This window comes from Parus major, chromosome 2 (assembly GCF_001522545.3).
Source record: "Parus major isolate Abel chromosome 2, Parus_major1.1, whole genome shotgun sequence".
In the NCBI taxonomy this organism is placed as follows: Eukaryota; Metazoa; Chordata; class Aves; order Passeriformes; family Paridae; genus Parus; species Parus major.
In genome coordinates, this window is record NC_031769.1 from 128,562,194 (window position 1) to 128,700,625 (window position 138,432).

A 138,432-nucleotide genomic window follows, 5' to 3' on the forward strand; every position below is an offset into this window, starting at 1 on the left:
GATCATACACCACATCTAATTAAATATTTTGAGCATGGTTTCGACCAGTTCTTTTGTTACTCTTCTGTGAAGATCATCACTTGATATTCCAACTGATAAGACTTTAATTTTTTTACTTTGTTATCACAAGAGGATGCAGATGTTACCACATATTTAATAATTTTTGAATAGAATTGCTCTGTATTGATTGCAAAGTATTGTATTTTGCAATAATTGAGTAAATCAACCCGTGTCACCATAAGTGTGTTTGTCTGAACCTGTAAGGCATAGGAAATGATGATGTACTGCCTTTAGAAGCTATTATGTTGTAAATGAATTTTGACAAATGCAGTGGTTCCTAAGCAGCCTACAGTGCACTCCAAGGTTTTGCTGTAATTTATTATTTTGGAGCAGCAGATCTGATAACAAGAACAGTTACATTGCCCCTTCTGAAGTTTTTCTAGTGTACCAGATAAGTTGTTGTCTTGCTTGTTCTTTTTGGGTTTTATTTATTACTGGATGGGAGAGCTGAGTTGCAAGATGGTCTCATAACAGACCTTCAAAGAAGAAAGGAGGCCTCCTGTACAAGGACTGTAGGACAGGCTGTCAGCAAGTAAACAGCCAGCATAAAGGTGCCAGTGAGTGTCTACAACACTTTGCTTTAGCTTCCACTGCTGACACCTCCCACAACAGCAGTTCCTGGCTCTGTTATACCTAAAACCTATTGTGAGCTGTTGATTGCTCTTCAGAGCCAGGTGTGTAGTTTGTAAAGCAGCACAGCTTTCCTTTTCTTCTTTAGTTCCTTCTCTATACAGACATTGAATTCTGGGACTTTCTTATTTGCTGGGAAGGGCTTTCCTTCAACATGACTTATCTTTTTGAATTATGTTTTACAGAGAGGCCATACATTCTGAGCTTGTAGTAAAGTTAAGGATAGCCTAACTTAAGGACTTAAGCTTGTTCATAGTCTGAAAGTCAGGTGTTCAGTTTGAAAATCTCTTTTGCAGGGTGGCAAAATAATTGATTAAAAAATTTATAGCAGCCACCTCTCTCAGACACTGCTTACTACATTAGAGAAGGGGAGGGTGCTTATATTTTCATTCTTCATTCAATGCTTCATGTATTCTTCAAAGCATTAAAAATATTGGGGAAAAATTGGGACAGGGAAGAAACTTTGTGTAAGATGCAAGACTTCAAAAATGTACTCCTTTATAAGCATGGAGCTCTGCTACATTTGAAGGATCAATCCTTGGTTTATGTCTTGTTGAGGGTGGAGCTTTATCAGCAGTGTCAGATGGGCCTAGTGCCTTCGTTTGTGCTCAGTCACAACTGTGGCACAACTTGTACACTATTAAGATCATATGATTTGGCCCAAACTAGAAGCTGGAGCCAAAAGCTGGCATCTTGATTGAAATAGGTGTTGGTGTGCCTACTTTAGTGTCTGAGTGCTCACATTTAGCTACCTCCTGTTACTGTATGCATGGGCCTAAGCACTACTCTCCTGAGCCACCTGTTCCTTCTGGTATAGGCTGGAGCACTCTAAGGAACACACAGTTAGGTTTAACCAGAGGTTTCTGAGCTGATTTTACTTATTGTGTGTTCAAAATACCTCCTGCAGTACAATAAGTGGCTCCCGTTGTCTGCAGATGTGATCTGCCTTCTTATAAACACTACAGTTTTGTTCTGTGGAGCCATGGCAGACCCTGGTCCTAATTCAGCAAATGAAGGTAGTTCCCTAAAGGTGCAGTTTCCCAGTTGAGTGGAAATGGGGTTTGGACAAGCACCCTGCCCACATTACTCACTTTTGCTTTAGCGTGGCTGGTCAGGAATTGGGCACTTACATATTACTCAAAGAAAGTAGGACTAGAAAACCATAAGCTCTTCATACAGTGGGCTGAAAAATACAAGGACAACCAGACTCCTGGCTTATGCCCAGCAGGGCACACGGTCTTTTATCTCTATGCCTGCTCACTCATCTGTCAGTGCTGTGGCTGCAGGTGCACCTCAGGTGCCTTCCCCTGTGCTGCTTCCATTTGTATGAGTCTGCTGATAGTCAGGCTCTGCTACTTCCAGCTTTTTTTGGACAAAGTGATACACCTTTCAGACATGTCAGCACAGCTGGGGCCAGAGGGCATACCATTGGCAGTGTGAAGATAGTAAGTAGGCTTTCAGGCTTGCTCACATTTTATATTGTACCAATGACGCGACTAACCTGCCTGTATGTGAGAACTGTATTCATAAACCATGAGGGTGGCTCTAGGAACCCAGTTTGGGTCTGGAGAAAGTACTTTGGTTTGGTTTGGTTGTGGATGATTCTAGATCTGCTGTTGCTTTTTGCACTTATGCTATCCATCTGAAGAACATCACAGAGAGTAGATCCTGCATAAGTCTTCTGTTGTATGTTGGTGACCTCTCTGTTCACTTTGGACAGCTGCTCAGCAAAACTTACCAAATTCCTTTGTACTCTGAGTCCAAGTCATTATTATCTCAAAGGACTTCGGAAATTTGGGGTGATAATTTTTATTTCCAGATCCTTCCTGTGTCTTTAATTTGGACTTCTGTTTTCATCATTTCTCAGTGAAAGACAAGAATTGGTCTCTCATGCTTGGATATTGTTTTTCTTACAAAGGAGCAGTCTTACCCTCAACAGTATAAATTATATTATGGTAAGACCAAGTGAGTTTTTACTTCAATGCTGAAAAAAAAAGCAAGTGTGGGAAAGAATGTAAATTATAAACACTGAATTCCTATAATCAGCAACAGTGTGAGTGCCAGAGTATACTGAGGATACACATGGGTTCAATTTTCATCGTTTTTGAGGGTCTCAGTTTTCAGATGATCATGAAATAACTGGATGGCTTATTTAATGTTTTTAGAGTAGGGGAATTCACAGCAGCAGCATTCCTGTGGCTGTGATCCAAAGTCTGTTCTACAACAGCTGTACCCTCCAGTTCAGTATTTCACTGGTTCTTGCTCAGAAGACAATGCATAAAATAGTTGTGTGCATTTGTACATGTACATATAAATCTACCAGATGAACTTTCTCATCAAAATGCTCAGAGCCTGGTTCAGTATAGTCTCTGTGACAATGACTACAGCACAACTGAACATCTGGAAGAATCCAAGTCTGTCTGTACCCCTGGAAGGTCCAGGAGGAGTAGGCATTAATCTCAGTTGCAGCCCCTAGGTGATGCTGTAACACACACAAAAAATGTGACCTGGATTTTCAAATGTTGCTTCTAATTTTGGGCTACTGGCCTTAGCCACTCGGCTCAGTTTTAAAGATTTCATAACTCCAGTTGACTTTAATTACAAGTGCCATGTGCACAGTCCTGCAAAGTGCCCATGTTGTCAAACTTGCTACAGAATAACCAAAGCAAAATAAAATCAAATTAGTAGCTTTGAGAAGACTTTTATTTAAAGCATTAAATGACAGCTCTAGTCTTTGGAGAGCAAGAGCAATAGACTTCTGTTCTGGTTTCCACCATACACAGACTACCAATTTCTTGTCTGAGTACCTTCCTGATTTGAAGAGAGCCCTGCTGCCTCCCGAGGATCTTTGGGATGAAGCTCTGGGCAGGGTTCTTATGGCTTTCCTCCTATTCCCACTGGCCTTTGTGTGGGGCACTGGGAGGGATAGGATGACTGCTGTTTGAAAAGATGATTTGGTTTTTGCTCCCAGGAGCTCAGCTGAACCAGGACTTGATCTTCAGTGCTGCCCATTCCCTTGAATTTATAGCTGTAGCCGTGAAGTTGTGAGTGTATCTCCTTGCTCAGATGAGCCTGTCCCTCATCCCTGCCAATCTCCTTGGGACAGGGAAGCCACTGGGTGCAGAATGTTATTGCTTCATGTGTTTGTGTGGCTTAGAGTTTTGGATGACTCAGAGTATTTATCAGCAAGCATTCAGAACTTCATACCATCTGCAAAAAATTCCCATTTCTCCTTTAAGTGTCATTTTTTCTAAAGATTTGGGAAATCCTTCTGGTCACAAACCCCTCAACAAGGCACCCAACTTGTACCAATTACTACAACTTCTATTAATGCTAAGATGGCTATTGGAGAAAAAAAAATCATTTAACTTATATGGTCAGCTGGAAGAAGAAATTGCAGCCATCATTCCTGGCAGGAGGAAACAGTGTCCTTGCTCTTCTCAATCTGCTTCTGCATACGGTAGCCACTAATACAAGTAAGCCTGTATTGTTTTTTGTTGTAGCCTGACTTCAGTACTTAATGGAGAGGAAAAAGAATACAGTGAAAAATATTGCAAAGAGTCATATTTTTCCATTAATCAAATAATCTGGAAGAAAACCAAGACCTTTTATTACATTAGCTGAGACATTTAGGGTTGTGTTTTTTTCTTATTTATGTGCTGTAAGGGTTGTAGGTGATGCAAAATGCTGCTTATAACTTTTTAAATACTATTATTTCTGCCCTTTTGCTGACTTTGCCATATTTGGCTCCCAAATCCACATCTATGCATTCCATTTGCCCACATTTAAAATGCATCTGGAATAGCAGGACAGAGGTTGGGGTGGAGAAACCAGATAGAGCTGAATTGCAATTTCCTGGTGACATGTCTAAACATCCCAAAATATCTCTCAGGGTGAAATGTTCCACTTGGTGACTTCGGATTTCGGCAGCACACGCTGTTCATTCAGTCCCAGTGCTTCTCACAGGGATGGTAACATGATTACCAGTAATGATCTTTCATGCTGTAGCTTTTTTTCTTGTACCACTTCCATGTTGAAGAAATTTCTTTGGAACAATGCATAGGTCATTGCAAACTTGATGGGGGGAGTGGCCAGTAAGTTAACGTTAAAGAATAGAAATGGGGACAAAGGGTAAGTCACTTGTCTACATTTCCTCAGGAACTGAAGACAAAGAGAAGAGTAAAATCCCAGACCTTTGGGTTCCATGCTGTTACCTGAAAATTACCATGGGACTTCCTAAAAAAGAGCTTGTGTAGTAAATCCAAGAATGTTATCCACATCTCTTAGTCCTTAAAAATGAAAATAAATGTAAGATGGAACAGGAGCAGCAAGGTGATACACCCTCCATTCTTATATTCTGATATTAATTTTGTTTCACTGGCTTACTTCAATTTACTTACCTTTTCCAGTGAGCTTTCACTCACTGGAACCAATACCTTGGCTGTTGATGTAAAATTAAGGTTTGCTAAAGATGGATCAACACACATAGGGCAAGTAGAAGATCTTGCACACACACTGGGAGAACACATTGACAGCAGCCCTGTGGAGGAGGACTTGGGGATTCTGGTGGATGAAAAACTGGCTGTGACCCAAAAATGTGCGCTCGCAGCCCAGCAAGCCAAATGTGTCCTGGGCTGCATCCAAAGCAGTCTGCGCAGCAGGGCCAGGGAGAGGATTCTGCCCCTCTGCTCTGCCCTGCCTCTACACCTGCAGTGCTGTGTGCAGTTCTTGGATGGACACCTCCAGAGAAACCTGTTTGCTGTGGGTTTTTTGCCCAGGCATGCAATCCCTTTCTGCATGAAGAAACTAATTTGTAAAAGTGGATGATCTGGTAAAGGCCTGCCACTAACACCAGGACCTTAAGGCCCTCTTGGTTTTGTATTTATTGTAATTGCTGAGTGAGCTGATCTTTTCATCAGGATGTTTTCCCTGTTTTCTATAGCATTAAAGAGAAGATGACCCAAGTGTCCTTGTACCAGGTTCAAAAGTTTCAATTTCTGCTTTTAAATGCTGTTCTTCAACCTGTCAGACCCTGGTGTTTGTTTCCATCAGCCATGTTCTTCTGCCTTGACACATCAGAGATGTTTCATTAAGGGCTAATTAATTTTTGAACTTGATAGCAGCCATTTTAAAGTGAAAACGAAAAGGAACTGAAATAAAACCTTTGTTTCTGAGCTGGGTTCCTGGCTCATCTCTATCCTTCCACCTAATATAGTCCCACAAGGCTTCAGCTTTGAGCAGGTGACAGATGTGTCCTGGTGACAGTCTGGATCAGCCTGTTCTGCTCCCCTAGCTGTTGTGTCATGTTTGCAACAGAGTCTCATCCAGGAAGGTGCAGCCACCAGTGACCAATGTGGGAAATCAACGAGACGAGTCTCCGTTTGTTTAAACTCGGGAATCCATTTATTGGGGTGTCACCAACATGGGATTTAACCCACCATAAACCAGAGACAAAGAACCAAGAACAAGGGCAGGGTGGTGGGTTTTACGGGGTGGAGCAAGGGTGGAGTTTTGGGTCTGGGTCCAACAGGGACACAGCAAAGAAGTCTCAGGGACACAGCAAAGAAGTCTCAGGGGCACAAACCAATAGGGTTACAATAGGAGGGGTTATTAAAATAAATGCAGCAGAATATAAGGAATAGCAACACAAGAAGGGTAGAACATTCTGGTGATACTGATAAAGTATTCTGTTACTTTATAAGGGATCTGGGGGTGGAGTAACTCTTCCCAGGCTTATAGGGCACATCCCCCAAGGCAGAGGGGCAGAATCCACTCTTCCTGGGACTTAAAGCCATGCCCCTCACCTTAACACTGCCTGTCTAAAATCAAATCCCTGCCTCTTTGGGCAGGGGCACTCCACACCTAACAATGACTTTCACTCCTTCAGCAGCCATGTCACCTTCTGTCATGCAGTAGTCAGCCGCTCCCAGCAGCAGGATGGGATGCTTGGATTCATCTCCACTTAAGACAATTAACAGAAGAGCCTTAATTAGGTGCAGAGTCCCCATTGACCTTGCCAGTCAAGAATATTCTATAGGCACCTTCAAAGAGCAAGGGAGGTTGTAGATGGTTTAATCATTCTCTGGAGTTGCAGGTGACCTCCAAAGGAGCCTTCAGTGCTGACAGCAGGCGTGTAGCTACACCAGCCTTCACATTGCATCACCTCCTGCAAGCACCCAAATTAGGAGGGATGAGTCCAGGTACATGCTCCCGGTGCTCCATTGATTTGAGGCATCCATCTCTTTTCCCCATTGGTCCTCACAGCATGATGCTGTTTTCTAAATGCAGGAATACTGTACTTCAGCAATGAAGATAATTCCACCTGATGGGAATTACACATCACCCCCTTCCCGATGTGGTGCTTTCAGGATGCTGCTGATACTCTGAGCCCATTACAGCATAAAAAAGGAAACTAAGGGTTCCTTGCTGGAATGACATTCTTTCTTACAGGACCTGCTTTCTTACAGGACCTGCTAAATTTGAGGCTGTATTCCTACAAGTGTGATAAGCAATATTCAGCATGGCAAAAGATAAGAAACAAAGGTTTTTTTCTTTCTGCTGTCAACTCTCCCAAGCTCATCTTCTCCAACTTCCTTCAGCTGTTAGAAGAGGGTTAAACAACCTCACTAGGAAGCAGAGAACTTTATCATAGCTAAAGAGGATTAACGAATGCATAATCCCCTTACAAAGCCACTTGCTTCCAACTCCAGTGTGTAAAAATAAAAAAAGGATTGGATCAATGTTATTTTTCTTATATCTAATTCAAGAACAATAGAGCACATTAAGTAATTAAAATGTTCACCTGTAAGGTGCTTAAAAGCAAGGCTGCTGGCAGATATATAATTAGCTCCAGTCAGCTGCTTGCTTGTTTACTTCTGTTAATTTACCCAGAGTGAGGTCTTTGGGCTTGGAGCTTTATTTAGAAAACATTTTACTATTGCATGAAGTAGTGTCGTGGATAGGCAGGGACCAAAGATAGAAAAACTGAAATTAGATCATTTTCTGAGCCAACATTCATGCCAGTGTAGGATATTTCAGGTTCTCTGCTTCATGCCATCTTCAGTTGCTGGCAGTTTATCTTTTGTCACAACTACAGTTCTTAATAGAAATTGGGAACTGTATTCTTAGTAGAACTTAATAGAAATTGGGTAAAATCTCCCCAAATGTTACTAATTTTCTTGTGTTGTCTTTCTTCTGCAGAGGACCCAGTCTATTCTGCCAGTCTCTGCACATGACATGAAAAACAGCGGGCTTTCCACTTTCTTTAAAGGAAGGATGACTTAGAAAGATGCAGAGCTGTGCATTCCCAGACCATGACAGCATTCTGAAAACAAGGGACTGCTATCTGTACCATTTTCGTGGATGCATGTGAAGGGGTGAAGAGCAGGATTTTTGTCTGGTTTCCCATGCCATCTGTGCCAGACTCCTGACTGCCCAAAAGCCAGGGGCTGTGCGTTGGACAGACAGACAGACAGACAGTGACCTAGGTGGATGGAATGGGAGAGGAGAGAATGGTAGGCTGCAGTTAACAACTCTCTTGCCATGAGCTACAGGCATTGCTGCCCATGGGTCAGAATGAGTCATTCTGCATGGTTTTTATAAAATGTCTGGAAAAAATCTGGCAGCACTGTGAAAACAAACCTTGGGAATGATTTGCAGTTATTTGTTGTTTGTCAGTGTGAAGGGGTGACTGTGCAGAAGAGCCCACAAGCAGTGTTTGTGATCTGAGTAAGACATATGGGAGACTGGGATATAATGACTGACACCAGGGAGGAGGGGGAAATATTATTATACTGATGTTGTGCGAGCACTGTAGAGGAAGTGAGTCTTTAAAGTGTGAAACCTCCAGCACTGGAAAAGATAAGCAGTGCCTGCAGAAATCAGCTTGTGAGATCTGTTTCTCTTGCTAAGCTGCCTTTGAAGATTGGGGGACTGTTTTGCTTTCAATACCCCCAGGGAAGTTTTCCCTCATTTCTAGTCTTGCCATTGATCTGAGCTACACTCCCAGATCTGTAGGTGTGTGTACTCCTGTGGCAGGCTATGATAAAGCCCAGTGGTTTTTTGAACAACATAAATGATTGTTCTTCACCTCCCTGTAGGTCTTGAGTTCAACGGCCACAGGAGACTGAGCCTGTCAGCAAATGAGCCCTTCAGGGCTTCTGCTTTCTTAGTGATGTGTTGGTTTCATGGCTCCTGACAAGTGCATCTCGATATAAAAATGTGCAAGTTGACTCTTCCCCCTCCCTTTTTCTTCTTACTGTGGAAAACTTTGCTTTACTTTTCTGTATTTACTCTCTTGCTTAGGGATCAAGGACTAAATATGTGCCTGCCAGCTCCCCTGCCGAGTCCAGGGCTCCACCTTCCCTCCAGGGACTGCATGTACTGTAAGAAATTGGTTGATGTTGAAGTGGCCTTGGACAGACTAAAAATCTGGAGAAGCTCCTCCATCACAGAATCATAGAATATTCTATGTATGAGTTGGAAGTGACCCACAAGGATCATCCACTCCAGCTCTTAGGTGAATCACAGCCTGTTTCAGCCTTTCCAGCTGTCAGCAAGCAGAAACCAGATGTGGACAGCTGCTGATCTAGGACAAGGCCACCAAAGCCAGGGGAGTTTTACCAAAGGTGGATCCATCCATCCATCCATCCATCCATCCATCCATCCATCCATCCATCCATCCATCCATCCATCCAAGTGAATTCTAAAGCCAAGTTACTCAGGTTATTTACACCCACAATTGACTAGCTTTGATTCAAAGGATGAACTAGAAGGTATACTATCCTGAAGATGTTCTCTTTTAAACCTGTTTCTCACTGAGGGGCAGGGGGTGTGGAAGTTGCTTAATGCAAGGTTGTCATCTGGCACCTGTGACACTTGGCTGAAATCGAAGCTCAGTAGCTCCAGCATATCAGACCTACCAGCAGCTGCTGTCTTCCTGAGTGGGACCAGCCAGAGCCATGCCTGGAAAGCCTGGGACTTCCTGTCCTGCACTGCTTTGGAGCTTGCACACCCCCAGCACTGCAGGATGTCACAGCCCAGCTGCTGCTCCTGCTCTCAGCTGGCAGCCAGGCACATGTACAAAACCTTGAAACTCAACTCAGGCAACGTGCATGGGTTGGAAAGAGGACAAATCCCAGATATATTGTTTTCCCTTTCTTTCTATCCCTTAGTCTTTCTTCTGGCAGCCCGTGTTTGACAGATAGTGCTAATCACAGTGTGTCCTGAGTATCTCCAGATGATCCTCGACAAATGATGAAGAAAGTGGCAGAGCTTGACCCTCATCAAAGAGACCCCTGATCTCCCCTGGGCTTGCCCACGAGGGCATGGAGGCAGCAGGTGGCACGCTCGGCCACTGTCACATGCAGACATCCTCTCTCCAGCCTGGCACACACAGCTCCACATCAGCAATGGGGAGTCCTACCAGGGAGCCCCAAACCAGGCTTGAGTGAGAGGCTGCAGGAGTGAAACAGAGTCTTGTTAACCAAGCAACAGAGCCAGCTACCTCAGCGAGGGCAGAGGTGCTGTGAGTGCTAGAGCAGGCCAAGAAAACAGCCAGCTCCATCAGAAATGCCTGTGGGAACAGCTGGGTCAGAGCAGGGACTTGAAGCCCCATTTCTGGATGAGGAACTGTAGACCCTGAGAGACTGACTTGGAAATGGGACAAAAGGTAGCAATTGTGTTTGTTTGCCTCGCCCTCTGACTTCACCCTTCCTGTTTCAGGTGGGTCACCCTGACTTCATTTTCAGACAACTTTTTCAGATTTCATGAACCATGATATAGTCTGGATAAGTAAGAGAACTGAGGGCTTTCCTGGTAGGTTTGCAAATGCATTTGGGCTTGGATTCAATAGGGTGGAAAAAGTCCTCAACTGTATTTCTTTCCCCTGGTCCTGGAGTATGGTATTTAATTTAGAAATCTTTCATCCTGCTGGCAGGTTGCAGTTGTGTGACCAAAAGGGCCAGTACAGGGGTGCATGGGGCTGTGTCTGGAGAAATCTGATGTGGGGTTTTCTAGTTAAGCTAAATCTCTTCCTCCCCAGCAGGGTTAAAGTTAACTCAGCTGTGCAAACTCATTTATATTCAGCTGCACGTGGCTATAAATGGTACTTTTTGTTCCTGACAAATATGAATATAGTGTTTGCTCTTAAAATTCACCATTTCTCATGAAAAATCTTTCCCCCTTGCCATTTGTCTCCAAGATGTTGAATTTTACTTGGCAGATGGACAGTGCAGAAGGGTGGCCATGCTGCGTGGGAAAGAGTGACTGCCTGGGATATGGGGCATCCTCTTTTCTTCTGAGCTCTTGTGCAAGTTTTACTCATTTAATATGGTGAAATGCAGATGGCAAAAAAAAAGTGTTCTTCCAAACTGTTGAGGACAAAGGGAAGACATTCTCCAGTGAGAGGATGGACAGAATAGTGGGTGATACAGTCCCTGACAGAAAACTTGTTTCATCTTATTTTCCAGCTTGGAGATTGGATTTAAATAAGGGAGCTGTCTGGACTCAGAGCTGTTATTCAAAGGTGTAATGTATTTTTTCAGCTGCCCTTTCTGTACTGCTTGGTCTGTATCCTGGCTCTAATGGCCTGGCACACAGACTTTCCTAACTAACTGGAAGAGAGCACACACATTCACATGACTGGTGGTTGTTACCAAAGAACATCCATCGTGACCAGTATGTCACGGGACTCATTGTATAATTTTTGATATCATTAAGAGAGCCATATCAAACACATCTCTCAGTTACTCAGGCAATCTTGCCATTGCATAACACAGCTAGCTGGAATGGGTCTGTCTCAGTCTGGAAGTTACTCAATGAAGAGTTTTTCAAGGATTTGAAAATTTAACTCTTAAAAGTTTCCCACTCTCAAAATCAGCAGGCTCTGACATTGTTTTTTTTCATTTTTTTCTGGAATTATCATCTCAATCCTTTAAAAACCATAACATTATCTACATAATGACAGTCAGACAAACCCATCTAAGAAATTTCTGCTTGAGCTTGGGAAATAATGGAAAAATTCTCCACATGAATATTTCATGTTGTAATGTCAGAAAATGCATATATATAGGTGTGTGTGTATATATGTGAACAACTGCACATCATTTCCCTTGCTCTGTGAGCTGAGAAAATAATGAAGAAAGATTATTAGATAATACTATGCTGTGGGCCACAGAGTTGTTGTTCTCAGCACAGAAGGGCTGACTTTACATCCTGCCTGTATACAAACCCATCACATTAACCACAGGTACAGAACTGAGGAGCACAGGAGAAATGAAAAAGCTATCCAAGAAGTTGGCAGTTGACAACAGGATCTTGAAAAATTATTTCCTTGGATTCAACTAAATTTCTTCTTCCCCCTTTCCAGACAGGGCTCTGCTAGGAGACAGTTTGGTTTGCTGTGGTAGAACCAGCTGTTGAAATCCCAGCCAGCTCCTGAGTAAGCGAAAAACTAATCAGAAGCTGCCTTCAGCAAGCTTTGCTTCCCCAAGCACCATCGTCTCCTCACTCAGGCAATGTGCTGCCCATCACCAAAACAACAGACATCTTATTCCTGCTTGGCTCTTGAGCAGGCACCTCTGCCTCCTGGCCTCCTGCTATGCCCTGCCTGCCAGCCCCCTGCCACTCCCTGCCCCCCGTTTGGTCTCCTCAAGCCATCTACAGCAGTGAGAAGTTTCTCATGCTCTGATGGCTTAGACACTACACTTCTGCTAGCACAACACTGTTGATCTAGGGCCAGGGGTACTTGCAGCCCTGACTAACAGGACATCTCCGACCAAGAGACCACTGGGGCAGGAGGCAGAACCACCTGCTCCAGGCTTTGGTTCAATAATGGGCTGTTTATGGCCTGGGCAAGGAGGTGCTCAGGTAAGCAGAGCTTACTGAAGGCAGTTTCTGGTTAGTTTATAGCTCATTCAGGAGTTGGCTGGGATTTCAAGGGCGGGTTACAAATCCTATTCAAAGACATCCATTCTGTCTGCTCCTTCACCTTAGTGTTAAATGCATGTGTGCACCTCAAAGACCACAGCCAGCCCTGGATTCAAAGGCTGAGGCAGAATTCAAGCTCTGAAAGTACAGGCTGTCATTCCCATTTTTATTTTTTGGCAATCCCATTCCCATGTCCTCACTTTAACCAAATGGAGGATCCTCCAAGGCAGCAGTACAACACTGCATGCCCCTTCTCCATGCCAGTGCTTGCAAAACCAATCTGGATTAAAAGGGGCAGGTGTTTCCCTGCTTGGCTGTCCACCCTCGCTCACTGTGCGACACTGGGTGTCCCCACCATGGCTGAATGGGGCACTGCAAAGCCACCCCACCTCTTCCAGCTGCACAGAGCCAAGCTCAAGCTTGCCCTGCCGTATGGTTCTGTTGCTAATTGTGTGGCAACTGCAGAGATGCTAAGGCTGGACACATGGATTTAGCAGTTTAAACATAAACCTAGCTAGGGCTTGCACCAAAGGCCTGGCCCTGATGTAGCACCAGACACCTGTGGCTGTGTGCCTGGCGTCCTCCTGCGGCAGAGGTGGCCCCAGCTGGATCTCTCCAGTGGTCCTTCTCACTCACATGTGCTGCAAACTCTTCTCCGATGATTAGATAAGAGGAATTGCCCATTGACTTTCATTTCAGTTGTGCGTGACTGGATCAAAGGATGTATGCTCTCTTTGCTTCAATTACACATTTTGGGCTAATGTAGTCCAGATGGCTATTTCATCTCAGCCTTTATATTTATTCATGGCCTTTCTATTTAACTTTCCTTAAACAAATACTCACTTGTAGGCATATATTAATTCAGGGAAAAGAACTGCCTCAATCAATATGTTGAGGTTAAGTTTCTATACCACAATAGGTCCTTATGTACATAATTTCTATTTTCATTACCCCACTTCTAGCCTCAGATATATGAGCAATTTCTTTAACGTGTTTACTTTGGCTTTTTTACAAATTTACACAAATTACATCTCTCTGATTATTAGATTTACAATATGCAGATATTCTTTCATTGACCTTTCAGCTAAACCCTTCTGCAAACTTTGGATGAATATTAATAAATTTACAAAAATACCAAGGAGCCCAAGTGTTTGCCAACATGATATTGCACCATCTCTGACCACAGCATGCCTGTCCAGTAGAGGATAAAATTTGTTGTTGAATTTATGGGCAATCTTGCAACCAATGTGTGAACACAAGGAGTGGAAAAGCTCAAGAGACCAATGAGACAAAAAGTTTTCAGTTTGCATGTACATCATCTTTTAATGGATCTGCAGGCTGGGTGTTGTGAGCTGGCTCAGAGGCTGCTGGTGGAGAGCCGAAGGAAGTGCCTGGCAGGAGGTGTCCAAGGAGGGGCAGTGCCTGGCTCTGGGATCAGCAGGAGGGAGGGGACTTGGGAAGCCACAGTTTAATCTGTCTGGCATTTGATTTGGGCTTTTGGTCCTTGTCTGGATAACAGGATTGCAATTCCTCTTGGTACACTTACATACAATAAGAACATCTGAAACTCAGCTGTAGCCAGGCAAGATTTTCATTTTGGGTAATCTGATTTTAGCTTTGGTGATTAGCTGCTTCATTGTCAGTGGCCAAATCTGATTGTCATTGTAGTTTCTCTTCTGGAACCAACAAGTGTTAATGTCTTGCGAGCTGGGTTTTACTTCTTTACACCTTCTCTTCTTAAGCAACCTCTCCCAAAGCATTTGCAAACAGAGGAGGTTTTTTGATTTCAGACCCAAGCATGAGGAGAGTGGTAACAATAACTTGTCAATTTTTCTTTTGTGTGAAATGGACACAGTAGGCCACCTTTTAACACTCTGGGTATTAATATTGGCCTGAAAATCTTATATATATATATATATATATATATAATTCATAATGTAAACATACTTTTCATGACATAGGTTAGATGGAGTTTTCCAGAACCAGATCTTCTTCAGCCTTTTGCACTCATATTTTTATGTGTGAGTGACTGCTCCAGAAATCAGTCTGAAACTCAGACAAGACAGCTCTCCAAGCTTCATTCAAGATTATTTTTTTGTTTGTAAAACAGTTTCCTGCAAAGTTTGTTCAATTTAGAATAAAAAAGTAAAGGATGGTGAAACAATTTATGACAGTTCTTCCCTCCCCTGCCAACCCTGTTAAATCAAGAAGACAGTTAGAAATGTGGAGTTAACCTAAGTACAAATCCTAAGCCTGAGAAGAAAAGGAGACAGCAATGACTGTATGAAGTTTTCTGTAATGCCACTTTCCTTTTGGTTGGACTTCTACATGAAATGAAGCTAAGGTTTAGATCCATAACCCAGCTGCTCTTGGAGAAATTATTCCAATCTTTTCTAAGGCTAAAAGCAGAAAAAGAATGCTGTGATGTCTTGGAAAGGCAGATGAAAGACAGCCTGCTCTGCTGTGTGTGGAGGGATAGCATTGCTAACACCACATGTATATAAAACAGCATCCACACAGCGATGCTCTGCAGCTTTCAGACTCTCTGCCCGTGGAGCTCGCTGGGGGAACCCAGTTTTAACCCAGTTAAAAGTCCCTCCCAGTCCATGCTTCAGAGAAAACCCCAAAAACCTCCATCTGAGAATCTAAGTGCTTTCCAGTGAAATTACCTCAGACTAATCGGAAAAGCAGGAACAGTATGCAATTTCCCTCAATGCAGTGATGTTTAGAGTTTGCCTGTACAAATTAAAGTCCACCCATGTGTCAATATTTCTCTAATTTCTAGGCCACTAGCGTGCTTGCTTTCCCGCAGCTCTGAGCAGCTGCTGTGGGTGAGCACACCCTGTCTGTGGCTGCTGGGATGGGTGCAGGCAGGACCTGCTTGGCTGGGGGCCCTCCACACCAGCCTGTGAAGTCTCCAGGTACCCAACCTGCTCCTGCCCCACTGCTAGCCAGCCTGAATGAGGCGTCTTCTTTGTGTCCAATGGTGTGGGTATGACTGGGGCTGGCCTCAGGTGCTTGACCCTGGGCAATATTTTTCCCTTCAGCTGGGGCCTGCTCTGCTTACTCCCATCAGTTCTCTGTCAGGAGTAGCTGCCACTGGCAAGCAACCATAAATCTGGGTGGCAGCACGTGCACAGATGGTGTGGGAATAACAGGGGAAAGAAGAGAGGATATGGGATATTCAGAGCTTTAGAGACAGTCTTTCCAAGGAAGGATGGGGAGATTGTTTCACTCCAAAGCCCCCACTGGCAAAGGTCTCAGTGAAGAGCCTTGGCCAGAAATTCAGACTCCAGCTTGGTCTCAGAGTCACTGTGCATACCCTGGGCAGTGCAAATACTTTCAGTTACTGTGGATACAGGAAGAATTGTTAATTAGTCAGTTTTCTGGGTAAGCAATAACTACAAGTATTATGATAAACTCTGGCCATAAATTTGCTGGTTTGAATTTCTGTGTCTTAAATAACATCTTTGCAAATATGTTTTCTAGATCCTAGACTTCCCCATGCTAAACTACCCAGTACTTTAGAGTGTAGGCTCGCCCAGGGCCAGCAACATGAAAAGTCAGCACATCAGTGCCTGCATTAACAGCTGAAATCTTCTGCAAGAATTTGGATTGTAAATATTTGATGCTTCCTGTGTGCCCCCTCCCCTTCCCCACCCCCATAATGATCACACGGAACTTTCACAACCGTTTATGGTGTTGAAAAGAGGAGCCAGGTTTCTTGGTGTTTACTGTTATGCATAATTTCTCAGATTCACTTTATTGCTGTAGTTTTCTTTCCTCTGTTTTAACTCATTCCCACAGGCTGTCTTTAGCCAGATTACTGACAACTGATTTAATCGGTGTTATAGGGATGAACTCTGAGAAGATCCGACGGCACAGCACGAGCTGCCTGGAGCTGGCAACCAGCTGTAACATACCCCAAGTAACTATCATTTTCTATTTATTTTTGTGGTCTTGAGGGTTGATGCTCTTCTTCATAAATGGATTGGTTTTGGACAACAGGATGCTACATTGTTTTGGGAGTTTGCTATTGTTTTAAATAAACACCACTGAAGTACCAGGTGGGAATTTAACTAATGGTTGGAAATCAAGAGGCCATTAGTCCTACACCCAGCTTGGACAGGCTGAGTCAAATCTTCTTTTGGGTACCTCTTTATGGAGAAAGCTAGTGTAAGTGCTGTGCAATGGAGCTGGAAACAAAGCAGATCATTAGGAACCTTGGGTAGGGTGCTGGGGAATGGACTCTGCATGGGTCAGCTTGTAGCTTAGGGCGGGTTGACTTCTTCTGGCAAGGTGCTGGCTGGGTGGAGTGATGCATGCGGGTGGCTCTGAGTCAGTGGTGTCACCAGCTCTTCTGGCATGAGATCACAATTCAGGAAGCATTAATTTTAGCAACAGAACGTGACTTTGTGTTGAGGGGAAGTACACAGAGAGCTTTGAGCAAAAAACACATGACTACAAAGGAGTGTGATTACTTCCGAATTGTGAAATAAATGAAAGTGGCTTGTGTATTGTCTTTCTGTGGTGCTGCTTATAGACAGCAGTTGTACAGCAGCACTTGAGTTTCCTTTCTGGAAATAAGCTGCAGACCACAGGAAATTGCTAAGTTTAAATAAATGGGTTTATTAACTAAATAGGGAAGCTACCAAGTCCGGACCCCTTGTGATCACATTTCCCATTACATACAACTGGTAACTGTTTGAAACTCAGGCAAAAATCCTGAAACTCCAAATAGTAGAAGCCACATGCACTGTCCCTGGCTTTTGCAGAACTGCATGAGGATGTGAAGAGGGACTGAAGCATGCAGTGATGCAGCCTTAGATATCTTGTCCAATTTTCACAGCATGGGATCTCAGATGGCTCTGACTACTGACAAAATTTTGGATTGTAGCTCTTTAGTTTCCTTGCCATGTTCTCAGTTCCCTTACCTTGAACGTAGACTAACTTTGCATTAAAGAGAACTGCTTCTGGCAAGTTGGAATGTAATACTTGCCATGTGCCAGAAATTGCTGCAGTCGATCACGCCTGCCCCTGAGATCCCACCAAAATTACCTGACTCACCTTGAAATACGGCAGGTAATGGCAGGATTGTATAAACCTAATACTGCCATGAGGGGAAAATGAATCCTGTGGAGGCAGGCACAAGAGGTTGCTGACCACAAGACATAATGGAAAGATATGCTGAAAAAAAGTTGGTTTAAGACCATTTGATTCATTGGTCTCCTCTTTGGAAATGAAAAGAAGTGGAGAAAACTACCTTAGAAATAGAAAAGAAGTCAACAATTCCCATAATGAGGAATAAGGAGGAGCCTTTTGCTGCCATGTGGGCAATGATTGACTAAATGCCATCATCAAAGGTTAATATCTGAAAACAGTACTGGCCAGCATTTCTGTGACTGTACAACACTTCATGATTCAGCTGTTTGATGCTGCCCATCATCCTCTGGGAACACAGCTGATACCTCACAGATAGAAAAACACAGAGGTATGGCTTCCTAGGAACTTGGGTCTCCCTGCTTGCTAAGAAGTGGTCCAACAATTCATTGAAGTCCTTTACTGAAAGGATCAAGCTCCATCTTAAAACTCATCAGCTTATTTTGTCCCTACTGCTGGACTAGGAAGCTGATCCATGTCCTTGGATGGTCAGGTAAGAACTTACAGAGAGCAGCTGCCAAAGTCTCGCTTTGTTAAGCTGAAGGAGCCAGCCCCATGCATTCCTGTCTATTAAGAGGAGACTGGGACAGCCAGGCAGCCAGAGGGATGGAAATGCTCTTCAGGAAGATTTTGAGGTGTTATTCTCTTCATGACCAAGGTCAAGGAGCTGTCTAGCTGTGCTGATTCTTTCCTGACCTGCTGGTGACGTGCTGGCTCTGTGCTGTCCCTTGAGCACATGGCCAAGGAGAGCAGAGCTGAGCCCTGTGGCACGGAACAAGAGTCTGACTCTGCCAGGGAGGAAATGAGTTCAGGCCTTAAGGACAAGAGCAGCAGGTCACTCTTCCCTTGTGGAAGGAGCTTTGATGTGCAGTTATGATGTCCAGTTATCTCTGTCCAATTAAGAAGCAAGGCTAGTGAGGGCTGTCCTGCAGAAGGCTGCTGGCCATCACCTGAGGCACTGCACGGCCCAGAGGCACGGCTCTGGGGATGAACTCGGGGGAACCTGGCTGACAGACACCCAAAAAACCCTTCCTGAGACAGCCTCTCCAGCAACTTTTTGAAGAGCTGAATCTCAACATAAATTTCAAAGGGGGTTTGAACTACTTGTAATTTGTATTACAGATACATTATGCTTGAAGGCCCAAGTGTCCATGAGGGTTGTTCAAATGCTATTTTTGCTTCTGCAAACAAAGGAACCCTTGATACCAGATGAGTGACTACATCCCTCAAGTATGCTGTCCTGTCTAAATATGGAGATATTAGTAAGCATTTGTTTTCATTATCTGAAAAAGGAGGAATTGCTATTTCAATTTTTTCCCCTGAATTTTAATAGAGAGAAGGAAAAAAACTTCTGGATGAGGACAGTTTTTTATTTTCCCAAGAAAAATTACTTCTGTGTGTGCAACACTGGCCTTGCTTCTGCAACAAAAATATTCTTTCAGGATATTTTGATGATGTCCCCTGGGGGGACATCATCATCAGCTGTTTTCCAGATGTTTTAGCCTTCCTTAATCATACTCTTTCACTGGCCACGAGATCTGATTCAAAGCTGAAGAACGTCATCCCATCCGGCACAGCCCTTCTGAGTCTGCAGGAAGTATTTGGGTTTTGAAGCTTAAAGACATAAACTTAATTAAAAGATAAACTGAAATAAATCTATTTACAGTGTAGTCATGCATACGACACACCACTGGCAGTCTAGACCTACCAGCACTGCCACTAGGCGATTCATATTCAGTTTGTATCACATGTGTTTTATGCATCAGGTTAAACTTTATAACTCTACCCTGGCAAATGCAGGCTGCCTTGCTATCCTCTATGCTTACTATCATCAGAAAATGCCCTGTCTTGCTGCCCACCTCTTTGTCTAGGTCATTGATGAGTCTGTTGATGAGCAGGTCCCAACACAAATTGCTAAAGTCTGTCTGTGACCTTCTTCCATTGTAAAAAAGTTGTGGTTTGTTTCCTTTTTTGTAACCAAGCCTGCAGTTGCCTGAGGGCTCTGGTGAGGAGTATTGTCAGAAGTCATTGGTGGAGAAGCAAGGTGGTCTCATTCTTTGCATCTGCCAAGAGTCAGTGTACAGTGGTTTATTCACCAGCTCTGCAATGCAGGGGTCTGCCTTTACCCTAAACACAAACTTTGGCTTTTAGGCTGAAGATCTCCATCAGAAAGACTGTTTTCCCCATTGCTCCACTCTCTGTGTAGCCATTTATTCCTTCATGTACTAGAGTTAAACTGCTCCTTAATCAAAACCATACCCTCCACATCCATTTCCTATTTAATAATAATAATAATAATAATAATAATAATAATAGTAAAGACTTGTATGTTTCTGCTCTTAAAAGTAAATTGGCTGTGTGTGTCTCAGGGAATTTATGCAGGGCCTAGTTTGGGGGCAGAAGGGGGTCCAAGCTGTGAATGAGGCCCCTGGGTTCTCCCTGGAAGATGAACATGGAGATGACAGCCCTCTGTGCAACTGGAATCATGTCTGCTACACACATGGCCATCCTGATATTTTCTTTGCTCCGTCAACGGATGTAGTCTCCAGCTAGCAAAACAAAATGTAGGAGAATTTTTGAAAAAATATTTTCTGACTATTTTTTGGAAAGAGGCTTGGGGATTTTTTTGAAAAGTACCTTTTTTGAAGCTTGGGGATTTTTTGAAAAGTAGTTTTTTTCCATAATTTCTGTAAAAATTGAAATATTTTCATTGTTCTTACATTGTTTCTCCAGGAGTCTTTTTTTTAAGTCATGTTGAATTAAATTAATTTCTCTTGTTTTCATTCATAAAGGACCAAGTCATACAAACACCAGAACACAGCAGAGCTTTGTGGGAAGTGGACATATCCAGCTTTGTATGCACTCTTGCTCTTGTTAGCTTCCTAGGAACATATCAGCCGGTATTTTTTTCTTTCAGAAGAGAGGGAAATAAAGAAAGATCCTATTTATGTGGATGATGAAAATAAATACTTCTTTTAATGGATGCCAAATGTTAAGCTAACAACCTTGAGAGTTTGATCACACCTCCTAAAAATGCAGATGAAGGAAAAATGCTCTAAAAAGTTTTTTCATGTTTTACTCTGGATTTACCCAGTTACCAGACTCCAGGGATTTTCATTTTTTGGGAAGAATGATGTGGTGTGGCCTATTGGCTTCACACAGGCTGAGACTGAGGTGTCCTTTTGCCACTTCAGACTGAAGACAAGACTTACCAGCTCCTTCCCACTTCCCTGGCCCCTGCGCTGGTTAGAGCGCATTGGAACAGAAGTCATGCTGAGATCACAGTGCCACCAGCATCCTAGGATGAGCCCAAGGCTCGTTACTTGCCTGTTCTGAGCACACATATTGTCATGGTTTCATCCTCCCCAACCATCTCATTGTTTCTCCAAATACATCTTTCCAGCCAACTGGGATTGCAGGCCTTATTTTTGTGTCCATGCCTCAGCATTTTGTTTCTGCACTGGGACTGTGACCCCATCCATCCTTGACCTGCCCATGACAGGATCAGACAGGAGGAAAAGAGTTCAAACATCAAAATTCTCAAAAACATAAGGTAGAATCATTTTTCTGCCATTTATTTTTGTCTGCTATCTACCACTGCTGTGGGAGAAGTCCACAAAAGTGAACAGCAGAGTAGGCAGATTATGCAAGGCCATGGGCAGTTCCTGTTACCACTGACCTGTCTCCAGGGGCTACAGAGTCCCACAGAGTCCCAAAGGGAAGTTTTCCTGATATGGGAATGCTTGAAATTGTTTAGACACCTGCTCACATACGTTCACAAGTCTCAGATTGAGGACAAAAAACAGAATTTAGGATTAACATATTATTTAAGACACAGAAATTCAAACCAGCAAATTTATGGCCAGAGTTTATCATAATACTTGTAGTTATTGCTTACCCAGAAAACTGACTAATTAACAATTCTTCCTGTATCCACAGTAACTGAAAGTATTTGCACTGCCCAGGGTATGCACAGTGACTCTGAGACCAAGCTGGAGTTTGAATTTCTGGCCAAGGCTCTTCACTGAGACCTTTGCCAGTGGGGGCTTTGGAGTGAAACAATCTCCCCATCCTTCCTTGGAAAGACTGTCTCTAAAGCTCTGAATATCCCATATCCTCTCTTCTTTCCCCTGTTGTTCCCACACCATCTGTGCACGTGCTGCCACCAAGACTTTATGTCATATACATTGGAAAGTAAGAATCTGTGAAGTCTTTATTTTTTGCTTTTGTAAAGGAAGTGGATGCAGGTAAGTAATGAAAGAAATGTGGATTCTAATTTCTTGGTATTTGGTTATTCAAGGGAATAAGAGGTACAGCAAAAGCCCAGCCTGCAGTTTGACAGAGTACAATATCATTATCCCATAGGAAGTAGAGACAATTTATTTCAGTGCTCTCTCTTCCTGATTTGTAACTCTCATGTAAACTTTATGCAGACTTCACAGAGCAGGACTGTGGCAGGTTCAAGGAGTAAGGTCTTTCCTGTACACTTACATTAAAACTAACCTTGTATTTGCCAGAGGCAGCCTCCAGTTTGTTTTCATAAAGAGGAAGTGCAGTGAACTTCTTCATGGAGATTTCATTTATGATCTTGCTCATTTTATAACCCCTTCATATTAAAATAGACCTTTTAGGCTGAAAGTTGACAATTCGCCTTTGTACATGCAAAGCACAATAGAATGGTGTGAGATGAAAAGTAGAAGCTAGTCCAGAATGACACATGGAAGAAAACAGTTTCATCTGCAAATGCTGAACCAATCAGGATATGAAAATCACTTCTCTCCTTCAAGTCGGAAAAAAAGTGTACCAGAAAATATAATGTCTGGGTGGCATGAGCAAAAGTCCTGGGATCAGATGTTAAAAAAAAAAAGGGAATTGTTTAAATATATAAAGTTTGTCTTAGGAGCTGTTGGAGGTCAGAGAGGAAGGAATCATTTGTTAATTGTGCCATACATTTTAGAGGTTCTCCTCATTTATTCTAGTCACATACATATGCACTCTTTTACTACAGAGAGCTATTTAGCCTGCAGAGAACCACATTTGAGTGTGCATGCATTGTAAAACCACTATAGGAAGAGTGTTTAGTGAGCAGCTAATGACTTCCTTAAAAGGATAATACAGTTAACAGTTGAGAGGATGTACAGCTAAATATGGCCCTTGTAAAACTTAGCAGATTCCATTAAAAAACAGACGTGCAGGAAGTGTCTAGTTCCTATTAGAACTGATTGTACACAGTTGCATGGGAAGAAATAAATTTAGTGTACAGAATTTTACATCACATCCTTTGAAAGCATTGAAATTCTCTGGGGTCCGCAAATCTGTGCATCTGGTACACATACATACACATACACACACAAACAATTAACTGGTGTGCAATTGCTTTAAAGGAGAATGTGCCTGTAAAACTCAGAGTCTGCACATCCCAAAGGGAAGGGCAACATCCTACTGACTGCAGCAGGCCTGGGTTTGGTTACACCTGAACCTGAAAGTTAGGCTCTCCCCTTATAGATACTACAATCACCTAGAGGGACTCCAGGTCCGTGTAAAGGAGGAGGAAATCCATCCCTGTAATTTCTGTGTTAGAAAAGCAATTCCATTTTCTTATTTAATATAAATTTCTATTTTGAAAATTAAAACAGAGCTAATGCTAAAATTTCCTTTATTGGATGAATCATTTATTATTAACAGCAATTATGCATTCAGTCTTACTCAAGTTAAATGATTTTATGAGACTGTGTTAATTTTCAAGGTATTTTCAAGGAAAAGACTTGGAGCCAGAATCATTTAGCATTGAAAGGTCACTGTTCACAGGAACCTGAAAAACCTTTCTCAACTGTATTTGAAATGATTTTTTAATTCATTTGCAAGGACATCAGAGAATCAATTTGCCTCTAGCCACAGTCCTGACGCCAGCAGGTAAAGCCAAGGAAATGACCCAGAGAGCATCAAGATAAATCCCTGATGAAATCCAAGGCACACTGCCGACTGGAAACCTAATGAACTGGACTCGGAGGATGTTCATGGACCCAAACAAAAGCTTTTTCTTCCCCTAGAAAGACTCAATTTCCATTGACACAGTGAAGCTTCAAGTTTGTAGGGTGAGGATGGCCCAGCTGAGTTCAGGACCTTAGGAGGGAGTGAAGTTTCAGGCATTTGAACAGCAAGGGCTCTCACTGGTTATTTGTGCTACTCTGCAGACCACAGTGGGAACAGGACTCACATGGGGCTTCCTTGCTCCATGCTGTCCTGTGGTCTGGCAGCTGAGGAGTAATCAAGGAAAGAAATGTTTAAAACAATTAGTTATATAATTATTGTTTTTGTTGGAAAAGACCTCTAAGATCATAAAGTCCAACTGTTAACCTGGCACTGCCAAATGCACCATTAAACTAAATGCCACATCTATATGTCTTTTAAATACCTCTAGGGGTGGTGACTGAGCACCCTGTTCCAACACCTGGCAACCTTTTTAGTGAAGAAGTTTTTCCCAATAGCCAATCCAAACATCCCCTGGCACAATTTGAAGCCGTTTCCTCTTGTCATATAGATTATTACTTGGAAGAGGAGAGTGACCCTCTCCTCACTACAAACTCCTTTCAGGCACTTTTAGAGAAGGAAAAGGTCACCCCTGAGCCTCCTTTTCTCCAGGCTAAGCACCCCCAGCTCCCTCAGCCGCTCCTCACAGGGTTTGTGCTCCAGACCCCTCACCAGCTCCCTTTCCCTTTTCTGGACACCAGACTTTTGTGTAGTGAGGGGCCCAAAATTGAGCACTGAACTGAATTCAAGTTGTGGTCTCACCAGTGCCAATACAGAGGGACAATCCCTGCCCTGCTCCTGCTGCCCACAGTGTTTCTGATACAAGCCAGGATGCCACTGGCCTTCTTGGCCACCTGTGCACATGGTGGCTCATGCTCAGCCACTGTCAACCAGCACCCCCAGGTCCTTTACAACAGGCCACTTTCCAGCCACTCTGGCCCAAGGCTGTAGCACTGCCTGGGGTGGTTGTGACACAAGTGCAGGACTCATCACTTCATCCTGTGGAGCCTCACACAGCCCAGCCTTGGCCTTCCTACCCTCCAGCAGATCAACACTCTTCCAGCCAAACATCCTTGAAACATCTTACTCTGCAGCACCCCAAAATAATTCCCTTCCTCTGGTGCCCAGCCCATCATAAACAGAGAAGTTAAAAACTCAGATTGACAGAAGCAAGCAGCAACTATGGTAGCATGGAAGGAGTTCTTCTTTGGCAGGTTAGTAACAACGTACCACTGGTAGCAGATATTTTTCATATTCCAAAGAGAATGTTAAATCAGTGTGGCAGACACATCTGGGCTCTCAGTACCAGCAAGCAAGAGGGAAATGAAGAGTATCACTATTGCAAAGAAGGTTTAAAAATGAAGTGGACTTTTCATTGTGAGGCCTGGGTTTTCTGTTGTATTTTTATTACTACAGATGGCTTGGTGGGGAATATGATGCCTATCCCGCTGTGATGGATGAATTACATTCAATTTAGAAACCTGAATTTTCAGTCTACAGGTTTAGAAGAAAATAAATAAACAGTTTCACACAGGAAATGAGCAGAAGTTTCTCTGTGGCACACAGCATTTGCACAGCATTGATTTGTGATCTGATATTTAATGGACTACCTTGTGTTGGGAATATGGCACTGACATAAACTTCACAAACAGCACCAACTACCAGCCTCCTAAGAGCCCAGGCAAAATGAGTGGAGTCCCCAGCATCTCTTGTCATCCCTTTTCCAGCTCTGCTGAAGTGCCTGGGCTAACAGCTACTCTACCTGTGGCTTTTGCATAGCTTATTCAGAATTGGAGTGATGCACTTATGTTTTTACACACATAAAAATATAAGCAGGTTATAGATGTGCTGCTTAGAAACCTCTTGGAGCAACAGAATCATCACAGATGTGCTTCTGCTAAGTCTGAGTCAAAACCACTTAACAAGGGCTAACATGAGCTGCTGCACAAGACAGCGACTAGCTCTGGTGGGCCTCTTGTCACCAACCTCTTCCTTGTCTTTCCTTGCCCTTCCCATAATATTATTAGCACAACAGAAGCTGTTATAATTAGTCATATATTTAAAAAATCTTGTAATTTGCCATATTTGCCCATGATGTCAGTGAAGGCTCAAGAGTTTCTTCCTCTCCTTTCCCGCCTCCTCCTTCCCAGTATTGGTATTTCTGATGGGATTTAGGCTCATGGTCCAAGAGCAGGTAGCAGCTGCTGTCTTATGACCTGTGAGGTTTACCTGGTGTCATCGAGGAAGGAGTTCACTAGCTCAGTTCTGTAAGGTCACATCACATCATGTGCTCAGGCATAAGATCACCAGCTACCTCTGGAGCCTTCTCAGGCAGAGTGGCTGTCTCAGGAGCATTTCTTTCCCCTCCTGAAGTCTGGAGAAGAGTTGAAACTTTGCACACCCAAGGTGACATCCTCATACAGCCTGAAAACACTTTCTCCACTTTCTGTACAGGAGATGTTAGTCTTCTTTCCAGATGATGGTTTGTTCACCCTGTTTCATCATTCTCTGTTACTCCAAAGAAGCAGCCCTCTGGAAGGGCACATGGCAGACACCCTCCAGGCTTATGTCATGCTCTTCACAATACCCTTTATGTGTGGAGAACCTGTAGTGTCACCTTTGTTTCCCATGGCTCCGTGTAGGGCAATGTGGCTTTTCCCAGCTTGTACTATTTGGTGCTGCATCTGTGTGCAACCCCAGTTCAGGCCCCCCAGATTTCCTGCCTGATGCCTCTTTTCTGGCAGAGCCTTAATGGTGCCTGCTCCAGTGGCAGGACCAGGTCAGCCTGTCCTCTGCCTAGTTAATTCTGCATTGAGTGATTTCCTTTGCCTGTCACACATTAAACAGGAGGCTTTCAGCTCCCTATTACAAATGTCTTCAAGACACAAGTCCTCTCAGTAAAGATTATTGAAAAAAGATGGGAGAGGAAGGGTTTATCTTTATAGCAAGGAGTGAAAAAAGAAATTACAACGTTCAGACCTGAAGTGAGTTTTTCTCGTAGTCATTTTTACACACTAAGGCAGTGGCATGTTGAGGCTCATGAAGTTACACCACCACACTTTGCATTAACAGCACAGAGTCATCAGCCACTGTCTCTGTAGCAGTGTTCCATCTGGGAGGATGAGTCCTTCAGGAGACATCCATGTTATCTGCTGGCAGCAGGAGCTGAGGGAGGCAGCCCTATGATCACATCATGTCTTAAGAGCACACCCTTGGGCTGAGTGCCTGAATGATCCTTAAACAAGGTGAAGGTTGACCCAAGTAATACAATCCTGTGGAAATCTCAAGTTTATCTTCAGGGTAAGGGTGTTCTCCAACAGCCTCAGCAGAAAGCATGGGTGCCCATCCTTCTCCCAGACTAATCCACCGAGACTGTCCCAAATTCCTCCCACCATTAGCATGGACACTGAAGCCAACACCTCTTTAGCATGCCACCACCTCTTTTACCTATGGAGATAAACACCATCTCAGTTAGTGATTTGGTAAAGCTGTGAGGCCACAAAGCACCTTCTAGAGGGCTGTTTTCCTAAGAAAGGCTCCACCAACAGAAGGAAGAGCCAGGTCTCAGCCGGGTTCAGGACACCTATGCTGGTCTGGAAAGCACTAGGTAGGCAGGCCTAGAGATCACACAGAGGGCTCATAATCTTGCCTTTTACTTCCCTCCACCTGTAGCCAGCCACAGTGGATGAAGGTGTTGATTGAACCAGTTATTGCAAAGCTGACACAAAGCAAACAGCCTGCTTGAGAGCTTATTACCCATAAAAGAGGATGAGGAGTGGTAAGTGCTGGCCAGTGGTGGTGATCTGCAGCCCAGGTTCCAGGGCTTGGCCAAGGAGAGCTTAGCAGTGAACCAGAGCCTTGCTCAGCTCCCCAACAAGTTCTGGGAGGAGGAGAGGAACAATGTCTGAGGTCTCTCCCAGAGAGTCCAAGACCCAGAACAACAGGCCACCATGAGCCACTACTGGCAGTTTAGTTGAGAAGTAGGTTGGAAATGTACTGCAGCATTCAGACAGATGTGCTGACCTTGCATTTAAGTGTGACCTTCTGTCTTCATCTTTTATACTTATTCTCCTTGCTTGCAACCCCTGAGTAAAGCCACCCTTTCTTAGAGTGGGAATATAAACACTTATTTTTATGCATATAAATTCAAGGCCAAATCATGTAGCCATGAAACTGGAGACAAACAGGACATACCATGAAAAGCAAAGGGATGGGACTCCCACTCAACTCCTCAGAGGCCACTGGCTCCTGAGAGGACTAACCAAGAGGAAGCCACCCTGCCAGCCACCCTTGGACATGCCCTAGCACAGCAGCAGCATCAGTGATGCCTTAAGATTTTTAGCTTTTATATTTTTCAGATCCTGTCCTACATTAGCATGTAACTCTGAGCTCCATATAGAGTGTTAGGAAGCTCTCTTCACATTTTGGTCAGACAAAACGATTCTTCCAGGCCTGAGAACCAAGGTCACCCTCACAGCCTCAGGCCCCGAAAAGTGTAAATAAAAGTGAACTTGGGGGGACCAAAGTGGGGCAATATGACTTCATTACCTGAAGCTGCAACTGGATAATTAACCCCTGATATGCAAATGACCAAACTTCTATCTGTCTGAAAAACTCGTGACCATTGTCCATCTTGGGTGTAGTCTCTGCAAGGCTTTTGCACTGCCCAAGCTGTATCTATTGAAGGCCTTTAATAAATACTTACTTTATTCTCTAACTCTGTCTAGCCTCTGTTCTAGGTAGCCATTCCAAGGCATCATCAGCCCTCACTCCAGGATGACTGGGGCAGCAGCAGCAGCCTGGCCTCAGTGTCCTCAGCCCTGAGTGCCTGACTCCTTGCACCTGAGTGTGGACAGCAGGAGCAGTGCTTCACCGTCAAACTTCAGAGCACAATCACCCATGGGCATTTGAGGGTCTTTTTCAGGGAACCACTGACAGATTCCTCCAAGTGGAAAAGAGCTGCAGCAATGCAAAGCAGGGGCAGATCAGCCACTCAGGTGCTGCAGCAGCGCGTCCACAGCCTGTCACCCACACCGAGTTCCCAGGGAGCACATCAGGGGCAGCCCTGGCTAATTACTGGTGACATCCATGCTTAGCAGGGGTCAAGCCCTGGCCCTGACTTTCTCAAAACAGGCTTAATAATTATTAACTTCAGGCTGGATGAGGAAAAAACAAATGTTAACAAATAACCTTGATTTCCTAGTACACACAAAACCATGGGGCTCTGCTTGGCTTTCTATTTGCCTGGGAAACAATGATCTGATGCTTTACCCCCTTCCTGCAGTTTTATAGCAAGGGAAGGACAGAAAATCTGATGAATCTGTTGTGATGAATCAACGACACAAAGTGAAGTCACAGATGTGCCTGAGTCAGTGGGTATGTGGCCACACTGACAGAACCAGGACTTTCTTTCTTCCTCTTACTTTATGAATTAATTTGCCTTCATGTCAGCTCACTTGTAACTAAACCAGCTTCTTTTTATCCTATTTTTTTAATGATGCACTCTGCAGTGCTTCGTGTAGCCTGAGGTGCTCGAGTGGCATGTAAATGGATATTGCCCTGCAAGCTGCACTCTGCCATACAATTGCTATCGTCTCTTAAGTCTTAAAAGCCTGGGCTTGATGTGAATTACAGGCTTTTCTTCTCCATGTGGGGCTCACAGCTTATATTCCTAAATTACATTTTGTCAGCCTGTTGTCAAAGCAAGATAGAAGACCATTAAAAATAAGCTGCAGTTATGTAAGTGTTCATGAGTGTCTAAATATTAATGTCAGGATTTTGCATAATGGCAATGCTCTAAATAATCCTTTTTAGCCTTTGTAGTTTAATCTTTCTTCATATTTTATCCATTAGTTACCTCTAAATAGCATGGTTCTTTTGATAAGTAAGAGGCTGTGAATAACATTTACTGAAATTTCAACATTCTTGTCTTTCACTGCCACAATCGGAAATGACTGTGTTCCTGGGGCCTCTTGGTCCTTGGTATTTTAATTGCAAATGAGCTACACAACCTGCAGCATTTGAAACAAAAAAACAACCCAAACACAAACCAAAATAAATTTTAAAAAAAGCATTCATCCCAGTGCCCATCTCCTGCTTCTACCATCTGCAGAGGTATTTGAAATCTCAGCCTGCTCACAATTATGAGCACTTAATCCACACCACTTCTCTACACAATGTTATTTACTGACTTCCAAAGCTTACCAATAAAATTCTGCCTGCATAACAAGGTGATGAGATAAAATAATAAAAGGCAGGAATTTAACATTTCATACTGTGCCTAACTAGCTGACAGTGTCCCCATCTGATTTGTTGTGTCAATGAATTGCTGGCCTTGACTGGAGGCCCTGGTGGTGGGCCACATGGATGCCGTAGAATCCAGCTGTGGAAAAGGAGGGTTTAATTTATTTTATGTGATCTTAATATGGTACAATCCTACCTTACCAAGGCTTTCATCTAGGGGAAAAAAAAATAAAAAAATTATCAGTACCTGGATGCAAAAGGTGCAATGTGCTGTGAGCATGGTTCTGGTCAGGGAAAAATAAATTCTACCCTAGCCCTCCCTTTCCCAACAAACGTAATGAGAATCTCGTTGCTTCAGTATTTTGTAAACAGCCAGCTATATCAGCTGCTTATAAAGTTTTGAAATTTGTTTCCAAAATGCTCAGTAATTCTTTTGTTAAAAATAACCAAGAAAGAGGGATATAAAAACTGCAAGAGGTCTTCCAGCAAGAGAACTGTTACCATTTAACTCACTCCATTACCATTGTTCAGGGCCGTAGATTTCCTTATGTCCCCCCACTGTTAAAGGAATGCCACACAGCTGAGAAAAAAGGAATTCTCCACCACTAGATTTGTGGACAAGGTTATTTTCTAGGATGAGACAGTCTCATGTCTGAAGATCCTGTTGTGCAAGCTTTGCCATGGCGGTTGGGTTCTAAGAAAGATCTGACATGGGTACAGGCTGTTGAGAAAGCGCTAAACACTGGTGCTGAATGATTCATGGTATCACACTGGAGCCTGTTGCAGAAATAACTACTGATAGCAGAGAGCATCCCAAACTCTGGCCTACAAAGCAGATTTTACAGTGTGAATCACTCGGGAGTGATTCTCCCTCCTTATTTCCAGATGCTAAATTACTCAAAATGTTGCTAAAAATATGACTATTGCCTAATATTACCCTTATAAGTAGTCTTTTTGCAATATCATCTTGCAAGCTGTATGGGGAAATCCTCCCACTCATGTGACAAATATATTTGATAACTCTTCAGAATCTAAATATTCCACTGGAGGCATTCACTTTCCCTATTTTAAGCTTGTTCTTCCTACTTTGGTAAAATGGAAGTGAGCATTGGATCATCAATGAGGTGAAAAGGAGCCCTAACCTGCACTTTCTGTTATCTCTGGAATTTGCTGATGTAGGGAGGGCTTGCTTGGAAGGATGTGCTTCCAAGCTTTGCTTTTCCACAGTCTCAAAATCCTGGGGCACTGGAGCTGCTCAGCCCTCAGCATGAAGAGTGGTGGAGGGCTGAGAGGGGCACAGCACAGCAGTGCTGCCCAGACCCAAAATGTCTGGGGGATGATTACCACCCTTTTTTGGAAATACCCATGTGGAATAGCTGGTTTTATCTTATATCAGAGCTTCTGTTAAAGGTAATGACTCATAAATTTTCACTCATATTACCCAGGCTCTCTAGAGCACTCCAGTGTCCTGAACAAAAGCAGAAATAATTAGGTACCACCACAGTGGCTAAATATTATTTGATTCTGAACATCAGCTTTAAGGAAATTGACAATAAAAATTGAGCTCTCTCTAACCCTTTTTGACAAGGATTTTGGACTGCTAACAGAGTACTAAATCAAGGCAGCATTTAGAGATTCTGCACAATAATGGGTAACACTAAACACTTCCTAAACTTTGCAGAGGAATTGCAAAATTGTATATTTTTACAGTAAATGCCTAGACACTGTTTGTACATATGGTATTTGCACAAAGTTAATATTTTTTTTCTGGTTTTGCATCAACACATGTCCCTGTACAAATGTGGGTGTGTATGCAGACACATAAGGTCAGTTGGTAAAAGAAATCTATGTTTTTGGTATCTTTTTTTAAATACCCTAGGTACAGTGGAATTTTCTTATGGACATTTTGACAGTATTTGGACCACTGTTCTTGCCTACAAAAATTCCACTGAAATTGATGGTGAGCTGTAGAAGAAATGTGTTTTTGCAGCAGAATGGCATTGTTTTCTGTCTGCTGTTCTTTCCTCTTCTCTCTAAAATACTTCAGCCATCTAATCCAGGATCAGAAATGACACTGTGTCACTTAAATTGCCAATTGCATAAAACAAGTCCTGAATAGTGAATGGCTCAAACAAACAAACAAACAAAAAACCAAAAAAAACCCACCAAAAAACAAAAACAAAAACCCAAAAAAGAAAAACCAGCCAAAAAAAACCAACATTTGTGTGCTTGTGTTTGTGCACAACCCATACTCTACAAATCATGTGTTTAAGCAATTCAGAATCTGCTTACAAATAACAAGCACCTCTGAAGAAATGGGTGGGGGCTCACAAGCTGACCTGCTAACCAATATCCAGGACAAAGGATTCACATACCCCCACAACATATACTTTACTGTCAGAAAAACTGGAATGCATTAACCAGGAAATACTTCTAGGGGAATCTGCAGAGACTTCTCTGTGCTGCCTAATATTTTGAATGGGGAAAGGTTTTTGCAGTCATTTCCTATGAAACTCAGATATCACCATGATGTGCTGCTGCCTTGGGGAGGAAGGCTGTGGGAGAGGGGGTGGCCAGACACCATGTGGTCCAACACAGCTGGAAGTGGAGGAGGGATGATGCTCACTCCATGCTTTTAGATGTTTCCAGTGCTGTGCAGGACGTTTTACCGGGAAAAGCTGGCAAAATGTACCTGGAGACCTTTGCAGGAGGCACAGGGAGGGAAGGTGAGAGAGGAGGGATGCAGGCAGAGGTACAGTGGTGTAGGCAGAGCTATTGCCCAAGCAAGGCCTGAAGCACTGTACTCACACCCCAAGCCAAGGAAACCCCTCTCTTTCTTACCACCATGTCTTACACTGGGCCTGCAAAAAGCATACATGAAGCCACGTGGAGTAGTTCCTATTTTCAGCAGCTGCTGCATGCATGCCAGAAACAGGCTTTTAGTTCTTTTCTGGCTTCCACTTCATGTAAACGAAATACAATGAAAGCAATTGCTGAGCAAAGGCAGAACTGGAGAGAGAGGCAAAGGGCTGTGAGACTGTAAAAAATGAATGGCATCCCTGCCCTGCTACCCAGCAAGAACCACTGCACGGTATTGCCTGGATTCTACCAAGTACAATCACTGACCAGGCATCACATATTTTCCACCTCTCTAAGCAAAAAAAAAATAAAAATTGCTATTTTCTCTTTGAAATCCTTGGAAACTCTGCTAGAATAAACTCTCTAATCCTGTTTGAACAAGTGTGATTTTATATTCTCAGTGTTTGCTTTGTGTTGCATTACAAACTCCCATAGCCACTCACTTGAAAAAATGCTTGTGGCTCAAATACACTGAATAGTCAAAACCAAACACTGTTTACTCGTCTGATTGAATTAAAAACATTCTATTTAAAGTGTTTACAAAATCTTCTACATGTGATAGGGATTCACTGCAAAGCCAGAACAGCACTTTTATGACTTTTAGAAATAGTTGCCGAGGAATCAGGGTAATTTGATTATGTTAGCAAGACTGTTTAAAAATTCAGGAAATTGGGACTCTGTTCAGTAAAATGAAAAGAGGTTGTAGGAAAGAGATACTCGGGCATTAAACGCTACAAGACGTTCTGCTGTAAATTGCCAGATGTTCCCATTCGGTGAACTGAACATAGTGAAACGTTTTGATTGAGGATAGCAGCATCCAGTACAGAGTAATCAAACCTCCCTCAGGCAATGGGATGAAACTCCTTGTACCCTGCTGGAATTATTCAGCGCAGTAAGTTCCTGTAAACTCTCAGCTCACACAACCAGCTCAGGTCACACGTTTAGAGTTTGTTGCTTTGCGTCTCATCATCCTATGCGTGTGCTTGACAATAGGTACTGGATTTGAACATATGCTTCTCATTCAAAGTCTGCCTGTGTGCAAGAGCCATTTAAAATTAAAATTGCTGTGAAGTAAGTCCTGAGGAATTTGAGTTTGTATTGGATTTTTCACACTTGGGGGACATAAAACTGCAGTGGATATCCATCAGCTGGTAGCAACCAGACAACAATGTTGCACAGGTAATTCTCAGGCACAGCAACTCCAGTGGCTCTTACATTTTTTTTAATGGTCAAAATAAATTTTTGTGACATTGCTGAGGTTCCACATTCACTCTTCTGTTTTTTAAGTAATGCCACAGGATTGATCCTTGACCTGGAGGGCAACACAGAGGTGACTTCCACCTCTGACTTACCCTCCTTCAAAGAACCCAGCTGGGTGGTGGGAAGAGGAGCAGCCTGCCAGCCCTGGGCTGCTCTGCCAGTGCCACCCTTTAGAACAGGATTTCCTGTGATTCTGAAGCAAATTTTCCCACTTGCCTGTGTTTCAGTTTTAGTTGCAGGTATACTGAGATCCTCAGCTGTTTAGCAAAGATGTATTACTGGAGGAACAACAGGAGGATTTTTATGCAATAGGCACACTGGAGAAGACACCAATGAACCCATTGTGACTTTGGCCCCATTTCCTGCTGAGATAATTACAGAGCTTCTGAAATTGCCCTGCACCAGTTTGGTGTCTCAAGGGGCAGCACCATAGGCAGAGGAGTGTCCAACAGGAGAGGTGCAGTGGTTCAGCTGCTCTCTTGAACCTTACCTCTGGGTCTGGTTCTGGTACCAGAAGCCAAGTGAGGACTATTTGAGCTGGATCAACACTGAAATCCAGCAGCCACTAAGAAAAGGTAATACTTCCTCGAGATAGCTGTGGCCATGCCTGGGTCTCCCTTGAACCTTTCCTGATGATATCAATTTCCATGGGGGCTGAACCTTTCCCTCCCCTCAGGTGTACAGATTTTGGATCAGATACAGTTCTGCAGGAAAACATACAGTCTCCCTTAAGTCATCATGCCAGCACTTGTGCCTTCCTTATGTTCACTGTGGTGTGAGCAGGCATTTCTGACTCCACATGATGCTCACCCACTCTTTATAATCAGTTTCTACCTTTTAATTCCTCACTTTTGTAAAATTTACTGTCAAGCTGATACAGATGTGAACCTCCACCCAACAGGTCATAACTGATGAAAATCCCTACACTGTTTATACCTCCCAAGGGTTTTTCTTTAAGCACTTTTATCAGCAGCAAATTTGGGATCAATTTCAGATTTACATTAAAAAGGCACACCCTTTATTTCTTGCATTGTCACTACTTGGTATAGCTTTCTTTTTTAAAGGTCCAGACTAGAAAAATGCAGCTTTTTTAGTATGTAAAATACCCTTTAACAGTTTCACCATGAAGCTGATGAGGTTACTTTTCTTAATTCCTTTTTGTTGCTGCTGTGACCATAAACTCCAGTACACTTCTGGGAGAGGAGTGCAGGCAGGGCAGGCAGCTCAGCAGAAGAGGCTGCAGAGAAGAGCAGAGGCCCAGTCTCCATGGCTGTGCTCACATTGTGCTGCACCATGGACCATGCAAAACCTGTGAATCACAGAGGCATCAAAATGCAGCAGGAATTTGCAAACACAAGAGTAGCTGCATGTTGCCATCACAGAGAGCTGGGGGTGCAGGAAGCTGCTCTTGGATGTGGATGTGAGGAAAAGCATCATTGTGAGGCATTTGTGGAGCTCAGCCACACTCTCACCTGCCATTGACACCAGCCATTCAGCAGGTTTGGGGCTCTCTTCAGAGAGGAAGGACCCATAGGATCATGTTTGGAGAAAAACTCCCTAGTGGGGCTTGCCCGGCCTCATCAAGTCAGATCCTCAGCCACCTACAGGTGGAGGGACTGAGTCCACCTTGGTCTTCCTTTCCTATCTAAATCCAACATTGATCCTGGCAGTAGCTCTTTCTGTGCAAATCTCTACAGCTGTCAGTACATGAGCAGGTTTGAAACCAAGCTAAATGTGCTCATTCAGCTTCATCTTCTCCAGGCAGGACTGCCTGCAGAGGTTGGAGTCGTGCCCCATCGCTGCCCAGCACCACGACATCGCTGACCCAGCACTTTACAAAGCCCTTTGGGGGTGCTGATTATGTGGGGCTCTGTGGGCACAGTGATATGCACACAGCTTCTCTTGGTGACATACCAGAACACCAAGAGACAGCAAATTGAATTTAGCCTCTTAATAGCATTTATTTAGATTTGCTTTAGTAATGGGCAAGAATAAGGGTCTAAGAGCCCAGGAGACTATAATCCTTTTAGACACTCAAGCTCCTGAGCAGAGTGAGGTGAATCTTCCAATGTCATGTAAAAGACTTGAGAGGCTCAGAACCACAGGAAATGCAGGGAACCCTGTTGCCTCTGAACAAGGTGGCAGATGATGGATGGCTCAGAGGTGTTTTCCTTTGCTGGTTTTTTTGGTACTGCTGGGCTGAAGAACAGGGGTCATAAAGACAAACTGAACTGGCATGAAAATTAACTTTCTAATATCTCTAACAAGTTGTCTCTCTTTTCCAGAAATTTTGTGAAACAAGAGAGATTTTGCTAAATCTGCACCTTGACTATTAAGGCTTGAAAATGCAGTGTTCTAAGCTGCTGAAAAAGTATCAAATCCTTCAGTAAGGGATTTATCAAAACATTTAAATGTACTCTTCGTAATGTGAAGTAGAACTAGTATTCTTGATAATACAGTTTCTTACCAAGTTAAATAATAATGTAGGATTTCTGAAACAAATCAACTCTTGCAGTCTACTACTGTCACCGTGCTTTTTCATCTCAGGAAATTTCTGGGGACTGTAACTGGTGAAGATTTATTTCATTGTGTACTTCTGAAGAAAAATCCATGTTAGAAAACAAGGGCTTGAGCTGTGGCAGATGGTGCTTTTCTGAAGAAGAAATTAGTGTTTAATAAGGACTGTAATAGTGCAAACCAGATGTTCATCTCACATTTTATCTTTGAAAGGATTTGGGAGGATGCCACATAGATACATATGTGCATCACAGATCTTGAAAAAATACACAACTGGATCCCCAGGGGCTCATTAAGGGAGGAGTAACTTTTTGTGAGCCATCACACTCCACTGAAAAAGCAAGGTCTGTTTAAACTGTGACTAAAGATCTCTTAGGAATCCCCTTTCACCTCTCACATGGAAAGAGCAGCAGACCAGAAGAATAAGGGTAGCAGCAACCTAGTTTACCAAGGAAAACTGTGACTCTAGTTTCATCAAGTATTTTGGAAAATAACACTTAACTAAGGAACAAAGGCTCATCAAGAAATGCTATTCTTACTGGGCTTTGTCTAGCTCTCCACTAGGATGCAGATGTGACTTCCTAGCCATTCTTATTGTGACTTCCAACAAAACACAAAGCTGTAGACATACTGCTCCTGCTACATGTCAGCCTTCAGTGAGCTGTCCCTGTTTCTTCCTGTGCACTGGAGAAGTGTTCCCTCTCCTTCTCCTTCCACCTGCAGCTGAGCTACCTGAAAGCTCAGCCTCACGATAGGCGCTCCTGGCAGAGCAGAGGCTGAGGTCAGAGCTCCCAGCCTGGTGGTGAGGTCTCACAAGACAATTTTAAGCCACGTGTGTCTGTCACTCCCCTGCCTGTGCCATGGTCTCCTTCCCACAGTGACACACAGCCTCAGCTGCCTGTGGCCAGCACGACTGTGCCTGTATTCCCCACAGGTACAGCCCGTCCTGCTGTGCATTCCCAGGCCTGGCTGGTGTGAGAGAGGCATTACTGGCAGCAGTGCAGATTATCTTGGCCTTGTTTCCCTTTTGCACTTGCAGAAAACAAGGCCTTGCTTCCAAACAAGATTCTCTTCTTACTATCCTCACTTAGCAAATCCACACCTTGCTGTAGAGAGTCAGCCGTGGATGGATAAATGTTTACCCACCAGGGAACAGCCCAGTTAAAGGCGCAGGTGGTCAGTAGTCCAGCTGCCGTGCAGCGCTGCAGCTCCAGCAGCTCCTCCCAGGGCAGGGAGCAGCGTCCTGGGACAGGCAGAGGCACACAGGCACCCTCTGAAAAGTTACTCCTTTGCTTGTGCTGCAGGCCTGGCTCCCAGCTCCTTGTGGGGTGGGCAAATTCCAGGGGTTTTGTCCTGTGTCAGGGGCCTGGCAGCACTCATGGCTGCTGACCTGTGAGCAAGAGGAGCTGGGAGCCCTGTAGGAAGAGGATGCTGACCTGCCTCAGTCCTCACTACTGCAGCAGCTGAAGTTCTTTGTTACCAGTCTTTTAAACAAAGGTTTTGTCGTAGCTCTGAAATAATGACCAAGAGGCTGAGTATTTTAGTTAGCTCTGCTATGATTACAGTCTCTTTCCTGCAAGCCAACGGGAAGACCAAGTGGGTACGTGCTCCATTTGTTGAGGAAGCATGTCTGAGCTCCTGCTGCTGTCCTTTTTCACATCTCTGCAAGCCTGCCTCAGCATACAAACAAATTCAGAAAGCAAGGATGCTCAAGTTATGTGAGGCACATTGGAGAAGCACACAGTAAAATATCTTACTTAAGAGTCCGTGGTGGATGTAATTACCAGGATATTTTTTCTGGGCATGGCATTTGTACTCCTGCATATTGCTGGGGCATTCAATGCCATGGCTATTTTTGCACTCAGAATTCAAGGTATACTACATGAAGAAGTTTGCAACATGTATTGTACAAACACAAAAAATACAATAATGAATAGGTTTTTAATTAAGCGAATGAGATACATCTTGCACACTTAAATTGTTTTATAACTGGTTTACATAAATTCCTTTGCTAGTAGTAATTTGTAAGTCAATTAAATATGTCTGCACAGAGGACCTGGTTGATATAAAAGGCAAGAATGATTCTCAGATTGCTTGTACTTTCATTCCAGTTCAAGGTCTCCTTGCAGTGGGGCCAGACACCATCCTGTAAACAACAGGGTTATCTTTTCCAGCTTATTGTTTTCTTATGACTCAAATACAAAACTGAACTACTGTTACTCAGTTCTGGAGGAAATGCTTTAGTTTAAAATGCTCTCACCAGAGTTCATGCTCAGTTGCCTCACCTTGCAATTAAAGCAGGTGAGGAGTGCACATAAATGACTATTGACATCTTTAGAAGCTCAGCTGATGCATGGTTAGTTACTTAACTCAGTTATCTGCTAGAGCCCTTGAACTAAAATAAAGGTTATTCTCACTGACAGCATTTGTGTGTGCAAAAGCACAGGAGGACTCATTAAAGGCTTTATTCTTTGAAATTCTTAGTATTTGCACCAAAACCCTGTGGCTGCTAAATGTGTCCTTCCTGAATTGGGATTTAATGAATTTAAAATGTTGTTCACTACAGAAAACAAGAAAGAAAGAAAAATCATAAGTGTCACCATCTAACATTAGTCAAGAATTTGGAAGGCAAATAGGTTGGTTTGTTTTTTTTTCAATGTGAAGATATCTGAAAGTTTTTCCAACTTTCCTGGGGTTCTACAGAAGCACTGCATCTTGTACTGTCAAAACAAATCCTACTTCTGTAAAGAATTTCCTAAAAACAATAGAGTGAAAGCACCTGTGAGCTCAGAAGTGAGGCTTACTTCAGAGGGAGCACACCAGTATTCAGAGCCCTCCAGCACAGGCTGGGAACATGGGCTCATTTATGACCAAGTCACAGCTGGCATTGCACCCGAAAATCAGCAACATCCTCTACCTCTGTAAGTCTCTAAGGCTTCAAAAGGACAATATGATTCTCCTTCCTCGTGCCTATTGCTGTCAACATGGGAAAATCATACCAAATTTCAACTAACTGGCTGGAACTGTAGAAACACCCCTCTGTGCTCGTTCATCCCAGATGTGGCCGTCCATTATCCCTATTCCTCATTCACAAAACACCTAAACCTTGTAAAGTGAACCTTGTGGTTCACAAGGGACAGAAGCAATGATCTTCCTTGTGCCTAAAGAACTGTTGTAGCATTTCAGGCAATGTCTAAGCAGATAATTTGAACAGCATGCACATTCATGACTTTCTTCTCTGCAGAAGAGCTCCTCTTTATCTTTGTTCTGGATCCTATCCTGAAGGATTCCAGCACTATGCATGGTCCACTGCAAATCAATGCGCTGGCAGAGCCTGCCATTGCAAGCCAGAGTGCAGAGGAAGGCACTCACAGAGCAATCCCAACAACACATGTGGGAATATTCAAAGGACTTATGTTGCTCATGTGGCCATTAACATTAACAAATTGACATTATCAAACATGCCATTAACAAACATGAGTCTTTACCCTAAAGTTTGTCACTGTGCCTACTACCCCATGTAAAGAAAGAGGAAAGAAGAAAGCACCCACTGCCTTTGTCAAGGTGATAATTCCCACTCCAATGCACATTAGTCTTTTTTTTCTCCCTATTGCTTATATGCTTCTCCCTCCCTCCTATCCTCCCATTTCCTTCCACCACTACAAAGCCCTTCAAAGATCAAAGTCATCATTGACCATGAGTTTCAACAATGTTTCTGCTTCGACATTGGCTGGGAGCCAGCTGGCATGTGTTAAAAACCATCATCAGAATCTGTTTAATTACTGTTCCCAATGCAGTGTTTTAACAAAACACTGGAACGGACACAGTTCCAGCAATCTGATGCCCAGTGATGAGACACTGCAGCAGCACAGTCATGACTTTGACGTTTGCTGTTTTAATTATTTCTTACTCCATACTATTAATCCATTTTTTGGCCTGTTTTGAAAAGATACCTCTGCAAGAACAAAAAAGGTTATCTTTAAGGTTTTCCTCAATTTAATATAAATTTACTATTTAAATAGGTTCCACGTAGATTTGGATGCAAATTAAGTCACTCACAAAAAAAGACATTCTTTCTACTCCATCTCCTTGACCTGTTGTTGGATAAGGAGACTCTCCTGGCTAGCCTTGGAGCTGCATGTTAGTGTGATGACTGGCTGCTCCCGACAGCACTTGCAATTCATCCACTTGTTAAATTAAGCCCATTGTAGATACATCTAAGCCTTTTCCTGACCTTTGATGTATGTCAACTTCTGGTCCTTCCCAGAATCACTAGGTGGTTGCTCCAGCTCACACCTTCTCTGCATTCTACCCTGATCCAGGACCACCTGCTTTTGTTGCCTCAGGAAATCATGGACAGCTGTGCTGCCAGGTCAGCCACGCTCCACGTAGATAGTGGCTTCCTTCATTGAAGGACTTCATGCTGTACATCTCTCTAGCCACTGGCACACATTTCTCTTCCCACCACAAACATTTGCAGTCAGCCAGCCTGGCCACAAGCTGCCTCAGTGAGCAACCCTGTCTGGCACCAGGCTGCTCACAGCTACCATTGCAACATGACAACCAAAACCTCTACCCTCTTCAAACTGTGCAGCTGGACACTCTTCAGTCAATCTCTGCATTGTCTAAGACTTTGCACCTCCAGGGATTCTGCCTGTGAGCTCTGTGGTTACACTCACTTGGTCAGACTTGATCTCCTTGAGCATCTGCACTATTGCCCAGAATTATACCACAGGACTGATGGCTGCTATGCTCCAAATACAGTGCAGCCAAAACACAGAAACTCAAAGATTACATGGAGTAGGAGAAGTCCAAACTATGGGAGAGGTCTGAACTGGGTAAGCATCCATCCCAGAGTGCAAGGGAAAGGCGACAGCTTCACCGTGCCACTCAAGATGAAAATTATATCTGTGAGGTAGCAGCACTGTTTACTAAGAGGCATAATTGGATCAGCCTCTGGCTGATGCACAAGTTATCTCTGTTCTGAGGAGTGAAACTGAGTTCTCATGACCACTTCGACCATGGCTGTTATGCTTCTTAACACCCAGAAATTTGAACTGCAGGTGCCCAGGACTGGATGGTGATGACAAGGCAAGTCCTGCAGTTGAGGACACTGCTGTACTGGCAGACATGGCCCTCTGCTGAGGACATTGCTGTCCTGGCAGACACATCCTCCTGTGAGCCAGGGAATCACTCCTGCTGCTCTGCAGTGGACAGCCTCTTTGGCAGCTCGAGGGACTGTGAATAATACTTTTGAGCTCCTGCCACCAGTCCCAAAGTGTGATCAGTACATAATGACGCCAATGGCATAATGTGAACCTCCTTCTGCTTTGAGTGACTGGGTTTGAACAACGGTGACAAGAAAGACCTGGGATGTAAAGGACATTCAAAGGGCTCTGTCCTCCATACAGATCTCATGACAGGAACACAGTCACCCCGTCAGATCCCAGGACAGAGTTGCACACAGGCCATGTATTAGGGACATATTACCATGGCATCTTCACCTTGCCCCTGTCTCATGTGACAAGTACATCTTCTTGTCTTGCTGTGTGATGGAACAGCCCTGAGAAGCCTCACTCTCAGCATCTTGCCATAGGGCTTTTGCCCATGCCTGGAGAAAACAGCCTGGGGGAAAAATGTGCCTTCAAGACAACCATGTTGGACTGAGAACCTCAGCATCCAGGTTCCACCAGCAGGACACAGCACATGTGGTGGCTGAGGCTCACAGCACCGTCCCCTGTGACATGGTCATTTTTGTAACTCCTCTGCTGCTCCTTCTTGTATGCTTTGTCTCCTCCATGGTGGATTTAATCGAGGGTGAGCTGCTCAGGGCTTTTGTTCAAAAAGACTTCAAATCCTTGGTCACCCCGTCTCAACGATTAGGGTCTGAAAAATGATCGGGGTTATCCTGAGGATGAACATAAAATCTTGCCCTTGGAGAGATCAAATGAGAATTTTACCATAGCTCTTATCATATCCCTGGAGCTGGGATATTTTCCCCTGAGATTTCTTGTGCCTTAACTGGGTGTTCAGTTAGAGAGACCGCACATGGTGACGTCTGACTTGTGTTTAATTTTTCTGCTTCCAAGATTTGCTTGACCTAAGATGAGAGCTATGAGTGGAAGGGAGGAAGGGGAGACAGGCTGGGCAGGAAACAGAGTCCAGTGAACTTCTACAAACCTTAAACAACTGCAGTTGGCTGGCATTCAGTATGTGAGACAGACCAAGGTTCAGGGTGATTTATTTTATCTGGAATTATTTCACATCTCTGGATGTAATGTGTGGGGTTGGCTCCTGCTCCAAAACCAAGTGGTCTTCTGAAGAAGGCTTTCAAGACAATCTTTCATTTATCTGTAGTGCAGCATTTGCCTTCTCCACATTCACAAATTTGGAACTAATTCCCTGTATGACATAGCATTTAATGAGTTTGTCTCCTGAATTCTGCAAAGCATTTCAAATACTTTGATGGCATTTTCTCCTTAGTAATTAATGTCTTATCAGTGAGTTTTGCAGAGAACAATGGCCTGATTCTCCTCCAGTGCTGTTTTACATCACTGTAGCTTCACTGACTGCAAATGAGTTACTCCTGCTTCACATAGCAGGAGATGAGAATTAAGACCTTAAGCCTACCACTATTTAATCACATGCTTTGAACTAATTTTCTCTCATTCAGAATCTATCCTTTGCTTGCTGCCCTGCATAATTGCCATTTTACTATCTTAGAAAGCTGGTCATTATCAAGAATGTGTGTACTAACTACCCTTTGATTTAAGAACCCCAAAATGAGGGACACTCCAGCCAGGGGAAGCCCCACACTGCACCATCTCATGGCAGTCGGTGGCGGTTCTTCTCACCCAGGTACCAGAATTCCCCTGGAGACTATTCTACAAGCTCTGAGGGACAGTGGTTATTATTTCATTTCACCCCTAATAAGCAGGTTTTTCTACATACCTGAGTAGTTTGCAATTAGACTCAAAAAACAAAAGCTTGCTGCAGGAAAATGAAGCTTTTTCTCTAGCACAAAAAGTCCAGCTGCATTTTCTCTTGAAAACAGCCAGACCACAGACTCTCCTTGTACTGTAGACTAATTTGTTTTGATGCTCACAGGATGTATATCCTGAAATTGGAATAAATATGCTGAAACATGCACAACCTGGACACATCTTTATTTCATTCTTTTGGCTCTGGATCCAGTTCTGTCCTGAGAAGGTAAAAACAACACCGACCCAGAGAGAAACAGAAATGAAAAAAACCCAGATAGCAGTGATAAGGCTTGACACAGACAGATGCTCTTGCTTTTGGAATATATGTTTATTTAAAATATGTTTATATCTGAACAATAAGTAGGAGTAGGCAAGAGGTAGCAGATACTGTTTTAAAATACTTTTGTTAATTACACACAAATCTGGACTAACTTTAGCATGTTGAGAATTAATGGCAAGTACATCAGGATCTATTTACTCCTGTAAGTTAGGAGGTGATAAGTGGTGTCAGCTAATTCTGGTGATTTTTTCATGTGTGCAAGCATTAGTCATGTGGGTACAGATTTCCAGGGCCAGACAACAGAAATTAGTTAAGTGGGACATGCTGGGCATTATATATTAAGAACAACATGAAGAAAATTTTTGCTATAAAAACACTTAAGCTACAAAACAAAGTGCTTGAAGTTGAGAAAAATCAAAGTTAAGGTTGTCCTCGCAACTAATGCTTTATGATACCATCTTTAATTATAGTTGTCTGTGTCATTGTCTCCATAGCTTTAAATTTCTGCAACAAAGTACTGCATGGATCTTACTGCTGCATGGATCTTACTGACAACATTATCTCTCACTAAAAAGCCTATTATTTATACTGCTCAGCCAATGCAGAGCGTTGGGGCTGACAGACATCTTCCCTTTGCTATTTGCTGACAGCAAAGGAAGATGGTGCCTTACAAATGGCAGTGTAATTTGAAGCTCTGGAGGAGAACACAGTTATTCAGTGATGGAAATTACCATCTTATCTTGGTCAGGACTGCATCCTTCCCCTTCTCCTCCCAGCCACCCCAGCCACTGCACGGTCCTGCTTTCCTCCCTTGCAGCCCCCATGGGTATCACCCACCATAGAACTGATGTCCTGACATTTGCTCCTCTATGCCAATGTCTCACTCTGTCCCTCTCCCTCCCCCTATCTCCCCCTTTATTCCCCCCCTTCTTCAGTCTCCAACTCCTACAATCACTGACTCTCTCTTTATTCCTCATGAGAAAACCAAATTCCCCTCTCTGTTCCCTTGCTGCACAGGCACACACAGCAGACCTTGTCTCACAAGTGCCAAGCGGAACTCTACAACATTTTATTTGGAGACCAAACACAGAAAGATTACTATGGCTCTGAGCTGGAACATGTCTGGCCTAGATGAGATTTTTAGATGTCAGAATTTAACAAGTCTCTACTGAGCATGTGCAAACTGCAAAGACAGTAATGCTCAGACATGGTCCAAAGCTGGGAATAATTTCTCAAATGTGTTGAAAAGAAAATTTCTGGTGTTTCGTTGACTTCTTTTGCCAAATTTTTGTGCTTTCCTTCCATGCATGGAGGTAAAATATCTTCTGAGGGAATTTGTATTACCATAGACAAAATAACATATTTTCTCCTAACCTTGCTTTTGGAAACAGATGCACCCTTCTTGATAAAACTTGCAAAACAAAAATAAAATTAAACAAATGAAGTCAGCTGGAGGTTGATACCCAGTATAGGAAATTTCAGCTTGATGCATTAAACTTTGGCAAATGTATAAGCCACTGACAAGAAGATATAATAATGAAAAAGTGTTGGGCAATCGCTGCACCTCTAATTCATAACTCCCACACATTTTAAGATAATGGAAATTACTCATGTTCATCAGGAATTGAATAGATGCTTCTGTTATTACTTGTATTATTCAGTTAGCAACAGCAGCCAAATGTATGTCTGACTTTCATTAACTTGAGCAGTATACCTTGCAGTATTAAAATCTATTTCAATTCAACCCTTCTGTATTTTTCTCCTGATATACTGCATACAAATCTTAACCATGATATCATCTTTTGTGATAATAAACTAAATCAACAACACATTTCATTTGCAGAGATCATCACATATGAGACACTTTTAGGTATGCAAATGTCTCAGGAAAATATTGAACCATGGCTCTAAATGGAACTTTCAGATATAAAGAAATAGCTTTTCTATTTTAAAGGTACATTTTGTCCTAATTTAAAAAAATAAAAATAAAAAATTTAAAAAGCACAATAGCCTTGGCTTGAATTCTCAGAGTGGTAAATTTTACCACTCTGAGACCAGCACAAAGTGACACTGAGTTTCTTACAGCAGGTAATGTACAAAGATAAAGCTTCTGTACCCAGGACAGAAGTGGGTTTTGGCCAACTTTCATAATTTTTTGGTAGTTCTAGCTGTCAGCATTGTGTCACTCACTTTTCTTATGGTTCTTGGTAGGCATCTCCAGTGGAAAAGAGATTCTTAAATCCCCAAGGCACTTGGGGCATGTCTTTTACATTTAAAAGATTAAGCAAGTTGCTGAATAGCAGGGGATGAGCCCTACTCCAGGAGTGCTGCCAAAGCTGGACTTTAAAGCCAGTGGTAAAGGCCATCTTTGAATCTGGGTGAATGACTGGTTCAGATGCTCCCCTCTAGGTAGTGGTCAGGACTTTCTGAAAGTAGCTCTCCTGGAAAGGTGTCTGGCACCATTCTCAATGAGACAGATGACTCTGGATCCGTCTGCTGCCTTGCACATCCCCCCTGCATCCCCTCACTGGAGCAAAGTCCCCAGCCTGGGTGCACATCTCTGTCTCTGCATGGATACTCACTCCTTTTGTTGCACAGTGACAAACACAAACCAGCCCCATTTGCAGGCTACTTCTGGACTGTTTCACCCAGCCCACCATCTCACAGGAGGCTGCAGCTTGTGCTCTGCCTTTAATGCCAGCCTTTTATTTTCTTATGACGTCTCCCCACCGCTATTCTTGTCCATGAAAAATGAACAAAATAAAGTTTTCTCAGCTGCATGTTTCTGTTGTGAGTTGTTGCAGGCCATGCTCAGACTTTCTGCTGAATTCATATAAAGCCCATCATTACAAACTGCATGTAGTCCAGCTGTGCAGCCCCAGTGGTGCCACAGCAGACACAACAAGCTCTGGTTGCTCAGCAATGCCCTGAGCTCCTGCTGCGCTGTTGTTTCGGCTATCAGGGATGCCTGGTTTTGTGCAGACATATTTTGTACTTCATATCTAACCAAAATAAAACTATAGATACAATAAAAATTAAATAACCTGCATACATCTATGATTCAGAAATTGCATAGCAGAAGAGGCCTCTGGATCAAATAGAAGCAGGCATGTCCTAAGGTATTTTGGGGATGCTCAGAAGAGATACCCTTTAGAACAAGAGCATGTTGAGGAAGGATGCATGTTCCTGTAATTACACTGTTAACAACTGATGAAGAAAAGAATCATTCATTGAGGTGTTACCAAAAACTGTTGGCACCTTTCCTGTGGTTCAATGGCCCCATGAGTACCAGTCCCATGCTACTACATCCCTGAATTCAGATTATACTACAGAAATGAACACAACTGCGCTTAAAAATATTACAGACATTTTTATACAAGAGATGAGCAGTTCTATTGTTATTAAATTAGAAGCATTAAATTTGGGAATTCGGGGATGTGGTAATAAATCTCTTTAAACTGTCCTTCCAACATATTTTACCAAGTTTTTTTCAGGTCATTGTCAGTGCGGCTTCAAACAGATTTAATGTCAGCTGTATTTTTCCTTTTCACAGGTTCTGTCTCTCCTTCAATAATTTATTTGAGAAAATTTGTCACCTCTTATGATCTTTGAATGTGATGCCAAGGCTATCCCATCCTGGGCACAAATACAACTATCAGTCATTTACATAACAAACAATTCTGGCCAACACCACCTTGTCACCCATTGTGGTGTGAGGCTCAGGGTTGTGCTTTGGGTCAAGCGTTCTCAACCACAGCTTGCATTATTGAACATCATTAATGGAGAAATGGCATGATTAGGAACTCTCCTCCCCATGTAGATCTCTTTCCTTAGCCTTGCTGGTTGTGCAAGTCACCTGCAGGAATTGCCATGCAAAAATGGATGCTTGGGAAGCACTCAAAAAATTGTCATGCACATTTATCCTCAATGGTGCCTTGGCAGCCATAGGCTGGAAACTTATTCCCAAGATTTCCCAACTTGCTTTTTGCACAGTTCCTTCATATTCCTAACTATGACTCTTCCCTAAAATTCCTCTTCCCTTAGGAGAGACCCAAAACTGAATTTTCAAATTTGGTGGACATTTGGGTCTTCTAGTTGATAACCACACAGCACACACTACTCTTGAGGTCCTCTTGCATCCTTCCAGCATATAACATATTTTGGGGGAAAAAAAAAAAAAAAAAAAAAAAAAAGGCCTTTGGTGAAGTTTGTCCCTTAATCTCACCTGAATCCCACTTTTGCCTGGTTTGACTCAATGTCAGTGTGGTGACTGGGTGGCCTGCATCCACTGGAGACCCAGGGTGACACAAAGGCAACACGGTGAACACCTGTCTGACAGTCTGTGTAAGAAATGCCCAGGCCTGCAGCTGCTCCTCCATAGGACCACATGCAGAAATGCTCTTAATGCTGTACGGTGCTCCCAGACAGAAGGCTCAGGAGAGTGGGGAGGGAGTAAGTGGGATACAGGACAATATTTTGTTATTTCTGTGAATTACAAGGGTTATTTGTTTTCTGTTTTTTAGTCCTCATGGTTAGTTCTGTGTTTTCAAATCATCTGTCTGGCTTCTGGTCTCTAGTTTTGCTTCTTTTAGCATTAATGTGCATTTCTATCTTCATATTTGACATCAGATATTGTTCCCACTGAGGCTTAAGGATTTGGAGGTTTTGCAGGTCTTAGCCCCAGATCCTTCAAGGGCACTTCCCACCACTGGTGGTTCATGAGAACCCCATTTGTTGCCATCATCTTTGCCTGAGGAAGGCCTTCTCTTTGCTTGTTGCAGATGATATTTTGATCTTTGATAGATTTTGCCAAGCATGTAAAACACTGATAATCATGCACTGTAACATGGAAGTAAAGCTGAGCTTGGTTTAAATATTAAAAGACATGCCTGTAAAAGAACACTAAAAAAAATGTTAAAGGATGCTAAAAAGTACCCTAATGTAGTAAATCACCTGTCCCTTGGTGTCTGATGACCCTCAGGATGCTTCCCATACACAGTGTCTTTGTCTTCACATTTGCTCTTTTATGTTATTTGTTTCTAAAGTGGCCTTCTGTTTTCCTACTGTTTAGGAATGCTTTTTCTGTTTTCCCCCTTGACTGGGGGCAAGTTGCAACCTCTTCATCTCTCCCCTCCCTGAGGACTGGGCTGCCTCTAAGACCCCATGCCTATGAGGTCCTACAGATTTTGCCCAAATGGAATTTTACTCTTTTTGCTTTGCTGTACTTCACTCACCCACATTAAACAGTGCTGAAATTGTTGCTTAGTTGAATTGAAATCTGGCTGCCTACAAAGGAAGAGGATACACAGAATTAGGTTGTATTTGCAACGTACTTTGAAGGAGAGAGATTATATTAAACAATCTGTTTAATATAAGGAATACATTAAACAATCCATGTGTGTGACACCAACAAGGAGGAGACCGCTGAATAATCTGATAGGATTTCAGTGGGGAATGCAGCCTAAAAATCAATGACATGGCATGTCCGGAAGGTGGATCTAGAAATAGCAAGTGTGATATCTGTTGAGAGGTATCACGTTCCTGTGAGTGGGTCGCACACAGTAAGGGCAATCCAGGCATGGCCAGCCTCGCCTCGGAGGAGAAGGGTCCTGCAGTTTCCCAGCACAGACTCAGCCACCGCGCCCACACTGCACAGGGATCGCCAGGGATGTGTTTGCCTGGGAGAGGCTGGGAAAGCGATGAGTGGGGTGAGAGATTGCTTGTGCCAGATTATTTTATTTTCTTACATTGCATGCCTGTTTTGATAGGAAGGCAACCAGAATGGGAACTGGAGGTGGTTGGGATCTCAACGCAACCCGTTGGCCAAAGTCCTTCACAGAGAACAGGGTAAGCAAAGTGAAGGGCATGGAAAAACATCTGCCTGGGAAAAACATCTCCCCAGGGTATCTCCCTGGGCTTTTCTTGCCCTCTTCAGGGCCCGGGTCCTCTCAGAGGGATAGATTTTGCTCAAACAAAAGAGACCATTATGGTCCTTGTGACCATTTGATTCAGGCTATAAAACGCTGTTTGACTTAAACCACCAGTCATAGTTTGCAAGTGAGACTGACATACTTTGCTTTCCTGGTTATTGCTCCTTTCCCATGTCCAACGACTGTACACGTTCAGTGCTGGAAACACGCTGGCATATTCAAGTGGATCGGGCTGAGGCTCCTAAACTCTGCAAAAGCACCATTTTCCCCAGTTGAGAAATACCATGGACTAGTTGTAGCAAGACTTGATGTTTTGGCTTCTGGACCACACATTCTTGGTGCTGTCAATGCCTGCAATATTTATTTATAAGACATAGCTTCTGTATGCATATAACTAGCTACAAATCGCAGCCCTCTCTTACTTTGCCGCCTCTCACCCTTAAAAGTTTCTAGTCTTCTTGTTGAGGGCAAAAAGTCTAAATAAATGAATTCTGAGGCAGAAAGCTAAGTGGGGATTCATAATGAGCTGGCACTTTTGGGATGGACCCGCTTCCCGTGATTTTTGACCCCTCCATTTTGGTTTTTTCCCGACACTTGAAGCTGCCACCGAGGCTAAGCGGGCAGGGTGGCGCGGAGCAGCGCTGCGAACCCCGGCAGCTCAAACAGCGCTAAAAACACGCGGCCGCATTTCCCTGGCGAAGGGGGAGCCGTTCCACGTCCCCGATGTTATACGGGGCCAGCCTTCTCTTAGTCGGTCCGCGGCGCTGCTCATGTTTTCCACTGGGGGGGAGGACGAGAGAGGGAAGACCAGAGCGGAGGAGGAGGGAGGTGGGGAAAGTTGCTTGAATTTGCGAGGGGCGAGAGCCGGCGGTGGCGGCGCGCTGCTTCTTTCCACTGGCTGGGGGAGCTGCCAATCTGTGTTGTAATCCTGCAGGAATTTCTGCGGGGTTTAACTGGGAGCCGCGCCGCCGCCGCCGCGCACTCGGGGCGGAGGGAGGGCGGCGGAGCCGGCAGCCTGCAGCCCGCGCGCCGCCAGCACCGGGCCCGCCGGGCAGCGCCGCAGCGGAGCGCGGAGCCCAGCGGAAGGAGCGCGGCGGGCCGGATCCGGGGCGCCACCGGCCCTGCCCCGCGCCCCTCGGGCGCTGCCGAGCGCCGCCGGCCCCCGGTTTCTCCTTTGTGCCCGGCCCCCGGCGGCCGCCGCGCCGGCTCCGCGGGAATAATGCGGGGCGTGTGGCTGGCGCTCACCGTCAGCTTCGTGGCCTGCGCCTCCGGGCAGCCGGTGAGTGCCGGGGCAGAGGGGAGGGGGCGGCGGCAGCCCCGCGGGACGAGACGGGACGGGACGGGACGGGACGGGGACAGCCGAGGACAGCCGAGTGCGGGGCGCGCAGCCGGAGCGCTGCCCCGTGGCATCGCCGTCCGCGGGGCACTGGGCTGGCTCGGGGGGACATCTGTTGATAGTTGAGCGGTCTGTGAACGGCAGGCACCATTCCGTCCCACCCGCCGAAAAAAGAAAGAGACATCCCCATACTAAAAAAACAGAAAAGCAAACAAAACCCCAAACATCCCCACGAAGCCGAGAGGGCCACCGTGCCGCAGCGGAGCACCCTGCCGCCCTCCAGCGAACCTCGGCCGAAGTTAGCCGCGACGACCCAGTCGCCAGCCGGCCCCGGAACCCCCCCGGTGCCTCTCTCCCTGCCTCTCCGGAGGAGGGGCGGCTGCCCGAGGGGCCGCGGCGCGGGGCTGGGTCCGGCAGCGGGGGCTCGTTGCCGTCCCGGAGCAGCGCCGGGAGCCGCCGGGCCGCCCCGTGTCCGAGCGGCCGCCCGAAGACATCGCCGCCTCCCCCGGCTTCGCAGGCGGTGAGGCGGGAGCGTCCCTTGCAAAATCCTCTCCTCACGGCCCGTGGCTAAAAAGAGAAAAAAAGGCAGCAGCTACCCTTGTGTGCGCGGCTCAGGACCTCCCAGACCCCTCAGACAGAACACCCTGCGCGCCTCCCGGCCGGAGGTCCCGGCTCCGCGGAGCCCGAGCTGCTGCGGACCCGGCCGGCCCTTCCCCACGGGCTTGCCGCGAGGTGCTCGGGATAATGCTGCTGTTTACACTTTTTCCGCGCCACCAGTGTATTCGCTAACCGGGCCTTCTGCTTAATGCAATTAGCTCAGTTGTCGGGATTTGTACCTCTGGGAAAGCCTCCCTCCGGCGAACGCTCCCACCCTTCCGTGGCAGGAGCCGAAGAGGACCGGCCAGAGGCTTTTGGTCCTTTCCATCTGCGGATCTGAGACTGCTTTGAAGGGAAGGGGTATGCAGATGACACTGATGCAGCGTTTGGGAAATATTAGGAAATGATAAGTTGAGGTTTCAATATGAAATTAAAAAAAAACCCATGACAATTTAATCCAATTAGAATGAGCCGCTTCACTGAACTAAATAACGCCACTAGCTTGGGTTAACTTTTGAAGTTCTCTAGCTGTTGTGTAAATTAGCCAAGTCACAGCCTTCATGAAATCTGGCTCATCATTAGGGATTTCTAAGGATACAATTGCAAAACACTTTCCTTAAAGACTGATTAAAAAGGGTTGTGTAGAACGCTGACCCCTGTTTCCGCTAAGTATAACTGTGCTGCAGAAACACCCTTGGCTAATGAGTTGCAATATACTTCAATTTTGTAGAAACACTGTTAGTACGAAGTTCTCTGATGGTGTAGTAGCTATTAAACTGCCGCAGTAATTAGTAAAGTATTAAGTTTGATGGGTTTTTGCCTTAGGATGAACACACTGTGGCAGTGTGAGGTGGGTTGTTGGGGCATATCCAGCGTGGTGTGGTTCAGGGGGCAATGGGGAGAGCCTGCCTGGCTCTGCTGCTGCGCCCTTACTGCTGCCAGAAAGTTGTGGAGGGACTGGAAAAGTAGAAGGAGGTTGGTCTTTTTCCTTTTCTTTCACCTACCTTCTTTTTCCTTTAACTCCGTCTGGCAGCAGCTTCATGGTCCCTTAAGATAGGATTTTGTAGACCAGTCTCTGGGAGGAGATAGATGCCAAATCTGTCTTCTCTGCAGAAGTCTGTCCTTGTCATAAGAAGAATTTTATATGGATGCTTAAAAGCCCTCCCAGCTCTCCAGACCACTGTCAAATGTCCAAATTTCTTTGTGTTTTTATATTCTACTGTTTATTATCATTATTTAGGCAAAACTGTAAGGTAAAAATTTCGTTTCTGATGAAGTAAATTACCCATGAGTTTTTTGAGCAGAGGAGGGGGAAGCTGCAGATTTTGTTTCTTAAAGCAATGAATTCCCTGTGTTTGGTCCACATAACAAACAAACACTTTTATTGGGGTGTGCCAGGGAGACATTGGCACTGTGTTAAGAATGTCCTGGAAGTGAGACCTGCCCCTGAACCGCCGGAGCGGTTTGTGGGTGCTGGGTGTGTGCTTTGTGTGCTATGGTCTGTCACACCACGGCTGTGCTCTGCTGTGCCATGCCGGCTCCCCCGGGGGAGCAGCTGCTTCAGGACAGGGCTGTGATGGAGAGAGGGAGCCCAGGCTGTTAGTGCCAACCTGCACATGGTAGCAAGAGTTACCCGCACCAAAGCTGGTGGATTGCAGCTGGGGCTTGCGGAGTGGTTTGCTGCCATCAGCGCAGTGTGCAGTGAGACATCAGATTACTTTGGGGTCTGGTAACCTATTTGGGTCTGGAAGGACTTCGGGGATTCACCCAGGCTTGGCTGAATGGCAAAAAATGTGATTTCTAGCTACCTTGAAAGTTTCTTGGTTTGCTTAATAAGAGAGGGAATGACAGTGACATGAAACTGCTGGAAAGGAAAGGAGTGAGAAGTCTGATGTGCCTTTTAAAAGGTTAAGCCCTTGAGCCTGGTCCTCATGATGTTGGGAGCCAGCTTTTGCTGATTTTAATAGCACCAGAGAGCAGTGCCAACTATCCAGCTGTAGTTGTCAGCTCCCATTCGGAAGAGGCTGATAAACCTTTCCGTTTCGTTCTAGTTTGCAGCAGTGGGACAAATGGTTTTCCAGAGCTTGTGTGACAGTCTGATCCTCTCTGCATGCCCAAGTGCACACTGAGAAACTTTGCTGGCTAGCAGGTTGTGCTGCATACTGCAGTGTTATGGTGCTGCTCTCCTCAGAGAGGGTTAAGTCCATCTCTCCTCAGGAGGCTTCTGGAGTCTGGATGCTGCTTCACATCGTCAATACATGCATGTGGGGCTGGATTTGGGACCTGCAGTGGAACAGAGCATTGGGGCATCACCTGAGTGCTCTTTTGGTTTCTTGTGTAAGCAATCTGACCACTGAGTTGTTGGCATAAATGTAATAATTGAAAGATGACCCAAGGGTAATATTTGGTATATTTTTCAGAAGTATTTAGGTATAGCATGATGCTGTAATTTTCCTACATTTGTTTCTAATGGTTACTTTGGTTTTGGGATTTGGAAAATTGATAGTGTACTGAAGCGGAGGAATGCTTTTTTGTAAAAAGGCAGTTAGACTTCAGAGATAGTAATTAGAGGAAAAGAAGGGCTGAAGAGATAGCTGGTATTTAGATTTATATGCTTTGTGTGTCTCTCCTATGTGTGTTAAATTTGCTTTGTCAAATAAGTTCCAAAGAAAGGAGGAAGTCTTCAACCTTGATTTATTTCTACCCACCTCCACTTCACATATACTTTTTCTTCTCACTGTACAATTAATAGGTGTTCATCCGTTGCTTTTTGTGGTTTGGCAACACCTGGAATTTGCCATGGCTGCTTCCCTTGCTCTGACTGAGCTTCTGGGTTCTGCCATCCATCAGCTGCCTGCACTGGAAATTCCAGGGAGCTCTGGGGCTTGCCACCAGTCTTGGGTGTTACGGCCACCCCTCAGATAGATGTTCTCAGGAACCACTTTCTGGAAATAGGTTTTCCTCTCAGGTTATCTTATTGTTTAAAAATAATGAACAGATGAATCTTGACCCAAGATCAAACACTGAAGTTCCTGTTCTTAATATCTTAGCCCTGAGGTCTGCATTGGAACTGAGTGAGTATTGAGGCCTAAAGTGCAGAGATGTTTTCTCTGCAGTTTTTCCTAGATCCTTATCAAGGAAGTAGATGAGAGCATCATTTTCAGGAACAAGTCAGGACAGATATCTTAGGGTTTGAAGTTGCGTGCTGGGATTTGGGTTGTTGGGCAGATAACACCGCTGTGGTAGGTTTTAGTTACTGCAGCTAATGGAATAAAGATGGTGGACTTTGGAAAGTGTGGAGTAAGTCTGGAATTTGCTTGGAGATTTGGTAGATATAAGTTTTTATAGTCCTAAATTAAGTGTAATTTCAGGATGACAAGATTAAGGCCTAATTTCTTGACAAGTAGAGGTGTAAGTTACCAGAAGTCCCATGGCATACACACAGCTGTGGTCTAATGCCTCTGGCAGGAGTGTGGATGGTGGAGAGCTACCTGCCATCCTTGGTGGGGAACGTGGTGGCATTTTGGCAAGGCTTTCTGAGCTTGGAAAAGAGCCTGCAGAGATTTGCAGAGCTCTCCATTTGCATTGCTCTTTATGGTGAGTTGTCTTTATAAAATGTCAGGCAGAGGCATATTGGTGGCATTTATTAATTACGTTTTCTCACCAAATTGACTTTTGCAATTGAGCAATTTAAACAGCTTGCTTATGGCAAAGACTTGCAGGCTGTAGTAAGGCTCAACGGCCAAACAAAGAGCTCTTGTCTAGTTATGGAGAAGTGCTCTTTTGTCTTCTGAATAGATTTGACAGACTATGATTTTTAACATAAATGTTGTCACTGAGATTGGCAAGCTTATTTGAGGCCTCGTATAAGACCCTACTTGAATCTGAGTCATAAATATGCCCTCTGTGCTGCCGCATTTGAGAGGGGATGCGAAAGTCATGAGCTAGTGATTTGGTCCTCATTCAAGTCACTTTGCAGTCAGTATCGTAGGAAGCATGAGAGAATTACTGGAGGCTGTTCTGTGAACAGCTTGTTGTTTGGTTATCTTCAGCTCATGCTTACAAGATGGTAGTAAATTGCTGTCTACAATCTTTTCAGGACTAGTAATTTATTCATAGGTTACATGACACTATTCAGTGATTTGCGAACATGATTTCTCCTGCTCACATCGAAGTATAATTTGCAATCTCTTGAGTACAGACTGCATTAGTGTTTGACCCTCTAATAATGGCAGTTCTCTGTATGTATGTTGTTTTCTTGATTAGCTCAGCCCTGGGGGATGCTTTCAAAAGCATACTAGATATTTGGGCAGAAATACAGAATACATGTAATCCTCAGAAGTACTGGAATACTGATTGCAGTAGGAGAAAATGTAGCATTTAACAGCCATTTGCAACAAGTGCATTTGTGCTGAGCAAATTATTTTTGTTGATGTCTCAAGCAGGGATTTCATTTAAAGTGAAATAATGACTAATAGGGTGGTGATGAATCTGCAGAAATTGGCCTTGTCCGTAGACAGGCTATTAGGGCGTAGTATATAAGCTGTGCTTAACTGAAGCCTGAGTGGATGCTCCATCTGAAATCACTATTTTTAGTTTATATTTAAACAACTTCTTCAGAAATCTCCCTTCTAAGCTAAATTGTTTTGTTCCCAAGGTGAATTGATTTGGGAAAGTTCAAATAAAAACCTGTTTGGCTGTGTTTGAGTTGTGGGCATGAAAATAAATACACTGTACTTTTATTAATAGTAAGGAGACAAAGGGACTTGCAGAAGGTCAAATAGCCTGTGGTGTTGATGCCTTGAGAGGCTACCTAGAACAGAGGGTAGACAGTGTTAAAGGAATAAAGTAGGCATTTATTAAAAAGGCCTTCAAAGGATACACCTTGGGCAGTACTAGAGCACGGCCATGGACACACCCATGATGGATGACGGGTCATGTAATTTTCGCGCTTTTGTAAGTTTTGGTCCATTTACATTTTGGGGTTAGTTGTCCAATTACAGCTTCAGGTAATGAAGTCCCATTGTCCCAGTTTGCCTTCTTCAATTCACTGTTGTTTATACTTTCTGGGCCTGGAGTTACAGCGGTGTCCTTGGTTCTCAGGCTGGAAAAAGTTTGTTTTGTCTAACTAAACTGTGAAGAGAACTTGCTAACACTTTATATGAAGTTCAGAATCATATACTAATGCAATACAGAATCTGGATAATATGAAAGCTAACACTTAAGGCATCAGTATACACAGAAATGGAATCAAAATTTTCAGAAGCCATCATTGTGATTAACAACCAGAATATATTGTCTGTATTTAAATATTATGTTGTCAGACATGTTTTGTTCCTGTTTGATTAACCATAATAAAGCATAATTTTCTCTGGAGGTGCTTCCACACTAATGGAAGTCACTTGTCACCTTTCAGATCAGTGTGAAGTGACCCATCCCTGTCATTTGAAGTGACTGACTGTGTGGACTCTCTGTGACTGACTCTCACAGAGCTGTAGGAAAGAGTGCTGCTAAAGTAATATAACCTGGGAGATGAAGTACTTCCAAGGGAGCAGTTGGGTGCATGACCAGCGTAGCGTCAAGACTAAGGATGTTTCAATAGAGAATAAAAGAAATGTATCATACTTGCCACATGAATGAATAACCTAACCAGGTCTTCCCTCTCCCACCTTTGACAGTATCTCTTCTCGTATGTCTGCTTCTGTCCTTCCATTAATTATACCGATAGAAGCAAGCTTTCTTCTTTCTCTGGGCTGAGCTGCATTAATTCCAGCTGTGTTGATTCTTCAGTATCTGCAGGCGTAACTGGCTGGACACGGTACCTAAAGGACACAGCCAAACCCCACACACTTGATAGCTTTTGGCTTTAAGAGCTGATTCCTGATTGCTTTTTGGACTGGAGTCTGCAGGGGAAGGCTAGAAGTGGGTTTGAATACATGGTGTATGTTGCAGGCTGTGGATGTAGAGGTGGGCGATGTCCAGGAGTCAGATTGTTCTTTACCCAGGCTGCTTATTTGTGTTTTCTCTGGATGCGGAGATTCCAGAATCAGTGTGTCACTTAAACTGATTACCAGGTGAAACCATCCACAAAGCCTTTCCATTCAAATCCTTTTCAAGTGCAGTTCCATGTTCAAATACTTAATCACTGAGGTGTGACATTAATGGTGTCCTTAAAATTCAAAATGAAAACCTGCAAAGGAAGCAAAGTGGAAAGGTGAAGGTAGTTCAAAGTAATAGAAATGCACCATCTTTGGCACAGACAGAAACTGAGCTTCTGTTGAGTACAAATATGTGACATGGCATAAATAAAAATAGATATGTCTTAGTTTTATAAATAGTAATAATGTATAATTCCTGCAGCAAGGATGTGCGTAAGATAATGCTGCTGAGAAGCAAGATTCTGACGATTTTTGTGGAAGGCAGATTGCAAAACCTTCAGGTCTTGTCCCGTCTGTGGGACTGAGCCTTCTCCCATTTGGGAGTCAGAGCCACTTGGTACTTGCCATTGGTGGCAGAGCAAGCAGAAAGGAAAGCGTTTGTCCAGCAAGGAGAAGAGGCATCTGTGAACAGTGTGTGTGAAATTTGGTTGTGTTAGTTACAAGCTTGTGTAAATGTCATTGAGAGGAAGTGTAAAGTTCTCAGGAACTGCTGAGGCAGTGTTCGAAGTTGGAAGATAAATGCTTTAGAATAATTGGTAGCTTAAACATCTGTAGCATCTGCAGCTTGCAAACCTCCTTTTTTATGGTATAACAAGAAGAATGGTTAGTCTAGGGGATAGACAGGAAAAGTTATTAAAGTGCCATGTATATATTCTAAATTACTGTCTTTGGTGAAGCTGTTTATGATTTTCTAGGCATGTGCTCTTTGATTATTTTTCATCCATGAAGACTGATTTATTTATTTTTTTTAATGTGACATCTAAAATGTCATTAAATGAAACCTCATGGGGTACTTTTAAAATTACATGTTCACAGAGACTGTCTTCCACTGAGCATTCCACACTGACCTCTCTCCAGCTGTTGTTCTAGCTTGAAAGATCTTTGAAACTTTGTGTGTGTATGTGTCTATATAGAACTTCATTCTATATAGAGCTTTCTTTTGCATATATTTTAATTTTTTTAATACTGTTGTGTGTGTGTCTTTCACGTGTTAGGAGAAAAAATGTCCCACAGAACATGCTTCCCAGTTAAATAAATACAACAAAATTTCTCTCGAAATTGTGTTAATAATTTTCTTGGCCTGAATTAGTGTGGAAGGAGCAGCCTTTCTGACTTTACTTAGCACAAAAAAAAGCCTTAAACAAAAGCTGTTCTTTTTCTTTTTTTCCCCTTGTTTCTTCGCTTGTAATTTAATACAGCAGTTTTATAAATCTTCCCCCACATAAGTATGATTTGATCCTCAATGTTTCCTATAGGTGCTTTTGGTTTGGTTTTCCAGCACAGCCTTTTCTCTACCCTGAAAGCCCTGGTAAGGGGACAGGCATGGTCATCACTGCAAAATGTGAAAGAGTTGGAATAATTGGCGTCTAAGGAGAAAAACTGGGAATAGTGGTTAGCATAGGTCTGTACCCGACCTGAGCAGGCTGGGAGGTCCCATCAGAGCTGCTGTGACCTGAATGGACCTCTGGCTCAGCAGAAATTATCTGTCTGTGTTGCAATTGAATTTGTCTTTTTATGGCTTTTGCCCAAAATATTTCAGTGGACCTCTCTGTCTGCTGCATGGAAGCATGACAGATGTCTCCAGAAATTTCCAGAGAGTTTGGCAGTGACAAAGCCCTCTGGCAAACCATGAGATGGTGTTTGCTGGTAGGAGCTGTGGTCCTTCCTGCAGCACAGGGCATCCACTGGTCTGCAGAGGGGAGGAATGGCCTGGAGGTGTTAGAAGGAACAAGTCTGATAACTGACTATAAAGAGATACATTATTTAACAGCCTCAAATAATGAAGACTCATGATTCATGTTTAGATAATGTTTTGACAACTCAGTTTTGCTTGATGGCCTGACTGCAGGGTTTGAGGGTGAGGAAAGTAGATTCTCTGGCCACCTGCTAAAAACAGACTTACTTCCTTGAAGTCTGCATGTGCCAGAGGAGACAGTGCCTTGAAGCTGAGTTGACTCATTGTCTCCAGCCATCCTGCCTATTGCAGATGCTTTTCTCTGGTGCTGTTTTGCCCAACCAACCATGCCCTGTGGAAGAGCAGGGCTGTGTCTGCAAGGAGGATCTTTGGTGGGGCTCAGGCTTAGTAATAAATAGCCTTTCTGCTGCAGTGGAGAGGCAGTCGTGTGCCCATGCCATTGGATCTCCCTGATGGAGGGAACTTTTGAGCTCCTGGCAACACAGAGCATTTGATCCAAAATGGTTTGAGACAGTACTCTTAACAGAATTGCTGTGATGAAAATTCTGCATCTTGTCTGTTTCGCAGCTATGGCATTAGAAAAGGGAAAATTACCTTTCTTTTCGTTTGTTTTTGTTCTTACAATAATTCACAGCCTGAAAAGCTTATTCTGTCCTTGGCTGGTTTGGGTTTTGTGCTGGCACTAATGTTGCTTGATCGTATCTCTCCTGTTTAACCAAAAGTTGGTGACTTGGCATCTTGATATAGGTCTCTTCTGGTGGACACCTTGAATTTGTCTTGAGCCTGGTGACATAAACTTAATAGTGATGCAGATTTTCTTATACTTTTTTTGAGAACCATGAATGTTGTCTGTGGGTTAAAGAAATCTTCTGGGTTTGTGAATATTTTGTGATGCTACTGACTTTATGTGCCAGTTTTTAATTTTTGAATTTTTTCCTCTGACCCTCTCTATCTGCACTGAAAGAATTTGGAAGCTTTAGCTTATGGCAAAAGATCCCCTTACTTTAGGGAAACAAATGTGGTGGTTCTATAATGTACAGGTAGGAGTCTCTGTGAGGCTTCTTTGCCATTTCTCGTTGTTTCACCTAACATCTGAGGCTTGTCTCCTCTGGTTTACATGGGGTAAATGTATTTGACTTGGGGAACATGATAAGGATTGAGGAGGAAACTTCTCACAGACACTGCCAGTCTTAAAAAAAGTAGGTAGGATCCTTTGTCATGAAAGTTGTTGCTGTACAGTCAGAGCTGGCACAGTTCCCACATAGTAAAGTCGCTCACATGGCATTTCTGTATTTGTGATCAGAGATGAGGGGTCCTAAGGGAGGATTAGCAAGAGTATTTTTGGGAATTTCTCTGTGGCTTCCTAGAGATGCACAGGAAAAGCTAATCCCTCTCTCTCTCTCATTATTTAATTCGGCTAATCTAATTGGAAAACCTCCTTAGAGCAGTCTCTGGCAGCTAGCTGTAGCAGCTGTACAATTAGTAGTGTCACCTAACAGGAGAGGAAAACAAGGAGCAGTAGGAAACTGGAGTAGGATGTTTCGGTGTATCTTAACAACCCTCCCAAGCTTCTAGCTTGCTAGAGTGAAATCAGCTGTGAATTTTAAGAGCTTAAAAAACCTAAGGAAAAGTCTTGAGTTTTTAAAGACTTAAGATTCTGAATGACTCAGTGAAATAGTTTTGAGGTTTGGGCATTGTTTTAGGTTATTTATAGATTGATTTTTTTTAAATGAAAATTTACACAAACATGACTGGGGATATGGGACTGGTGGGCTCTATTTCCTATTCCTCCAGGTGTGAACAGTAAAGCTGAGCAGGGAAGAGGTGTATAATTAACTGCCTTATATATATCTGGGATATTTCCTTGGCATTTGTCCTCCCAGCTTGGTTACTGTTTTATTTGGGGATAGCCCTGAAGGCCTTCAAGGGCTGGCACAGAGGACAGAACCAGCCCCATCAGGAGGTGATGGAGCCATTGGCAGGGATGTTCCCTGGCTGCACAGTCCAGAGCTGTACCTAGGCACAGGAGGGCAGAGGCAGGTTTGCATTTGAACCACCAGCTTGGCACTTTACAGCTTCACATCATTAATTACTGTGATGCTAATGCCATGCAGCCATCTCTGTATATTCAGGGAGCATTCAGATAAGAGCATGTGTGGGGCAAGTAATAATTTAGCCATCTCTGTGGAGTTACGTGGTTGTCATATTTGAAATGTGTGACCTGTGGTTATAAAGGATAGGTTTTGGAAGTGCTATTAACCAAGTGGCATATGTCAGGCAGTGGAAAATCTAGGCTATTTATAATTATCCACAGGTGGAGAGGGAAGCAGCAATGCATAATACCAGTAATAATTACCAGCAGTATAGAAGTTCATCTCTTAAGCCGTTGGGTCTAATGCACTAAAAAGTATTTGATCTGAAGTCTGGCACAGCCTTCAAATGGAGCCGTTCAAAGGCGTCCTGACCTAATTTTGCTGTGGAAGTGTGAGTCTTTCTCATTCCCCTAATTTCTTGCAGAAGGTTTCAATGATAAAGTCTTCATCCTCTGCACTTGCGTATATTTTACCGCAGAGCTTTTGAATAAAAGCAGCCCTTGCAGGCCAGGTGGTAAATATAGTACTCAGCTTAACAGAAAAGTAATTCAGTTTATCAGAGACATGTCCTCCTGTGTTTTGCAGTTGCCAGTTAGCTTTCCTTAAGACTTCGTTTTATTTGCTGGATCTTTTTGTGATTAATTGAAGTTCAGTGCTGGCTCTGTACCTGTGAGTAAAGGCTTCATAATATGCTGAACTTCTGTTTTAGTGGAAACCTCTAAAATGTAAAGCAGCTTATAAATAAAAGTTTGCTTTCTTTTCAAGGGAAATAAATCATTACATTATAAGACATTAGGCATTTTCCATGTAGCTATGTAAGTTTATCAGTTAAAGCATAAAGCATAAGTGCTTTAACTTTCCTCTGGATAAATAAAAGCAGATGTAAGACATCTTAATGGATTTTGGTCTTTGAAAGAAAATGGGGAGAAAACAAGTTTATTTTTCAACAGTGGCAAAATAGAGTGTACTGCAGGTATGGGTAGTGCTCTGTGTTATTGTCTGTCTTGCTATAGACTGTTTTTATCAGAAGATAAAAACGGACAAAGCAACACAAACTGAAGGCTTTTAAATTCTGTCTGACCTGTCACTTGTACAATTTCTCATGCCATTATCACCACAGTGGTGGTGTAAGACTACTGTTTTCCTACCAGAACTGTTGCTTTTTGCTCAGTGTGTGGGGTGTTTTAACTTGTGCTGGTGATATTTCTGAGCAATACTACACAGTACATGGTAACTATAGTGCACTTAATTGTAATTTATACCTTAAGCTATTTATTTGCTCTTTTTCTTTGCAATCTCTTGTGCTTCCAACCTCATTAGACTGATTTTTTTTCTTTCCCTCCTGCTGCTTTTGTGCTATCAGGCACAAAAGGTAACTGTTAGCATTGGCACTGCTCTTCAGTCTCATGTTTCAAGTACAAGATCCAAGAACAGAAGAAAAGGTAGATGAAAAACTGGGCCAGCTCTGGGCCTTTGCCCACTCTCAGGAATCCTTCTGCTCAGTCAGCTCACAGCAATGAAAAAGAGGGAGAGGGGAGGAGTTGGTTGTGAGTGACCAAAGTATTGGCAGAGCTGTTGGCAGGAAGGGGATGCTGGACTGCTGACATGTCTTGGCCAGGCCTTAATTAAAGGAGAAGCCTGGAGGTGACTGGTTTGGGCTGGAAAAGAGTTGATGTATCAGGGATGCTAATTCCATCTTTGACTCATCAGCTGTGTCCATTCGACAGCACTGCAGCACGCAAAGCAAGTGTTTAAGCAGACATGGATGATTTGAGCACTGCATCCCTCATCCCCTTTGCTTTTTGGAAAGTGAGTGTGTGGAGCCAAATGTTGCAGCTTGGCATCTCTCTGTTCGTTGGATTTTCTTGGAAGACTTGTGCGTTCTCCCTTCTGACTACGGAAGAACAGGAATGATGGGTGCAAATTGCTCCTCCTCCGATCTACAGCCTCACTTCAAAACTTATTTTGTGCAAATCACCATTTGTCTGTTTAAGTGATCAGTAACTGTGTTTGCTCAAATGGAGGGGGAGCCGTCTGAAGTTGGGACTGGCTGAAGTGTCAGATTACCCCGGGCACTATTATCAAGGTGACAGCTGCTTTCCTTATGCTATACTGAAACAAAATATCCCAAACCATTCAACAGAGCTTCACCAAATACATTAACCTCAGTGCTTTTACTCTTTCCACAAGTTGGTGGATTATTTAGCACTCTTGGCTAATGAAATTCAGGAGCGCTAATCTCTCTCCGTGGATACCAGAGGGGAAAATGTTGAGTGTTGCTACCCCAAGAGTGCGAATGTGTGCATGAGCCAGTGACCATGCTCAAGGCCTGCAGTGCAGGGAGGGAAGCATTTTCTCCCCATGTGCTTGTGCTCCCACTGGAGATGCTGAGCCTGGCACAGGGAGGGGTGGGATTATCTGTGGCTCAGCAGCTGCTGTGTGGATGCATGCCTCTCTGTACCCTGTGCGGTGAGCAACCTGTTAACCCAACCCTGTCTCCCTCCCACACCTTCAAGGTATTTGCACTTGCCCTTAAGTAACCACTTCTTTCTTTGGCTTCTTAAGCTGACACACTTTGACATACTCAGGGGTGAAAAATGGGAGGTGCTTCTTGAAATAGCCTTGATGTGCTGCACAGGAGAAGCCTTGTATGAGGAGCAGGCTATGACAGTTCTCCCTGAGCTCTATTTATACCTCCCTTTGAATAATACCAGTTTATTTTATTTTAAACAAAAACTCATGTGGGTGTCTTAGCCACAGAAAAAAAACCCCACAAAAATACCTTTTTGAGGTTTGGGTGCAGTTTATTTCCAGTAATGAAAGGCAAGTCTGTATAGGGAAGAAGTTTATGTGAAAGAATCGGATAAATAAAGACTATTAGAATATGCTGGTCCCGGGCTATATTGTGGGACTTCGAGTAAAGTTTTGGGAATAATCATCTGGTACGAAGCCTTTTCTTAATATTCATCCCTTCAGAAAGAATTAGTGTTTGGCCTGCCAGAGGCTTATTCTGAGAGCAGTCAGAGGGCTGTGAGCCGTGGCTTCATTTGGGGCAGAGGGACCCTTTCTCTGGCATCTCAGGAAGGGTCTGTTGTGACAGAGGGCAGGAGAAGGGAGGTTGAACTGGGAAGCCTGAATCTGTAGACACAGCAGGAATAAGAGACTTAAAAATTGTAGGGGGTAAAGCCAAGTATAATCTTCTAATTGCTGAGCTGCACTGTACGGAAAGCATAGCTTTAGCTGTTACATCCAACTGCCACATCCTCCTTCTGGTTAGGAAAGGCAAGAAGGAGTAAAGGACTCTGAGAAAATCATTTGTGTCAAACTTGATTCACACAGGTCTGAAAAAGTGCACTAGGAGTTTCACTGAGTATATTTTTATAACTGGCTGTAACAGGAGGGAAGCTGGGCAGCCTCCAGCTGTGGAGTTTGCAGGAGACTCCTTCCTTGCTCCCTCCATGCAGCCCTTCTGGTCCTCTGCACTACCAGTGTGACTGAAAACCCACCTTTCCCTGACCAAAGAGCCTCTCCAGCTTACAGAAAGGCACATCTGTGTTACTTCTTTTGTGGTCAATTACATGAAATGTTTCCAGAGTCTAGAGTATGCTCTGAATAGTGCTGATACTCCAGTCAGGGCAAAGAAATGGGATGAGAGTTAAGTTATTGGTAGAGCATGAACTTTGTGTTTTCTGGGTTGCACCTGCTCCACTGCTTCAAAGCATCTAGTTTATCCTTTTATCTTTTCTCAGTCACACCTAACTTGAACAAAACCTATGCTCTGCAGAGTCTCTTGGAAGACATTCATTGTGAAGCGGAGAAACTGCTCAGTAGTGAGAAAGTGTGAAGTTTACTTATTGAAGAGTATAATTTATTGTTATTGAAGAATTGAGTTTAGTACCTCATAATTTTTTCTCATAGAAGATCTGGAGCACAAGGTGCCCCACTAACAAATTCCCCATTACCAGAAGACTGGGTGGAGGTATCCAGGCTTTCCTGGGGAACTATTTAACCTTTGCAGGAGGATGGCTGGGGTGTGCCAAGTGTCTGCTTGTGAAGCAGAGACTCCCCATCTCCCTGTTGTCCAAATTCTTGAGGTTTTTTTTCTTTAAAATATAAGAAGAATCTGGAACTGTAAAGCTGACTTCTTGCATAAGGTGACATCTTCCAATGGAGGAGGGACAAACCAAGGAAATTAGAAAGTTGTTTTAATAAGATTTTTAGGTTCTGCTCTTTTTCCATAATTATTTTTAATCCTTTCCTGCTGGCAGTGTACGATGCATCAGAAGAAAGCAGTGTGTTCATTAGGTGTGGTGCAGGACTTACGATGACTGATCGAAATGAACAGGCTTCACTGGATGGCCATTGAGTACATGCTCTGGAAATAACTCCTCCATTTTCTCTTGGGGTTTGGGAAATGAAGGGAGACTTTCTTTCAGGCCTTCTACTTATTTAAAATAATACGCTGGCATGCCAAGCAGAGTAGGATTTATTTTTTTCTAATGCTGGGAGAAGAAGCCTGTGATTAAGAAACTTGGCAGTCTGTGACTCTTAGTTTTCATGTATTTTTGATGCTTGTGTTTGTATGCTAGGGTGTTCACAAAAGCATAAGAAAGTGTATTTTTGGGAAAGTTGTGAAATGGATGACATTTTCCAAAAGGACAGTGTGTCTCTTGGCAGCATCACGATCAAACAAGTCAATGTGTATTTTGGTAAGGAGCCTAATTTTGAGAGTATGGATCTGCCCTGTCATACCCTCCTCACTGTGATTGCAATTCCAGGCAGTCTTGGAAACACCACAGATATCAAATCCAAGTATTTTTCCTCCATATTTCATTAATTTAAAATACTTTTCAATTCTATGATAATGGCTGGATTGATGCACAGTAAATAAATACACTGGATTTCTAGTAAAATTAGCGTAAGTTAGGGATGAAGTAGCCTGGGACTCCAGTGAAGTTGTCTCAGCACTTTCTGTGAGAAAAAGGTATCAGCTTCTGTTCACTTTTACCTCTCAGCTGGCTCCTGTTAACAGAGCTGGTTTGGGTGTCTAACTACATTTCCAATGTAATGAGATCTCCCAACTAATAAAAAGTGTCTAGCTCTGCTGAAAATTTTGTAGAGGAGATTTTGTAATGGTGTATTGCTGCTCCTGATCTCTTGTGTGTACAGAGGGTGCTGAGAAAGTCAGACGGAGAGACACAAGAAAAGATAAGAGCCACAGTGTGACTTTACATGCTGAAAATCATTCTGTGACTGCTCACAACTGTTAATTAATGCCATTCCACAGAGTTGTGCATGCTTTAGAAATGACTGCAACAGCAGATTGGAGAGAAGCAGCTTTCCCTGAAGAGGAGGGAAAACCTTGAAGAAAATCCATGTGTTGTAACTTCTGATTCCTTCTACTTTTGTTTTTGTTGGTTTTTGTTTGTTTGTTTGTTTTTGTTGCATGGAGGATGTGACTACAGTCATTTCCTCACTCTGTCCAAGAGCCAAGTGATGCACTGAGAGAAAGTGAATGGGTCTGTGGCATTGTCATTCCCAGCAGCAGAAGGTGAAAGAGCTGACTTTCTCAGCAGTCCCTGAGCAGCTCACCTCCTCCAAACCCTGCCCTCCTCAGGGAAGCATGATAGTGTTGCAAGTAATGTGAGAGACGAGGGCAAAGGTAATGGTGGTTTGTTTGTGGGACTTGAGAAAGATGACCCAGGGAAGTGGGGATGTTCTTGTGTAGCTCTTGTGAAAACAGAGGACCACCTTCACTAGGAGAAGAAATGGGACCGACTGGCAAATTGGAGCTGACTGTTTGGGTGGAAAAAAAGCACCAGTACTTGTTGTATTTAACATCTGAAATTACATGAAAATGATTATGAACTGATATGGCTGTCACTTAAATTATACTTAAGCATAATGTAAGGAACTACTAGCTCCTTCTGCAGCAACAGCAAATCACTTATTACTTTGTTATGCTCATGTAAGAAGTACAGTACCTGTATCTTATCAGTTTTATCTTTGGAAATCTGCGTTATTCAGGACTTTCAGCGTATTAATTAAACAAGTTGAAGTCTATGCATTAACAGTGCATATGGTTATAAATTCTTACTTACATGGTGAAAATTAGATAATATTTTAAATGAGCTATTAGAACTTACTTAGCTCTTGCCTAATAAATATTTATTAGCTGCTAAATATCAGTCATTCATGCCTGATGAATGAGGTTCTCCAGGAGGCAGCTTGAGCTGGGAAGGCATCTCTTCCTGCCCTCCCTGCCCGGATCTACATGAAGCAATGTCTTTCCCACCTGCTGCTTTTTGCTTGCTGTTGGAATGCCCCTTTTCAGTGCTTGTCACTGGGTCTGGATGGAGATGTGGGTATCTGGCACTTCCCAGCACTCAGAAAGGGGCTAGTTCTTCAAGACAAATCCTTTTAGATATATGAATTTGTTTGTTTCTCAGGGAAGACTGAAATAGATCATCTACTCAAGCAATGTTGTGATTTCTCCTGATGAATATAGGTAAATATTATGCATGTCATACAGCTGAGTTTCTGAACACATTTTTCTTTTGAAAATCTGTTTTTAAATGCAGAAGATTCACCTCTGAAGCTTAAGCATCCAGAATTGACAGGTGTCTTTTTAGGACCAGAGAGTCCTAAAAGAGGATTGAAAGAGGGAGAGGGAAGTAGGAAAGCAGTACTGAAGTGAAGCATTAGTTTGGGATTGCTGTTCAGCTTTAGTATCAGAGGATGTCTGGGTGTACTACAGATACAATTTTCAATAACATGTAAACACATAGTTCAGGCTGGAGGAGGCAGGATTTTCTACAGGACAGGAAAACAGTATTTCATATGTATGCATTTGATGGAAAAGGCAAAACTCCCATTTATAAGGCAGAACAAAGGGGAACTAAAAGGAACTGACCAGAATTGTATTGGTTTGTTTCTTAAAAAACAGCAGACCAGGTACAAACTAAGCAAAAGAAAAGATCAGCTCCAAAATTTGAACTGATTTTACCATGATCAGCAAAGGTACAGCAATCTAGGCTCAAACAACAGCTTGGGATGTGTTGCTGCATCTTTTGAAAAGAAATGATTGATAAGTGGTATTTTGCTCATACATTAAGTGGCAGTTTGCTGGAGACTTGCCTTGAGGAATCAAAACAAGTTAAGAGACTTCACTTTTTCAAATGCAGAGTTTCTGTTGGCCAGCAGTTCAAGGATTTCCACGCATCAGCATGATCTGCCTAGATTATGGAGACGGATTTAGTTATATACTTTTACCATGTGAAAAAGACAATGCTTCTTATTTCATTAATTTCCTTTTCAGTCAGTGTGTTCCATGTGAGTTTTTTTTTTTAAAGAGACTGCAGAATATGAAACTTTGAAGATTAAAAGTAACTTTCAAGGGCCTAATTACAAGGCAGTTCTCTGCTGTGTTACACTTGGTTTGTAAACTGTGACTGTCACTATGCAGCTGAACTTACCCTTTGAATAAATCCACATGTACCACCAGAGTTAATATTTAAACCAAGCCACCTGCTTAAAATTGGCTATCCATTACCCCAGTTATATTAAATTAGAACCTCTCATAACAATGTGAGAAGGTTCTTGTTTTATAGCATAAGCTGCTTTCCCACCCTCAGGCAGCAAACCTGAAGTATTTTAAGTCTTCTGCTTGGGAAAAAATAGGGTCCAGTCCTCCAGCTGCACATGGCCATCTCAGCACCACGAAAATAGAAACCAGTGCTATCCCAAATGCATAATTCATCTGGTAGCTTGCAGGCATTCATGCAATGCAGCGAACGGCAGTGGCTCCTTCTCGAGCATGCTGTGGGTGAACAGCAGCACTGGGGCCGTGGTGCTTGTGGTTCTGTGCCTGTTCCCAGACTCCTCCGTCCTGTGCACGCTGAGAAAGGTGCCCTACGGATGATATGGGCAGCCTGGCAGCCTCACCAGGGCATTCAGGAACTCCTGCTTCTGGGAAAGTGCAGGCTGACCTTGCAACAACTTCTGTTATGGGGAAACCTCACCTGATGTAGTCTTGGTTGAATGCAAAGAGAAAAGTTGTAGAAATTAATAAACCTCAACTTTCTGGTATCCTCTGGATGAAAACATACTGATTTTGGCTTTGGAAAACATGATTATGTTCTGAATCTGTATAGGAAGAAACGGTTTTCTAAACTATATACTGCTATATGATTTCTTTTTTTCTTCCTTCCCTCTTTCCCAAAAAGAAAGTATCCAGTTTCCCAGTATTTGTTTCTCCTCCTCCATTACATCAATGTTGGTTTAGTTACTGCCACCAAAACCAAGGAATTGGGATCAAGATGGTGCTCAGTGTTGAATATTAGAGCAGTGCAGCATAAAGTAGCTCATGGTAGTAGCATCTTTTACCTTGTCTGCTTCTAAGCAAAATTTACTAGAGCATTTACTAATTTCCATTGGGATGCTTAGTATTGCTTTTACTGTTGGTTGTACCTGAGCAAATCCATTGACTTCAGTGAAGTTTGTGTTGTAGGAATTGGAGATCTTATTCCAGAGGGGAAAAAGAAAAAAAAAAAGCTAGAGCTTTGGAGACACTGAAGGATGGAATAACCTCAGGTAGGAAGGAGCGTATGGAAAGCTGTTGTTTTTCTTACAGTGAAAGCATGACAAAGATAGCTGACCTGTTACTTGTTTTGATAATAAATACATGCACATCTATTTCTCTCCTACTTTGATTTATAGAGGAATAAACATTGAGCAACAAAAATAAATATGGCGTGATAGAAAAAGAAGTTTAGGTGGCATCTCGGCAAAGAAAGGAAATGCTTTGAAGTATGTCCTGTAAAAGTGCATGGTGACAAGCAAGCAGAACTTCATTACAATGCCTTTCAAAAGAGATTTATTTTAAATAGACTTCACTAAAGTGATTTTTAAAAAAAATAAAAAGTTCTTTACATGCTCACAGCTCTCTTCACTTTCCTGCCAAGCCATTTTCTGTAGCTGTATCTCCGTGTGCACACAGGATGTAGATTTAGCAGAACTTCATTTTTATGGGAAAGAAAGGTGCTTTGGTCGTGCTCAGTATCCATAGATAACTTTGATAAATGCAAAGAAGTATTGACTGTTTCATGGTTATGGCTTAATAAATTAACCCCCAAATTAAGTGGATGCTTGAACTGGCAAAAGGGCATTCAGAGAATTGCGAGCATTCTAATTTCCCAAGTACATCCCTAGTGCCCACAGTGGGGTGGGACAGCCCTCTCTCCTGAGCCCCACCATCAGCTTCCTCTGGGGGTCATGCTCCAAGGCTCCCCCTTCTCAGCTCTGCAGAGAGGTGAAGGAGGGCTGGAGTGGCTTGGAGGCTCATGGTTCTGCTGCCAGCTGTGTTCTTGCAAGGGAGCAGGTGAGCTGGGCATGTGGCTGGCAGCCCCACACTGCCCCATGGTCCCTGAGCCTTTCCTTCCCCCATGCCAGGGGGTCTGGGTGGCCCTGCCCCTGGCGTGTGATGGCCATGTGGGATAAGCACTGCCTGTGGGCCAGGGGCCATGGCTTGGCCATGTGCCATCAGTAACTGAAGCCAAGATAAATTAGGATGCTTGAGGATTTCAGTCATCAAGGGAGAAAGGTTGAAATGACAGTGATTCCTTTTGCAGGAGTCTGCATCTGTTAGTGCACGAGCTTTGCTCTGCTGGATGATAGTCTTTATTTTGCTGTGATTTAGGAAAATCCCAGTCTCTACTTATGACTAGATACTGCTGAAAAAAAGTCTTTTGATTGCATAACACTAGATACTGGCTGATCCATCCCCTCACTTGTATCTCTTCAGCTTTGGATGATTGTTGACCTTTAAATAAAACTTTGTGTAACTATGATAGCATTTGTGTTGTGACAGGTGGGCTCCTGCTGGGCCTCGTGTTGGATATGTGCAGTAGATACTGTCTGGAGAGGCGGCTGGTGATGTTCAGGTTAGATGGATCCAAGATGTTATTCTTTTGTTTCTCTTGCATGTATCTCATTTTTAGGATGACTCAATTGTTGATGATGCTAAATAAAAAGATCTTGGAAATTTCAAGTGGAAGCACTTACTTGTATGGTGTCCTAAAGTATTTTGGAGTTGTAAATAAGCAAATAAAAGAAAAAATAAAGAATTTGTATTTTCATAGCAATTCTTTTCAGCATGAATTTTAAAAAAAGCAAATCAGATGCAATCCATGACTTAAGCACATGCTCTAAGTTAAGCACACCGAGCAAGTCCAGATGGGGTCCCTGGTGGGATTCCTTGTTGTGCCTAAAGTGAGACATGAGAGAAGGCATCTCATAAAGGTTCAAGTTCAGAGTCACAGTGCAAAATCCAAAAGTGATAGCAGGGTATAGGGCCAAAACTGACCAAATATGTTCCTTGGAGGGTTTGTTTGCTTTATGAAATTCCTCCATGGTTTTCACAGTTTTGGATTGGTCCAAGACAGCCAGAGCATGCTGTTGTCTGCTGCTTACTTTATTTCTGAACTTAAAAAATAGTATATGCAATTTTAGTGCTATGGAAGGAAGACAGAATGGTACAAAATTCAATATAAGCATGGAATGGTGTGAATTTAGATTAATACTGCACTGGTTGCTTTATTCAGTGTTGTGTCAGTGAAAAGATGAAGGTAAGGCGAAGTCACGAAGTGTTGTGTTGAGAGGAGCAGGCTGAGCAGGCGGAGCTGACAAATGCAGAGAACAGGCGGCTGGCTGCTTGCAAGTTTGTCCTAGGAACTGTTGCTTCCTGTAAAAAGTAAATTTTATATACTGAAGGCAGTTTACATGCTGTGTTTGGCAATAAAAGTTAGGAATGCAGCTGAGAGAAGGGATGCAGATCACTGCAGACAAACATGGAATTATCTCAGTGGAAAAGATGAGTAACTCCAGAAGAAAGTGCTGTACAAATGGCTCACTTTGGTCAGCCCTTTAGAGGGGAAATCAAAATGGCAGAAGTTCATGAGTCTTAACAAGTCTTCATTGGAAGAAAGGATATTTCTTATGTGCTTCACATGGAGGAAATCAGTGGTTGTCACTGCCTGTGTAACTCTTGTTAACTTGCCATTCCTATGTTTCTGAATTAAAACGTGTGTCATACTCCCGTTTCAGTTAAGTAATACTTTCCATCCCAAGCTCTCCTTGCCAAGAGTATGTGAAGCAGTCATGCTTTTCATACTTGGTAACTGGCAATTGCCTGCTCTTCTCTCTCCACAGATCCTCATGCCTGCCCTAACTCCAATTACTAAGCAATGCAGGGATAAACCCACGGCGTCTCCCCTGTCTCTGCTGCTGCCACACAGGCCTGGCTGAAGCCCAGGCTTTCCTGTGGCTGCTGCCTTGCTCTTGGAAGTTGTTTACATTTCTGGTTCTGCTGTTTCCTACCAGAGAAGCTTTGGTGCCTAGTCCCATGTCCCAGGCACAGATGAGTTGTAGTTTATTGAAGTCAAGGGTTTGCTTGAAACTGTGCTGCCTCTGAAGCCAGTTGTTTTGCCCCTGGCCTGGGGAGCTGGCAGGATTTGTAGGCACATCCTGTTCAGTGAGTGCAGTAAGGTCGTACCTCTGAAGCTGAAGTCAGTTCTGCTCTGTTTCAGAGGATTTGGCTTTGTCAAATCCTTCCCTCTGTGCTGTTAGGCCTGACAGATGAATGTGATTAAAAAAAGATCTGGCTGCTAACTGTTGAATTCCCAGGTGGCTGAATTTTCATGTAATAGGACTTTCACCATGATTTATCCCCTTGGGGTGTATTAACGATGAAATGCTGCCTTTCTGCAGTTACTGTTTAATTCATCATATTTTGTTTTTGCAGTTGCTCAACCTTTTTATCATTCATCTTTGCTACTAGCTTGATTTTGCTACTGTAAAATTTGAAGTACTCTATTGAAGAGATGCTATACTGGGAAATTGCCCCTTTATGTCACCTGCCCTAATGTATCCTTACTTGTCTCTCCATTTTTCTCACTGCCCTGCCTGCTGCTCCCATGGGTGGGTCTGTCCTGGCAGTGGAGGGCTGGCCTGCTCCTGAGGCTGCCTGGCCAGAGAGAGTGGTAACTTGGAAGTAAGGGGTGTAAGCTACATGGCAAAATGTTGGTTTTTTTTTTCTTTTTGGCAGATCTGCTTTATTTGACAAATTCCAGCAGCCATGGTTCTGATGTGACTCTTGGGGGAAGCAGGTTTTCAAATTGTATTGGTGTGGTGACTTAGCTGGTGCCAGCTGTTGGTGTGACCTCTATTTGTCCTTCAGAGACTGTGACACCTGCTGGAATAATGATGAGAAAAGCAAAATAGGCAGAGGAAGTTTTTCCACTTCACCTTTTCCAAGTGACGCTTCAGCCTGGGACCTCTCTCCTCTCAATTATGACATGGGAATACACCGTAAAAAAGGTGTTTTGTGAGTTTGAGAGCACAGTGTAATCTGCAGTGTGGGATTTCTGTTACCATGTCACCTGACTCTGCTTCATTGGCCTTTGACAAGGAAAGTCAGTAATTTATAGTTTATGACAGGTTTATATGGAAACAACAGTATTTTACCATTGTCTCCTATTTTTCATTCTCTTCCAGCAATTCAAACTACTTAATTTTAGAAAGTGTATGCATTATAAATCAGTTTTCTGTTTCTATAACCCTTACATATATTTTATGGGAACTTTTTATAAAATATAACTTTTTAACATAGTTACATTCTATAATTTTTTCAGTGTTGTGCCATGCTGAATGAACATTCCTCCTGTTTCTTGAAGCATCTTGCCTTTGTTAGTGTATAATGTTTCTGCAATTCATTAAGCTTTATATTAGTTTCTTCCTAGTGAATGAAAAGAATTGCAGGTATTTCAGGAATCTATGAATAGCTATTTTATAATCAAAAGGCTAATAAGAGGGGAGCATTTTTTTCTTGGTAATCTGAGTTTCAAGAGAGGTGAGTACTGAGAGCTCTGTGTTACAGCCTCCTTGCTAGAACTTGATACTTCAACTGTATTAAAGAAAGCTGTAGTCTACAATGAGATTGCAAAGAGATAAAAATACAGATCCACGCTGTGTCAGAGCACCACTCTTGCTACAGCACTGAGTGAGCACTGAGGTCTCTTTATTTAAACCATAAGTGACAGCACTGTTGCCTTCAGCATGGCCAAGAGCTAAGGTAGAAGGAAGGGGGCTGGATAATAAGTCCCATTTGAGTGCCTGTAAAAGGTAAACAACTTAATTACTTGCAAATTCTATAGTATGCTACAAGTCCTTCTCTGTTAAGAAGCATCAAATAATTCTGATTTGGAAAGACATCTAGGATTACCATTTTACTTTTTAGAAAAGAAATTCTGCTAGATTGATTTGCTCTGTGTAGTGAATTGTGGTAGCTGCTGTGAGAGCCCTTCAACCTTAATGCCTTCCTTTTAGGAAGTGGTATCGGTAATGGGAAGTTGTTCAGATTAGGTTATATAGGTGCCTGGTTCCTATCAAACAGCTTGGCAGGAATTGCTGCATTCTCTTCTAATAAATTTGTTTCTCTAATGGCATCTCTTTCAAACACAATCTCAGATGACATGCTGTAGTACAACTGTTTTTTCATGACTGTACTTAAGAGCACTGCCCTTAAATTGTGGAGGCTTATTGTGCTTCAGTTTATTTATGTTTAATTTTTAAGCAGGGGTTCTCTTGAGCTAGGTACTCAATTTTACTTAAGGCACATAATAAGTAGGTATTAGATGTGGATGATTGTTTTACCAGCTATGGATTTTCACAGTATAATTAAGGTTAATGTTTTCCTAAACTTATTTGGTTTTATATCCTTTTCCATTAGTGTCCAATATAAAAGATAGGTTTGTATCCTAACTCTGCTCTATTTTTTTTTTTTTCTAATCTGATTTAATTATTTCTAAGGAAAAAAAAATCCCTCTGGTTTGGCTGTAGTGTTTCAACAACCTGTAACCTTAGAGGAATATGCTAAAGCCTGAACTTTATCTTTTTTTTTCTCTTGTTAATGGTTGTCAGGAACAAGTTCCCATAATTTAAGGCTACCTCTCCAAGGGCAGTAATATTACCTGTGCTTTGAATTCAGCGCACACAAGGTGGGGTGTCATGGTTTAACCCCATCCAGCAGCCAGCCACCAAGTGAGATCAGGGAGAGAAGCTGAAGGGTAAAACCTGGAAAACTCATGGCTTGGAATGAAGACAGTTTAATAGGGAGGGCAAAAGCTGTGCACACAAGCAAAGCTAAACAAGAAATGAATTCACTCCTTCCCATGGGCAGCCATCCCTAGGAGGGCAGGGCCCCATCAGATGAAACGGTGACTTAGGAAGACAAGCTCCATCATTCCAAACGTTTCCCTGTTCCTCCTTCACTTTATTTTCTGAGCATGATGTCATGTTACAGAATATCTTTTCAGTCAGTTTGGGTCACCTGTCCTGGCTGTGTCCCCCTCCAGCCTCCCATATAACCCCAGCCCTCTCCCACTGTGGCAGAATGAAAAGCAGAAAAAGCCTCGGCTCTGTGTTCAAGCCCTGCTCAGCAATGACAAAAACTTGTTAAAGCCGTATAACTACACTGTCAATCCTGTGTTCAGCACAAACTCGAAACACAGTCCCACACTAACCACTGTGAAGAAAACGAGTTCTATGCCAACCAAAACCAGCACTTTTGGGTTTCATTACAGGTGCTGAAGAAGGGACATCTCTGTCAATAGTTCCAACAAAATGAAGGTGGTTTTTTTGCCAGAAGCAGCATTAAGATTTGCTGTTTAAGAAAGTTACCCCAAATAACTAAGTCTAAATTTATGTGTAGTACTTATGCTGGATCAGTTTTGGAAATAATGCTCATTCCATCCTTAAATAAGAGACATTTGATTTAATGCTGCTGGTTTAATGCAATATCAGGAAGACACAAACAAATCTTGCCTGTATTTGAAAACAGTAGAAGCATTTAATTGATGTCTTGCTTTACACAGGAAAAATTTTAGGCCCAGATAATAGAGTTGGTTGAGCAAGTTTAAACTTGGAATGTGGTTTCTGCCTTAAAAGGACGGAACATAGAGTAAGCAGTTTGCTAACAACTTTTAGATACCTGGGACTGTTACTGCAACAACCACATTTCATGGCAAAATCAAAAATTCTAGAAGTATAGCAAGTTCTCTAAATGACTAAATAAAGAGTAAAAAAAATACTAAATTCCTAAATAAGTAATTAAAAACTAAAAACAAAATAAAAAAATCCTCTGTTGCTTTCCCCATGCCCGAGCCTGTGCTGTGATCCTCAGGCTATTGTGAGGAGTTTGTGTGTTGTTTTCTGTTCATCACAAGAGGTACTTGTATTGAAAAGAAATTAAAAGCCCCTGTGGGAATGGCTTTTCTGTAGGAAGCTGTCCAGGCTTCCTAATTGTATATGCAGTAAAGCTTATATGATACTTTCACAAAAGTTAATTGCTCATATGTTTAATTTAATCACAGAATTCAAGCCTATAAAGGAATTAAAATCTGGGACTTGTCCTTTTCTGGTGCTGGCTGGATTTTGTCGACAGGGTTTTGAATGTGTTTATTTTGTGTGTATATGTGTATACAGGTTTTTTAAAATCTAAAAATGTCCTTTTATCCCCATGGAATTACTGCAATACAGAAAAATGCCTGTTTTTAATAGAAGCGAATGAGGTATGGTATAGAGTCATACTTTTTTTTTTTTTTTGACTGCCCGTACAAATTAAATTTTACATACCATGCTGCAGTATATTAGTAGACAGTCTGATTTATGGTTGAAAAAAAATACCATTGCTAATGTTTTTGAGAGCCTGGGAAGGAAGGAAATAGGTAGCCTCTCTGGTTGGTCTTTAGTGGAGTGCTCTGAAATGCTTGGTCTTCAGTCGAGGGAACAAAAGCCCTCTTGTTGGTTTGTGTGGGTTTGGGGTGTGCCTACGCCCTAAAAATGTGGTAGGATTTATTTTGGAAGCTTTATTTGGAGCTTTCATCACCACCTTGATGAGGAAGGGAGAGCTACTATCGACTCCCCTGTCTGGCCAGTTTCTGGCTTAATCCAGCCAAGAAAGAAACATCAGTAATAAGGCATCAGTCTGGGCAAATTCTGCCTGGACCTGTCTTTCTGGCCTTGAAGAATGAAAGATGTTCACCAAGATTTTTCACAATGTCTGTGTAAGTATGGCTGATGATCTGTACGATGGGAAACTCCGGAAATAGAAGATCTGCATGTGTTTTAATACAGGCAACTGGTAATGCTTCACTTTGCTGTCTTCAGCTGCTCATTTCATACAAGATCCAGCTCAGGATTGCAGCCTTCAAGCCTTTCCTAACATTTTTCACTATGGCAAAGGAGAAGAGGATTGTTCCTCATCCTTCTGATGCAGCAGCCTGCATTCCCACAGCCTCTGGCATGGATGGCATGGGGATGAGGAGAGCTCAGTGATCTATAGAAAAGCTCCACTGGAAGAGCTCAGATGTGTCCCTTCACTGGTGCAGGAGCTATTGAAGATTCTCAGGGTTCTCTTGCAGATTCTCATATAAGCAAGGATAACTAGTTTAAGCAAATCAGAGTTGTGGGGAGGAGGGCAAATATTTGGGTCCTTGGTTTTCTTGTCAAAGAAATTGTCTAGTAGATTTGTATTACAAAGACATTAGTGTTCTTTTCACTTCTTGAAGCAACATGTTACTTAAATTCTCTTTGAAGGTTTGGAAACTTTCTGTGCCTGGCATTTTTAGTTAAAAAAACCACCACGATGGGGAAAAAAAAATTCTGAGCATGGGTCTTGTATCCTGTTTCATCATCTTGGATGCATGGGCTGCAGAAGTTTAGGTTGATGTCTGCTGCTGTGAGGAGCAGGTGGGGGGGATTTGGCTTTCCAAAGCTTGCCCTACAGTGCAGGGGTCATGTCACTGAAGGGCGATAAGCCAAATTTTGTTTATGTTGCAAAGCTGAGCATTCCAGAAGTGTTTCAGACATCTGCACAACATCATTCAGGGTCTTTTGTATACCACAGACCAGTCCCCAGTTCAGAGACAGCCTCTGTCTTCTGCCTGTTAATCCAGCCCTCCCAGCACAGGACACAGAAGACGAAGAATCTTAACTCTTTTGTGATGTTTGAGATGGCTTCTGGCTCTGGGAGATTCACACAGGAGTCCTGGAAGGTGCAAGGGGACCTGCAGGAGGCACATGTCTATCTGGAGCAGGAACTGGGAACAAAGCAGTGTGCCTGAGGCATCTCAAGCAGTGCTAGGTGCCTGTGTTTAGGAAGCTCAACAGGACTCCCCTGGCCACAGCTACAAGATTTCCAGTGGTTAAAATAGGATTTTGGGAACAGAGCTTAATACAAATACCTGCCTAAAAGCAGGTGTCTCTGGAGCTGAATGCCCCACTTGAAGCCTGGCCCTACGAAGTTTGGGCCGTCCAGGAATGGGTTTTTTAAATTCTCCATGCTTGTTTGTGCTTTTTCTCTTTTCCTTTTTCCCTGTCACTGCTGAACAGCGATGGTACTTCAGCTTGGGGCCAGGAAGCACGCCAGTATCCTGTAATTGCCTCTCAGACATTTGTTGGGAAGTTGCTTTTGTATAATTGTCTTGTTTTGTTCTCGTCTTGTTTGTTCCCACATCCTCCTATTACGTTAGGACAATTTGTCCTAACAGTCCCTTTTGGAAGGTTTTCTAAGCCACTGTAAGGTAATTTCATCTGTGCTGACCAGGACACCATTGTTTCTAAGTGCAATATATGCAGGTATCCTCAGGGAGTTTTCATACTGCGTGGGCATTTATCAATAGCCGGGGTCTAATGTGAAGAAGGTGGCACAGGAATAGGAACTGGAGTTCAGTCTTATACTGAGGGAGTAAGTTCTTACTGTCTGCAGGTGGAATAGGTGTGTATAATTACAAGAAGCTTCAAGAACTTTTTAACACAAGCACAACTCCCTTTTAGAGGTTAGGCTTAGGTCAGTTTTTCTGCTGTTCTGTAACTGATAGGTATACAAGGCTCTTTTACATAGAAAACTGAATTTTGAACTGGTTTGACTGGTTTCTGTCCCATGGCATGATAGATACAGGATAGATGACAGGATGTTTAATTTAAGCTTTAGTAGATTACACTTCATTCTCATTGTGCATGAGGAGATCCAGTAAAATACACAGTCTGTAGGGTTTACAAACCATTCCATCCTTCTGGGATAGTGCAAGTCTGAAGAGTTGTGTGTCTTGAGGATTTCAATGACTGTATCACAATGCATCTCCTCCTTTAGTTTCCTTTCCTCAAAGTGGCACATGAAAAATCTTGTTTCTAAAGCATTATTATGTTCATTGTACATTCTCCTCTACATGCTGGATGGCATTTAGAATGGATCTGTGTTACTATTGACTGTACATGACTGTACAGGGTAAAATTAAGAACTGGAGGAGAGTTGCAGTTCTCCAAGTGTGGAACAATGTAATTTTCATAGCAGTCAACAAGTGATTGTAAGAAACAGAGAAAAAGGGAAAAAGTTTACCTGGAAGAATTTTTTTTGGCACATAATTCTGTGCTAATTATCCAGCAGAATTGTTTTTCTATACAGCCAAGTCTGCACATTTAGTTTCATGACAGTGACATGCAGGTGCTTATGTAGCTGGAATAGCTGCTGTTGTACATGGCCAGAGAAATACAGCTGTTTCTTGCTGAAAGAGCTCTGCAGTCAGGAATTATGCTGTGGTTGCTATTTTCCCCCTTCCTTATAAAGTGTCCAGAGAAATGAATACTTGTGGTTCCAGCCCAGGGACAAGTCACCTACTTGTTTGGGCTATACTGTGTTATTGCAAATGAACAGAGGTCTCTTACTGAAACCATCAGTTGCACAAGTATATGCCTGAAGCCCCAAGTCATGGGCTTTGGGTTTTTCTTCAGCACATCTCACGGCAGCTCTGAGATACTGAGCTTTTTTCTGAGTCTCATAAATGAGCTGGTGTCACAGTAATCATTCCCTTGGAAGATGCAGATAATCTGCTGGTTTTGTAATGTGTCTCTCTACTCCAAAAGTCACTCAGACCTACTGGAACCTGATGTTATACACGCTATTTCAGTCAGAGTTTGACTCCCTTGCTTATCATGTGTTGGAAAGACTGTTCAGCTGTTAACTGAGGAATCTGCATTCAAACATAAAATCAGGACTGTGAGCACCCTGCTGGAGTATGCCTTTCTCCATTGAAGTGTAGAAGGACCTTTTGGACCTAAATGTAGCTACTCTGAATAGAAGTAAAATTAGGTGCTTGAAATACACAGTGACTTTGTCTCCCCACCTCCTTAGTCTCATCTGACAGTGCCAGAGCTCTGAATTGGATAAACCAGCATGGGGCCAGTGGATTCAAAATTTCAAGTGAACTCTATTTGTAGTGATTAAATCTAATTGTACACAGGTATTGAGAAGGAAATTCATGTGCATATGACTCTTCAAGGACTTGCTTTGATCCTTTGTCTCCCTGTGCCAAGCAGAGGGACACAGTGAGTAGGAGTAGATACAGATAACATTGGAAAAATACATTAGGTTTCATCCAAGGCTTAGGTTATGTTTCAGGCTGTGGAACTTCCCATGAGGCTGGCTGAAATCCCCATCCCATGTAGGAGGCACCATTGAGGTTTGGTGACTGCAGGCAACAGCAGAGCTGAGTGAAGAGCAGTACCCATCTTCTGAGTTCTGGTCCAGCCCACCATGCTTGGGCACTTGCAAGACACTCAGAATTTATTGATGAGTAAATACATGGGGCAGGTGGTGCTTTTAAACAAGTTGTCAGCTGAGATGTGTGAATTCAAGCACTGATACCCCTGCTAGGGAGAACTGTTTCGCTTTTGCCACACTGAATTGAAGGGTGTAACCTAGCGTGTTTGTGGGAAAACCTGTATGACCACTTCAGTAAAAGCAAGGGTCTCTGGCACATGAAGCCTGGCATTGGGGCAGGGGTGAAGGTGTCACCTTTTTGGTATCAGAGGGGTGAACAGGTAGTGGATGTTAGTCATGCTTTATATACCGTGTCAGAGAGAACTCTGCAACAACCTGTGCACAGCAGAGTTAAGGAAGGTGGAAAGGCTAAGCATTGATCCACTCTGGAAGCCATCTCTTGCGTAAGAGGGATGGCCTGGGCCTGCTCATGTCCCGTGAGACAGCAGTGTAATCCAGGTGTGACCCTGTCACAAGGTACACTGAGCCTCTGGGAGCTACCTGGCTTTAGCTCTGGCCTCGCTCCAACCTGGATCCTGTACCTGGGTCAGAGTGCCCATGTCTGCTTCTTGGTCTTCCCCTGCTTAAATGGGGGAGTTTCTGTTTTCTTGAGCAGGAAGGTAAGCTGCTGACCTCCTTTTCTGCACAGTGTCAGTGAGCTCCCCAGAGCAAGGGACACTTACATGTTAAGCAAAATTTGTCAACACAGATTGCATTGTTAAAAGAAGTAAGCCTTTGAATCCCCAGCACCACAGTCTTAATCCCATAGTCATTACAACATCAAGCAACAAGTCTGAGAAAGATGTTGAGTTTGATGCATTTGTTTGGGATGCCTTCCAGCCAGAGCAGCCAGACTCCATTGGTGGCATGGGACCACAGCTGCAGCCTGTGCTCTCTCTGAGCAACCCTCTTCTGAGGTGCTGGGGTTTCAAAGAGTATGAGGATGAGGGATCTAATGGGTTACTCTGTTTTGTTCTGGCAAGTCCTCAGGGTATTTATTGCAGTGGTGCATTCAGAGGGGAAGTAAAATGCCAAATAGCTGCCATAACTGGATATTTCATGGTACTTTCTGTGCTTTGCTTTGAAAATACAAGCCTGAGACTTGACGTGTGCCAGAATCACTGTGAATGCAGACCAAATCTGTGTTTAATTCCTCTTTAGTGTTGGGGTATAAATAAGAAGTATGTGCCCTGGAAATTTTTCCATCTCCTTGCAGAGAAGCAGTAATGGAAGCTCAGCATTGAGACTGATTGATTACTCACAGATTATAGAGCAGAAATTGCAGACAGTTTTACTGTTTAAACACTGCTTGGTATTAAACCACTTTTATAGCAGATTGGAAATGCAGATGTCCATTTAATCTGTTTGGCTCCTTCAGTGCTGCATAATGTCGTGAATGACAACCTTCTCCAACAAAATGGAAACCTTCAGCTGTGTGATTCAGAGGAGGAGGCTTGAAAGTCAGAGAGAAGCTCGCTCATTTTAGCAGCTCTTTAAGTAACATGAGCTTTAATTTACAGATGATAGGGCTGATTATAAATTGATAATGTGATATCCCAAGATATATAGGATACTGTATAACTTGTTTATGCATCAATAGTGGATATTAAGTTAATATCCGAAGATATTATAAGATGAAGCAATGGTATGTGGTATCCTAAATTATCCCTTTATTTGAATCTCATGTATTGATTTTAAAAGAGGACAAAAAAAGCAGTGCTATTGCACCCATCCCTCAATATGTGCTCTGTATGTACTGAGGTTTTGTGGCCAGATCGTTAAGTACCACTTTTATCCTTTTTTTTCAGCAAGTGCTGAAGGACTGTGTTTGGCTGTTCCCAACCCAAGTGCTTTCCATTTTGTGTTACCTCTGAAATGTGGCAGTAATGAACACAGGGAGGAGCACAGCACAGCCCTCTCCTATCCTCACAAAATGGGGTTTCAAAAAGCATGTCCTGGTGGCTGGCCAGTGCCTGGTTGGGTTTGCGTTGGAGCTGCCACAAAGCGAGTGGGGACAAATTAGTGTCCAGTGGGCAAGTGCCTGGATATAGCATGCTGGAAATTTCTCCACAGCTTTCTGATGATTAAAAGAGGTTTTTTATTTCTCTGGATGCAAATGTTGTGCCACTTCAAACTGGCCCTGCTGGGAAAGTAATGAAGAAAATGCTGCTGAAATTTTCTGTAAAAGCAAAGGTGCAGCTTGCCTGAAGGGATGCCTCTGGTTCCCAGTGCCATTTGCTGCCTGCCTGAATCTGGTGGCTGCTGAGAATGGTGCATGTGAGCATCTGAGATGGTGCAGGAGCATTAGCAGGGCCACTAGCTGCGGTGCCATGGGCAGGGGTCAAGTGGGAATGGACCTTTTCCTCTCCTTTCTGCCCCGTGGCCTGCTGTAGAAAAGGGAGTGACCTCCAAAGCAGATTTAGATACTATTAGGCCTGCAGAGCATGGCTTGGTCTTTCTTTTTAAAATTGTGAACCACCTCATGGAGGACATGGTGTTTGGGGAGGAAATAGAGAGTAAGTTCTGCCTTTCTGGGAGGCATCAAGGCTTCTGACACAGACCTCATTCCAGAGGGCGAGACTTGAGGTGTTAACCCACTGCTTAACGCTGTGTTTTGTGTCACTTTTTTTGGCGATGTTCTTCATAACCATTCATTTCCTCCCCTTCAAAGTAACTTAAAAAGAATGAAATGGAGGCTTGTTAAGCCTTTCAGTTGCACACATCTGAGCTATAAGCCAGTAGTAATCGGCTCTCCCAGCCCATTAGAGGCTTCCCAGGGGCTTGCTGCGTGGGCCTGTGTGCATGCACGTGTAATTACTGGAGGAAGGACAGTCCTGTCAGGGGCTGGGGCTTCGGTCTCCAGAGGGGGCTGTGCTCTGTCAGGTGAGCAGTTTCAGCACAGCAAACTCAGGAGATGTCAGCATATCTTGATAAGACCATTTTTTCTGCAAGTGAAGTGCAGCTATGTATTTCACTGGACAAGTACCATTAGTTTTGGTGGGATGTGTCCAGTACAGACTCACGTTTCTTAAATGAAATGGGTTGATGACTCTCCTTTATCAAATGACAGTAGCTATTCAGTTCCTCTGCCTAGTGGTCTTTGTTTATCATTATTATGAAGTTGAATGAAGTGATAGGACATTAATTTTCAGCAGAAACGATCTTCATTTTCTCAGTTCTCAAATGCTGCTTGGTCATCATCTGCCCCTCTTCAATTGTCCCTGAAAAAGGCATAGGAAAGTGTTTTTCTGATCTTTTCTGTCTTGTCAAAGGGAATAATCAGATGCTGCCTTCCATGATGTAACATGTTGCAATTGCCTCTTTATGTTCTTTCCCAACTCACCATATGAAGCCACTTCCATTTGTGTTGTTTTAAGAATTGTATTTATCCATAACTTCTTGATCTGATTTGCTCGTGTATGTTTTTGAGGAAACCTGATTTACACACGTCGTGCCCTACCCTTTGAAGAGAGGTTTATTCTTGATCGCTCCTGTACATCTTCTACTAAAATAACATTACATGAGCATTCTATACTTCTAGCTGTATAGATGCTTATGTTAGAATGTTGCTTTGTGTTTCGTTGCAGTCGCTTGAAATGCAGTTCTTGACCTCTGTTTTCTTAGATGTACATTACACTAGTAACATTGCAAAACTATTCTTTATTGTCTTGTCTGAGTGTCTTGCTGTATGGTCTCTCTAAGCAGAGTTTTTACACACACCTTCCCTCTTTGTCCTTGGATTTTTTTTTAAGCTCATAGAACCCAGGGAGGTGAGCAGGTTTGTGCAAGGTCAGGTCTGTTAAGCAGCTGACATCCATAACACTTAGGCTGATGAAACCCCTTTTTGCTTGTTCCATTTATAAGTGCTGAGTGACCCTTTTACTGAAGCAAACAGAAAGAGGAACTAAGAAGCTTTCTAATGCCATCAGTGTTGCAACCTTTTCTACTGCTTGCAGAGAAAAACATGTGATTTGAATTAAAGATTCGTTATTAATCTTGGGATACCCTTGCAAAGTTAAATTGCTTTAGACATACCTGCAATGAAAACTGAAGGGAATTTGTCCACTTGATTGACAGCTGTATAGAGCAGATTATGTGCTATATTTTTGAAGCAGAACTGTTGGAAATAAGGTGCAAATAATTGGAATACAGCTGTGCTTTTTGTAGAATAACACAGGCTTGACAGGTTACTTACTTGTTGTGTCTGCTATTTTTGCCGACCTTTAACCATGTTAAGCAGCAGAAAGATGTCAGTGCTGAATTAGTTACTTCCATAGGACATTGGTTAAAAGCTGGTTTTATGGTACTTGCAAGCATTACAGAATTGATAACTTAAAAAACACCATTCTTTCCATTCTCTCCAGAAGGTACAGATTAACAAGGAAATAGGAAAGTTGACCTAATACTCAGAAATAAAATACCACTAGCAAAGACTTTGTGCATTAAAGTTTAAATATATTTCTTTCACCCTTTCCCCTGCACAGCTTCCATTGTGTATCTGGGCCCTCAGCTGAGAATCTAGCTGTGATAAAGAAGCTGGTACAGATACAGAAGTTGGTATCAAATCTAAATCTTCTCTGTGCCTATGTGGGCTGTCAGTTGAGTAGATTTTATGATGTGCCCTTGGATTAAAACAATTTAGGTCCTAGTAGTTCTGATGACATGAAGGGATAGGATGGGTCACTGGGTACAAAAGCTTTCAAGATAGAAAGCTTCAGTGTAAAAGTACAAGCAAGAGCTCCCTCAAACAGGATCACCTCATTAATATTTTTGTAGGTAGAAGAGTAGAAGCATGGATGTGACTGCTTGACTGTGGCTGTTCATAAGTTACATCCAAAGAAGACTGCTGTGCAAGCACTGGCCTTCTCTGTTGATACCTCCAGGCACGAGCCTGCAGAAGACCATGAGATTGCTTTTTGATGTATGCCGATATGTATCAGGTTGAGATTTGCTTTTTTCTACCATGCCAAAGAAATCTGATCCTCAGGCTGGAGACCTTTATCTGATAAAGGATTTAAGAATAGAGCAGAGTGTTCAGGGTATGAGTTTGAAATATGAGAAATTTACCTCTCTTTATTGTTCCCTTCCTCACTTCCCAAGCCAGGTGATGTGTTTTCTTACTCAGTAGGTAAATACACTTCCCAGGTTCTGTTTCTCTGCTCTCTATAGATATACAAACAAGGCAAAAGAAAGTGTGCAAGTTAGAGAGCATGGTCCCAAAACCACATGGATTCAGTCTGTTTTGTCTGTTGTGCATTTACATTGCCCCTTTTCAGGAGGTGTCTCAGGTGCATGGAAGAATTCCTGGCAGCAGGGCGGTGATCTGTAGGGTATTAGAAGCATAACAGGAAAGTGGAGGAAAAAAGGAAATAAAAAGAGAATTTGACAGACCTCATTCTGGTGTCTGCTTAGTTGCTCCCTGTTTTGTGCTGTATTGTAAGCAGTGCTTTAGCAATCATACAGACAAAGCCTAACAAAGAGACTTGCTTGCTGGCAGAAAGTTGCTTAAAATAACTTACTGAGGATAAAGAGGCTGCCCAGGTCAATAATGCTGTGAAATCCTCAATGTGTAACAGCTCCCGGAGGTTTTGTAGGCATATAGATTTTTAAAAGCTTTAGACTGTTGATAAGGCAGTAAAGATTGTAGAGTGGTGCTAACCTTGTATTGATGGTGCTGGGACAGCTATATGAAGGTTTGAGATCTGGCAATAGAAATACAGAAATCTTTGTTCCCTCCAGCAGAACTCTGATTTAAAGTATGAATGCTAGAAAAAAAGAATTCTTCTTTGTTAGAAGATACTTAATACTGTTAAAGAGTCTTTGTTATATTTTACTTTTCAGTCAGATCTATGACTGTTAAAAATGCTGTCAAACAACTTACTTGGCTTGCTTTCCATTGAATCAAGGAAAGTAGATTTATCATATACAGTGTAATTTATCCTTACCTTCATTATGAATGTATTAATTATTTTGGTGCTAATTTTATATAGCATTATTTTTAAAACATCAGCTGAAAGTAATCAATATGAAGCTTATATCATATTCAGTTCTACTAAAAGTCGTTGCTCATAAGAACTAGGAGAGATTGTTATCACTAAAACTCCAACAAAATCAACAGCTTTCTTAACCATGCTTTAAATCAAAGAATTATGTGCTGTTTGAAGGTGGTCCCTTATGTAATTCCATTTGAAACTTTTGTTTTGAGAAATTCCTTTATCTTCTGAGTTTTTTGATCCATGTTCTGCCACATCCATGTGCTCAGCTCATAGGGAGGCAGTAGCACAAGGGAAAGAAGCAGGAGATGGAAACCCGTGTAGGAAAAAGTGTCAGCCCTTCCACTGCTTGTGGAGTAGCCCTTTTATTTTAGTGTACCTTTTTACTGCCCAGTTTCAGCCTGATACTCTCCATATCCATGTACATTTGTGGGGGGTTTTTAAGAGCAGACGCGTTCACTGGTTCATCTCAGGAAATAAGAATTGTTAATTGTTAGAGTGTGTGGAAGTGCAGGTGGAGGCTCCCAGCAGGCTGCCTCACCAAGGCTCTGCCTTGGTTTGTCTTGTGCAGCTGATAAGGGCAGCTGTGTGGGGAGAAATTCCTAATGATACAGTTGAAATTCTCTTTTAGTGGTTCTGCTCATTATATCCATCTGGTTTCTGAGCACAGCTCTGGGCTGTGTATGTCTTCAGAAGAAATTGTCCCCATGGTTCTCTTGTCCAGTCTGATGCTGCACTGCAAGCCTCAGACAACCAGCAGGAAAGTCCAGGACAGAGGGAGGGTAGGAGAGAAAATCCTTCCTTCTTGTCTCAGCCTCAACTGGCTAGGAATTTGTCTGGCGTTTCTGGCAGGGTGCTGTGTGCCCTAGCACAGCCTAGGGAGCCAGGTGGGCTTGTGTCGGTGCTGTGCCGGTTTCTTCTCCCTGCTGGAAGGAGGGGAGGTGTGCCTGAAGGGCACCATACCAGACAAGAAGACTGCTTCTGAAGCCACACAGCCTGTACAAGCCACCCCATCTCTGATCTCACTCAACTGCTTTTATAGTGGAAGTTACTAGAATGATGTTTCATCCCATGCGAAGTAAACTCATTTCTTATCTTTGTAGGCATCAAAGAGGATATGAAAACCAAGCCTTTGTAGCAAAAATTCAGTTAAGTAAGATGGGATCAGAGTGCTGAATGCAACAATTTAATCTTGGAAATCAGTGAGATGAGTTGAGACCTGGAAATAGTAATAAAATCATCTTTGTTGTCTTTCTCTTTGTAGATCTGGAATACAAAGAGGTATCTCACTGGTGTCTCAGTGTTGTCTGTGTTTGCTGTTGGTGTCTGATAAGCCTATACCACTGGAAAGAGTAGCAGTGATACCATTTATCCATCTGGCAGCAGAGGCTGTGGCCTAATTTAACCAAGTTTTGAATTTACCAGTGCTTTTGACCTAGGACAAACTAATCCTCTACCTCTGTGCTTCCAGCCACTGCCCAACAAGTTAGAAGTAGTTACCTGAATAAATAAAGTGGTTGTTTTCCTGGGCTTGAAAAAGAAGTCAGCACATCCAGCACGTTCTGGCTAATACAAAATTCACATTGATCTGCAGTTCAGTTTACATGTTGCATCATTATACAGTTCCACTTTCCAGCAGAATATATTCTCTACTAGCACCCGAAGTAATACAAATATGATGATTTGGGTGTTTTTATATATTTGTTTAAGGAGTGATTAATGGTTATTGTGTTGGGTTCCCAGTCTACATATTCTGTTGCAGTGAAACTGAGAGACCTGATACAAAGGTGTAAGCATATTTACAGCTTATTTGAGCTCTGTTTTCCTTAACAGAGTCTAGTGAGCTTGGGATATAAATGTGCTACCACCAGCCTTCCTCTCCTTTCTAGAGAATCCAGGATTTCTCTTAATTTAGTGGAGTTTATCTTCTGAAATAGGTTGCATGTGTTTGTGGGAGGGAGGGAAGTTCCTGCAGTTAATTGCTACAACTGCACACAATTTTAGAAAGATCAAGCTGATAGTAGATCCACCAGTAGTCATTTTTCTGCTTGTGGAGGGCTTTGGTGCGATGTCACCAGGAGTGCTGATTGCTGCAGGTAACAACAGTATCCAATGAGGGAGTCACAGACCTTGTTCGAGGAGTAAGGCCCTGTTGAATAACAGATTATGTATTACAGAACTGGAAATACTCACTCCTTAAACTCTGAAGTCTGATTCCTCCTCATCTCTGACAAACTTCACTTGCCATATATGACATTTATTAGCAGTATTTAATTGCTGATTAATGCAACCATAATAATACAGTTGTTTTATACATAACTTCCCTGTTTATGCAGAAGGAATGTAATTGATTGAGACAGTTTATTGCTAATTCTTGCCACCAATGGGAAAGAGATCTTAATTTCCATGATTACGTGTTAGTTGACTCTCAGTTCCTCACATGGGGTTATTTTGCTGAAATCCATGGACTGGAAAGGAATCAATATGGAGCTTCTGAAACCTTGTGGAGGTCTGCAGTGCTCCCGCTACGATTGATTACAGCTGCTTTCGTAGAGCTTTAAAAAGAACAATCTGTATTAAAAACATTATTCTTTGGCATGAACTAGAACAACTCCAAATAGGTTTCCATGGGGTCTGCCCTGCAATTTGACCACTTCAAGGGATTGCAGTAATCACCAGTGGGCCAGGGCAGTGAGGCAGAGGAAAGGCTATTAGGTGGGAAGTTATTGGCATGCATGCCAAAGAGGTTACCCTGGCAGCTTTAATCATTCAATCACACTCTCAAGAGGAAGGAGGAAAATATAAGTGTTAGTTCTTCTGATTGATTAGCAAAATGGATCAGTAAAGCATGAAAGGAGAGAGGAGATGTCTGTGGCAGAGCCAGTATGCATTAGACTGAACAGCACTGAGTAGGGCAGGTACTTGCAGTTATAACCTCTACTCCAAAAGCTGCCTGCTTCTCCTCTTACTTTCAGACTTGTGAGTAGTGATTCAAAGACAGGCTGACCTCTTCATTCAGCATTTTCAAAGGAGTGCATTTAGCTTCTCAGTCATAGCTGTGCCTTAAATTTAACCTGTCTGCACATGGGCTGATGTGTCCTTAAAAAACTGATTAGCATTTTGATCTGTGACAACAATTTGCATGGTGATTTTGATCCTATTTTTAGGGAAACCAATGGATGCTTCTTGGAAAATGTGCAGGAAATTGCTGTGCTAATTGAGGTAAATCAATCTGTGATGCACATTGCTGGCTGCTGGCTTCTGATCCTGTTTTGCCTGTATATTGCCCTTTAATATTTCAGTCTGGAGTAGCACTTCGGAAGCTGATCCAGCTGTAGCCCCTTTAAAATAGTTTCCTTGTTGTATTGTGGAATTGCACGTCAAAGGCAGAGTTGAAACATAAACTGTTCTTTACACCAGTTGATGGCTTGGCATGAAAACTTGGAAGGGCTTTGAATCTTGTAATTAGGGGATACCCAGAGAAACTTTGATACTAAACTTCTGCTTCTACATGGGAGACAGGAATTGATGTGTACTCTAATTGACTGTGAAGCAGTCTTGAGGTTTTCAAGGTGAAGGAGACAATTGCAGTGTTTTTTTCTGGGTTTCACGTGCAAGAAAAAATAATGTGGAGGTAGAGAACATCAAGCTGGGGGGTTCACATAAACAGCACAGCAGTAGTGTTTGACTCACTTGACATCAGATTTGGTGGGCCCCTCTATAATGTCTAAGTAACCATTTTGGAGTTGGAATAAGTTTTATGTGATCATGGAATTAAGAAGGTCTCTTGGTCCTAACCTGTAGCTTGTGTAGAATTGCTCTTCAGTGTACTATGGTGGTGTCAAAGATGCACAGAGGTAAAGTTTGTTTTTGGCAGAAATTTACTTTAACTGATGAAGATAGAGGTATCTTTCTCAAGGTAGATGATGAATATATCTTTAGAGTGGTGTAACTATGGTCTCATTCAGCTAGCCAGTCCTTTAATACTACTCATGAGCTTGAGCCTAATTTAATAGCCTAGGCAGGGTAACTGATATGTAGACCATGGAGGATGGTGTTTGATCTGTCCTTCATCAGAGGACATGCTGTTGGTACTTGTGTAAGGACAGAAAGCTCTGCCTTGTCTTGCTGCTATGCTTGCTTATCTTTCTCCTGCATCTTCCCACCTCTGTCCCACCATGGGCAAGACAATTTCTGGTTAAGGACTAAAGTTTGGTCTCATTGTGCATCCAGTAGATAAATTATACACAGCTGGAAGTAAGACACTGTGAAAATAAATGGAAATATAGAGGCTTTTCCCATTGGAATTCATCACAAATAGGCCAGAACTTCAGAGGACATTTATCTTTCTCCTCAAGATAAGACAAGTTTCAGCTCCAAAGCTGTAAGCAGGCCAAAGACCCACTGCACAGATCTGTGAGTCTTTATAATGGGAAGAAAAACATGTAAGGTTAAACAAGATTTCCTGTTACCATTTTAAGTTCTGTTACCACGCAGTGTACCATACGGCATGTAATTGCACATTAGGGAATATTTCTAAAGGCACAGATGACTGTTAGAAAACAGGCACATGCATCTGTGGCTCCGTGAAGAGTGTGAACTTAAACCTATCAACTGCAGCACTGTAATTCCTTCAGCATGTGGCCATAAGTGAACAGTAGCTGACATGGTGGTGGCTTGTTGGTGTCTCCTTGGATGTAGTGTGTTTTTTTCATTGTGAGCCATGACACAGACTGCTGAAACGCCTGACACCAAACAGCAAGAGCTGTTTTATTAATGCCGTCCCTGTCAAACACGCCTCTGTTTTGGTAATTAGTCTGGCATAACAGATTGTGTGCATCCTAAAAGCCAGCATATTTAGACTCTTGGCTCTGACATGATGCAATCTCTGTAAATCAGCTCTTTTGGTAGGCTTCTCTATTGTTGAACACTAGCAGTAGTAGAAGCAGTTTGCAGTACTTGTGTTTATTTTGGGCTTTCTGCCTTTCCTCAACAGCCATGGGCGGTCAAACCCTTTCTTTATCTGTCGTGAGAGATTGGAGGCCTAAAGCTATAGTTTTGTGCAGGATCAGGAAGTTATACGTGAGGTACGAGGAGCGTGAATAATCTTTCTGGCGGGTGCTCCAGCTGCAGTAGTGGCTCTGCTCTGCACCATGCAGGATGACAGCACCACTGCTGGCACCTACACCATCCCTACAGGCAACCACTGCACTAGTAGGGACACCCATACAAAGTCAGTTTTCTCTTCCACTCTTACCTGAGGAAGGACAGCAAGCGTCCTCTAAGATTTTAAAAATACCTGTGGAAAGGAGCTCTCCAGAGTAAGTCACAGCAGTCAAGGCTTGGTATTTAATTGGCCAAAGGCAGCAGTGGAGGAGGGGGTGGCTTTTGCAGTTCCAGGCAGTTCCCATTGCAAGGTTGCACATTGGCAAGGGTTTTAGGCCATTTCGAGGTAAAACTTGGATAGTAACTGTCAGAATTATTTGGGGGAAATGAGCAATACAGATAATTGTCTTCTGTATAAAATCCTTGCTCTCAAACTTGGAAAATTCAATCTGCGGCCTGTCGATATGGAAAGGATATTTTGGCTGTGATCACAGTGACCCAGACTGTGGTGCAGGGCAGCTCTCCTGCAGCCAGTACCTGCTCCACTAATATCCCTGCATTGTGCAAGCAGCTTCCTCCAAGGAAGAAAGCTGGGAGTCCTTTGAGTGTTGTGCTTAAATGATGTTGCCAATTACTAGCATCTTATTTCCCAGAAAATCCCACAACCATACATCCCACCAGCATTTCCACTGATGGCTCCACCGTGGTTGGCACAGTGCACCTGAGGTGGGGTTTGCTGAGAAGACTTTGTCCTGTGAGCCCTTAAAAAGTGGGCAATGTCAGTTTGGAAGGAAATAACGGAGACTACTAGTTTTCTTTTCTACCGTGGGCAACCGTGAAAGGAAAGACAGACATCTGTACTAAGATAATTAGTGGTAAACATACCTTGTAACATCAAATCCTCTATAAAAATTACATGTTTCAAACTGGATACATGTGGTCAGCGTAGGAAATTGCAGACTGAAGGAGTCAGAAGAGGCTCATCTCTGAGAACCAGGAACACAATGAGAAATAGAAAGTGGCTGCTTTTCTGGTTAGTATGTTTCTCTGGGAAAATATGGTGTTTTGAGATTGAAATCTGATTTTGAAGTTTTGTACTCTTTTTTTGTTGTTGTTATTGTTGTTTTTGTTTTTTTTTTTTTGCTTAAAATCATGCCTTATATTCCTGGATGAGGTTAACAAACTCTTAATTGGACAGTGTCACCTTTCCCAGTGTGATGAAGGAAAGCAAAGAGCTGGCAAACAATAATAGGAAGACACCTGCCAGCTTCAAGGTCAGCAATGCTGAGGTCTGTTAGGACTAGATCCTGTTGAATGGCTGATCATAGTTCCTTTTGCAGGAAGCCTAGAGGGAAATACAGCTTCTTCACACAACTGCCTTTTCTCCAGCCTTCAGTAGGAACCTCTGCAGTGACTCTCAGGCTTTAGATGAGTGCATTCACATAGTTAGCTTTCCAAAAATGTAGTGTGTGTGAAGAGTACAGTGCTTTAGTTAACTCAGACTCACCAGCTGAGCATGCTTTTGTATAAGTGTATATGAAACTGCACTATGTGTTAATAGAAGAGAAAACCTGTTTTCTTTCTCCTTTTTATATGGAAGAACTCCACCTAATCAACAGCTGTAATGCTTGCAAGTTTTCAGAGACTTGTGGCTTAGATATTTGTAATACAACATCACTCTTAAAATATTAGTCTCTGTTTCTCTGCATACTAAATGGGTTACATCTTAAAGAACTCCATCTGGGGAAAAAGGGAGGCAAAGTATCATTAGTAACACAGCTGCAAAACTTAAATTCTCTGTTCCATGCATATACCCAAAGACAGAGAATAAAAATTTGAGTTCATCTGTAAATAATGAAGTGTTTCCTTCCTTCCTTTCCTTCTGTCAGCTACTTATTGCTCCAGTGTCTGAGTTTCAATAGCCACGACAGCCGTGGTAGACTTTACTCCTTCATTGCTGCTCACACCAGCTTTCTTTGTGTCATCCACGTGGCATAAAAGTCTTTGATGTCTCACTCCTAAACCACCCTCGTGGAATGGGAGGACTGACAGTAACAACAGCCCTGGAAAAGGGAATGGCTATGACAAGGCACTTCATATTTTTTTCAAACAAAATATGCTATCCATTCCTAAACCTCCCGTTGTCTGATGATTGTTTTAAATTTTTTGTCACTGTAATTTTGATGGATGATTTATGTCTTTCATGAGATGATGAGACAGGAAGAAGTTTCTTTTTTGCTTTGTTTCCTCTCTCAGTGTGAAAATGAGGGGTTTGGGGTTTGTTATTTTTTTGTTTTTTTAATATGTCCTGGATGATCCTAGTTTATTAAATTTAAAATTGCTGTAAATGTAAAATAGAGTAAAATAAAGACACTGAGATTTCAAATTCAGCATATTATTGGTATGGAAATATCTTTTATCTAGTACTTAACGGGTGCTAATCTGCACTACTTCCATGAGATTTAGATTTATGCCAATGTAGTCAATAACCAGGCAGGAGTCAGTGATCATTCATGTAGCATGTGAAGTATTTAGGTCACAGGATTTTGCAGCATTATATTCTTGGAATAAAAACCTAAGTGGGATAACAATGATAGACGAGAATGCAATCTTTGTCAAGAGGTAACGAGCAGTTTTTGTGGCTTCAGGGCCAGATTAAAGGGCTGATAACAGAGACATCCTTGCCTGGTGTTCCTGCCGTTTTAATAGGTCTGAAAATAAGGCTGTTACATAAAAGTGACATGAGTGCTCTCATTTCAATTGTTAGCCACAGGAAATAGTCACTTAAATATTTGGTCTTCATAATACCTAAAAATAGTTTTATGGAACTAGAATTTGCTAACTTTTTTTATTTTTCCTCCTAAATATATTGAAATGCTAGTACAGGCCTTTCTGTGTCCAAGCCTACTGACAACAGATTCGTTTTTCCAACTTGTCTTTTGTGAACATCCTGGAAGTAGTCCATGGACCCCCATGGATTCCCAGCTGACAAGTGAGAAAACATTTCTAGAGCAATACTAAATCGAGTTTATTTTAACATATCATAGCATAAAATTGTAAAGCATGGCTCCAGTGCTTGGTACTGACTTAAACACCATAAAGTGTTCTTATATTTTTATTATTTTTCTCTCGTTTTTCTAAGCTGAATCTTCACAGAATTATTTTAATGGCTGTGGGGTTTTTTGTTAACTGTTGGGCTTTTCTTTTTATTCTGAGCCTTAAGGCAGTTTTCATTCCAAGTGGTCTAAGGCATCTGTGTGTTTCTGAGCAACTGGGATAAAAGGTGCAAGCTGTGGGTGCAGAGGGGGTGCTTCTACCCTGAGTCTGCTAGCCAGCTTGCAAAGACAGTGCAGTGAATGCATTTATGTATGCAGATGCTTGGAGATTTTTAAGCTAGAGTATGCTTCCTTTGCCTTTGATTTGAGAGGATGCTTGTGTCCTGCCCGAGTTCCACCAGACTCATTTGTAGTGAAACAGGCTGAACTGAGGCAAGGGGCTCTGCTCAGAGAGGCTGCAAAGTATCTTCCTCAGGTGGAGCTTGGTGACTGATCTGAATGCATTTGGAATTCACTGTACCATATATTTCTCCCTATAGTAAATATCATATTGGTTCTATAAGACTGTTATAGTATATAGCGATATAGATAAGGAACAGTTTGCTCATTCTGATGGAGCTGTGCCATCCACAGTACTAGATATTAAATAATGTTTCACATTGTATTCTTTGTATCCCCAGAATAAAATACAACAGATGCTCAAATTCCTGTGTTGCCAAAAGCAACTTCCATTGTTGGGAAATTCCTGCATGTAGATATTAATTTATTTTTTTTTCCCAACTTAGTATTGGGTAATATTCATTGCCCCTGATGCCTTTTGAATATTGTATGCCTTTTCTATACTCACAGCCAGCCACCTGCATTTCCTTTTAAAAAAGTTTTGTTTTTTCCTGCCTGATAATGAGGAGTGGTCTGTTTTGTACCATGATTGTGTGTGAAAGCAAAATAGGGTGAAGTAGCCTGGTCCATTGTGGCAGCTGGATCAAGAGCAGGATATTTGTCATGTGACAGGGAGTTGTTTTCCTATACGGAAACAGTCTCAGCTGTGTCTTAATTGCAATACCACCTATTCACCTACTAAGGTACTTCATGACTTCCTTTGGAGACATCTTTTAAAGGAATTAGATTGTTTGATAGTGACCAGACATCATCTTGAATTTCTGCTTTGGACTACAGCCAGTTCCAGGCAGACCGTGTGAACTAAGAGCAGCAGAATCAGAGCAGTTCTTGGTAAGCTTATCTTAATAATGGGGCACATTTCCCCCTCTGCATATCCCCCACGTAAGAGTGGCCATAGGAGGAGTATGCTTTGACTAAAAATCATGTGTGTTTTCTTTTTCTCTGTAGAGAACTACAGGGGTAGTACTGTTCTACTTCAGAGCTGTTCAGGGAAGCGTTAGGGTACCCCCCATGCTAAGATCTTTTACTCTGAAATACACTAATAATCAGGATGGCCTTTCTGCTTTTCATAAAGAATATTTTTTTATTGTAGATCAGACTGATGTGCAGTGTTTTGCTGTGAAGAAGCTTTAAACAGGAATCTGCAGCCAGGAAAAAATCCTAAAAAGAAATCACAAATGTCTTCAACAATAATTTTAGACCTCTGGGGAGACGTCTGGGGGAAAAGTTGCCTTGTAAAGTCAGATGTGAGTCTTTGCATATAGAAGTTATCCCATTCACAGCTTGGAGAAAAAGAAAGCTTTTCCTTTAGGAAAGCTACAGTGAATGTAGGCTGGAATAAAAGGGGCAGTCAATGTCATGCAATAATAAGTAAATTGGAAACCTTTGGGACTCAGGGAAGCAGAATTGAGTGCTTATATGAGGTACCGAATAGGTAAATTTTGGTATAGCATTTTGTTATTTAAGGTTTTTTTACTTAAAAGTTCATTTATAACTGTAATATTTTCTTCAAAATTCATGACAAACAGGTGTCAACAGAAGTGCTGGTTATAGCAGTAGGAGTAATAGTGGCAGGTACCTTCTCAGCCATCCAAGATACCTGGCTCTCCCAAGGAAGTTTATTCTCTGTTAAGAAAGTGCAAGCTGAAGTAGAGGAAGACAATTCTTAGTCTTTCTAAGCCTGAATTGTCACTTTTAAACATGACTGATACCTTGTTCTGTTGAGCTCATTTTAACAGAATCTCTCTTTAGTGGGGAAATACTTGCAGATATAGAAATGTGGTGATAATCACAAGTAACCAGATTTTTAGCCTGTTGAAGATGCAGTTAAATTTTAGGAGACGTGTTCATTTAGGAATCGGAGCATGATGCTGCTTGATCTGGCTGGAAATGTCATAATCCTTAATCAATAGCACTGTCTTAAAAACATTTGTAGTCAGTTGTTCATTCTAATTACGACTTGAGAGTTTCATGAGGTTTGGCTTGATTAAACTCTGAGATAGTTTTTGATACATGCTTTTGTTCCTTCTCATCTGAGATCAAATGAATGGACTTAATGTGATAGCCTATAGATTTGTATGTTTGAGATCCTGACAGAGGGCTTCAGTCCTGGGATTTGCTTCTTGTTACAGTAGCTCTGCAGAGTATATTTGCAAATCCTATTTATTCATTCGTGCATTTAATGAGATGAAGTGTGGTTTTCATTGTGCAGCTTTGGAATTTTTTTGTTTTGTTTTGTAATGCTGTAAGTTTTACAAATTTCTGTAACAACTTAGATGAATGCATGGTGTAAACTGAAAGTACAAACTTCAGTGTACCACCATCAACTCAGAAAATAGAACTGAACATGAAGAGACTGCTGCACTGGAGAACTGTTTTATTTTTAACCATTCCCTCTTATCTGTTTTCCAGAGAGCAGATTTGACCTCTGATAAAGATTTATACCTTGACAACAGCTCTGTTGAAGAAGCATCAGGCGTCTATCCAATTGATGATGATGATTATTCTTCTGGGTCAGGTTCAGGTGAGACAACATGCCACAAACTGATTTTTAAAAGTGTAAGAAGTAATGCAATTATTTGAGGGAAATCTGTGCAGTTGTGCTTTATAAGCTGGAGATGGTACTTTCAGTGACTATTTTGAGTGCTTTGCTATTTACAGAGCACTGGGCACCTCTGTGGGTCAGGTTTGAAGTATTAATTTTCTGCTCTTTTCTCTTACTCCTTAGTTGCACCATTTCACTGTGTTACTTTCTCTCTGCTGGCTCTCTCCATTCCCTCTGATTTCTGTGTCGATCTCCCAGGAGTTTAGAAATAAGGATTAGAGAAGGCTTAGTTCTCCCATAACATAATACTAATTTAGCACTCTGTAAGAAAATATAGCAGCAGCATTCTTGTTTTCTCTTATATGCAGTCAGGTTCACGTAAACATAGTGTCCATTCCTCTTCTGTTGCTGTTCTTTTACATTTAGAAATCTAGATACTGCCAAAATTGTGAGTTTTCTCTGAGGAAATTATTTCCATATTGTGAATAAAGAAATTCTTAAATACAGCGTACTGAGTTCTCAGACTTCAACACTCATTAGAGACATGTAGCTAGCTCAAAATTTTTCAAAAAAAAAGTCAATGAAACCTCCTTAATCATTCTTCTTTGAAAGTCTCTTTGAGGAGTATCTTCTGGACTAGCTTGAAGACTCCAGATGTCAAAAGCTGGATGCAGGATTTTATTGTAGTTCTGGAAAAGACATTTGCTTATTGTCATGAGTATTTGTCGAGCTGTAGTGGGAATCCCATTTATTTTCCAAGTGTGTTAATGACATGTTTGTCATTGTACTTTTAATATGTCTTAATGCTTATATATAATTTGTGTACTTTCAAAGGATGAGGCCTTTTTCTAGTGTCTTGTCTATGTTATCTGTAAGGCATATGTGAGATTTTTCAGATGGATTTTTGTTTTTCTTTTCTGCAGACATCTGATTGTGTTACCAGGCAAATCCAGGACCGTCATCATTCATATCTGGGTGATGTCCTGTGTTTTGGAGGTCCTCTGTTGAGGCAATTTGACATCCCAGCGTGATCAGAGGCTTGATTAGACCTCCCTGATATAGGAGAGGAGATTCCCTTATTTGAGGAGAAATTTAATATTTAATTTGAAAAAAATACATTGGTGAATCAATGATTTCGTTCAGTTCCCATGACTGTCTACGGGCTATTCTGATCCCCAGAAAAATGTGCTTTCAGTGAGCATCCCATTCTGTCATGTCTTCAGATGCTGGTGACTTGGTAATTTTCAGAAAAGGAAATAGGTTGACAAAAAATAGTTGTATGTAAAATGGTCTAATGTAGTTTTTTTCCATCCCTCTGTGGTGTTTGGCTGGTTTCTAATATGGACTGCTGAAAATTCAGACCTGCTTTTGAAGTGGAAAAGACTACACAAGAACTGGCATCAGATCTTATTAACCCAGGATTCAACAAAGGAAGTGTAGGGTCCTGCACCTGGGGAGGAATAACCCCAAGTACCAGCACAGGCTGGGCATTGATCCAGCCCTACAGAGAAGGACCTGGGAGTTTTGGTGGGTGACAAGCTGACCATGAGCCAGCAGTGCCCTCGTGGCCAGAAGTGCCAAAGGTATCCTGTGGTGCATCAGGAAAAGTGGCCAACAGGTCGAGGGATGTGATCCTGTTCCTCTGCCCGGCCCTAGTGAGGCCACATCTGGAGTGCTGTGTCCAGTTCTGGGCTCCTCAGTACAAGAAAGACAAGGAGTTACTGGAGAGGGTCAGCAGAGGGGCACAAAGATGATGAGGGGTCTGGAGTATCTCTAAAAGGAGAGACTGGGGGAGCTGGGCCTGAGAGGGGATCTCATCAATACCTATAAATACCTCAAAGGAAGGTGCCATGAGGATGGTGCCAGATTCTTTTCAGTGCTGCCCAGTGACAGGACAATGAGCAGTGGCAATAAACTAGAACACCTCAACAGGTTGAAGAAGTTCTTGAGACCAAGGGAAACAGCCCTGGCAGAGGCTGCCCAGGGAAGTTGTAAGTGTCCCTCTCTGGAGACACTCAAATCCCACATGGACGGACACATTCCTTTGTAATTTGCTCTAGGTGACCCTGCCTTGGTGGAGGGCTTGGGCTGGATGATCTCCAGAGATCCAGACCTAACAATTCTGTGACTCTTGTAAAAGTGAGGCCTAAAATACAGAAGCTATTTCTAGACATCACCAACACTAACATCTTGTCTTTCTCTTGTTTCTTTTCCTGTGCTCAGCCTTGAGCCATGGGTGGAAGTTGGAGTGCACTTCTGCTGGCTCTGGCAATCTCCGTTTCTTTCCTACAAGAAAGCAGAGAAAGTCACATTGTAGACTGAGACAAGCTGCAAAGAGCTCATGTGACAGTATACCCAGATCTAATATTTATGAACCAAGAAAAAAGTCTTTAGTTCAGGGAAGCAAAGTAGAATTCTTTCCACCCTACTCCACCTATACTTACTGTTCTCTGTTTTCTGTTGAAAGTGTCCTGCAGATGTACCACTGATCAATGTTTCCCATATTATCTTCAGTCTCTCTCTCTTTACTTGATACTCAGTGATGTAATGTAATGTTTCTAGCAGGAAGAGCCTTCCCACTCAAGAGTGGTTTTCTTGCTATGTAGCAAGCATAGTCCAAGCAGACAGATCCAAGATGACAACATTGCTGACTCCTTTCTTTGCTGTGAAAATTGTTAGCTGCCACCAGGCCTGTGGAGATAAACAGGAATTGTCAGAACCACCATTAATGCCCTTGCAGGTCCTCAAGCAGCATTAACATGGACAAATGTCACTGTAGGCCTGACACATTTCAAACTAGAAATTGGCTGAGGGCTTTTTATAAGGAGTAGCAAAGGTGATGGTGTTCGTTTTTTTTCTTTTCTTTCCTTTCATAGCCTTTTTTTTTAGTGTACATTCAGTACTGTTGTGCATTTGCCCAAGTGTTGAATCTGAATCCATGGGTCAACAATTTCCAGAGAAGCTGTGCCTGACTTCTGATTGTCATATATCAACAGTAGAATATCCATAGTGATTTAATTAGTCCATTGTCTCCTTCTTGTACTCTCCATCTCTGAGGAGATGCTTCAGTTTATCATCACTCTTTTTAGCACTGGTGTTTTATATACCACAATAATAAAAAGTAAAAATATTTTCCCAGCCTATATACAACTTGAAATGCTTTTATAACTATTGTTACTTTTTCATCTGGCATAAAAGATTTTAATAGAGCCTTGGTCTTGGAGATAAATGAAAGTAGCTGCTAAGCAACATGACTACCCATTACGTTAAGGAGAGGTACCATCTCTGTCAGATTTATCTGTAAGTTTTTTGAAAAACTGTCTTCTCTAAAATCACTCATGGTAATATATATCAGAAAATCATGAAAATTTTTCCTTCCCCTTCTTTTCTTGCCCAGCCTAATATTTCTCAGTCAGTAGCAGCTTGAGTTGAGAACACTGGCTCAGGATGAACCATGTGCATTCTGACACTGTGACTGCAGACTGTTCCGGAAGAAAAGTTGTGGTGGGGTTGGAGCTTCTTCAAGAAACACAAGAGCAGATCTGCTTTGGCTCTTGACCGAGGGGGAAGCTGATGTTATTCTCCAAGGCCAGCAGACCGTTTGGGAGTCCTGTGGCAGCAGGGTGTGAGGCTTGGGGATGGGGGGTGATGTGGCTGGGGGACTGTGTCATGGTCTTGGGGACACTGTGGGGCATGGGAGCTAGCATGGGTCCAGTGCTGGCACAGGCTGCTTCTGGCCTGTATGGCAGTGTGCCTGGAAGTCACACCTCTCCTGCTGTGCTTCCCCTCCATGGTGCAGGCAACACAGCAAGGGTTCATTTTCCATGTACTATGGTCCCACTCATAGGTGCCTTTCAGATTGTCTTGGAGCAGGAACTTCTGCCAACTGCTAAACCAGCCCCAAACATGCTTCATGACATTGATTGCCTGGTTCTCCAGGTCTTCTGACATAAAAAACTACTGTGATTCTGTTTGAAAGTGTGTTTTTGATGCACTGGACAGAATCTTATACTTCATTATAGTTAGGGCTATTATTTTTAATCCTCCCTCAGGTTTTGTTGTTTTCTTTGTTTTTTCTTCCTTGTGTGAGAGCTAGCAGAGATGTGACATCCTTGCACTGTCTCAATTTATTTCAGCTGCAGTTAGAATTATAGGTACAGAATTATGTTTACAGTGTCATCTCTGAATGCCTAACACTATGTTGATTAAAGGTTGCAGTGGGGACTGTTCAGTGAATGGAGGTGAGATAAGTGAGCTAAAAATATTTAATTTTGGTGTGTGGCATATTGCTGATAGAGATGGAAGGTGTGAAAGAGATGGTGGTTGTGTGTGTGCCCACCTGATCGCTAATTTGCTTGTGGTGGTGGTATTCCCAGAGTGTGATGTGCAACAGCAGACAAATAAGATGCCAAAAGATAGGGTGAAGTGATTGGATTTTTTTGATAGGAGGTGTTAATCACTGGCTGCTTTGCAAGTCAGAGTGCTAACTACTGTGGGCTTTTTCCTACAAAAAATTCTACTATCTATACAGTAATTTCTACTTTCTGTGCAGTAAAATCTTGCTTTCCTGACAAGTTTCCTCAAGCACTAAGAGTGTTAAAAAGTATTCACATTCCTGTTATCCAAGGATGGTTAATAGGCACATTACTGAGAGGGTTATATTAGATATTTCTGATACTGCAGCACAATTTAGAGCTATTTTGACCACTACAGGGACAGCAGTTGGACATCCTGAAGAAGTTACAGTGGATAAAAGATGGTGTGTGATGGTTGAGAGCTCTCAGCTCTACCAAAGAGATGGCTTATGGGTTTAACTAGGGGGTTTTTAGGGTGCCCTCAATAAGAGGGACTCAAGGCAGTGAATAGTCAGCACTATAACCCAAGCTGACCAAATCCAGCTACAAAAACAGTGATATTTTCCAGAGGAAGAATTAAGTTCTTCTACTCCAACCATTTCACAGTATTCCTCTTAACAACCTACTTGGAAGTCACACTCATGACACTGTAGGCTTTTTCTTTCCAATCTTATTTGGATTTGGTGATGCTCTTTTTTCTGCTTTCTAGGGAGCATGATACTGTGTGAAATATGTTCTAGTATAATATGAAACTATCTGTTGCTATGTTCTGGAGAGGACTAGTGAGTGGATTTTTTGATCCCTCGTTCCTATTTACAGGTAATTCAAAATATACTACTGTCAGTTTAGCAAGGGAGGTGTCTTCTCCTTGTTTAGATCTATCCCATGCCAAGCAGAGACCTGTTTAGATAAAAGTGATTAGAAAGCAGGAACCATGGGGGATGTGTCTTAGCAGGTACCCAAATCAGGCCTAAATGATAGTTGCTTCAACATTTTGGGGATTGTGAGAATTCCTCTGAAGCTGTATGGAAGAAGAGCTGGGTACCTTTGGTGCAAATCTAGTGACTAGTCCAGGGATTAGGTAAATTGCCCATTTCTTGAGAGAATGTGAGCCTGCATCCTCCTTAGCCAAAGAGTTCAGACTGTAATCTCTCCATTATATCTGGCAGACATGGCTGTTGCCTGAAGCAAAGGTGGCATTTAAGGATTTGGAGGAGCAGTTGTGATTAAGTGGGACTTTTCATTCCATAAAAAGAAGAAAATACATTTCTGTACTCAGAAGATGTGTTTTATCAGATCTCTAATCTGATAATCAATTTTAATTTCCTTGCCTGTGAAAGCTTTGTGTAATATGGAGGAACTTCACAAGGTAAAGTAGGTTGAGCTATACAGTGAGCCATTATTTCTCAAAGAAAACTCTTGAGTCAAAGCCAGAAAAAATTTCCTCTTGGATGCCTTTCCACACCTCTGTTTTGAAGCAGGATGTCGACTTTTTGATCTTTGAGTTGCATTTCAGGAAAATACCTGATTCTTGTTGTGAGGTCTTCATTCTAGAAGTTGTGCTGTAATTTTGGTATCTCTGAAAGTTTTTCCCCAGTATTATTCTGTGCCAGTAACTTTTTTTTAATAATTCTAAATTTTCTTTTCTACCATTCAGAAATTGTTTTAGTTTTTTGTCCTGTTAAATGCCAAATTTATGTAATTCTTGATCATGACTTCAAAACATTATTACTGTGCTCATATTTTCAGCCTGTCTTCTTTCTTTAAAAAAACAGATTAAAAATCAGTTTGGAATGAGTGAGTCATACTATTCTGTTGTAGGAGCGTTTTATTTGTTAGGAACTATTCTTATGCACATTTGCTAGATTTATTACCCAAGGGTTACTTGGGTAACCGATGCCTGTAACGAGCAGAACTCATTCAGATTCCTAAGAAGTGGTCCAAGAATGGTCAGTTCTTTTTTCCTCTTTCAGGCCTTGCTAATAATTTAGTCTCTTTCCTGTGTCTTCTTCCTTTCACTATCACTAAAGGATATTTATTAGAGATGTCCATTACGTTATTCTAAAGGAGCCTTCATACTCCAGCAGGCCTTTGAATGTGGAGGAAATTAAATTTAAGGTAATCTTTAGGGAGTTTTTTGTCCTCTTACTCAGTTCAAAAGAAAAGGGCTTCTGAATTTTGTGGAGTTTAAAACCATGTGAATTCCTAGTGACTGAAATATAAAGTAGTAATAATCTTCCTGTTGATAGAAACTGCTTAGTTTTTCAGAATTCAACAGATGTGTTGTAGAAGAGAAATTTTGTTGTTGAAGCCCTGTGTGACAGGCAAAAACTGTTCAATGGTTTAAGTAAGGATAAAGAAGTGTATTGATTTATTTATGGTATGCAATTAACTAGCAATCACTGAACTGTACTTTTAGGCTTAATATCAACAGCACAACAGACAAGTGCAATACCTACCATTTATAAAATGGTAACAGGCCACTGTAAATTTCTAAATCACTTTCTGTAACTGATCCAACGTGTGCCATGTGCACACAGACACCTGTCTCACAGGCCATGGGCGTGTAAGCTCCCCTTATCTGAGTGTACCCGACCCTCAGTTCACACACCCTTGCCGTGGGAGACTTGTGTACCTCCATATGGGCCTGGGGCCCCACCAACACCTCCTGCCTCACCCAGGAGGAGACTCTGCACCCCAGGGTGTGGGTTCTAGGTGTCTCTGAGGAAGCTGGAGGTAGCTGCTGAGGGTACCCACAGGGTGGGTGGTGGCACTGTCAAGCTCCAGCAGAGACCCTGATGCAGTGGGACCTCATCAGAACCCATGGCACTTGGGTCTGCCCATGTCACACAGGCCTGATGGCTGCTGCTTTCTCTAAAGACTTTTTGCCCCTATTACAAGTGTTAAAGCTCTTTTCATACCTCTTTTCAGGAAGGGTTCTTCCATTTGAAAAGTCATGGTAATTTCCTGGTTGCTGCTTATTCCAGCTGATGCACTCCCTTTTTCATGGGGTCACCTGGGGCAAGTATCCCCCTGACAGTTCAGGCTCACTGTTTGCACTCACATCATTATCTTAGCAGGCATTGTCATCTAGGCCCCTTGCCTAGGGTGGGCTGCAAGCAACCACCTCTACCTTGGTGTCATAGTAAAAAATTTAATCGGTCTGAAAGAATTTCATGGGTCAATGAAATGTTACATTTTATCTCCAGGTGCTGAGGAAGATGAGGACAGTGCAGTGATAACAACATCCAGAACAGTTCCAAAGTTACCGACAACTAGTGATGCATCCAGGGCTGAGACCACCACAGTAAAAATGCAGACCAAGGTGCCTGCACAAACAAAGGTGCGTGGCTGGAGAGCGAGACCATTTAAAATGATTCCACTGTACATTCTTGATGGTTTGATGTTAAGTCTTCTATTTATATACATTAAAATGCACTCCCAAACTTCACTTACTACTACAGCCTGCTAAGTGACTACAGAGCTGTTTGTTTTCATTCTTACTAGAAAGTCTGTATGGCAACATCTGGATTTCACATGAAAGAAAAGAAAGATGCAAAATAATGTCTCATGGTACACTAGACAGTTTCTCAAGATATCTTCCAGTCTGAGTTGTACCTTTTCTACATTTCTGGAAGAGTTATTCAAAAATTCTGTGTGAAACTTCCCTTCTCAAAGGAGAATGCTATATGGTTTGGCTGTAGTTTGAATGGCAGGTTCCATTTAATATTTTAGTATTTCCTTCTGCCACCATAGATAATACTAAGTTACCCACAAAGATGTTCTGCATATAACATATCTGATGTGTTAATTTCGGAGTTGTTATTTCATTCAGAGGCTTTTATACTGATAAACACAGGCAACATTAAGAGCTGTTTCCTAAATGTACTTTCAGAGGTTTTAAACTTATGGGCAGTGCTTTCATTTTGACATGATGATGACAAATAGATCCAATTACAATGTCTAGACCAGCTTTCTGTGCTCTAAAAGCTTCCTATGTGTTGTGTTGGCATTGTGCAGTATGTGCGTGGAGCCGCAGCTACGTGACTGCCCACAGCAGGCAGTGAATGTGCCAACTCGCGGTCTGCCCTCTCTGTAAACAATGCTCAGATTTCTTTTCTGTGCCACAGTCACCTGAAGAAATTGAGAAAGAAGAAAGGCCTGAGATGGATGCCAAGAAAAAGAGTGATGAGCCAGGGGATGATACTGATGTGCTCACTCAGAAGCATTCAGAAAACCTCTTCCAGAGAACAGAAGTTTTGGCAGGTGAGGCAGTGTTTGCCAAGGTCTGTCTTACCAGAAATAAAACAGAGAGGATCTTTGTATCAAATAATGCAAACTCAACATTCGAGATTTCTTGGCAGATTGTTGCTATTAAACACATTAGTACTAAGCACATTCATAGTGGGTAGCGAGTGGTTGATCTGATGAGAATAAATTTGGCATCTTGGGGAAATACTTAATAGCAAAGTCCATTGCTAATTGATTTGATGCCCGCAAGTCGAACGCTGCCGGCTGAGTATCTGGAGCTTTCACAGCTTGGAAAAGGAGTTGGAATTTGATTGATGCTTGTAATGAGGAAATGTATTTCTCACCCCCCAAGAGCACATTGCTGTCTGGTCCATCTGGTGCAGATAAGCAATGCTTGGGAGGAGCTCATGGCAGGTATTGGGTGGGTGGAAAGGGATGGATAAGCACAATCCATTAGGGTACAGAGATCCCTTAAGATAAAGAGGGTCTATTTCTATGCATAATCCAGGGAGGTACAAACTGGCCACCAATGTTTTCACTACCTGTGAGTTGGTTTTTTTTGGCCTAAGGAAAGTGTTTACAGGTATACTTTCCCCCCATGTATTTGGAGGGGGAGTAGGGAGCCATGAAAGTCACATAGTTTTGGACCACATCTTCCTATGAGCATCAAAATGTGAAATAACCTTAAATCCACATGAGTGGAAGCATGTGGGTTTCCTCCTGAGGTCTGGTTGGAACTTGATATTTTTCACACACTCAAAAGTGCATGAAGTGTTCTCTCCTATTACTACTGATCAATAGAAAGTTTGTTTCAGTGTAGAGTCAGAGTGAAAACTGACAGAGAAAAGTAAAAGTCCATTTCTTAGCTAGGATAACAAAATCTTTTAGTTGAAAATGTAACTGTTGAAAAATTAGTTTTAAAGACAGCTTTATGCTCTGGCAGTATTAGTGGTCTTCTTAGCTGAGGTTTTGAAAAAAATAACTTTTTTAAAACTGGGTTGTTGGATCTCTGACTTTTAAGTGGAATATCATTTTAAATGATTGCCTTCATGAATGCAAACAAGCTTTCTGACAGTATATTTCAGGATACTAATAATGAAGACAGTTGCATAATGGGAGCCCTTTCCTGCAATTTGAAAATAATAGCAAACTCATTGTGTGAGATGAAAAAGTAGTATGGTGCTAAACTTGTTTTACTGGCATATTGTGAATCTCTGTTTCTTTGATTACAGCTGTTATTGCTGGCGGAGTTATTGGTTTTCTTTTTGCAATCTTCCTTATCCTGCTGCTGGTGTATCGCATGAGAAAGAAGGATGAAGGCAGTTACGACCTTGGTGAACGTAAACCATCGTGTGCTGCCTATCAAAAGGCACCAACTAAGGAGTTTTATGCATAAAATTCCTATTTAGTGTCTCTATTTATGAGATCACTGAACTTTTTTAAATAAAGCTTTTGCATAGAATAATGAAGTTTTTTTTTCATTAAAGAGCCGTTACGGCACCTTTATGATAAAACCCCATTGTATTTAAAACTTTTCACATATTCGTTTAAAAATGTAAAATTAAAACTTAACATTTGCAGTGTTCTGTGAATAACAGTGGCAAAGCATTATTTTATAAAACCATTGATGTTCACTGAATGATTTTTAAAACTTTATGCATAAATATAAAATAATGAAAATTATTGTTTTTATCCTATGGTTCAATGAAAGCTGTTTAATTTTGGTCAGCATGTCTCAGATCGATCTTACAACTTAGTTTTTATTTCATTAATTTATCTGTTTCCAAAAAATGCCTTTTTGTAGTTGTCATGGTGCAATTTGTCTTCAGATAATTCAGATAACAGTAACTTTTAGTGTAAATGTAATTTTTCAGCTATGTAAACTTCAGCCTCCACTTTGTATAAATTTAAGTGTCAGAATATCAATTTTACACTTTGCATTGTTTCTCAGCGTACCTGTAGCTTCAGTGAGATTTGTAACAGCAAATTAACGTGTAAAATTGGATTATTACTGCAAACTGTATAGTCGTATTCTTACTAAACAAATCTCCTGTAAGGAAGATTTGTAGTAAGCTACTGACAAACCTAAGCAAACCCAAAGACTCTAACAGTATTTTGAGAAGTTGCTGCAGATTTCTAAGGCCACTGTATTTGTTAATTATTTGCAATTTGAAGGTACAAGTAGAGGTTTAAATTTTTGTTCTTTAAAAATGCATTTAAGTTGTAAACGTCTTTAAAGCCTTTGAAGTGCCTATGATTATATGTGACTCGTTGCAGACTGGTGTTAGTGAGTATATAACAGTAAAAGAAAATGTTGGTATTTTATAAGCACAGACAATTCTAATGGTAACTTTTGTAGTCTTACATGGATAGACACAATTGTAATTTGGGAACATAAACACTACTGAATAAATCATGTGGCCTAATACTGAGAATTCTATTGTGATATACTTTTGTATGTTTTTCATTTTATGTCTATTTGCTTATGTTTTAATGTCACAGAGTACATCTAGTAGATCTTAAAAAATCCAGACCAAAAAAAGAAAGGCTGTTGATCAGGGTGATCCTCACACCGGATTTGTTGCTAAGGTGGCAGAGAGAAGTGGGAATGTTTAAGTCTTGCATCTGACTTTTGCATTATGTTTAATGGCAGGATTGACACGGGCCTGTTCTTCCTGCAAATGTTGTTTTCCCTACTGTGAAATTCAAAGGAGTACCCCAGTTCATTTACTGTGTGTATTTGTTTTTGATTTGCTGTTCGCATTTGTTTTTTCCCCATCCCTTCGGAGAATTTTGGTTTATTCTGCTCAGACTCCAGCAGAAGAGTTGAGACAAGTGGAATATCTTCATAAGAGAAGAAAGAAATATTCCCAGTAGAAGAGAGAAGTCTCTGTTGCTTAGAACTTAGATAGGTGCTGGATAGAGGGACACAGGGAGAAGATGCTAGTCTGCCTCCTTATATTATGCTTTGTAACAGACAAATGGCTTCGTCTTCTGCTCTGTTGACCTCCTCGTCTTTTATTTTTGAGATTCCCAAATACAGGTGTTCAGGATGTCAAGCTGAAGTGCTTTTCAGAAATGGCAATATATTGTAAATAAGATCTGGTAGCTCTTCAGATAAGAGTTGTGCAACTTGTATTTGTTGCTGTCCCAAGTTCAGTGGTCATTTAGGAGCAAACAAATGCTATCCTGTGCTAAAATATTTAATATATTGCTTTTTACTTATACTGAACTGGCAAGTTTTTCAAAGCCATACAAGTTCAGCAAGTAAAAACAGGGTAAGAATTTAACAGGTATATCTTGTGCAATATTTAGTGAACTTCAATTAGTAAAATAACTGCTTGAAATAACTGTGCCAAGAAAAGAAAATTTCTGGCAAATGCTGTGCCACTGCTGTAAAATAAAGCATTTGTTAAAGTGCCAAAATAAAGTCTACTATGCCTAAACTAATACTTCATTTGTATAAGTCTGACATCCAGTTTTTTGAAGCCCACTTTGCTTAAGGTAGTAGATCTGAATTTCTTTCTAGGGTGCAGTGAATATTGCTGTAAGTATAGCTATAAATATTAAACACCAGATAAACTGTCTTCTTCATAAGCAAATTGATAATAAGTAGCTGTTTTGATTTTATTTATGTATGTTAGACTCTGCCTCTGTAACTACCATACAGGCCACTTTATCCAACATAGACATCTGTTGTAATTATGCAGACTACCAAATATTATGCTTGTCTGGTTCCTCCTGCATCTGTTTGCAAACAGAAGCAGTGGTAACTTTTCAGCTTTATTTCACCATTCGCCTTTTTTCCCTGCACATTCATTATACACTCTGTTATATGCAGAAGAGGTTTAATTCTTCAGCTGTGTATGTAGACCTGAAATGTTGCTGTCTTCCCAGCCTCCCTAACAAAATCCTGAAACTTCTGAACATGTAGTAGGTGTGTTAATAGGATTTATCATCTCATGATCTCTTTGCCTTTCTGTTTTCGGTGCCAAACCAAACTGCTAGGGAAAAATTCTAGCAGAGCTCTCATCTTGGTTATAAACATAAGTTCAGTTTTCATCAGTCTGAAAACCAGTCTGATGCAGACACTCGATTCCCAGCAATGCTGCTCAGAAGAAATTGGCAGCGGAATGTGTGTCTCTTATGCTGAGGCGTCCTAGCACGACTTGGTCTTTGGTTTCCTTTCCCTTTTGTTCTCTGCTTCCTGGATATGTTTCTAGCAATATTCTGGCTACTCCTGGATGTTGCTGGGCAGCTGGCAGTCTCGGTGCCAGGCTGTGGTGCTGCGCCACCTGCCCTCAGCTAGCCATGGCTTTTCCTAGAGACCTTTGGCTCTGTTCTGCTGAGCCACTGGAGAGCTATGGAATTCCTCAGCAATCTGATACAGCATCTCCTTGTCATTGATAGGCTCCAGTGTTTATCAAAGCCATTTTGCTTTGATTTACCCTGGGTTATAAATTGTTACTTCCTCTTAGATTCTTAGTAAAAGAAGCCAAGTGCAACTAATGTAAAGCTTATGCTGAAAGAAGGCTCTCACCTTTGCTTTATTCATGGCAAAACAACTTGAGAAGTTGAGTACATGGTTCCTCTGCTTGGCAGCTTTATGACTGAATTGTAGCTCATGTTTACAAGCTGTGTAGTTAGCTTTTTCTTCACTTGGAGCATTGCACTTCACTGAAATAGGATAAATTAAAATAAAAATTGTTCTCTTGCATCTCCTAACAAGAGAGAAGCATATTTGTAACTTGGACTAGTTGTTCTTGTTTTACTTGGAGCTATTTATGGAAATGATGGTGAAGTGCAGTCTTAAATGACAGGTACTATTTTTAAGCAACATATGGAATACAGGCAACTTTAGTAAGAAAATAAGTATCCAGATAAGCATTAAATAAAAATTATTGGAGTGAGGCAGATGACAATATTATGCTGAGTGTTTATGTATTTTGCTTAAGTAAGCAAGTGAGAAGGGAGGAGGAATTCTCTCTGTAGAAACTATTATAAATGAAAATAATATAGCAAATTTTTTTAGACTTACAGTCAGTTATATTTGTTAATTAGCACTTGCTTAATCAGACTGGCATAATTTCCTTTAAGGAAATGTTTGTTGTCCACTTTTAATGAGCATTAACATTAACTTTGTTACACTGGAGTTCTTGCCTGTGTATCCCAGAGCTCTGAACTTTGGTGTGAAAACTCTGTGCTGGGAACCTTTACAGTATTACCTTTCCAAAACTTTGATCAGGCCAAGCGAACATGACTTTGCTGTACAGTTCATCTGAGAAAAGACATGGCTAGTATACCACTCCCTGGCATGTCTTCTGCTGCTGGGATGGTTCGTGGCTGGAGCAGGAGAGGGGGATGCTGACATGTGCATTTGATTTCCTTGCTGCTCTCAGGCTGACCAGGCGCTGGGTTCAGCTGCGTGGGCGGGAGTGGGGGAGCTGTAACCCAACCCTGCCAGGGGAAAAAAGATGCTTTGCTGAGGTTTCTTCCTCTGTGAAGTAAAGTAATTTGTGTATTTTTTTCTCTGAAATAAAATAAATGATAAAATTTAAGCTCAGTTGAGCTAGAAATGGAGATGTGGGTGCCTGCCCTGGCCCCTGTGAACCAATTTCACATGTGCATCAGATGGTTCACAACTGTTTATGTGGGTGGAGATCTGAAAATCCCTCTGTGTACTTGCAGTATCTGAGTTTAGTTTATAGTGGGAATGAGGGGGAGGGGACAGGACTCCTTTAGAACTGCAGACATTAATTGGGGGTGAATGGAAAGAGTGCAGGAAGAGAAACTGTCCTGACAGCCCCTGTTTCCCACTGAAAGTTACAAAGCATTTTGTTTTCTTGAGTTGTTACCATTGCACTGAAATTGTCCTTCACAGAGAGAATCTATATGGAGGAGAGTGAGCAGGTGCTGGAGTCATACCCTGAGAGACACTCCTGGGTGCACACAGCTTCTCAAGACATCAGAGATGTTGCTAATCACTGCTTCTACTACTGGTGGCTCAACCCTGGAATTTTGGCTGCAGCAAAGCAGGTGAAGGACCTGCAGGGTTGACCCTGCGCACATCCTGCTGCCCACACGAGGTGCTGAGAGGGTGACAGGAGGCAGTGACCAGGGTGCTGCACTGCACTTGGAAGGTCTGGGTTGTCTTGTTCATGGGAGGTGGGGAAAAAGGGATGAGATGTGCAATAGGGCTTTGCAGTCGAGGCATGCTGTTACCTATGAAAGGAACTTTACATTTCTTTCCCATGCTTGGAAGATGTCATACTTTCACTGCATTGGACTCTTTTGATACATTTTTATGGCACAGTTTGCAGAACTCTAGGTTTTTCATTCACATTGCAGCTTTAAATCTGTAAATGTAATAGATCTGTAAAATGCTGTTGTTTGACTGGGGCTGAGCGCCTCTGTCTCTCATGACCAAAGGTCAGGTCCAAAGAATTTCTCCATCCTGGCAGTTAAGCCCTGGCCTGGAATGAGAGGAAGCAGGAATGTTTGTGAAAAACTTCCAGAAAAATATTGCAAAACCTGTAATAGTTTGTTGAAAATAAACAGAGCCCAAGTTCTCTGTAGGGGGTGACTTTAATTAATTTAGATTTCTTCTGGGGCATTATGCAGTTTTTTTCCCATGGATTTTTATTTGATGAACACAGAGGATATTTTTCTATGTTTAATCCAAGCTCTGACGTATAAGGAACAGTAATTTCACCAGGCAACCTACTTGAAGTTTATCTAGTGGTGGGAAACTAAGCTCAGTGGAGGAAAAAGCTGTGTCCTAGTTACCCACCCACCTTGTATGGCCATATGTAGTCCTAGAGTATAAACAAAGTTTGGTACCCATTTTTCCTAAGTTCCTGTGTGGAATAGGAGCTTTTTCTAAACACTGCAGGTCCCCAAAGGATACCAAAGAGAAATGAGAAAAGACTTTCTTTTTGAAGTTTTTGTGTCAAAACCCATAATACTAACACTCATCTCTTTCCTACTCCCCTTTCTAAGTATAGCAGCAGGGAAAAGTCAACAACCATCACACTAAATGGTACTGAAAGAATGTAAAACAGCTCAAAGTTCAGTTTTCATCATTCATCCCTGTAATTTTCAATACCACAGAGCTAACACAAGAGTCTCTTGTGAAAGGAAGAGAAGCAGAGCATGTGCTTCCTTCTAGACCAGCCCACAGTGCCAGATGAGTTAATGGTGACTTGGGAAAAGTCTCAGATGGCAGAGGGAATGGCTCATTCCTGCTCATACCAAAAAGCCTGAATGAAGGACCCTGCCTTGCTGCATTGCCTCTGCCAGGCTGGCGGCTGTGCCACTTCCATGCTGGTGAGCCAAGACTTCAGGAGCAGTTCAAGTGAATCTTCATGATCTGAGCTCCATCCTGCAGGAAAACCTTCCCTGGGAATCACTGTAAGCTTAAATTATTGACCACAATCAAAGCAGCAGCTAGAAACTTGTGTTTAAATCATCAGCTTTCACCCTCTTTTGCATTTGCTCAGATATTTTCCTAAAGAAAATGAATTTTTATTGGCTGGTAAACAAGATGGTCTGTTAACTCACAATTTATTTAATCTTTACACTAAATTTTGCTCTGCAGTAGTACAGACTATTTTCATACTTAGCACCATTACAAAGCTTAACTTCCATTTTTTTATATTTCAAGTTTTCCATTCTGTTATGTTAAAACGATAAATAAACACTTATTTAACAGCCAATTCAGTTTATAGCTTTTTTTTTTGTTTCAACTTGCTTTTCAATGTAAATTGAGAATTCATTATGAATGCATGAAATTAGCACTTCTTAGAAAGTAAAATATATTAGGCCCATCAGAACAAAGATTAGCAAAACTATTTTGACTATAAAGCACATACAATAATTATAACTTATTTATCATGCAGAACCATTTCTGCTAGTTACTGAATTGAGTAACTCCAATCACAATGTCTGTTAATACTTTAGAACCAGCAAGTCTCAATCTCTCTTCTTTTTTTCCCATAAGTAGGTGGAGTACAAGGTTTCCACTTTTTCAGCTTCTAAGTGGTTTTATAAAAAAAAAAGAAACTGAAAAAAAATTATACCCACAGAAGAGCTGTCAAAGTGTCTAAAGTTTTCTTTTATCATCTCAAAAACTGGTTGCAGGTGCCCGTCCATGTGACTTCTCACAGTTCATGGTTTGATTTTTCTAACAGCTCTAGCAATAGAAATCATAAATTTTTCTCTTCCAGTCTGGGCTTTTTATAACACACTTTCAGCCACTAAAAGCCAAGCAGAATTTTACTTTAGCCTTTTCCAATGGGACTTTTAATGCAGATTCTGAAATTCCATAGACTAGTTCAGCTCTGGCTCTTCTAAGAAAAGCTGTACCTGTTCTTAAAGAAGCAATATGTTTTAGACATTCAGTTTATAAACATTTCACTTTTCAGCATGTTTACCAAAACTTTCAAACTGTGATCAGACAGACTTTGCAAATTTGAGTAGGAATCATGCCACCTTCTAAATATATACTGTAGAGGATCAGGACTCCAAAATTTTAGTTCATTTTGGAAGTAACACATTAACTCTCTTGCAGAGACACTTTTTTTTTTTTTTAAGTTTAAATGATTAATGCGTGACTTGAGCAGCCTGTTCAGTCTTGTAGTTAAACCTAGAATGAGATCTTGGTGAAGCTAGGTCTCAAAGCATGAATCCACACACCGAGTTGTGTCTGGGCTCAAAACCTGTCACAAAATAAAGCACCCCTCACTTTTGGGCCTGTTCAGATGCTAACAAGCTATTTTAGCACTCAGTTTCTGTCCATCTGTCTAGTATCTGCCACTTCAAGAACATTCCCCTTCCCAGTAAAATGGCTGGCTGAAGCTTACTGAGAGAAGTCACACTTCTACTCAGCCTCCCATCTGCCTCTGTTAGATGGAGGTTTTATGTTCACATCCTGTATGAGCACTCCAATGTGTTCATAGAATCAAGGGATGGTTTGGGTTGGAAGTGACCTTAAAGATTATCTGGTGTCAATCCCCGTGCCCTGGGCAGGGACTCCTTCCACTAGACCAGGTTACTCAGAGCCCCATCCAACCTGGACTTAAATACTTCCAGTGATGGGCATGGCGGGCTGTTCAATACAGTTCAATTCAGGCCAAGTCCAGAAATAAAGGATGTATTTTATCCTCATTTTTAAAACTGTCCATGGATTTAAACTTGTCTGGGACAAATATGGATGGAATAAGTCAAATTTGGATTTTGAGTAAGTTGAACCTGGGTTTTATCCTCTCTAAAATGCTGAGAAGAGTGGAGGTACCTAGGTCTATGGGAGAGAGTACTTGAGAGAAACTATAATTGAATTTCCTTACAGGAAAGCTCTTTAGAGCAGTATTAATGTATTTTTAATGCAAATATATGGTAATTGATGTCAGACATTCAAATACCTTTGCTTTGTAAACACAAGTGGAGGCAGTCCCATGTATATTGCTGGGCCAATTGCGACTGGAAAACTGAAAATCCGTAGGAATGAACAGGGTGGGCTCCTTGCACGTCTGGTTTTACATCAGGTGCCCATGCTCTGTTTCCACTCCATGGTAGCACAAGTCACACAGTTTATAAGGAGATTCAAGTGGGAACATGTTCCACCAATTTTTACCAAAACCCTGTCTGTGGTAGGGCAAACCCATTGCCCCTGTAAGAAAACATGTAGTAGTCTACAGGAGAAATCACCCTGCCAGACTATGTCTTTAGTAGCAAGTTTTGCTGCCAGAACTTTTTGGGGTCATGAGTTGCAGACATTTTTATGTCCCTGGAGCACGTGTGTTCATCATGGCTTTTTTTGAGATGCTGTGTGCCCTCACTGCAAGAGGGTGTAACAGCAGAAGAGCTTGCAGCTGCCAGGAGCATGTATACAGTGGCATTTTGCTGCTGGCTGTCTTGGCTGGTGTTACTCAGAGAGGAGACTTCACTTTGGCAGGAGAGGGCTCATTTTGTTGGCTTGTATCAACTTTTGTTGGCTTATATCAGCAATGCTTAGAAACTTGAGGCAACTAATGCTGACTTCTGACTGCAAACCTGCATTGCACTGGCCAGGCTGCAGCTACAATGCATCCCAAGCACGGACCTCCTACCAACCCACTGCTGGCAGATGATCGGTTCTGACGATCTGATCTTGATACCTGAAATAAACAAGTCTCTGACACAGCAGCAGAAAAGCAAACAGACCTTATGTAGAATTGTGTAGAATTTTGAGGTGTTTGCTATTTTTCTTTCACAATGTCCCTGCTTTTTTTTTCCCCATTTTATGCATTACTGGGATATATTTATTTGCTGCTAGGCTGCATAAATGGAGACATACAAGTCAGGATCAAGCTTAAATACTTCCTTCTACAGAGAACTGAAGAAAAATTATTCTTTGAAACTTACATGTAATTCTTTTCAGCTCTTTTAACTGAAAAAAAAAGAAAAAAAAAAGAACTAGAAGCTGAAGTTTGCATTAATTAGCAATCCATTTTTACCTGCCTACAGTGTAGCACTGAGAAACAGAGAAAAACTTTAAATGAAGAAAACATCTTGTAGTGGTACTAAAATCCACTGTGGACCTACAGGAGACTTTGGGGAGACTGAGTCAAAAAAATAAAAAATGCTATGCTAAAGTAAATAAATGGCAAAATTAAAATTGAGAGCATACTCCTAAGCAAGGGTAACTGGTATATTGGTAATTCTTCAGTCTGGTACAGTGTGCTCCCACTTCAAACACCTTTTGTATTTGGACCTGTGCTGGCAGCTTTTCAAAGGAATCTCATACTTTCTTCCCTCCCCCTCCCTACTTTGCATAATAATTAGTATGTGAATATGCTTGTGATTTCTTCTTATTTTTTTAATACAGTCACATTTTAGAGATTTCAATAAAGTTTGGAGGACAACCAAAGCAGGTCTTGCTCCAAAAGCCATGCAGTCTCAATGGAGTGGAAAACCAAAGCACAGCAAAGTAGCATCATGTCTCTCCCCCTTCTTTGCAGGGAGAAACGTTGTACCAAGCAATTGTCCATCAGAAGAGATTCAGGAGCCACTCAGGCAGTGTTTTGTGCCTAACAGCACACTCCACAAGTTGCTTCATATGCTGTATAATAGGAGGTGAAAAAATCCCACAGTAAGTAGTGTCAAATGTCCTCATTTTAGGTTGAATTCCCCTTCCCAGGAGTAGGTACCAGCTTAACTTGAAGTGCCAAGTTACAATCAGATAATTCTGATTAATTATGATATTCATATATATCCAATCCCTTTCTTTAATAGTAAGTTCTTGACTCTTACACTGTTTCTAGCAGTATAATCACAGCAGTCCTTTAAAGATGCATCCATACAGAGAGACACTTGAGCATATGATAGTCTTTATGAGTTCGAAGTATGAAAGATGGATGACAAAGATGATTTCTGGGTGGTGGGGCTGGGATTTTGCCCAGCATAGTAGCCTATAAAGTTTGTGAAACTGATCACAAGACTCCTTAGCTCCAGACTCTCCCGGCTTTACAATTACAGTCCTGAGTGGGGAAAACCAAGCAATCCAAAAGTCCCGAGATTGTAAACAAATCTATGTATTTGGTGACTAATGCAAAACAGAGAAAATAACATAAAAGATGGGCATAAGGGAAATATCTTTCCTGAGGCTAAATGGGTATTGATGCGTTTTAAACCTGTAAACAGATTTGTGCATGCTGCTGGCTGAAGAGGGGTGGAGCTCTAGGTTTTGTTGTTATGCCTCTTGCTTTTTTCACTTCTCTGGCAAGGACAGCAGGAGACTAAAGCAGTGAGTTCTCTACCTTCTGACCTGGGATTAATGACAGCTACACCAAGATATCTCCATCCTTCTGACTATTTGATGAAGGAGAAAAAAAGATGGCCTGACTCTCCTTTCAACTTCTTGGTATAGAAGGATTAACAAAGGAATCTAATTAAGGAAAAAATAATGGAAAACCAGTTGGGTGAAGTGATTTAATTGTAAAGGGACCAGATGAAAAGAAATCACTCTCATGAATTAACCAATATCCTAAATTTATATACTGCAAGTACAGTTTTACATGAGCTTGTTCATGAAGACATGTCCTATGTTCTCTCTTGCTGAAAGTGAAAAGGAAGGCTGTACATTGGTAGTGAAGTTCAAGGTGTTGTAGGTGTAACAGCCAAACTACAAGGATTGAGTATTTTCTAACATGACTTTCAGTGAAATACTTATCACATTAATCTCTTTCAAGAGATACAGTTCTAGATTGATGCTTACAGCTTATAGGATACTATATGTAAAGAATATACAGCATGTGCAGTAAAGAAGGAGCCAGACAGGAAAATCTCTGACAGCCTTTTCCTTGTGTAACATCTCTGTTGAAGAAGTTGTTTTGTTACCCTCAATGGAACAGAACTCTTAAGGACTGTGGCAGTTTGAGAAATATGTTGTTTCATCCCACCAGCATGCTCTCTGATCTGTATTGCAGAGGACACAGTCCCAGCTGCAAAAACATACTGTTCAGATGCTGTATTGAAAAATACAAGTGAAAAAATACAAATGAGTCACCTCAAATACAGAGGTGGAGGAGTCAGGTTGGCAGGAACAGCCATTATCTTATAATAATGTGTTTCAAACCCCTCCTCAAGGTACACACCCATGAAGCTCATTAGTGTAACAGTCATTTCACTGAGGCAGAAAGTCCATGAATATTGGAATACGGTGTTGGATATTAGAGGGAAATTCTTCAATGTCTTCCTGCTACAGCAGCTTTTTGGAAATGCACCAAGAGCTTTGATCATATAAACCCTTACCTCTAAGCACCTGGGTAGTCCCATTGACTTAAACAGAAAGAAATGAGAGCTTTAATTCAAGTGTTTGCAGATTAGGACCCATGTTTGTATTTTAAGATCTTATCTACAGATTAAATTGCACTCATTTACCTAAGTGTTTTTATAAACACACCTTTATTTAAATGAGTGCAATGTTACTTCTGCAGGCAGCCACCATCTGAGGAGTAGTGGCCCTGTCTCAGTTCCCAGAAGTGTAAAGGCAGGAAAGGCTCTTAGACAGCTGGAAAACGCCAATGAACTACACAAGCAAGAACTGCCATGCTCTGAAATACTCAGAAGGATGCTGCTGCTGTGCAGCCAGCAGCAAAGAAAGGCTCCTCGTGCTTCATCCATTTTCCGTGCATCCTTGCACCACTATCACACATTCCCTATAAAAGTGCAGTCATAAAATTATCACAGCATCATAGAATGGTTTGGGTTGGAAGAAACCTTAAACACTGTCTCTTTCAATCTCCTGCCATAGGAAGGGACTTTCAGTAGATCACGCTGACCAGAGCCCCATCCCAGCTGGCGTTGAATGTCTCCAGGAATGGGCCATCCCAACTTCTTTGGGAGGCAGCTTCATCCAGTCCCTCACAGCCCCTCGCACGAAGGTCTCAGTCCCCTGGAAAACTCGGTAGTGGCGGGCGATGTTTTCCAGGTGCCCAGGGATGGGCGGCAGGGGTCGAACGGGGCCCGCCTGGCCTCGGGCCGAGCTATGAGGCGCCAGGGCCGGGGCAGCGGCGGGTCCCGGGCGGCGGCCCGGCCCCTCCCACCCCCGCGGCCGCTCCTCCTTCCCCCGCTGCAGCCGCCCGGGGGTCAGGGCCGTGCCGGCGCCGCCGCCCGATCTGCGCGGGGAAGGTTCGTGTTTGCTCTGCCCGCCGCCTCATCCTCCTCCTTTTCCTCCTCCTGCTCCCCCTCCTCCGCACAGGCCGTCCCCCCCGGGCTGCCGGCGCTCCTCCGCCGGGCTGTAGCGCTCTTTCGGGAGGCTTCGGCCCCGGAGGAGGGGCACTGACCGCCATTCCCCGCTGGGCTCAGCCGCGGCTCCTTGTCTGGCTCTAGAGCCGTGCAGCGTGTGCTGCCTTCCCCACCCCTCACCCCTCCCGCAGTGGGGCCGCTGGGCCGCAGCCCCGGTGCTGCCGGCCCGGCCCCGCTCGGTGGGCTGGAGCCCCGGCCTGGCAGCGGGGGTCGGCACCGCCTCGCTGTATCCGCTGTTCGCCCTTTGCTGGATGGGAGACTGACATGATGGTCATGGTCGTACTTCAGGAGCATGGACGTTGCATCGCGTCATACAGCGGAGAAGGACCTGGAGGTGCTTGTCGACAGCTGGGTGAACATGAGCCAGCAGTGAGCCCAGGTGGCCAAGAAGGGCAGTGGCATCCTGGCCTGGCTCAGCAATAGTGTGGCCAGCAGGAGCAGGGCAGGGATTGTCCCCCTGTCCTGGCACTGCTGAGGCCACAGCTCGAGTGCTGTGTCCAGTTCTGGGCCCCTCAGAACAAGAAGGACATTGAGGGGCTGGAGCGTGTCCAGAGGAGGGAAATGGAGCTGGTGAGGGATCTGGAGCACAAACCCTGAGAGGAGCGGCTGAGGGAGCTGGGGGTGCTTAGCCTGGAGAAAAGGAGGCTCAGGGAGACCTTAGCATTCTCTGCAACTTCCTGAAAGAAGGTTGTAGCCAGGTGAGGGTCGGTCTCTTTTCCCAGGTAACAAGTGACAGGACGAGTAAACTGTGTCAGGGGAGTTTTAAGTTGGACATTTGGAGGAATTTCACAGAAAGACTGATTAGACATTGGAATAGACTGCCCAGGAAGTAGTGGAGTCACCGTCCCCAGAGGTGTTTAAGGAAAGACTGGACTTGGCACTTTGTTCCAGGGTGTAGTTGATGTGGTGGTGTTCAGTCAGACATTGGACTCAAAGATCTCAGAGGTCTTTTCCAGTCTCATTGATTTTGTGATTCTGTGAAACAAAATCCTTGCTTACCCTCTTGTTTCTCTTAATTTAAAAACAAGTATGGACTCAAAGTCGGCAGTCGCACAGTGCTTGGGGGATACATGGTCAATGTTAGACAAGGCACAATGCTCTACCATGATCCTGAAGTGAGCAAAGTTGACAGCAGTCACTGACCAAAAGCTAAAAAATATATAAAAGTTATGAAAAAAATATATAAATTATTAGAAAAACATATAAAGAAATATGAAAAAGATAAAAGTTCTGTGGGCTGAATCAGATTTGTCTAAGGAAGCATTAGATGCAAAGGAACCTTTTGAATGTAGTGGTTATATCTGCCAAGTTGTAAGTGTACTCAAAACTACAAAAGGACAAATTCAAGATACAAGTGCAATAATTATGTTTGCATATTAATTACTTGTTTTTTCCTCCAAACTGCAATATTTTGAGGACCTGACTTTCCTAAGTGCTGCATGAGTACCAAAAGTGTCTGCTCAGACAGTGCCATACACAAAGGCACCTAAAATCCTAACGTCTTGTTAAGTGAGCCCTAATTTTTAAAATTTTGTCTGTCTGTTGGTTTGGCTCTATTCAAACTTAGATTTACTGTTTCTGGAAACAGTTCTCTAAAACTGTTGTTGGAATGTTGTAATCTATTGATTAAAGGGGAGTATGTGAGTGTTCTTACAAAGCAATACTTGGGATGGCTGTAGAGCAGACTCCCTGTGTGGAAACGGAATAACTGCTTGTATTTTCACCTATCTGTAATGTATCTCTCTATTTTAGCTTGTGAAAATTTGTGAGATTTAAGTTAGGGTGACAAAAGCTGGCCTAGATTTTGTTCTGGTTAATTTTCTGCAGGGATGAAAGCTTTTATTAGATGTCTTTCTCATGCTTACCTGTCAGTTCTTAAAACCACCTTCCAGTCTTGTCTGGTGCTCCTTCTGTTGGATTATTAATTTTAATAAAATATCAAACGTTTATTTTCACAAAGAAACCCCACAAAGCCTGCCATGTGCATTAGAGTTCGTATGTCCCTTGTTTCCTTGTAAATGTTGTCTAATTCCCTTAGACATATTCTCCCTAGCTTGAATAGCATCTATCTATTGTCCCTTGCAATGTTTTACTTTACCCAAACTTATGTATTTCAGATGAAGGCTGTGTAGATAAACTTGGATCAAAGCCTCCACAGCTTTAGAGATTCATACAAAGCCTTTGTATTACATGATCTTGTTTCTTGGTGTTTGAAATACATATAATTCTTTTGAACAGTGTAACAATAAGATACTGAATCAGGTAAGAACAGATTGCAAATCTGGGCTGGGGAAGAACAGCCTGTCATTGACCCCTATTGGGAGACATCTGTTAGCAAAAGCTCAAATAAATTTGTATTTGTTTTATAACACAATTTTGCAAATGCCTGTGTGTCTTTAATGCCGACTTGAGAAAGGAAGTAACTTATAATATCTTACTATTGATATAATTGCAGAAACTCATAATGCACATGGGATTCTTTTATCTATTCCTGATATATTGTATAAAACTTTCTTGTTTTAAGATTGAAAACTTTGCCTTGTCATTTCTTCCTTTCTTTCCAATTGTGGGAGGATGAAGGGTGGCAGTACATCTAAGAGGTAGCAGCTGCAGGGGTGAAATATTTTGCCTAAAGAAGCACTTTGTGGGTAGAAATGTACGGAACGATTACAATCTTGAAGCTCTACAGTTCTTTCTGTTCTGTCTCGACAGGAAATATTATCTGTCAAAAACTGCATTGCAGTAATCTTCCACTTTTTTTGTAACCAAATGCCTGAAATAATCTCAAAGTACTGAAGTAAATGTAAGTTCTTTCTTCAGTTGACCCCAAGTCACTTACATTTTCACTGTGATGGTAGTAGTGAAGTTCTAGCTCAGATTTCTAATCTCTTAAATGCCAATTACTTGATTAAGTCAGTATTTTTTGCCAGAATCTTTGAAGAATGCTTTGCTCTTTTTTGTTTCAGTTTTACAGTACAAGAAAAAACTGTATGTGAGCTTGAGAAAAATGTTAACCTTATTAGCCTGTAATTTTAAAAAATGATAAATTTGGTACCTTGATCTTATAAGAGACTTGATTTCTGACTTAGAGAGAATGGACCAATGGTGGGAGGTTTGCTTTTAATTTATTTATTTATCTATCTACCTACTTATTTTTTAATTTAATGGAGAATATTCATACACCAGGCTCATTTGGATTCTTTCTTTTTTTCTGTATGGGTACTAATAATAGTAATATTTTAGCAGATTCTTTAGGAATACTTAACATAGGTTTCTTCTGTGAATTTCCTCTACAGTGGATGAGAGAAAAATGTAGAAATCCCTTTGGTAATGTTGCTGCCAAGAGAGACTTGATTGAAATATCTAATCAATAGACATGTAGGTTAAAATACATCTCTAAGAATTTATGTATTTTGGCTAAGTGTTTTATTGTACTACACACTGTATACTACATATATCAGAGATATGGCAAGAGACCTGTGATCTTACAACCTGACTTTAAGAGAATACTAATGCTGTTTTAAAAAGAAAACTGTATCAGTCACATTTATCTCAATTCTCTAAGATGAATTTTAAATCAATGATCATTATGTTATTGTAAGAGGAGGTTAATCTCAGGTTGCCTATCACAGATACTCATTTCATCATAGGAGTTATAAACAACTAAGATTATTTTAAACTTGCCAGAGTGACCATCTTGCATTCAGTATAACAGTGCTAGTTTCTACAGGCTCAGGATTTGAGCAAACCTGATTTGTGGCCCCACAGATTCAGCATCTTGTCCAATTGAGAACTGTTGTCACTCTTTTTAAAGCCTGTTTTAGTACTGATATGAGAAAACAGTTCTGGTTTTAAACCTGTTGTTGTCTATGTATTTGGGCTTTCTTCTTTCTTAATTTTTCTCAAGTTGCTGGTTAAGGTGAGTGATCTTTTACTTAAATGTACTGATAGTACATTTCCTGCTCGAACACACTGTAAGAAAGGGAATGAGACTTCTGTCTCTCCTGGATTTTTCTAGCTTTCTTCTACTTCATGTACATTGATACACTGTGCCTTTAAGTTTTTGTTAGTTTGTTGTGGTTTTTTTCAGAGGAGACACTTGACTGTGAATTTACCTGAGGCGAGTCTAAAGGAATTGTGTGTTTCAAGTAGCCCCACAAAAAGGGGTTTATATAATATTATGCATGTGCCAATAGTAATTTGAGAAAGACATGTTCTTTTTTGATGTCCTAAAATATGGTCTGAGCCAATAGGCTCCATTTGGAAAGCGTCCACTATTTTATCTGTAACATTTGCAGGCCAGATTAAATTTGATTTATCTTAAATGGTTTCCCCTTCTACTCTTCACACATTTTGAGATTAGTGTTTCTGATTCTGTTGGCTTTTATTGTTCTGAATCACAAGGTAGATCTTTTAGTTCACAGAATTCACAGAATGACTGGGTTGGAAGAAACCATCAAGATCGTCAAGTCCAACCCATGCCCTAACACCTCAACTAGACCATGGCACCAAATGCTACATCCAGTCTTTTTCTAAACACATCCAGGGATGGTGACTCCACCACCTCACTGGGCAGTGAAAAACTTTTTCCTGATATCCACCCTATATTTCCCTTGGCACAGCTCAAGGCTCTGTCCTGTCATCTGTCACTTGCTGCCTGGAGAAAGAGACCAACCCCCACCTGACTACACCCACCTTTCAGGGAGTTGCAGAGGGGGATAAGGTCACCTCTGAGTCTCCTTTCCTCCAGGCTTTTCTCCAGTTCTCTCTCTGCTCATGTTCTCCTGTACAAAACACAAGTCCTCTTTTTGTGGAAGGCTATGAAAACTTCTTGGGAGTTTTAGTTTAATGAAAATCTTTATTGCTTTGGAAGCAGAAAGAATTGTAAGCTACTAATTTCTTTGAGATTGATCATATGATCAGTCTTTAAGAATGATTTTGTATACTGCAGTGGGCTATTAGTATTTTCTCCTGTGACAACTAGGTAAAGCAGATAAATGCATTACTAATCTCAGGTAATCTGTTCGGTGCTGCTGAAAAATACACAGAGCAGACAATTTCTGCCTCAGGAATGCACTGTGAGATACTCAAGAAGAAAAACAAAGTCAGCTTGGTTTAATTACTTGTTCAGTTTGGTTGTCTTGAAACAGCCATTGAGTTAGGAATCTCTAGAGGGTTTTCAGTTGAAAAAAATCTCAGGAATAGGCTTATAAAATTTTGTGCAGGCTCTGAGTTACTGCCCTTGTCCATTTTACCTGCAGCTGCTGCAGAGTTTTCCACCCCAGCCACCCAAGTGGCTTTTGGTCAGCCATTCTCACCCAGGTGGCAGTGGAAGAGCAGAGCTGTCTGTTCCTCAGAGTGCAGGGACCACTGCAGTCCAATCTTCCTTCGAGTAGTGCATCTTCATTTTCTCTTTGGCACTAATCTCCCAGTACTAATGCTCATTATTAATTTCTGCAAACAAAGCAAAATTGCTTTTTATGGATTGGTTCTCAGCTGCTGATCAGATGGACAAGGTTCTGGTACAAATGAATGTCAATTTGAAGGGCAGAATGACTATAGCTGGGATCTAGATGTACATAAACCACAACTGATCCAAATCTGTGTTCCACTCAGTTCAGGCTGGTAAAATGCACATACACTGATTTTAATATACATTACTCACAGGGTCTGTGCTTTGTGTTTCATTTTGGACTTAGGTCTTTAAGATGAAAAGAAACCTTGCAGAAAGAGGGGTAATGAGCAGGAATGTCTCTGTGGCTGCCCTTCAGAGGGTAACTGAATGAGGGCAGATGTGCTTGTCTCCAGCAGCCAATGCCACCCAAGTCAGCAGATAGATTTTGATTTTTAATGCTCTCTGGTGTACTCTACAGTTGTTAAAAGACCTGGCATTGCCAAATGCAATGTATCCAACACAGATGGATTGTACTGGGCTCTTTGGTAGTTATACAGGTTTGGACTATTCAAGCAAGTCTGGCAATGAAAGAGGCTTATAAGAAATATGGAGAAAGACTTTTTAACAGGGCATCTTGTGATAGGACAAGGATTAATGGTTTTAAACTAAAATAGAAATAAAGGAGAATTTTTTTGTACTGAGTATAATGAAACTCTAGAACAGGTTGTCCAGAGAGGTGGTAGAAGCTCCATTCCTGGAGACAGTCAAGGTCAGGTTGGGTTGGGCTCTGAGCAGCCTGATGTAGTCGAAGCTCACCCTGCTTGTTGCAGGGGGGTTGGACTGAGTGACACTGAACGTGTCTTCCAACCCAAACCTATGGTTTGATGGTCTATGACTCTGTAGTGACATTCCTGAAAATCCAGAACAAGAGCAGTTGAGGAGCTGAAGACAGGAATGGGAGCATAGGAAAATTCATTTGAAGAATCTTATAAAAATATAAAAATAACTGTTGGGAGCTTATCAGTATGTGAACTTTAAATAAGAAAAACAGATGCATACTGGATAAATAAGAATTAGAGTAGGCACCTGTCTAATGCTACCTCCCAAAATGATCAAAATGAAACATGCTGTCTTACATTGCCTGTCCTTACAGACAACTGGCATAGGAAGGATGAAAGTCAACTATTTTCCCTGGAAAGCATTTTCAGCTGTGGTGCAGTAACAGCTGGGCTGTTTGCTGCAAGCATCACTGCAACTGTGGGTAACTGTCTGTGTAAACTCAGCTGCTCTTCTGAAAGCAAAATGTAACTGCTGTAAAAAAAGCCTTAATATAGGAATTAAATAGGATAGTAAACTTGAGAAATGTAGGCTTCTTGCTTACCTTGCCTTCTGTCCAGGTGTTTATATCTAAGTACTTTGTGCTCAAAGAGTAGGACTTGTTGGTAAACATGGATTAAGGGATGGGAGTTATTGTTACCATCCGACCTGTTTCAGGGAGTAACTGGGAAGTTGTCATAGTGGAGCAGAACCAAAACGTAAGTGTAGTCACATGTGGTGAAATCATCATCCTGAAAGGATCAGCACTTTATGAAGAAGTCAAAGATGCTTTTGAATGAAGGAGCATTAATAACTTTATGTGAATTCTTTCATCAATTGCCTCTGCTTGCAAGCTGATGTATGTGATAAAATTGAAACCAAGTGTAAGTGATCCCCCAATACCAGTTCCATTTTAACTTGGAATTGCTTTTAATTAATCAAGAGACTGACATTTGCAACATCTGGATTTACTGAAGGATGCAGAGGCTCCATTTTTAACTCACGTTAGTAACACCAGAGTCCCAAATGGTTGACAGTTGCTTTACTCATGCTGTGGATAAAGCCCTCTGAATTTTATGTAGTTATGACTGGGCAATTGTGTGGGTTTGAAAACTGACATTTATAGCTAAATCAAAGTAGTGTGTTCCAAGTGCTTTGTTTCTTCAAGCTTTTGTCTCCTCAATGGTTAGTCTTGTGACTAGAAACAGTTTTAAGGCCACTTTCCCGAAGCTTGTGCTTGCAGAAGGTTATTTTGGAGGAAGAACCAAAGCCAGAGATGTCTTAATTCCCTGAGCTCTCTATTCATTTTGGTGGCACTGTATATAAATATTTATTTAAAATGTGTTAAAATAGTTTCTCTTTTTGTTGTGAACCAGGCATAACTTGTCCAGCAAAGCCAGGAGGAGTTTGTGGCTGTCACCTGCAATAGCAGAAGGATAGGAGGAGTAATGGAGGTATGAAAGTGGAGCTGTGGGCTCTCTGGGCTCAGTTGGGCTGAAGTCCCTGTGTGCTTCCAGAACTTAGGTGCAGTCACTTACCTGAACCTGTGTGTTCTTGTCAGTGCTGATGAGTTGGTTTTCTGAAAGGCAGGTAAAAACTTCTTTGGAGTTTGGGAGATAGCACCTGTGTGTTCACTTTGCCTTAAAAATCTGAACTGTGCAGAAGTATTTAAGATCTAAAAGGAAACTCATGTCTGTTTTGTTTCCTCCCATACTTTCTTGGCATAATCTAATCTCGGAGTATTATTGTTAGATGCAGTATCAGAATCATGTCAGTGCAAAGTCAGGGAGATATCTTAACATTTGCAGAGAGAGGGTTGGTCACTTTCTGTCACTGTCCTCTCTATATAATTAGTGTGTTTATGGTATATTTTGGGGGAGGGGTTTGTTTATGATTTTTGTTGGTGGTTTTTGGGGTTTTTTTGTGGTTGTTTTTTGTCTTTTTTCACTTTGATTGCCAGTTGATGTTTTGTAACATGACCATTTGCTTCAGTGCAGCAAGCTTTTGATCATCTGCTCTTACAGTGTCAGAAGAAACGGGCTAAGTGGTTATGCTAATGTCTTTTTTGTGGCAACTGAAGCATTTAGAGGTGTCACTTCTGGGTCCCTCCTCTTCCAGTTGTTGGTTCATTTTGTCTGTAGTTGTAAGGCATGTTTCTCTCAGCATGTCTCTGCAGTGAGTAGCACAGGGGACCCTGATGATAACAGGGATGTGTTGAATATTGCTTAAAAAAAAAGTTAATGCCGATATATGTCTGTTGTCCTAGCTAACTTTTATCCTGCAATAGCAAAACGGTTTGATACTTTTTTTCTTTTAAATGGCATTAAAGTAATTAGAAGTTAAATACAGAATCGGAACTGCCTTATGCATAGTAAGTGTGGTGCTTCATGATCAAATGTGTGCTGCACTGGGGAGTAACTTTGATGAAAAAGTGGTGCTGGAGCTTTCTTCCACATCAGAAAGAGGTCTGGTTTTGCCAATTTATTTCTCAAAATTGGACAAAACCCAGATTTCTCTCAAGCTCTTTAAGTAAAGTGTATTTATCTTGCTAGCAGTCTGTTACATTTAAGCTTTTTTTTTCCCCTACATTTCAGTGCATTCTGCAGTTGGATGGTGGCCCCAATTGTACATTGCCACTGAACTGTAGCAACTTGTTTCTGATGTTGATATGTTGGAATACAGTGTGATATTTGAGTACCAGTATTATGCTCTAGTGATCGTGATGAAATTATAAATTACATACTTCATAATATAACTCATCAAAATAAATAATTTTCCCGCTCTTAATATAAGTAAAGAAATGTGTGCATCATAAAGATAATTTTTCTGTCAATTGTAATGAGAAATTCTTGATCCTGCTCTTTTTTGTATAGTTGCATTTACAGATTCACTCTTTGTTGCCTTGGGAAGGGAAGACTCAGTGGAAGTATCCTACAATAAGGAGGGGAAAGACTAAAGTAAAAGTTCTTAAGAAATCTAGCAATATGATGACCAGACTTCTCAGCTTCACAAAACCACTTGATTGCTTTTTACTGTAGCAGTATGAAGAACTTACCTTTTCTTGTGACTATAGAGAAAGACTGTATAAAAAAACGTGACAAGTGAAAAAGATACTCAAAAAAGTTACAGTTATTTTAATCAGGAAATTTTCTTTATTAATATTCTTAAATATCTTATATTCAGCATTGCTGAATGTTTATTGACTTAATTTGGAATTATGGTGCTACTTATAGTTTGTACACTGGGACTGTTAAAGGTTTGAAGTAAAGTAGTAAAATGGTTGGATACTTTTGAAAATGCTGGTATTGCCCTTTTTTTGTTGTTTTCTTTAAGGTGTTTAATGTTCATCACTTTTCTTTGAACCCACAACTAAAAATGAAAAAATTTTGTTCCATATGCAAAGCAAAAAATGCTTTGTAGATCTGTGGTTGTAGACACATATTATTCTTGTCATGTATGAAAATGCTAAGAATTTAACTTCTAAGTTTCTAATTCTGAGGTATATAATATATATGTATTATATACATAATATATATGTAGCTGCAAATATCTGGTGCAATTTTTGTTAAAATATATTAGAAAAGTTGGTTTGTTGTACATTACATAATTAGTAACAAAGATTGATTAATTTGGTGGTTCATTTTGGCAAATGTTCTGACCCCTAGTAGTGTGATGTGTAGTTGCCTTTAAAACTGAGATTTAATTGTTGGAAGGAGAAACTCAAAATATTTAGATTTCCTTCTGCTGAAACGCTGCTTGGAGGCGCATCAAGAAGTACCTTCAAGTGCCAGGTGCATGGCAGTGGGATTCCTTTTGGCATTCACAGGAGTGACAGACCAACCTTTAACAGTAACAGTCCTGTACTGACTGTTGCTAACAAACTTGGTTTGCTCCTGTTACAATGTCTGTCCATCAGTTTTAGCAGCTTTTGCTATCCAGGTGAGGATTGATCATTTGCTCATGGCTCATACCTTCTGTCATAGGCTTCCTCCTGGTAGGGAGATAGGTTTCATCATTTGGCTGTATGCAATCTACTAGTCTTTCAATAAAAGCTCAAAAGGAAAATATTTAACATCTGATTTCTGGGAATGATTTCAATTAATGCGAGATGTGATCTTGTTGAACATGTTTTCAAAAAGAAACTTAATTTAGAATTCTGGGTAAAAAAAGTTTAAGCACTGTTTAAGCATATGTACAGAAGAGGTTGTGAGAGAAGATTTCTGTGGTTATGTTGCTTCCTTAAAAGGGAGCACTTTTCACCTGTAGGAAAGACACAAAAACATGCAGTTCTGAAGAGTTTGTGTCTCAGTAACTCGTGAATTTTGTGAAACAATACAAGATACCTGTCTCACTTTTTATACTAGGGGAATAGTTGTGGATTTGAATGAAGTTGAGCATAAAAATACCAGGTTGTATAATTGTGGCCCTAATCTTGTATGTGTTGTTTGTGTATGTGTTGATTTAATTGTTTAAAATCATTCCCTGCCTCTCCAGTTGTCTTTCAACACCATCAGTTGACTTTAGGTAGATACTTTGGCTTTTAATGTAATATGAACAACATTGTATTTTGATGTTGTTGTTTCCTAACTGCCTTCCAATGATTAAGTATTTCTATTCTCTTCAGTTCTGATCTAAAAAAATCTCACTGAATTTCCTATCTTTTCCTCTGAAAAGATAATATACTCCCTTTTGAGAATTGTATTTCCAAGCTTATTAAGAAGAGTAATATCAGCTGCTGTATGGCTGAGGCCTTGTTCAGTGCTTTTGGGTTTTTTTGTTATTCTTAACTTTTGTCTGGAACACACTGCTTCTTAGAGGAGTAGCTGGCTGATCATTTCTGTGGCTTTGCTGATACAGTATTCTGCACATGGATTGTGGTGTGATTCTTTAGGATTATTGTCATCCATTTTAGCAGCAGCTATGGAATAAGAATTTATCAAGGTAGCCTGTTATTATTCTGAGGCTTGGAGGTGAGGGAAGAGGGAAGAATGGCTCCTTTTGCTGCTTCCTTTGTATGTTAAGCTGCAGTACTTCCCCCATACTGACTATAAATAGGGTATGAACTTCTGCCAAATGAGGAGTTATGGCTGCAGCGTCTCTTGGAATGTTTGGACTTTCTTAGTCTTAATCTGTAGTGTTCATAAAACTTTTCACTTCCTATTCTGTCTACATAAATCAGTATCACACTAGAGCCTGTGTGGTCATAGGTTGCACTTATATTTTCAAGGATTTCACTTTCTATCTTCAATTGTAGAAGATCAAAATAGTTATTCTGAAACTGGTAAAATAGCTCAGGTGTTTCCTTTGGTGTTTTAGACTTTTTGGTCCAGCTAATAAGATTATCCAAAGCCTTATATCCATGTTGTGTTGTACTCTTCTTTACCTTAGTTTTACGTGTCAAAAGGTTAATTTTAAGGGCTTTTAAATGTAAATAATAGCTTCAATTGTGTGTGTTCCCAAACCCAAGATTTTCCAACTGCTTAAATGTTCTCCCAGATGAGGAATTATGACAATTCTGAAAAAGCAGTCTTTGAGGAATGTCTGCTTTTCTGCTTCATTCTGTAAGATCATAAAGCTTATATTTCCCCCACTGTCCCATCCATTCCTTCTCCTTATCTTTATAAGTGATGGAATAACTCTGTGACTTTATTTTTAGGCAGAAATCTCCTCCTCATTTTGCAAGTTCACCTAGCCTTCCAGTCATCCTACTCCACAGCTGTCACAACAAACTTTTTTCTAGTGCTATTAAATGTATTAGACATCACTCTGCAGCATGTTAGTTTGTTACCCTGGGGCTTTTCAGTCTATTCTCATATCATCAGGACCACTGTGTGATTTCAAGATTTCCTACATTCCCTGAAGGAAAATCAAATGGTGGTTAAGAAACTGATAGATAGTCTATAGATATGGCAGATCTCTAGCAATTAAGTGGTTAATAGCCTCAGTTTTTTGTTTTCATTCCTCATTTCCCATAACCATGACTCCTGTGAACTCACTGTATCCTTTTGTCTATATTTTCAACTGGGATTTTGGGAGAACTTTGCCACACTGGAGAAGAAGCAGTGCTACAGCTTTATCCTATTTTTATGCCCTCTGCTCCCCTTTCTGTTATTTGATTGCTGTAGACAGTAATCAGTCAGACAATAGTCAGTCTCTCATCTGAGAGATTCCTTTGTCCTCTTTCTCTTATTCTTTTCTGTCTGTAACATTTAAGTAATTTATATTGTAATGATTTTAATGCTGGAAATGCCAGTTAGCCTGGTTAAATATTGGGTGTGCTCTTCTTTTATATAAGGGCACCGTTAAAATATGAAGATCCCAATGAGCTTGTCCTTTAGCATCAAAAATGGCAATTAGGTACAAAAAAATTGGCCAGACAATAGGCAGAAGCATCCTTAAAGAACTACTAATAAATGTATCTTCTGGCACCCTCTGCCCTACCTGCATACCTACCACAGTATTGTGCTGTACATTTCATTCTCTTTCATATTAATTTGAGCTGGAAAAGACTTATTTTCTGCCTTTAGTTTCTCTTTTTCTTCTACATACCTAGAACCTTTCTCCCTTGATTTTTTTAAAACCCTTTCAGGTTGTGTCTCTGGTCTCCTTTCATATTCTGAATCATGCATCTAGTTTGAAAGACATCTTTTGAGCTCTAGTCCAAAGTGTCTTTTTAAGCAGGGTCAGCTGCTGCAGGCTGTCCAGGCCCATGCCTAGACAGGTTTGGAATATGTCCCTGTATATTGCAAACTTCACAACCTCTCTGAGCAACATCTTTCAATGTTTAACTACCCTCAACACAAAAAAAAAAACAACAACAAAAAAACCAACATTCTTGTATTCAGATGGAATTGCATATATATCAGTTTGTTTCCATTGAGTCTTGTTCTGTTGGTGGGCACCACTGGAAAGAGCCTGGCACTGCCATCTTTGTTCCCTCCCATCAGGTATTTCCATCCACTGATGAATCCTTCCCTTTCCTTCTGGAGAAGAAAATAATCTTTTCTTCTTCAAATTGAACAGTTAAAGCTCTCTCTGCCTTTCCTAATAGGGATACTGGATACTCCAGTCCCTTAATCATCCTTGTGGCCCTTTGTTGTACAGCATGTCCACATCTTTCTCATACTGGGAAGCCCAGGAGTGAAGAAATAATCCAGGTCTGGCTTCTCTAATACTGACTAGAGGGGAGAGATGACATCCCTCCTCCTGCTGACAACACTCCTGATGTGCAGCCCATCAGGCTGTTGGTCTTTGGCAGCATGAAGCTTTGCTGACTCATTCTTTGCCAACTCCTTTCCAGCTGGTTATCCCCAGCCTGTCTTAGTGCATGGGGGGGTTAGTCTTCCCCAGATGCAGGACTTGTTGAACTTCTTAAGGTTCCTGCCTGCCTGCCTTCTCACACAGCCACTCCTCCCAATCTTCCCATCATCTGAGGCCACATTCTGTCCAAGCATCCAGATTATTAATGGAGATTTATAAGAATTCTGGAGCAGGCATGGACTTTTAGGGATCACCATTAGCTACCATCTGTCAACTAGATGTCACTCAAAATCCTCTGGGCTTGGTTGTTCAGTTGATTTTCAATCCACCTCACTCTCTGCTCATCAGACTTCATCAGCTTCCCTGGGACCTCTATGGAGACTGTCAACCGCCTTACCAATGTAAAGGGGAAGCAAATCCACTTCTCTTTCCTCATGTACCAAGCCAGCAATTTTTCCTAGAAGGGCAACATGTTGATTATGCAGTTTCCCCTTTGTAAATCCATGCTAACTATTCTGAGTCACCTTCTTGTCCTTCATATGTGTGGAAGTAATTTTCATGATTTTTCTCCTGTCCACTTGTCAGAGCTTTATGTGAGGCTGACTGGTCTGTAGTTCCCTACATCTTATTTCTTGCCCTTCTCAAAGACAGGAGTGACATGACAAGAATGTCCTCACAATGACATCAGCTCTCAATAGTTGTAGGTGCAACCCATGATGCTCCATGGATTTATATGTGTACAGTTTAAGTGCTACCTAACTTAGTCTTCCTCACTCCAGACTTTCCCCTTTAAATGTTCTGCTAGGATTTTGCAGGGAAAAACCTTTCTTTCTGTGAACTATATTCAGAGCATTCCCTTCCTTTTGTATGGATCCAGGTACTCCTGTGGCTGGATGCCCTCTTTGTACTTCATGAACAGTAAAACACATGGAACAACTTTGACTCTCCTGTTACTTTTTATTAATTTGGCTGGCACTGTAAGGTTGATTTGCTGAGTCTTCAGTAGTTAGATGTGGAAAAATAAGTAATCTCCTTTGCTAGAGGATTCACTGAGCTGATAAAGTTGCAGAGACTGGGAAAACAGATGTGTGATTCTTTCCCTGGACTAGTGGGGAGTGATTCCTGTATTGCAGTCTGAGTATGATGTTATTTTACCCAGCAGGGAAGTATTTCAGATAGCTGCTTTTGAACAGATTGTGCTGGAGTATTCAAGGAAAGCACAATAAATTACATTCCTTTTTTTGTGTTCTTGACCAGGGTTTGAATTCAGTTATATTCCTCTTACAGTGTATTGGCAGGCAGTGAAATGCTGTGCAATGCAGAAGTATGTTACATCCACAGAAGTTGTGGAAACATGTCTGTTCTCAGTGTTCAGTGGGAAATTCCTGGAAGAAGTGTATCTCTTAAATGCAGGTCCTCTGGGGCAGCCTTTGGAGTGAGTATGCTGCTGGTTTTGAATAAGGCTAGGAGAACAAAGAAAGCTTTTCTTAGTTAAGGGAAATGTGATAACTACAGTTGCATATGTCCATTGAAAAAAGTGCATGAAGTTGGTAGCTGGGGGATCTTTGAGGTGGCCAATGCTATTTAAATAATCCCTCTGTGCCTTCTGTGTAACAACCAAGTGTATCTGCTTTTTTCTGGTAGATTTTGCAAACCCTTAAACGAACAAACCCCCAAATGTTGTTTTTGAAACTAAATCTACAAAATTGTCTTACTCCATTCAGCATTTATCCATTATCTTGCTAACTTCTTTGTGTGTGATGAACTTGGCAAAAATCAGGGAACAAGCATGGTCATCCTGAGAAAATGACTGATGTCTCTAGAAGAGGATGTCTAAGAGCATGTAATTAACTGGTTAAGGGAAAGTACATGGAGAAAGTGCAGAGCATAGCAATAAAAATACACCAATACTCTCTGTGTAGTATAACCACAAATAAACAGTAACTCAGACTATAAAAGGCATTTTGTGGTTCTCAGACAGTGTCCTGAGATAACCTGAGTCTTCTGCTCCTGGTTGTCTAAGACCTTTGCCCTGTTGGTCTCAGAGAAATCTCTGTTACAGATTTATCATTCACAGATTAAATCTATGATGATTTTTTTTTTTGTTTAGCAAAAATGTTGCTTTACTGTGAAGAACTTATTACTGCCTTGATCTCAAGTTTAGGGGATATTTGAATAGTTAAGGCAAATACCTTAGTATTACTCTATTGCTAAAGCAATTGTTTAAATTGCTATTTGTGAAAAGACCCATAAAGGCCTATGGAAGGCTGGCAGGCTTTGTGTTGGTTATCATATGAGCTAGGCTTGGTGACTCCAAAATGATTGTGTGAGTGTTTTTTGTGGGTATTGGGGTGGTTTTGTTTATTTATTTATTTGTCTGAATTCTGGTGGTTTATGGATCCTAGAAATGGGGTTAGTACTTTGACTCTTTCTGTGTCTCATTTCTGCATTGCACAGCCAGTGTTTCATGTGGCATCTTATGGGTGCATGCCTAGTGGATTATCTCCCTTTTTGGGAGCTGATCAGAAGCTCTCATAAAAGTTGTGGGTTGCCTCTTCTGTTTCTATTGACAAATCTATGCTCTTAAGTGCCTGCACAGTAACATTTACAAAATGGGGAATAAATCAAGACAGAGGTCTGTGTGTAGTTGCAGAGCTGTGATCTTGTTGGGATCATAGACATGTGGAGGGATAGCTCACATGACTGAAATATTGCAGTGGATGGATAGATGCCCTTTAGAAAGGACAGACTGGAAAGAGGAGGTGATGGAGTTGCCCTTTATGTGAGAGGACAGCTGTAGTGCTTGGAATTCTGCCTGGGGATGGGTGATGAACCAACAGAAGGCCTCTGGATAAGGATTATTAAAGATCAGACTGGTATGGGTGACTAAAGCAGCTGTGTGTTATCAGCCACCTGATCAGGAAGAACAAGTAGATGTGGCCTTAAGAGCTGGAAGTAGCTCCTCATTCACAGGCTCTGTTGCTTCAACTATCCCAATATCTGCTGGAGGGTCATCACAGCAGGCTATAAGCAATCCAGGAGGATTGCTGTGCCTGACACAGGTTACGGAGAAGCCATCAAGGAGAGGGGCTATGATGGACTTCACACAAGCAAAGAAGGGCTGTGAAGGTCAAAGGCAGCCTTGGCTACAGTGTCCATGAGGTAATGGAATTCAGGATCCTAGGAGCAGGTCAAAAAGCAGGATCACAGCACTGGACTTCAGGAGAGAAGACTTTGACCTCTTCAAAGACTTGTTTGATATAAGTCCTGAGGAATAAAGCCCTGGAAGAAGAAGAGGATCCAAAGAAAGCTTGCTAATAATCTGGCATGGTTTAACCCCAGATGGTAACTAAGTACCATGCAGACACACACTCACTTCTTGCTCCCAGCCCCTGGTGACATAAGGAGGAGATACAGAAAAAGAGGTGGTTGTGGTTTGATGTTGGCCCAATGCCAGGCACCCATGAGACTCACTCACTCACCCTCCCCTGCTACAGCTGGGCAGAGGAAGGGAAAAAAAATTAATGAATGCTTCATGAGTTAGATAAGAACCAGGAGAAATATTTCAAGGGCAAAACAGGCTGAACTTAAATTGCAGAGTGAATTTTGTTACTAACAGAATCACAGGAGGATAATGAGATATAAACCCTTGAAACACCTTTTTCCCCCCAGCCCCTCCCTCCTTCCCGCCAACAGTGCAGGAAGACAAGGTGTGGGGTTTTTGGTCATCACTGAGATTTTCTTCCACTGTTCTGGGAGAGGAGTCCTTGGCTCCTTGGGAGAGGAGTCCTTCCCCTGTGAGGCTGTGGGGTCCCTCCCATGGGAGACAGTTCTATGTGAACTTCTCCAACGTGGGTCCATTCCCACAAGCAGCAGCCAAATCTCACCTGCTGCAATGTGAATTCCTCTCATGGACAGACAGTCCTCCCAAAACTGCTGCAGCTTGGGTCACTCTTCCACAGGATGCAGTCCTCCAAGGACAGGCTGTTCCAGCCTGGAAGCAGGGCCCTCTCTCTCTCCACTGGGTCTTCCACTGGATCACAGCCTCCTCCAGGCA

The 138,432-nt window shown here is 42.1% G+C and overlaps 2 protein-coding genes across 4 annotated transcripts in view; both read left to right on the forward strand.

Moving 5' to 3' along the window:
* The first annotated feature begins 50,882 nt into the window (after nucleotides 1-50,882).
* Nucleotides 50,883-110,569, forward strand: SDC2 (syndecan 2). Of its 2 annotated transcripts, none has more exons than XM_015618260.2 (5): nucleotides 50,883-51,159; nucleotides 98,381-98,492; nucleotides 106,078-106,211; nucleotides 106,999-107,134; nucleotides 108,352-110,569. In XM_015618260.2, exons 1-5 carry the CDS (start codon nucleotides 51,100-51,102, stop codon nucleotides 108,513-108,515), a joined length of 606 nt encoding a protein of 201 aa, XP_015473746.1. In that variant the 5' UTR covers nucleotides 50,883-51,099; the 3' UTR covers nucleotides 108,516-110,569. The 2 variants fall into 2 exon arrangements, with proteins under 2 accessions (XP_015473746.1, XP_018861223.1); XM_019005678.2 differs by lacking the exon at nucleotides 50,883-51,159 and adding an exon at nucleotides 97,132-97,215.
* A 10,136-nt stretch (nucleotides 110,570-120,705) lies between these two features.
* The window catches only part of CPQ (carboxypeptidase Q), a 150,633-nt gene continuing 132,906 nt past the window's right edge, over nucleotides 120,706-138,432 (forward strand). Inside the window, exon 1 of one of the 2 annotated variants that reach the window (XM_033512352.1) lies at nucleotides 120,706-120,787. The gene's annotated coding sequence lies outside the window, so the exon portion shown is untranslated. The remainder of the gene's footprint in view (nucleotides 120,788-138,432) is intronic. The other variant, XM_015618259.3, reaches the window with a different exon arrangement.

What these genes read in the sequence shown, in the direction of transcription:
- SDC2 (XM_019005678.2), top strand. Translation starts at nt 97,147, where the DNA reads ATGTCTTCAACAATAATTTTAGACCTCTGGGGAGACGTCTGGGGGAAA. An exon ending in TTCTTCTGGGTCAGGTTCAG is followed by an intron (nt 98,493 to 106,077) that starts GTGAGACAACAT and finishes TTTTATCTCCAG; the next exon opens with GTGCTGAGGAAGATGAGGAC. An exon ending in AGGTGCCTGCACAAACAAAG is followed by an intron (nt 106,212 to 106,998) that starts GTGCGTGGCTGG and finishes TCTGTGCCACAG; the next exon opens with TCACCTGAAGAAATTGAGAA.